Source organism: Chaetodon auriga, chromosome 24 (assembly GCF_051107435.1).
Source record: "Chaetodon auriga isolate fChaAug3 chromosome 24, fChaAug3.hap1, whole genome shotgun sequence".
Taxonomy (NCBI): domain Eukaryota; kingdom Metazoa; phylum Chordata; class Actinopteri; order Chaetodontiformes; family Chaetodontidae; genus Chaetodon; species Chaetodon auriga.
In genome coordinates this window covers 17,159,479-17,303,657 of record NC_135097.1, presented here as the reverse complement: position 1 = coordinate 17,303,657, position 144,179 = coordinate 17,159,479, and the positions used below count along the sequence as shown (strand labels likewise).

Here is a 144,179-nt window from a genome sequence, read left to right as displayed (position 1 = left end):
GTCATCTATACAGCATACCAGAGCACGGATTCTCTCTGAATTTAATTAGCATAAATGAAAGTCCATATGCCCCCCATTTCGAGGGAAACCTGGCTGCTGCTGTGACAGGGGTGACAGGTCAGATCACACTTTGCAAAACACTTGACAGTGTTGTTCCAGGAGCACCTCCTCAGCTGTTTGCTTTGCTAATGCAACCTGAGACCTCAATATGACATATGCATCTCTGCTGAAGTAAAGCAAATGTGTACCCTAACAAAGCTCTCTTAAGTGCCATTTATCATCAGGCCATGACATTCATTGCATTTCAGGAGTTATGTTATTAAGATGAACTTTATGTCCCTTCGTGTCTACCTCTGCAGTACATTCACAGGATGAATTTCACACCCAGGACCCACTGCCTACTTCTACCTGTGTATGACCACTACCTCACTGAACTGCCGCAGCTCACAGGCATGTGGTGTCCACACAGACAACATTGCAGCTGTGGAACCAGTCCTATTTTTCTACATTGAGTTCACCTTTGATAATGGCCATCAATAATGATGATGACGTGATTTTTGTTTATCCTCATTTAAAGAGAAAGAGAGGGAGAGCAGATCAGACTAAAAAGAACACCTCTAACACGTGATTATTTTTCATGTCTGTGAGGAATGATGTCAAGAAGAGGATTATGTTTGATTGTCTATTTTTGGTGATAACCGTGCATGTCATAAGAAAAAAACGGGCTAGACTCAGATTCTGTAGATGACGCGCTGCAGTCGCTCATATGTCGAGCTCCGCAGCTCACGCAGGCTGTATGGCTGCTCTAACATGGGCACTGAAATGAAAGTAGTAGGGGCAGGTCATACGTTGCCAATGCCATCCTAGGAAAATAAATCTCACCTGTGGTCTACCTGCTTGCCCTGCTGGATAATAAAGTCAATAATTAAATTAATGATGGAAAGAAGGAAAGGAAGGAAATATGAAGCAAACAACAATTCAATTCAACAATTCGAAACTGATTTTTCATTCATGTATAATTAACTAAATGTGACACAATGTGCAAATTAGTGCGCTTTAGAGATGTTTGCAGGCCCAGCATCTATTTTCCCCTGTTTCAATTCAGTATAAAAAGCTAGGCTAACTATGTTCCAATTCCATACTTAAAAGGAAATTGTGGTATTTTTAAACCTCATTCTCATATTTGTGGCCATTCTGACTCTGTTGTGACATTCTGACTTGGAGTTAACTTTGCATTTGCCCCCTCCGTTGTAAAGATTCAGTAAAAAGCCAGCTCCAGCTAACTGCACGGGGATCTACCTCTTGAGGAACTTGCCAGCTATCCAAAGTAGTTGCCTTGTAGAAGCTTGGTGATGTGTGCACATCAAATGTATATAAAATTTAAGGATGCAACACAGCTAGCTTGTCTTGACTCATACAGTGTGAGCATAAAAGTTGTAGGTTAAAATGTGACTAAACACATACAAGGTTCATGCAAACCAACCGAATTACCACTATCCTGCACGTAATATTTCCTTTTTTTCACACACACACACACACACACACACACACACACACACACACACACACAAAAGTTAGTTGTTCTAACACAACCCAAATGACATTTGGGTGTATTGCTGCTTTCAGTCTCTGTCATCCGGTCTGGTACTTAGTAAAGACATTCTGTGTCTGTCCTGCTGCTTTCTTTTCCCCGGCCATAGCTGTGACTACAGAAGAAGAATAAGGACCCTAGTCTAAGCAGACATGCATTCCTTCAGTATAGTTTTCATCCAGCAGAGAGGAGCCATGACTTCACACAAACAAGAGGCGTGCGAATGCTGTGTACTTTTCTGCCCTGTCTAATGACACTATGACCTGAGAGATGAATGCTCCTCTTTTCTCTTCTTTTCCAAGCACTGACACACAAATGCACATTCCTCCGGTCCCTTCCACTCTCTCCACACAATCTCACATCTCAGTGTTCAGTATATTCTACAGTGTGTCCTATAAGCAGGAATAATCAGACTTCACAGCAGATACAATAACAAGCATGAGCCTAGCTTGCCATGAGATTGCACTGGTATGTAATCAAAGACAGAGGGCTATACTCACATGAGATACAGCCTGTGTGTATATTTGTGTCTATACATGCACATACTGAGATGGTGAAAGGAGAGGTACTGAGCAAAGGGGTTTAGGTTAAAAAAACAGTGTTCATAACCTGCCAAGTGGCTCCTATCGCCACAGCATGGCTAGGTTTATTTACTTAAACTTATGACGCCATTGCCAGTGAGCCACATATGGTGTGTGTGGTGGGAGAACAGATAACATGAGGAGAGGACAGCTGGGGTGTTTCATTACAGAGAAAACCCAGTGGAAGACAAATGCAGTACAAATAAAACACCTCTGTCAGAGTCTGCAGAGGAGCTACACAACCTACAGTTTCCAAAAATGATATTAATAAGTACTGCAGGACAGACTTATCAGGACAGGCTTCATTGTCAGTGAACATCAGTAATGAAGAACACAGCACCTCAATACAATGGTCCTTCCAATGTCATTTTACTACCCAGGAAGTTTACTCAAGAGTAATTCCATCTTCTGAGACTCTTCTACTTCACTTTCTTCAGAGGGAAATATTGTACTTTTACTGCTTGTTACTGTAACAAGCTGGCCAGCAGCATATAAAGTATACAATTAGCCTCACCTTTACCAACTGCAACATTAAAGTGGTGTACACATTAATATATCCATAATTCTACTCCAATAATAAAAGTCAAAGCCCACTTTATACCATTTTTTGTCATACCAGTTGATGAATACTGACTAAATGCTGGTTGGGTTTGCTTCCAGAGTCATTACAGAGGCAGTGACTGTGGGTTTGAAGACTCACCAGCCAAAGGTTGGTCAGTAATGGAGTTCTTCTCTGTACTTGCTTCTAGGAACACTGTCTGTAATAAGTACAGTAGACGTTGTCAGTAAGATCCCAAATTGTTAGTCCCTTATTTTATAATATCACATCTTGTTGCCCAGAAGGTACATATATGCACCGTTTCATACTGAAATGGCACACTGTACTGTACAAAAAATGACACTATAATATCAGAGTAGTTTTGCTGCAAGCTAAAACAGAGTGTCACCTGATAACTCAATTCCTTTTCACAATAAAGAGAGGTTAATATTTACCCTCATAACATGAACAATGCTACTATTACTAAACTGATTGAATGCAGGCTTTTGTGTGATACTATCCAACACCAGGGAGAAACACTCCAAAATGATGTACTGAGACAGCCAATGTCGAGAAATGTGTCAACCACCTCACTAATGGTTAAAACTGTAAACCAGCAAATGACAATTACCAACATAAACCACCACGTTCTGAACAGAAACATTACTGGGCAAGAGAAATGAGGAGCTCGTACCTAAAAGAGGGCTTACTTCTGTCTCAAAGATGAAAAATGTGACAATTACCAGAGAAGTACTACTACTACTACTACTTTGAATCTACGGATGAGAGCCACAAAGGTACAGCTGAGTGCTCAGAGCAAAGTCCACACTCAGACGTTTGGTTATTTTTAAGTTAAGTGTTTTTTCTTTTTATATTTTATGCATTAATATTTAATATTTTATTACATACATAAATGAGAATGTACACAATGATTCTAAATAAAAAGAGAATAATAAATTTAAGTAGGTACCTTTTATTTCTAGAGTACATAAAACATTCAAATACTGAATTGAATTGAAAATGTAATAAGCAATGGGCCATGCTGTCATTATATGTGAAACATTCATCCATTAAAATGAACTCAAATCACTTATATCAGATATGAGATTCTGGTCATATCACACAGTTCTATCACCAACGGCAGCATTTTAAAGTAGACATTTCAAAAGTCACCAAAAAGTTACTTATCACAGAAGCGCATTATTTTTTTGGTGGAAGTAATCAGTAAAATGATAGAGTTCCTTTTCAGTGAAGTAACTTGTAACTGTAACTACTGTTTTTCAGTAACTAGCACAATACTGTTTACAGTTAATAGCGTCCTCAAAAGAGAGTAGAATTGAGCAGCAGTCAAAAATAAGGTCGGAAAGCACAGTGCTTGTTATGATGAAGATGTAACTACTGCACATGTACCACATTTATGAAGGGAACAAAAAATGAGGCTGTTGTACGGAGGGCTGCATAGCTATTTTTTGTACCAACATTACATATATATGTATAGAGTAGTATTTTATCAAATTTAATTCAGTTATTTCCACATGCATTTACAAAATGTTCCACAATTGCAGTCAAATAGTTCTCTCAACAGAAGCTCCTTTCGGCCCTTTCAGATCATCAAGACCTATTTCCTTATTCAGTCTTTTGAAAAAATCCCTTTAGAGAAGATCAAAGTCCAATAAGATGAATGTCTGCCTGTCTGATCGTTGTTTACTGAGGTGAAATTGGTAATCACTCTTTTCCTAGTTTGACTTTATTTGGTCTGTTGAGGCTGTCTCCAGGCCATTTTAATTCCCTCAATTTTAAATTCACCTTTGATTGTTTTCAACTCAAGGAGAGTGATTGTGACAGAGGAGATAGAGGCAAGAAGAAGAGGGAAAAGATGGAAATAGAGATTGAGGACAGGAAATGGAGAAAGGAGAGAGTTAGAGACATTAGAGGGAAGCAGTAGAGAAGGCAACAAGGACAGCAGGAAAACAAGAGAGTGTAGAAGGAAATGGTTTCATTTATCTAATCAATGAATAACTTAGATGTATATACTATTATGTGAATCTGGGTGGATTAGTGCTATGGGAGGGGGCCTGGGTAGAGTTTCTGGGTACCTGTATTTATGAATTATTACTTTTACAACCTTTGTTCCCTTATTCAACACTACAGATAACTGGCAGTGCCTCCAATAAAATTAAAGAAATATTTATTAATCCAACTATAAAAAAAAAAAAACAGCCTTTGTCTCTTATGAAATAAATGTAAATATAAATTATATCCAATAACAATAGACACAAAATAATACTGTTTCTCTTAAATTCAAATCTCTTAGTCTCTTTTCTTTGCTTCTGCGTTTCTCCAAAACCCGAAACTTATCCAGTTTACGACTAAGCCCCACCCCTTTACCTAGGCACGCACCTGAAGTGACTGTTAACTTTAGGACCTTCCAACTAAAATAAAGAAACACAAAGATTGACATTGGGCTGCAATCCAGGTTAGATTGTCATGTCAGTCCCTGGAGTCGATAGCACTGGCTAGAATATGGGAATATTTTGTGTGTGCATAATTTGGTCTGATAATAATTTTCTGCCTCTCTTCATCCAATGAGCACAACTATTGAATTCACACTGCTTATACCAGAAAGAAGGAGCAGCGGTGGTTTTGAAGCAGGATATACTTTGTGTATATATCACTAAAATTATTAGCATTAACACAATGGAAACTACTCTCTGGCTGCTCAGTGTGAGCACAGCTCTCTGATGTACTGACTTCAGACCAGTGTTCACAACGGCAGCCCGCTGCTCCAGTGTATACTGTTCATTTGTTCATAGCTGCTAGCACTATTTGAAAGCCATGCTCCTGCTGTAGCTTCAGCCATTATGATGCTTTGAACATGGAGGCTGACTGCAGTAGGATCACATCTGATCTGGAAACAGCTGACCACCTGCCTCGTAATGGAGTGTGCATGAACACATCAAATAACAGAGTAAATGTCCACCTTTACTTGTGGAATATCATGTAAAGACGATGGTCAGTTACTGAGCACATTCATGCTTTCCAGAGGGTGAACTCCATAGTTTTTCCTGTACTGTTGCGCTCAGGTCCAAAAGTCAACTCTACACACAAGATAAAGCGTCTTAAAACTGCAATTTCACTCAGCTCTACAGAGCCCTTTAGCCTCTTTTAGATATTTGTTTTGGTTTTGCGCTCACAAAGTCCACTCTTGTCAGCCTTGTTACCAGCAGCAGGCAGCTGTTTTCAGTGAAAAAGGTCTGAAAACCCACTGAACACAACCTGCTCAACACCAAACAGCAGACAGACACAGTTAGAGACTAGCTGTGGAACACAGAGGAGCATTTAGCAGCTAAAACTGAAAGTGAAAGGAAAGGAAAATATATATATATATATTTGCATGTTTCTGATTTAATATTTAGTATTTTTATATTGTGGGAAGCAGTAAAAAAACTGTAGCTTTAGTGAATGTTGGAAGGGGTTTGTCATTGTGCCTTTTGTGACTAAACAAATTCAACTCAAGTGAGATCTGTGGTTAAAACGGAGAAGCCACCACAGTGCTTTGTTCTGTGAAAAGACTGCTCACATCTGGTTTATGCATGGAAATATTTCCATTTAGCCACCCACCAGTGTGACAGGGAATGGAATTAATGGCTGCAACACACAACCACTGCAGGTCATTGGTTCTCAGCTGAGTGAGGAAATGATTGTTGGACCTGCTGGTTCAGCCCTGCTGCTCATAAAACAGGAACTGATTCTGACTCTCACCTCCTGATGCTGAGGACTGGCTATCTTTTCAAAAATGTCTTGAACCAGTAAAAGCCCTTCTTGATTCTGAACATTCACTTTTGTTGTTTTTTTAATTTGAGGACAAGGTGCTCCAGATATCAAAAGAGGGAAGTTCCTCTTCTCTTTAACTGTTCGCCAGGTTTCTTCGTGTGTTTTGGGAGATATGGTCATTGACTAAACTATAACTTTAAAACTACTGGTAGTTACAATGTGAGCAGCATGTGGTGGATGCTGGTTGATGTGTGTAACTGTGTATGACACATACTAAACATGGTTGCCTTTCGTGAGTTAAAGGTACAGTACATGTTGAAAGATTTTTTTTTAGAATGCTTTTGATGGACCCTGGAACATCATAAGGTCTAAATCACTGCAGTGATCCAGGTTGTGCAATTATCCATCTTAAGGTCCAGTATGTAAGATTTAGGTGGATCTATTGGCAGTTACCTTACAATGAGCTCTTTATATGTGCAGGTCCACGGAGTCTGCCATGTTTATACAGTAGCCCAGAATCAACAAACCAAACACTGACTCTAAAGAGCTCCTTTCATGTTTTTAGCAGCCACCGTAGGGGAGGCTGAGGTGGGGGGTATTCAACTGGTTGCAATCTACTACCTCACTGCTAGATGCCACTAAATCCATCACACTGGAACTATAAAATTGATGGATTTTTGTTTTGTTGAACTGAATTTTTTTTTGCCTTTTTCTGGAACAGTGTTGCAATAGGTTCCATGAACAACTCAAATTAGGTACTTTCCATTGGACAGTGAACTTAAACAGAATAGTGGAGCTGTATGTGATTGTATCATAATAATTTATGATCATAATGCATGCTTTTCCTTTATTGACACATGGCAGGCTTCTTCATAATATATAATCTAATCTATAACAAAAGTATGTAGTATCTTAAAACACATTACAGTTCAATAAAATAGATGAGGTTCACTGCTGGATCAAGAGACAAAGACCCTGGACGATGAGAAAAATGAACGGTAACATCTGGATGAAGCATTAATAACAGCACAGACACTGAGCGATGTATAAAATTACATTATTTATTTACAAATAGATATTTTGCAGAGTGATTCCAAAGTTTCTGTAAAAGATTGTCATACTAAAACGTGGTTCTGTAGTCTCTAACTTGAATTGCACAAGTGTGACACAGTGAGCATAAAATACATGCACAGATCTGTACACTCTGTTCCTGTCACCAAAATAGATCTGGTTACAAAATATAGTGCTCAATATAAACATCTGTGGAGTTCTGTTTTGCCAGCTGACTCACTATTCATATTTCACAGGCTCTGAAAATGCACATTTGAAATTATTCCTCGTCTTGGTGTTCTATATTAAAATAACGGAGCCGCTAAAGCTCAGCAAAAATAGATTCTGCAGTCTCTGTTGATGCTGCTTTCTGCATATCATTACAGATGTGCAGTTTCTGCATCTCCAACAGCAAATACTAATGTGTCACTGTTGGCTGAAAACCCCTGGAAAAAATATGAAGTGTTTTTCTTTCCACAGCAGTTCAGGCAAAACCAGTGTTTCACCCCATCGTGTCTGACGTTAAGCCCATGACAGAAAACTCAAGATCACGCAAAAGAAAAAGCAAAAGCATTCTGTGTGACAGCCTGTTTGCTAATAATATCTGCAGAGTTTCTGAGCCGTGTGTGGTGGAACAATGCATGATCACACATTACGGTTAGTGAGAATAAAGGGAGAATGTGTGTCTCTCTTTACAGGAAAAACCATTTGGATCCGTTGATTGCTTCAGCAAAGGGCTCGATGGATAGAAGAAAAAGTAAAAGGCACAGAGGACAACCTAGCTGTGAGCCTTTTGTCGCAGGAAAAGAATGAGAATTTGAAATTTCTACTACCAGCAGCTAATGTGAAACATGACACAGACTAGCTATCAACATGTGACTCAATCTATAATGTCGATCAATCTTAAATTTGTCTGTATTTCTTAGAAGGATTAGGGCCAAAATGTCTCTTAGTTCTGCAGAAATGGGTGGATTTCTTTTAGAAAACAGCAACAACAGCACATACATATTAGTTTGACAGCCTTTGGTTTGGCATGGGACCACTTCAAAGACCGATGAGGTTCTGGGAGAATTCTAAAACTGATCTTTAATGATTTTTGATTGATTAAAGCCCCTAGGTTTAGTGAACTCGATGCCCCCACGTGGCACTATCGAAAAAGACAATGTGACACTGCTCACTGCCACAACCACAAAAAAAAAAAAAAAAAAAAAAAAAACACAAGAATCAGCTTCATTTGAACCATCTGTGAGAAAGGGAAGCTGAAAGCAACAAATGGGCCTCAAGTTTCCCATACTGCTGCGTCAGTATGGGCTGAGTATATGTTGGCAGAAAGACGGGCAGCGATATGTGCAAAGCCAACAATAACAGACTAAAAAAGTGGAGCTACATGAAAATAATGATCAGTGTTACAGCTCGACCGATACAGACCTTTCAAACTAACATTTACGTCCAGCTGCTGATATAAATCTGAGGACAAACACTCACTGTAGCACAGGAGGAACTATGCCCATTTCATTAAGTGGCTTATTTCACCAATTTCATGTGAATTAAAATAACAAACCTAAAGATGAGGTCTGTTATTGATCATGCCTAGAATATTTCATGAAGGCAGCATGAGCTGTGCTGCATCATTCAACAGAACTGTATCAAATATTAGAGCAGCGTTCACTTGGGAAGTGCTGGAGCATTGGTTTGCTTCTATATCATTTCAGGCCCTGTATGATACTCTTCTCTACAGGGACTTTGGACATAGCTGGTAAGTTGAGTGACTTAACAGTGATCTTTATGTATTCTAATTTCCTATGTCACCATTATATTTTTCAGCATGTCTGTGTGATTAGCATTGCATTCATGTAAACTGAGAACACACACCACCCTAGTGTTACCATCAGTTACCACCATGAAACCAAGTCTGAGAACAGTTTTCACTGGAATTGGCTCAGTTTTCCAAACAAAAATCCATGTCAACAGAACAATATGAAAGATGCTATAATTACATGTACTATAATGGCTTTAACTAGATTAGAAAATCAGGCATATCATCATTTCTACAGTATATAGTCAAATGTAATTTTAACCCCAGCTCTGACGCTATAGTCTGAAAACGAAATATAAACGACACCATACGCAGATTTACATTACTTCCTGACTCTTCCTGGGAATAAATATAAAAACAGAGTGATGAACAAGCATCAAAGAACAAAAACTCTCCTGTGGAACCCACAACTGTGCAGCTCTTTAAGAAGATGCACAGAAGTCAGTCTTGAGGCAAGGTGTTATGGACTCCTGTTGTATAGCTGAGGATGTTTGCAAAGCCTGGCTGTGGCATAAGACAAAAAAAGCTTCTGAATCTAGAATGATGATAATTTACAGGCAGCAAGTGGAGAAGCTCTGAGAGAATGACGTGGGAGGCAGAAAGAACCACAACTCTCCATCTATCGCCTCTATTGTAGCATAACTACGTAGCAGCCAAAGGAAAAATAAGTGAGAGTGAACTGGATTTCCAGTGACTGATGACTGATGTCAGAGAGGCTGATAAACAGAATGCAGGTCTTCAGTAAGACTCGTCTGCAGCAGCCCTGCCTCTGACAAAGTGCTCTGACGTCCTCTGCTGGCAGCTTCAGGTTAGTAAGGTGCAACTCCCATCACAACACTCCACTCGTCCAAGATCACCATCTGCCGAAGGTTTGTGAGCTACAAAAAAATACTTGCCACGAATAATCTAACTGGCCAACATAATGCATCGACACACACAGCCCTGTTTCATCCACAGAATCTGCTGCTTTACTCCCTCAGTCAGATAAAATAGATCCAAAAACTTTCCCACATACAGGATTTATTGCTGAAGACTCAAGCAGTCCACTTCTTCTTCACAGTATGAATATAGCTTAGTGTTTTTGCCATTTTGAGCTCTTCCTGTCACTCTCAGAAGCACTTCAAATATCACCGACTGTAGGATATAATTAACTTCAACAAGCAGAGTGTGAGGTTAACTCGTCGATCAGTCAGATGAAGACATTTTCGTCTAGTTTTGCAGTTCAGTTGTTTGACAGCAAAGACGCTGGCTGGCTGCGCCAATCGCTGTATAAGTAAAATCAAAAGACATTTCTTATATATACCCGACATCCCGTCTGGAGAACCAGAATATGACAAGATTACACAGATGTCTAGTGCAAACTACTCTAAACTGTCTAAAATGAAATGCTGGTCAAAAAGAAGAGTGCTCACTGAAAGAAAAACATTTTTCTTTTCTACAACCTGAGTTTCATTTTCTTAGTTTTGAACATTATTTCTAGCTGCTTTAGATGACGTTAATGAGTTGTCAGGTTTGTCACAGCTTATTTGGAAGTAAAGCTGAAAATGTATGTGATCAATGTGATTAACTAAATGGTCCTTTATAATGGCCCATCACACTATACTGTCCAGATTTAAAGCTCGTGCAAGGCTTTCATTGCTCTCCTGCTTACACTGCAAGACGTTATTTTTTTTATGTTGGTATGAGGGTGAACAAACTAAAAAGATGATCCCAGATAAGGTCTACTGATTACATGACTATTCCAATTTTGGGCCGTCTCCGTTTGTCTCTGTCTCCATTTCACTGCATCTTCTTCTCCAGTGGGGGGGCTCATAAAATGTTTGTTCAGTCTGATTTATTGCATGCTGCCTCATCAGTAAAATTAGACAATTGTTCTCTATGTCAACAGGGGCACTGTGAGGGCCTAACAAATGCATGTACTTCTTCATAAAACATTTAAAAAGCCATTTTTAAATGACATTGTTAAATGTGTATTGTTTACAGCAATCTTCTTCTCTGGCTTTGTTGGTGCATTGCTACATTTCTTGACATTTGTGCCATCAACTATCAATTAGCAAAACATCTTGAAATGGATGTGAAACGCCCTGCCTGTGTGCTCAAGCTCTGCATGTGCACAATATAAACAAACCAGGCTCCACAGCGCTACCAGCGACCAAAAACTCCAAGCCAAAACAGGGAAACTAGCCGAGGTGGACAAACAACCAGAATACCAAACAATGTGAGAAGTCATTACAACGAACATAAACCTGAAGTCCTCTGCTGCCTTCAACTCAAGAGACTGAACAGAATGTCAGTTCTACAAAGTATTCAAGGACTGGGCTGTGTTGGTTTTATTCTAATCAATTCATTCAAACTCCATATTTTGAAATACTGTGAGCCCCATTTCCAGCTGGAGATATCCAAGACTGGTGCCACTGGCTGTGACATTCACTGAAAACAGCAACAACTCTGTGCCCACAGTTTCCTTTGCAGGATTGGCAAATTGTGTTTCCGCTACAGTGACAAGCGGTTGAAATATTTGGGCTAAACTGTGGATTTTTTGTCTATCAGACTCCCTTTAACTCTGCAGCCACCTGTGTTAAAAATGATGGCCAGGACTTTTAAAACAAAACCCAGGTTCATAAATAAATTAGTTTCCCCTTAAATAGGTGATGCGCTGGTGGCCAATTTCAACAGATGCGTTTCTCACAAAGTATTATCTTATCATTTCTTACACTAAGTCTGTGTACAGGTGTGAGCACAGTGACATTCCCTGGCTCTGTACTGTCAATACACAAGCAGCAAGCAATGTCGTGGCATTCTTGCCTTTACGATACGACACCTGAGTGTTGGAGTCTTGCAATCCCCTAAATTAAAGGCAACATAGAAACTGAAGCAAAAGAGTGGAAGCAGTCTGCATAATCACACCTTTCAAATCTACAGATGAACTGTGTACGAGACAGAACTGAATTTCAATGGTGACTGGTTGAGTGACCGTGAGCTCAGATGCTCACAGTCAATATACTATATTGGAATGGAGAAACTATCAACAACTGGCACATGAAAACAAAGCTCAGGTTCCATTTCAGAACATTAAGATAAAGATCCCCGAAAATCAGCAAGAGGATAACAACAAATAAGAGCCTTAAGACCACAACATACTCGGTGTAAGGACACAAATGCAGATGTTTCAGGATACGTTGTTGCGGTGTTCCAAAATATGTCCCGAAAAACCAGATGCACACACAGCTGCATTTCACACATGCACACTAGAAAACGAGATGGCCATGTCACAACCACAAGGATGTGATGTCTGGCTGAAAAAAAGAAAAATGGAGTGTGTGACAAGATGACACACATGAAGGTGGCCTCCCCCATTAGAAATGGTGGTGTGACCGGACCTTCAGCCAAATTCAAGACTGATCTTTAGCTTGAGGTGTCACAACAAAGGGCAGTACTAACAACAACAGGATGATGGTTTTTCACAGCTGTCCTCCCCAAGGACATAAGAGACACCTTACTCTTCCGAGTTTGTGCGACCAGTTTGTCATTTGTGTTTGTGCACTTACACAGAGTATGTTTCAGGCATTATGAACAGTGACCCCACCCCCACCCCGCTAGCCCACCATCGCCCATCACCAACAAAGCTACCAGCACTGAAACATGCAGAGGTATATAAATAACCATTAATATATGATACAAAACACTGACTGATTCCAGCAGAGTCCTTGTGTCTGAATGCAAAGAAAGAAATCCAGCTGAAATGTCTCCGTTAAAAACAAGCCCATTAAAAACAGCTGGAGGTGACGTAGACTGCATTCCTGCAACCACTTTGCCTAACGGTGTATTTTTACTCCTTCAGAGTAACGTTCCTGTTTTCCAGTGCAACTACAGTAGAATTATTTGAAATTGAGCAATCCCAGACCGAAGAGGCCAAGACGCCGATATCTCTATGAGCCTCTATAGACCAGAATGCATTGCAGCCGTAAGACATGTTGAGTTTTTAGTAAAGGTTGTGACTCTCACTGTCCTCACTGGAAAAACTGTTTCTCCAACAGCCCACTCTGCTGAAAGCAACGATTTCCATGTCTCACTCAGGAAGATGCTCAAAGACATTAAAGGATAATTCTGCTTTATTACAACCTGGTTGAGTTCTGTATGTGGAAAGAAACCAGGCCGACAAATCCCTTAGGTTCAACTGAACCCAAGATTCAAATCTGAACCTGATCAAAGATCTGCAGCGATTTTTTTTTTTTTTTTACCTTCATTCATTATTGGCCATTAGCTCAGCAGGCTAATGTGACAAATTAAATTTGAAAATACTACACCTGAATCCACGACCCAAGCTTTATGCAACAAAATGGCCCTAACCCAACCCCAAACTCCCATATTGATATCAAGACCTGTCAGGTCGGAGAACTCTATAACCTGCGTCTTATTTTCTGTGTTAAGGCCATCGTTTATGTTGGTTAAGAGGGGCAAGAAACAGCCAAATGATCACAACATCTAAACTAAGTCACTTTACTTTGAAGGTAGAGGTGAAAGTGGACTGATGTTTAAAACAGACACTTTGGTTATAATTTTACATATATAATTTTCGACTGGACTATTTATGTTGTCACTTCTGTTGTACTGTTGTTTCCAGATATCTGCAACAGCTTGGTCATACTGATAGAAACGATTGCGAAAATGATGAAAATAAGACCAAATTTGTAATAAATGAGAATTATCCTTTAAAAAGATGAGGCAGGCTGAGTGGAAAATGAGTACACCAAAAAGGTACATTATGACGCTTCATCACAAATTGATGAGATCTATCAGCTGAGGAGGAATCTTCCTTCAGTGTTATAACTAGACTAAGCCAAGTATCGGGGTGGCAGCGTAGGTCAACGGTTACAGAAGCTGTCCTGGAACCGGACGTTGTGTTCACTCACAGAAACATGAAACCCCGCCTACTCAAAATGAGTCACTCCGTATAACAACATCAGCTGAAATATGCCGAGTCAATGCACTGACATATCAAGGGTCCATAGACCATAGAAAATGGCTAGAGATTTCCTCACCTCTCCATGGCAGCTTAACCAACTTAGCTCTGTGGGCCCAAACTGGACCTGACCTGAACTCTAACTTGGCAAAAAAAACACCCTCAACTGCTTCATCAGTGGAAGGTGACATGACAATTAAATGAAGTGTGTGAGAGCAGGGATCAGGAGAGGCAGAGGGAGCTGGGGGAGGAGGTGAGGGTGCAGACGGGTGTGGGGAGGCCATAGAAGGCAGGGTCAGTGAAGGGGAAGAGGAAGAGGAGGAAGAGGAGGACCCCTAGCAGGTACGAGGAGAGGACGGTAATGCGGTGGGGGTGCTCCAACGCTGTGCTGATGGCAGGGAAACCCATGTAGTTACAGAAGGAGTGACAGAGCACCGGACCCATCAGGTGACCTGCAACACAGAGGAAGTATTAACACTGGACAACAGGGATGTGAGGGTACCACAACCGCCATTGCAAAAAAAAAAAAATGTTCTCTGAAGAGTTCCTGAGCCCATGTAATCTCCTTTATCCAATCAAGTGTTCATAAAGTGGTGAGCCTCGCTCCATCCTTGCTTGTGAACGACTGAGCTTTTCCAGGATGCCCCTTTGATACGCAATCATGATACTCTCACCTGTTCCCAATGAACCTGTTTACCTGTGGAATGTTCCAAACAGGTGTTTTTGGAGCATCATAAATATATAAAGACAAAGGTTTTACCGAAACTAGAAGTCATTGAGGTGCCATGTGGGTTCCCTCAGTGTTGGGATGTACAGTCGAGGAATCAAATCTGTTTAAACCTTCATATTTCATTTCTCCATCTATGAAAGTACTCAAGAACTCTGAGAGCCAGGTTTCAAAACAGGGGGATGTGTCTTTGTCCCAGACCTTGCTGATCCCAACGTGTTTGAAGTGTGTTGCTGCATTCAATTCAGAATAAGCTGATATTTATTAAACTCCTGAAGTTGATGAGGTCAAACATTAAATATATTGTCTTTGTACTGTTTTCAATTGAGTATATGTTGAAAAGGATCAGCAAATGATCACATTCTGTTTTAATTATGTTTCACACAGTGACCCAGCTTTTTTGGAATCGGGGTCGTATTGGTCAAGGTTGTATGTTCTGACATTAACCAAAGCTGTGCATGTCTCTGAGAACTCAAAACATGCTAAATTATCACCCTAATGCATCGATGAGAGGGCTCGAGCTCTGCAACAACGTTCCCTGACTCATTCTCACCCAACTCTCTCAACAAAGCCCAACGCACATCTGAGCCAGAGCTGAATCACAACCTTAAATCTTTGCAGGAAAAACAAGTTAGCAAGAACGTCAACTTTAGCAACTGAACCAAAAGTGCCAAACTTAAACATTTTTCAACCATTTTAAACAAGTTGGGAAGAAATCAACGTTAATCCATAAACCTGGTAAAAAACTACTACAGTTACCAGACAATAGTGACTAATATTTACAAGAAATATGGCCACTGAGCTGAAAATTGTACCTTAATATGAACCCAAAACTCATTTTAAATAGTTAATTCAAATGCTGACTGATACTGGAGGCTTCATGAAATCTTTCATGTCCCAAAATAGTCTCCATCTATTGCACAAGACTTTCTTCCCTTATAAGAACACATTCTCTGGTAATCCATCGCTTTTAGTGCAAAAATAATCACATTTAAGGATTGGACTTTGTTTCCAAAGGTTATTAGCAGGCCAAAAAAACAAAATGTAAATAAAAGCTCTTCACCTGTTCTGATGAAGATGAAGGCAGTGTAGGCCCCAAACACTGCTGTGTAGGAGAACTGGAACACTGTTGTAGACATCAGAGAAACATGGTTGATTATCAGCTTCTTCCTGCCACTACATCTCCAACTCTGGCAGTGCCATACAGTCACAATGAACTCACTGTACTCTGAACACCTAACACATCATTAAACACACCAAGGCTCACCTGCAGAGAGGAAGATCCCCGACAGCGTGCCCTGTCTGAACCTCAGCAGCTCGATCACATGGTGAAAGTGAGCTGCAGGAGACACGACAACGTTGTGGGATTAGCATCAGCGAAGTATCTGCTGCTTTCTGAACCATGTCCTGATAACTGCTACTTGGAATCAAACAAACTGTAAGAACAAACTAAAGTCTCAAAATTTAGAAACAGAACTGCGATGTCTTATGGTTGGTTGTGTTTTTCTGACTTTTCCAGGCAGCCACTGGTTTCCATTCATTTCCTTCAACAGCAATATGGAATTTGATCAAAAGACGGCTGAGAATGTTTGAGTTGATTATTCTTTACCGTGAACATTAACTATACATTGCATTAATGGCTTTTTTTCCACCACTTGGGGGCAGCAGAACAACATGTAACCAACACTGACATCATGTACTGTATTATCAATCTTCGACTCGACTCACATGTACTTGTGTGTATCCGAATAATAAAATCCCAACATTTTGTCTCTTTTAGCTCTGTTATTGGTTTCCAGTTCTTTAGCTGCTAAATAATAATAATAATAATAATAATGATAATAATAATAATAATAATAATAATAATAATAATAATAATAATAATAATAATAATATAATTTGCATACCATATGAAAATGAATGAAGCAGTTGGAATTATGCATCCAAAGGTCCAACACTATACAGCAAGGATTTGAATTGTTGCTAAAAATACACAATTTGCAGTTCAGCTGCTAAAACATGGAAAACACTGGTATGGCTTTTGCTTTTTAGCAAATAAAATAGATGCTAATTTTCCTACTAACCACACATGAATTCTGTACTAGACATCCTATTCTGGTTTCACCAAAGCACAAAACACTGTGAAAGTCCCTCCTTCGATTTTTTACAGTGGATAGCCTTAAATAAAGTCTGACACTGGCAGAACTCACCCACTCCAAAGAAGAGAGGGCAGGTGAAGATAGCGGTGGACGGACCAGCACAGGGCACCAACATGGGCAGCATGCAGGCCCTGAACACCAGCTCTTCAGTTAACGGTGCTACCACCTGATTCCTCAACCAGCGCATGTCACTGAAACACAACATCCAGAACCACGGGTCTGCAGGAGCACAGGAGCAGAGGAGGAGGTCAGTTCATGTGTTGCAGTATGAATGACAAGAATTTTCCTGCAGCAAATACTTGACTACGTAAAGACTTGTGGTTACATGTTTTTCGAGTTGTAGTGGAAATCCAACACAAACTGTGACCAAAGTCAAAAATTAAAGACAAAATCCAGCATGCTGGCTTTCTCACCAAAGGCCACCCGGATCCCGTCCATGAAGCTCCAGGGACAGTCCATTGCCAACTGCATGAGGGGGCCCAGAAACAGGACCTGCAGCACAGGACCACACACACACACAAGGCAGGTTCTAACTTCAGAGGGTTTATCACTATTTAAAGAAACAGCCTGTTACTGTATCTGATCGTTTTATGCCAATAAGGCAAATCTGACATAGGATCCACTCCATTTGTGATCATTATGGTTCACCCACTGTCAAAACTCTGCTCTGTTAACACATTGGAAGTATTCCACAGCAGGGCATGTCTGAACAATTAAACAGCAGTCAGCAATTTCAGTCAATGACATCCACACGCATCAATCTACTGTGTATCAAAGAGTCATGATGTGAATGCATTTGGAGGAAGAGCCCCACTGAGATCTGGATGTTTCATGGTAAAAACATGACTATTTGCTGCATTCTGCTTTAGTTAGACTGCTGTACAGGTCCACTGACTGTGGATTTCCTGTCTGATCTCCATCATCCATGATATTCATATTCCACTCAGCATCCAGATTAAATTAAACCGCAGAGAGGAGCCTATACTGTAGTCAGCCATCATGTTAACAGAAGATTGCTAACATCACATAATCAAGTGAATCTCCATCAGATCTGTCTGATGATGCATTTATAATGAGTTGTGAGGGATATATATACACTTTTGCTTTTACTTTTATTTATGTACATTTTTACAAAAGTCATTTTGCTTTTACTTAAGCAAAATAAGGTAGCACATTGTGTGATTAGTAATAATAATCACAACAATACTAAGGGCTTTTTCTGAGGAGCAGAGCAGTGGCACTGTTCTGTTCAACTGTCAGCACCACCAGAAAAAGAAAGTCCACGGGGACCCCTGAAAAACCGATTGAGTTGTGATGCTGAAAACAGTCCAGTTCTTCACAAAATTGTAGTAACTGGGCAATAAGGGCGTTTAGAAGATTTCTATATAGAAGTATAGAAGATTTGTTTCTTACCATGGTGAGCAGCAGAGGAAGTATGACGGCAGGAATGAGGCCTTCAAATCGCATCCCCATGAGAGCCAGTAACGACGGGCCAGTCTGACACACAAACACACACAAATCAGTCAGTATCTGATAACACAACAGCTGATGTGTCTGAAAACAGCATGACTGCACTCCACCAAATGACTACGTTTAATCCTCAGGTGTTCGAACAGAATGGTGAGACAGAGTAGTCAGTGGTTTATCAGATGTGGACTCACCCTGACACCTGTGAATTCTCTCCATGCCCACACAAAGACAGGCGACAGGCCGGACACAATCAGCACGCTGGTGAAGCGTCTCTTTATCACAGTGGGGTGATCCCTGAGTGGAGTGCGCAGTGGAGAGACAATAATCATCGACAGCACAGAGGGCCACAAACGCAACTCAAGCTGCCACAGCCGACTGAGCAGCAGCAACTTAAAGCAGTCAAACACTTCATGAGCCCTGCCACGCCTTCATTTACATGTCTTTTTGTCCACCACACATCTCCGCATAAAACAAAAAGTCCCAGATTCACTGCATGTCATTTTGCTTTTGGTGATTTGATCATTTGGAAATTGGTAATGTTTAGGATGCTACTCTGTCATTTGATTGTCATTATACAAAAACTTAATCTGAATTGTTTGTGTTTGTTAGAGTGTCTTAGACAGTGCACAGCAGTTCATCAACATGCAAACATGAACATTTGTTTACATTTGTTTGTGAGCATACAATAGGCCTTTTTTCACAGATATTCTGACTGAAGAAAAGCACAGGTTGTACTGTAACATTAACAAATGCTCTGTTTAAGTTTTCAAGTGTCCCAGTCAGCCATGACAGTCAGACACTGAGTTGGCATGAACAAAGACAGGACCCTGAAACTGAAGCAGCATCATTCATTTTATTATTTACATGTCTGCTTCTCACACAGTCACATGTCAAACTGCGTTAAGAGAAAAAGGCCTTGACAATTCAGATGGTAAGCAGATTCAAATAATAAATTAGAAAAATGAATTTAGTTTAACGTGAGGCTGAGAAATTAGTAGGCAACTACAGACATGTAAAATAAAGCATTACATGCAAATTTAACAGGATATTTATGACTAAATTAATATGAACTAAGGCAGATTATTGGCTACTCTTGAGGCCCTATCTTGTAGAGGGGCCCCATTTCAAAGTCTACTTATAAAACCATGGTTTCTTGCTGTCTCTCAGAGGAGGTGCATTGATTTTCCTAAAATACCTAAAAACACCTCTTCCCAAGTCAGAAAACATTTTTACTTTTTTATGAAATATAATATTTGGCTTATTAAGCATTAGGGAAACGAGCCATGGCACAACATCACAGAGTGGAGACCACATACTGAATTTAATGAGGATTACTTCATGGTGGTTATCATTCCAGCATTGTGTCACAAGGATGAGGGAAAAGGAAAAGTTTCTGTATTCTTACAAGTTGAGACAAACAAACAATCAGTCACATTCAGGTAGGTGGTCAGCAAATTGGTTAGCAATTTCCTCAAGGAAACCCTGAATACATTCATCCTTTTAGTGTTTGTTGTGCTCTTACTGTGCATATGAACTTCATATTTCAGACAGTATTACTCCAACATAAAAGCACTGGTTGGATTGAGGGATGAACAGTGAAGCTGCCATAATCCTTGCTCTATGAGTAATTACATAAACAATGCGCACAGGTGAGGGGTGGGGTATGACTGGGGGCCTCAAAACAAATTCTGCCTTAGGGCCCCCCAAAAGGTTAGTCCGGCCATGGCAGGCCATTCCAGGCCACATAGCGGCGCTACAGATGTCACTGTCAAATAAGTTAGAGTATGAGGAGCACCTGCACGGAGAGAACATGTGCACCAATTATCATCTCTGGATCATCCAGAATGTTTGTGAATTGAATGAAGAGCCCGTTGAGAGGCCAGCCACGTGGCTTTAGTTATGGACAGGTATAAACATGTCCGGATGAACACAGCACAGCAAAGTCATGTAATGAAGAGCAACAACACCATATTGTTGTCATAGAGAGGGTATCTATGACTGCGTTATCTTTGGCTCACCTCGGCAGGTCACTCCTCCACACGTATAAACTCCCTACATAAGAGCAAGCCAGCATGAGACAGGACAGCACTGACACCCAGCACAAACCATCTGGAGGTACGAAGTCGCCATTACTGTGTTTCATCTCTTCTGTCAGAATGTTTGGTGATAAATCCTCCTCCTCTGCCATAACGACTGCCGGCTGAGACTTAACCAAACAATTCCTCGGCACCGGGGCGGTTGTTGGACCATCTAACAAGGTGAAACATCCACCAACGTGACGTGGGAAGTTGTCAATAATCTCCTTTCAACGCGTGAGCTAACGCTGCTAGCTGGAGGGCTAGCTTCTGTGGCGCTCTATATTGACGTCATCACAAGGTGTTTTTTTTTTTCTCGGTTCTTTTTCTTCTTCTGCTTTTTCTTCTTCTTCTGCCTCGAAGTGTAACGGCAGCTGGTATTTCCAAAGTCCCATTGCTGCCACCTTGTGGAGCTAATTATTATGTGTTTCATTGTTCGTTTTCTTTGTTCGGTTTGTTCGATGAGCGTTGTTCAAACAGCCATTTCTGGTTTCCCCTCCACCTTCACTTCACTCTCCTCACGTCAAATCAGATCAGTTTGACATTCCTGACTATGAAGAGTCATTCAAAGCAACTTGAGCTAAAGGTGCCTCTGACTGGTTAATGACTGAATAATGACTGATCTGAAAAACGAAGTGAATAATGAAAAGACAAACTATCATTCAGCCAAATCCGGAGTGTTTTTAATGTCTTACGTTCAATTTTAATATATGTATCTATGTATGTAATGCAGGCTTTCTTTAAATAGTGCACAGTCTGATTTTAATCAGTGTGGTGGTCATCACCATGTAATTATAACCCTTATATATTACCAATTTTGAATTTTCACAAATAAATACATTTCTTTAAAATTTGCTTTTAAGCACGACTTTCTTATTTAGCATATAGTTTTTATTGTAGCCTAAAATATAGGTTAGTTTCATATTTTTAGGCCTACCTATGGCTTTACTATGGTGGTATGTGTATCCTGTGTTTTGGTAATCAGTATTAGTTGATCAGGACAGGAGCACTGTAATTTCTGTGTTTTTATGGTGAGTAAATTAAACCTTAACCCATCTGGAACAAGCGTCACATTTTATATCCATCATTTATAATATTAGAACAGCGGCACCGAATTCGTCATATCTTATCAACATAGTAATGATTATTTGTAAAACAAGTCACCAGAAGTTAATTTTTGACATGTGACAGTATGAAAAGCACAGGTGTAAATAATGAAATTAATAAAGGCTGAATTCCATTTCGCTGCTTCAGTTTCAGGGTCCTGATATTGTTTATGCTGGCTCACTGTCATGACTCACTGGGGCAGTTGTATAGGACTAAACCATTGTTAATGTTTTACTTTTTAGTTGCTTCAGTAAAATAATTTAGTTGTTGATGACTGTCTAATGTGTGTTTATAGGCAGAACTCATATGTGATGGTAATGTTTTTTCGAATGATTCTAATAGATAGGCTACATTTTTGTTTCTAGAAAACTGATACTTTCACCAGATGGTGCCAAATTAATGAATGCTCAAATCTTGTAGGCCTACATATAGTGGCATGCATTATAACTTCACCAAATATAAGTAGTTTATGTAAGGAATAATGCCCAATGAGGTGTCCATTATTAGCAATTAATGGACTCCACTAAGTCACTGAGTCCATTAATTGCTGATAATGGACACCTCAAATGGCATTGTCCTGCTTATACTGTGGTCTGTTCTAAAGAAAAAAAAATCAGACCATTAATTTATCCTTTCATGTATTTTGCAAGTAAAACCTATGTTTGTCACACATCTTAACATGGTAACACCTGGGGGTTTAACTAATACCTGGACACAATCATTACGATCCCACGAGGTTCTTAAGTAATGCTAAGTATAGCCTTAAACACCACACTGCTGGTCTTGAATCTGGTGTCAGTCATGACATTGAATTCAATAAAATGACGGTTAATACTGGCCCTTAGACTCCCGGTTGGCAACACTGAACTCCCTCCTTCGTTGGTGGATTGGACAGCAGCATAAAACCCCCACAGGGTCTCATTCTCATCGGCAGTGTTGTTTTTGTGACGCACACAAAATGTATGGTCACATTTGATGTTATTTTCTTAACGGTTTTATTTTGAAAATGCTGTGAGTATTTGAGTGCTGCCAGCAGGAGGCAGTGTGGCGCTGTGCTTCCCGCCACGGACTCTTGTTTGCTTCCTCATGCTGCTGAATGAAGCTGTACTGAAAAGCGCTGTAGCCTGTCTCATTTATTCTCCCCTACAGGTTGGTGAAGTTCAGAAAACTTGTAAAACTACATTGATATATTGTGTAACATTGAAATAAAATGTCAGGTTGACTTTGTTTTATTAACATTTAATGATTTTGTAGATGAGGAAACACAAGTCGTTTTTTTCTGTGTAGCATGAGTGGCCCAAAATGGCGCCACTGTGAACTTTTTGTTTTTGAAGAGAAGATTTTCTAGTTTAGCTCCAGCACATTTCACTGTAGGTCAGATATTATTCTTGTTTGTGTAACCTCTCTTTTGAAATGTGTATTTTATTGCTGCTACAGGTTTAAAGCAGTTTTCAAGTTTACATTGTTGAATATTTTCCTTTGTTTTCATGTGCAATCATCATTTTTAAATTACCTAAGTGTGTATGTATTGTATAGATTGTAAATTACCATAGGGTATATAACACTTCTGCAATATTTTTTTGTCTTCTTGTCCTCTGACTTCTTGCACTCTGTCCTGTTGCTGCAGTAACATGTGAATTTCCCCCATTGTGGGATAAATAAAGTCTATCTTATCTTATCTTATCTTATCTTATACAAGGATTCTGAAAATTTAAGTTTTCAATGTCTTCAGCTCATGCAGTCTTACTAAAGTGACAGTCATTGCCAGTCACTTGTATTTTTTATTTTTGCACTATGGGTTAAATTACTGTGAAAGAAAAGGGAAACTCAAGTGACCAAGAGATTGTGCATTTCATAAAAATGCCTTATGTTACATGGTTGTGAACCAGTTTGGAATACTATCTCAGTCAAAGGACTGAATGAAGATACAATATTGACTGAACTCATTTTAAAAGGTGGAAATTGTGTGTTTTATTTGAAAGTGACTGAGATGAATTATACTGTGAGTTTTTGTTGTATTTTTGATACTGTGGACCTCTGTATTGATGAAATAGCAATTGAATATGGGGAACGAAAAACAGAAAACAAAGGTGATCAGTTTTGAAATTTTGTTAATAAATTCTGTTGTAGTGAAGCTGTACTGCGCTGTCGCCCGTCTCATTTATTCTCCTTTACAGCAGCCTTATCTGTTCACAGGTCCTCAGCCTTGGACCTGTTACATTTTCAAAGTTTAAATCCATTTGTGTTTGAGCAACAAGGTCCTCCGTGTATTAACTGCCAATTTCTATGTTGAGTTGTTTGTTTTGTGTTGATCTCATGTTTTTCATCTTCAGTTTGAGTTAATTCTCCCAGTCTTAATACCTTATGCCATTTCTCCCTTCTCTTTTCAAGTTCACTATCTTCAGCTGCATTCCAGTCATCAAAGTTGCCATATTCTGCAAATACATAAAAAGAAGTAAAAACAAAAATGAAGAGGTGTCAACAAAACTTCATTTACAGGGAGCTCCCACTTGCCGATAAGAAGCCCATTCAGGTCCCAGAGACATTAGCTGGAATACACATCTGGCAGTCACTTATTATCCCCTCCTGTCAGAGGGTCAACACCACTCATTTCAGACAGTTACAACTGCATAGACCAGCTGAATCATTCTCTGTGCCAGTGCTAACATGCTGATGCTAAGCAGGTATATTTACCATGATCACCGTCTTGGTTTAGTTTGTTAGAATACCGACATGTGCTGATTACAGTATAGCTGAGGCTGACGGGGCTGTCATTAGTTTTGCAGTCATTTGCTCATAAACATCACCAAAGTTAGGCTGTTACAATTCATCCAGAGGAGAACATGAACGTCTGACCCGAATGCCATGACAATCCATCCAATAGTTGTTGAGACATTTCACTCCTCAACTTCAAAACCTCAAGAACACTGTATAAACTGTATATATTGTGCATATACACAGACCTAGTATTTCTCAGGAGCAATACAATACATGTCATGTCAGTAGTTAGTTTTCTCATAATACTACTAGCAACAATACTTTTTTATGGCAGTAGGATTCTTTGGCATTTGCTTTTTTTTATCTGTATAAATGTACATATACAGAGTTGTTTTTCTATTCTGTACCCTGTATACTTTTATATTTTTATTTTGACCTCTTTATGCCACTGTGCTTGCTCTTTGGAATACTTGCTGGTTGTAACGACTAAATATCCCCAGTGTGGGATCAATAAAGTCCTATCTATCACCTTCATGGTGGCAGTAAAGTAAAAGTCAGGGTATCCCCAATTCATTAGGATTCATTCTCTGGGGATAATAACTGTCAATGTAGACATTTCATGGCAATCTCGATAGCAGTGTTTGTAGTGTAATAATAATGAAAGAGACTTAATCAAGTGTTTAGATTGTGTAGCCTGTCGAACCCCTTTTCTGTCACTGGCAGCCAGATGGAGGCATGGCCCCTGAGGTCTGCCCATAGTGCAGGGTGAAATCAGTGTGATATGGGAGGATAAACACCAACTGCAACCTTCCAACCCAAAAGCTGTTCAATTCAGTGCCTCATAATTGATATTTTAAGCGTTCAGAAATTATTTACTAGCCGATAATAAAAAATAAAGGCTTCCTCGGCCAAGAGGAGGTGGAAGATGGATGGTGCATAAGAGATACTGTATGAGTTCTTGAAGGCACCAGATTTGGAACGCCAGATTTACCAGTATCACTTAAAGGCAACACAATATTCGTGTGACAAGGGAGAGAGCGAGCGAGAGAGGGAGAGAGAGAGACGTAGGCGTGACATCGGGTTGTCTGCTGTTAAATCCGGGAGGGGTGAACGTGTCTCAGACTCCGGTGTAACGTGAACGCAGGAGAGGCGATGCCACCGCTGCTGGTGCCCTGTGCCGCCGCTGCTGCTTCTTCTTCCCTCCTGTTCTCCGTCTTTACGCGTCCCAGGCCGTGCGGGGACTGACAGAGCCCACACGCAGACACACACACACCCAGAGGAGGAATTACACACAGATCCGTGCCGGTCCCGGACCTCCATTGGCAAACATCAGCGGGTACGGGCCTGTTTATCTGATTTCTCCCATCACCTGTCTTTATTACAGCAGCTCCATCCACAAAGGAGCAGATGGCAGCAGACAACAGCTGGCCTGTTGTCTGCTTTACTGCTCTTCCAGGGAAGTGATGGAGGCTGAAGTCACCTTTTTTTATCTGTGGATTGTTGACTTTATCCCCTTTATTCAAGCTGACGTACGTCTTTATGAGGTAAATTGATTGGTTCGTGATGTCAAACTGTTTGAAGTGATGCTAAATGGGCCTTTAATAGCAGGGTTTTTTTTAGCGGATTCTGTTCTTATTAATTGCTGTGAGCCTTTTTTATTATTTACCTCTACAACGCTGCTGCTGCCGCTGCCGCTGCTGCTGCTGCGTGTGTGAGAGAGAGAGTGACAGGGAAATGTGTGTTTGTGCGTAAGGAGGGTGTGTGTGCGTGCTGATGTCTTCCCTACATGTACTGTGTGTTGTCTGTGCGGAGGAATCCCCCGTGTACAAACCCTGCCTACATGCGCTATAGAAATGGCACAATAGGCTGGGTATGTCGCCAAAAACTGACTGTTGATTGTCAAAACTGTTGCCTGATTGTCAAAAACTAGCCATAAATGATGGATTTTGCGTGGGTGCTGATTCCTCCGTTTTCAAGTGAAGCCTGTTTATGGCCAAATCCGATCAGGTTACTACATCATCATGTCTTCATAAGACGGAGGCCTGCGCGTCCGTCCACACAGCGTGGCCCTGGGAACACGCAATATGCTGCAAAGCGCACAGACAGAGCAGGGCTGATAAAAGGAGATGCAGGCCATGTTTGCATCATGCTTGACCAGATATGAAGCCTTTCTGGCGCATTAACAGTTTAATGTTATATTGCCCTGCTTCTAGATGGTTCTAGGATGCTTTCAGGAGGAGAGGGTTTGGTGGGATGGTTCGGAGAAATGAGCTCAAATGGCTCACAACACAAAAAATAGTAGCAGTGCTTTGATGTTATTCATGATCCAACAATATTATAGGCTGCTGAGTAATGAGTCATATTCGAAGCTTGCTGGGTAATGACAGTTTTAGGCATATGGGCCTGAAACATTGGCGGTGATACTGTTGTGATTAGAATCAGGCTAGTGCTGGTTGCAGAGACATGAGGCCAAAATATGTAATACCAGATGGTATAGTCAGTGTCGTCCACCTCTGCATTCATGGACACGATGCAGTTTATTCATTCATATGGAGAGATGATCTATGTGCTGATGCCTGTCTATAAGATGCTGTGAACCTGAAGTGATTTATTTGGAGGTTTAGGGAAAATTACAACTATGTAGAATCTTACTCAGACATCAAGCGTTGAAAGTGCCACGTCTTAATGTGCACGTATGAGCCTAAAACAACAGTGTGACTTTAAAAGCAGATACAGATGCTGGATTAAAGAGCCCATTTCGCTTTTGAAAGGTGAAATAACACAGTTTATTCCATTTACAAATGAAAAGTTGTGTTAATTTGCAATAAAACGCACCATTGTTCAGTTCAACGCACTCAGGGGTTTCACTGCTACAGTCTTAGTTGGTCTGGTATGACCAGTAGCTTTTGATGGCTAATGTTAGCAAACTTAAGATACTCTAGATACTGGAGTGTAACTGACATTACTGAGTGACTTCACTGACATGACTCCTCGCTTCTTGTGCTACTGTTCCACTATGTTTTCAGCATAAACCTGTCAGGTTAACTTTGAAGGTACCCTGTCAACAAAAGTGTTTGTATTTACAGTGTTTCTCATCCGGATGCTTTGTGTTTATTCTTGAGGTCTAACAAACATGTTGAAAGCATTTCTAGTTTGTTAGCAAGCAGTCTCACAGAAACTTTCAGCAGTATTATTAGTGATGGTAGGAGAAATAGTACCAGCAGAATTATTATCTGTAGTTTCAGTAACTGTAAATCACTAATGCACCCTGTTTCTGTTCCACTAGCACAAGCTGTGCTAGCTATAAGGCATAATAATAGTATCATAATAGTATAGTAGGGGTAGTAGTAATAGCAGTGTTTTTAGCAATAATAATGTCAGCAATATGCTAACAACACTACCAGTTCTGGTCTCAGCATTGGGTAGCTAGTGGCAGTTGTATTCCTATTAGTCAGTATTTCAGTATTTAACATTATCATTGAGCTGTTTCTAGAAAAAAAATCTTTAAACAGAGGAAAGTCAAGTTGCAGACTATTATCATAAAAGAAAAGTGTGAACTGTTATTAAGCAAGCCTCCTGTGCATGTACAGAGCACTATATGTAGAGACAGATTAAAAAAACACAGAAAACATGGAAAGAATTTCATTCCAAAGCCACAACAAGTACACACTGATCATATTAAAATATATTAAGGGTTGTTAGACAAATACATGATCAGAACTTCAAAACCACAGCTTCAAACAAGGGATTTTGTGTGAAGCTGTGTTTTTGTGTGTGGCAACAAGATGAGGTAACACAGTAGCGGCCCACCTGTCAGGCTCTTATGACGCCCAAGGGGTCAAAGTGAGAGGAGGTGAGCCTGCAGTAACAGGGCAGATTTAAAATAACACAAAAATAGTTTAAGCTGCTGGTAAAACATTCTGAAATGGTTCTGAAGTGGCCAAGTGAACTCTGCTTTAAACCCAATCTGAAGCCAATCCCCTCCAAGGTTGAAATGTTCTTCTGTGGGAAAAGGATTTGGTCAAGGGTAAGAAGGCTCCATTAGGGATTGTCGAAGTGCTAAGATTGCCAGCCCAGTAGTTGAATATAGATGTGATTGACGATATGCTACCAGTGCTTACCTACTGAATATCTAATATAAGCTAAACCCCTTTTCCTCCTGGTATTAATCTGTGACCTGTGTTTGAATAAGGACATCTGATTATGGGGCCTTTGTATGTCCACCTGCTGAGACAAGGCATTCTCGTTATCTCAGTCCTGTCTGTATGGTGACTGGATTTAAATATGCAAACTAGAGAGGCAGAGCTAGTTTGGAGCAACTGCTACGACATGTGAAGGGGTCATGTTACATGCACTGTCACAATAATAGCCTACTAAGCTGACGTTACATAAACTGTTAAAAGGTATTTGATCAGTGGAGAAGCTTGCTAGCATTTGTGTTGGTTTGACTCCCCCCATCTGTCAGGTGACCCTCATCTTGCAACAGGAAGAGGCAAATTTAGCTAACCTTTGGTTTGGACACTGACATTTCTACAAAGAAGTCCAGCAAGTCAAGAAACACAAGCAGTCAGACGAACAGACAGGCTGTAAACAAACCCTGAGTTAGCCAAACTTGGTTGGACAAGAACACAAAGGTGAAAAGTAAAATTATCACTCACATTGTTTATTGTAAACACACATTTACAGGCTGCAGTTTGACCTACTTGCTTTAAGTTGGATCCATTGTGGTGGTGTTCACACGGTTCTCCTGTACAATGAGGGATTATTAGCAATATTTCATCATACTTTCAGTTTGACCTCCAGTGTCTCAGATAATCTGGACAAACATTGGTTTGTTTACAGCACACCTGATTTTTTCCCTTTCAGACTTTGTTGTCGTGATGTTACTGTGTTCCCTGATGTCAGCAATTACTGAATTACAATTATTGCTGAGTACAATGTTATCTTAGCTGGTGGCAGTGATGGACAAAACTACAAAAATAAGGCTCACAAATGCATCAAAATTATCTTTTAATAATGGCATAATTGCAAAATTGACATACAACTCATATTTAAGATTTGCACCCAGCAGTAGCGCCAAATGTCAACATTTTCTCCAGCTCACTTCACTTTCACTCAAGAAATTTGAGGATTTGGGGTGGAGGCACTATTGCTTGATGTAACACTAGCAGCCAGTTAATCCTTAACTCTGTGCATTATTTTCTGGAATCACAAAATGCTGATTAATTTCCGCTTATCAAAATTGCAAACTGTGATGCTCTATGAGTCAGCTCACAAGCTGTTGTCATACGTTATGTGGCATAGCAACAAGCATGACGTAACCACATGGTGTAAGTCTTTGAGTTGTACGATCTTAGCACCTGGCCAAACCACTACTGAGTCACTGGTTTCACTCAGAAAGCCTGTACCTTTCACCATGAGCAAAAATCTTACTGATTGTCCCGACATAGATATCAAAAATCAACACAACACCTCAGGTTAAGTTGGAAAAAACCCTGAGGAGACCTTCAGAGAGTTATGATGTGGGTTGTATGGTGACTGCAGTTTGCATTGCAGTGACTAGTCCTTAATAATGAGAGCAGAGAACAAAGGTGAGAGTTGTAAACATTCCCTTTCACTTTCATCTCCATTCCCAGGGTCAGGCCGTCTGCCAGCAGGGTCATGTGAACTGGTCTTCTTTGAAATTCAAATAGACCTGATGAGCGCTACAGGTGCATTCTGTCTGCCTCTGTCTCATGGTCTCCTTCTTTCTTGCTCTTTTTCTTCATTTTCTATCATCTTACTGCATCCCAGACAGCAGAGCTATTTAAGAGCAGACAGGACTGCAGGACAAACACTCTATCATAGCACAGCAGCAGCCAGATAAACACACACTCTAATGTATCTCCGTTGCTAGCTGCATAATATTAGATATGATATTAATGGAGAGAAACTTTTGGATTATTTAAGATATTCATTTATCTTGCGATTAATATAATATATATTAGATTTTTTACAGCAACCTACAGCTAGATCAATCTCATTCACACCTGACAATTTTTTTTTAAATTGGTGGCAAAAAAAGAGTGATATAGCAGATAAATACGACAGACATAATGGACAAACATACAGACATGAAAATAGGAGTTACAGTGATGTTTGTGATGATATGAAAGGAGTCTGAGACTAGAGATTAAATTAGAGTATGTGTGGATAATGTGTGTGTATGTGTGGATGTGTGGATGTTTGCATGCGAGGCGGTGTTATGTATCTGTGTTTAGTGATCCTGGACCGGTAGGTGTGTGGAGTCAGGAGAATGGCATGTGTGGTAGAGAAAAAGACAGTGTTAATGTTACAATGATCCTAAATATATTATGTAACAATAATCTGATTATAATGTGACAAAATGATGTAACAATAATATACTACAATTATTATTATATAGAATACAATATAGCATTGTAATGATAATGACAACAACAATAATAATAAGATACGATAAGACTTAATTGATCCCACACCACGGAAGTCTATTTGTTACAGCCATCAAGTATTACAAAGAGCAAGCACAGTGGCATAAAGAGGACAAAATAAAAAGGTGTACAGGGTACAGAATAGAAAAACAACTCTGTTTCTTCTACTGCCATAAAACAGTACTATTGCTCATATTCTCATGAGAAAACTACTAATGACATGTGTTGTATTGCACTTGGGAAATACTAGGTCTATGTATATGTACAATATATACAATTTGTAAAAGTAATATTGCCAATATGAATAATAAATAGTGTTATTGCAGATTTTAGAGAAACATACAACTTAGAAATTGCACCAGAGGAAATGGATAATGTGAACATACATTTGCATAACAGTAGTGCAAAACAAAAGTGGATATATGATGTAGAATTGAGAAAGACAAGATCAAGCAGCAGTGCTACATTCCATTATGCTGGAGTTAAACAATAGTAATAATAAATACATTTTTAATATGAGATTTATCCAACAATGAGGAGTGATGCCAGGCCGGGCCAACAGAGAGGTGAGCCGCATGCCCCCCATTCTGCTCTGTCGCCATTTTCACATATGTAGCCACGTAGCAAACTAGCTATGTAGGACGATAATGTCCCCATTCTTATTCTACTCCTGCCATCAAAGCTCTGATTAGCTGATTCTAGACCTTGAATTGTTGAAAAAAACATTCATAGTTGTGGATGATTCAGAGATCTACAACTAGGTTTGATTTACTCCATAAATATCAATAAATGAACTGAAGTTAAAGAATAAAAAAAAAAAAATTTTTTAAAAAAGCAAGAAATGGAATGGAACCAAATGTAAGCAAGAAGAGGAAAAGTGAAAGAAATGGAAGCAGGCTGGATTTGGTCGTGGGGGAGGGTAACCGAACTGTTCATAAGACTGGCTTGTAGGATTTGTACAGTATAAACGTGTTACATAACGTGGAACAGACATGCTCTCGGGCTCTGTCATGCTTTCAAATATGAAAACATACACACTGGTGTGTGAATGATTCACTGATTCATGCGGTTATATGTAAAAATACAAGCTTTATTTATTGCTGTTTATTTTAATTACTTTCAATCACCTTCAGTAACCCTCTCTATACGACTTTCAACAAAAAGCACTCTCAGTCCCATTGACTAAGAATATATGAGAAGAGAGGAGTGAAAAATCTCTATTTAAACAGGATGAATAGGAGAAACAGTGTGATGAGTTTTGTCATGAGGCCATAATTCACTGCTGAGTTCATTTGTCAGTTGGAGTATATTTAGCTCTCTGTTCATTTGTTTCTGGAAGAGACAAATTTGACTCTTCCTTTCTTTCTCTCTTTCATCTGTCTTTCTCTCCCACACACTCCACACACACTCGCCCTTCCTGCAGTAGGCGGTTAGAGAGAGTGAATGTAGAGAGTGAAGGAGGGGAAGCCAGAAAAAGAAACAAGGACCATCTTCAGCTGCTAAATGCTCCACTATGTTCACCAGCGAGTCTCTAACTTGTGTCTGTCTGCTGTTTGGTGCTGAGCAGGTAGTGGCTTTTTAGATCCTTTTCACTGAAACAGCTGGCTGCTGCTGAAGGCAACAAAAGCTCCTTAAAGTTGCGCAAAGCTGCAGAGTTGGTGATAATTCTCTGTGGGTTTATCACAGAAGCAACAACTGTCATATTACACACGACCATTTGATGCTAACACAACTAACAGTCTGCAACCATGCTAGCAGCTCAACAATGCTGTCCACAGTAATGCTTTGAGCTAAACGCATCTATGTAGTGTATGCAAACATGCTCACAATGACAAGGTTAATGCTAATATTTGCTTATTAGCACCAAACATCAAGTACGGCTGGCACTGATGGGAACGTCCTGGTCATAAACCGGATTTTGGATCATGAATACACATGTATTCAAAATGTCCTGGCACTCCAAAATACTGCGATAATACTGTGATATTTCATTCTGGACCAAACTGGTGGACTGACTAACTGACAGATGTTAGAGACATGCCGCTAGTGTGGCTAAAAATACTGGTTGGAGTATAATTACTGGCTGCATTTGAGGGATCCTTATTAAACATGTTTGTTTATGTTAAAAGAATATATTATCAACTAATCTTTTTTAACCCTTGAATAGTATTTGTTTTGGATTTGAACATCACTGTATCAGACTGTGATGTGTAGAGTTGTGTCGTGCTGTGATATATAGATGACGATGCCGTGTGTATTGTTCAGCTTGCATTGGACTGTATGCACAGCACTATGATCCCCTGCACTGTGATGTGTACATTATGCTGTGTTGTAATACTGGGACACAATGGTTTATGCTACGTGATTTTGGTTGGTTGGTTGGTTTCGCGTGGTTTACTGGCCAGTGTTTTTTTTTACAGTGTGTAGTGTTGTGTAATACTGTGTGTGAGTGTGTGAGCCTGAACATCAACAGCATAGGCAGACGTTCCTACCACAGACCCTCCAGCCACTCCACTCTGCTCCTATGGACTGCACTCCCTTTATTTATTTCTCTTTATTATTCTCTCCTTCCTTTGTCTTCCTTTGTCAGACCGCTTTTCTTTGTTTCACTCCCCCCACTCTCTATCTCCCCCCCCCCTCTCCCTTTCTCCCTCCCTCCCTCTCCCTCTCCCTCTCTCTCTCTCCACCCCCAGGATGTGGCTGTGGGTTGATTAGAAAATGCGTGGCACAGAACAGGCAATCCATCACCCTGCCAAAGCCCGCCACTTCCACGCATGCGCTTGCTGACACATACACCCAAACACACATGCACAAACTCTCTCACAGACACACACACACAAACACACACACCCTCTGCCTCACTCTCCTCTTCCTCATTTCCTTCATTTCTTCATCATCCACGTACATTCAAACAAGCTCTGGAGTGTTTTTCATCATCTCACATCTTCCCCTCCTTTCATTTCTTTCCTTCACCTCCCCTTGCCCTTCAAACCCACTCCTCCTTCTCTGACTCCCACCTCCCACTCCTCCTTCTTGTCTACATCCTCTCATCCACCCATGGCAGTCATGCCTCTTTTTTTTTCCTGATGGTAATTCTGCTCAGTTAGATCATTTACAGTGCAGACACTGAGAAAAGTACAAAAGAAGACGAGGGGACATTCACAGTGAAATATTTATTAACCTCTCACACGATCAGACAGGAAGTTAATCATCTCAGTAATTTTTCTTTGGTGATATCTACTTTTTTAAAGCCAACAAATCATCTTTATATTGAAAACCATCGCTGGACCTTTACCATTGGACTGAGACCTTTTGTCCAGGGCTGTTTGCTTTATATCTGTGCTGTGTGGATTTTCTCGTGTAACATGTACATTTTGTTTTTTGGTTTAAAATCTTTTTCCTGAAAGGAGTTGAACCAGCCAATACAAAATTGATGTCTACAAAATAGTTGGAGAGATGTTAACGCCCTGTGTTATTAACACTGACATGTAAAAATACTTTTGCATATTTAGTTCACCCAAAAATGTGCCAGTAGTATTTGCACATTGTCACTTAACTTCTGCTGCTTGACCTCAGGGAGTAACGATCATTATGAAATTAACATTACCCACAGAAGGACAGAGCAGCAGCAACAGATCCATGAGCGGGAGCAGGAACTGAGGTATTGTTAGCTGAGCTGCTGCCTAGCACCGATGCAATGTTAGCATCATCATCGTTAGCTGAGCTGCTGGCTAATAGCACCGGCATAGCATCGCAAGGTTGTTTTTTCTCAAAGCAGAGTGTTGTTTGAGTTGTTTGCTTCATATTTCCCTCATTTCCTTCTTTTTCATTAATTTAATTATTGAATTTATTATCCAACAGAGCAAGCAGGTAAACCACAGGCAACATTTATTTTCCTAGGATGGCATTGGCAACATATGACACACCCTATTCTGCCTCTGATTGGCTTATGTTGATATTCTTACCCAACCAACCAACCAAGGCAACAATGAGTAGTAGCCAATCAGGGGCAGAGTAAGGTGGGTCATGCCTTTGCCATCCTAGGAAAAAAATATTGCAGCACACAACTAAATGGTCAGAGGGGATTTGTATATGGACATATGCAATGCCGACTGAAAAATAAGTGGGTATATGCTGTATACCTGTGTATACCCTGCACTACACCACTGATTACAGCCTTATGAATTACAGTCACCTGAATCAACATGAACATAGTCATCATTTAACAAAATGGCAGTCGAGTTGCAAAAAGCTGCTGATTCTGTCAGTAATTTTCATCACTGTAAATTCTAATTTCAATTCTCATGGATAATTTAACAGTACTGTAGGTTTATGTTTCTGTTATTTGAAGTGTTTCTGAGAAATTATTTTTTTCCATGAGTCTCAACCACCAATGCTGTGGAGAAGCGGCTTTTCAGGTTCACAAATCAGAGCTGTGGCAAATTCCAAATGCTTTGTTCTAAATCTAATCTAAATGAATTATAAAGTGGCCCTGGCATTTTTTATATCTAGTAACTTGCCAGGGTCCTGATAAGATGGGATATGGGTATGTGTTTTTATTTTATGGCCTTATTTAATGGATGGGGTTTTGGGGATAATGTTAGAGTTCTCAGATAACGTTTTTGTTGTAACGAGTAACTTCATGCACTTGTTTTGAAATTCATGTAATCAGTTATGTAGTTATATATTCAAATAATTAATCTGTTGCTGTTAAATTCTTTGCATATCTACCTGTTCCTGGTGCCACAAAAAGAGAAATCCCCAACGTGTTCACACTGTTTCTGTTTCTTTCCTTTTTGGCCGTAGCTGCGTACTGGTGGAAGGTATCCAATCCTACCACTGTGTCAGTGTGCATGTGCTACACATGCTAGCAAGGTGGCAGAGATGACAGCCTTTACGTACCTTAAGTATTTACATTATTTTGAATTTGGGACAGGAACATCACAGTGAAATGCAAATCGCATCACGCTTGTTCATGCAGAGGACATGAAAACAAGGAGTAGGACCCAAATGCAGACCTCAGAGGCAGAGCTGGTGCAGTTCAGTAATTTTAATGTAAAAACCTCAGCACAAAAGGCTTACTGGAACAGTGAGGCAGGCAAAGGTGAAATCCAGACACAGGCAGCCCCAAAAAAATCAAATAAATGCGTAGAGGAGCAGGCAAGAATCAAAAGTCCAAGCAAAACCAGGCAAGGTCCAGGAAAACTAATAGGATTGGGCCATGTGTTAAAATTTTCCACTGTCAGGCTAACAACATGCGATTGCTGATATATTTGTGCAGGTGTGTGTGGTGCCCCCCACCCCCACAGTTTCAGTTGAGAGATGTGTGCGGGCAAGGAGTTTGCTGCCTTTATTTATTAGTCTAATCAACAAACAAAATAAACTCACAAAATGTCAAGAAAGGAAATTGTAAGCTATTTCACTGAGTTGCCTGTACGTGTGATGTTCTGAGTTCTGGTCAGTGGTTATGTACTGTGTGTCTTTAGCTTTTATTGTGACAGGTAGAAAAATGTAAAGTGAATCTGTACTGGTCACTATGTGCTTTGCATTGCTGGAAACAGTCAGGAGTAATGCCATCTTTGTTCAAACTAAAGAAATATATAACTATATGCCCCCTGAATTAAAGTCTGTCTCTTTCACCGAATCGTCATGGTTTGTCTTCCCATTGTTCCATCACCAACTCTGGTTTGGTCCACATAAATCCTTAATTCACCAAGTTAGATGTGAAAATATTCCGGCTGCCTCTCTATGCAGTTGCTGGCCTCTTTGTGCTACTGGATTAGCTCACTAAACAGAGTCTGTCTCTGCACCACAGCCTTGATTCGTTGTTTGGAGGCAGACCATTAGATTGGCCAAATGAATTGACAAAAATCATGTGCCCCAAAAATTTCGGCCCAGCCTAGAAACTAAACAAACATTCAAATCACGAGGAATAAACACTGGAGAAGGCTGAAATGCTAGACACACAGGGTACAAGAAGTAACTGGCAAGGAGTAACGGAAAATATGGACTCATGGTCCACAGGTACACAAAACATCGAATTTTCTATATATTTTGGCCTTTCGTCTACACACAAATGCAGTATTAGGTTACTGCAAATCGAGCTTTTGTAAAACTCCAGCCAGAGTAAAGATATTCAGAAACGCTGTATGCAGTTTTGATGTGTAGACTGGGACAACAGAGTGTTTGGCTTGACATGTCAGAGTGTGGACTGTTATCTCCTTTGTTTAGTATGGCAAAGGTAGGTCGTGCCTCCACAGCAGAATCACACCTCTAAGTTGCTGATATCTTAACACTAATACCTTTTTCCCAGGCTTCTGATTGGCCAACATTGTTTGAGGAATAGGGTTATATCATTGGCTGTTGGTCTGACATGCTCTTGACATGCTTCAATTGCGTTTTCAAAAACAATGCTCATGTGGACAGGATTTTTTTGAGAACAAAGGAGGAAAAACCTGAATAAAAATCCCTGTGTATATGTGGACGAGGTATTAAATACATTACAGGAAGCAAAAAAAAAAAAAAAACATGGCACATGAGTAGAGTAACCTTCAAAATAAAACAGGAAACAGACTAAGCAACCCCAAAACCATAAAACATTGTGCCTGGGTGATAAGTGTCTGTCAGCTATGAAGAGCTCTACTTCAGTTTTGAAGAAGCACCTGCCAGCTAAACACAGCTAAACACAGCTCCACAGCACTTAACCCTCAGTTTCTATTTACGTTCATGTACTTCAAATTTGTTCAACTTTTCTCAGTTGCAGTTGCTTTGCAATAATACAATACACTGTATGAACTTCTTCGGCTCTATGCATTGAGCCCAGGTACCCTTGTGATTTTATTTTACTTACGTAATTAAACCTAATCATTATTAAGGAGCTATTAAGAGGATATCCATTTCCTGTTGTTAGCCTGCAAAGTTACAGATTATGGGCCGTAGACTAGGCTATGCAGTGACAGTAGTCAATACATTCAGAGGTGACATACAGTAGACCATGCACCCTTGAGACAATTAAAAAAACATGCAAGGAATCACAATTTTTTTTTTTATTGTTGATAAGACAAAAGTATTGTCACAAGTTTAATGACGGTGATTTTGTAATGCAACAAGTTTTTTTAAAAAGTAATATTACCACCACTGGATAGGGTTCATGACGGATCCACATTCAATGTAGTCTCTCCATGAATATCATCCACAGCAACCCCTGGCCTTATGTTACCATACCAAAATGATCTCAGTGATCACACAGTGTAAGCAGATTTTAAATTTTGGAAAAAAAAGAATCAGAATGGGACTTACTATTGAAAGAGAAAAAGTTGGAATGACGACTCTGTAATCATTCCAATACTGACCAAATTGCAGTGGCATGAGGAAGATGAATGATCATTTTAAGACTGTAAATACACATAAAACAAGTGATACCTTAAACAAAAAGTATCACTCCTCAGAGGACCCCCCCCCCCCCCCCCCCCATTTCTTCCTCCTACTCTAATTATCTTCCCTCTCCCCTCATTTGCTTCTGTCCACCCAGCCTCCCTTGAGTCCACTCTGCTTTCGCCTCTGCAACGCTGCCACCGCTCAATATCCAGCCAGGGCAACAGAGAGCCTGGGTAATGAAATGGCCTCTGGATGCCTGAATCTGCCCTCTGCCATCAGTCATCTCATTATGAGGAGGCATTCTCCTCATCGGGCCCCATCAGATGGCCAAAATTCAGTCACATCTAATAACAACTGTGCAGTTCATTCACTAGTATTGTAGTCCATATGGGTTAGTTTGTGTGAATGATGATCTAAAAGGACTTTTCCTTAATGCTGATGGAGAAACATCAAACAGGAAGGAAGAGGAAAGCATTCAAACTTGGGATAGTATTTTCAGTGTTATTACGTTCACACTCCCGGGATGATTATCTAATCTGCTCAAAGGGAGGATAGAGCTTGTAGGGCTTTGTCATGCTATTGCACCGCTCACTTTCCACCGTGTAGGTGGTCTCGCCCACTTTTGATTAATAATAGGCTTGAGCATTAAGAACTGGCTTAGAACCTGTGTACAGAGATGGGGATTGAGCTTTGTTTGACTTGTGTAAAACAAATGTCAAAATAACCACATAGTGACTCATACTGTATGTGGTAGAAATGATCCCACTCTTTTTAGCATAATATTCATATTTCCTCTCGTCTCTCGCCAGTTAATTAAATGCTTGTCATTGACATTTTGTTGGTGTATTATGCATTTCTGTTAGCAGAAAATTGTATGTTGAGCTCAATGTGTTTTAATACCATGCCTTGACAGGACTGCAATCGAAAGCTTGGAAATGCCATTGTAATCAAGCTCTTGTAGAAATGAAAGACAGTAACAGTGAACCTGGTCCATCTCCCTGTTTGGTGGCTGCAGCTCAGGGAAAGGTTGTATGCCTCCTGGGCTTTGTTAAGCATCTCAGATACAACAGTCTGTCATTTGATGGTTATCTGGTTGTTAACTGTAAGACCCTGTGAAGCGGACATGCTCTCTTGTATCCTGCACTTCTTTTCTGGGCTTTATGTCACTTGCTAGCAGTCACAAAGTGTAATTCATTATCACAAGTAAAATGACGGGGCACAACACATGCATCATAAAGTATCAACAGGGTTCATACGTTGCAGGTATCAGTTTATTTGCCTTTGTGGAAAAAGCTGGATCACTATCCAATCCCATTAGGATGGGCAGGCTGTTCTGCAAAGACCTTGGGTCAGCAAACAGAAAGCACTTCAGTCACATAAAGAGGATGACAATTACTAGAAGAGCCAACATCACAAAGACTGAAGCTGGCCACCCACCCTGTCCTGCAGTAATAACACACATTCAGCCAATTACTCCTGAATTAGATTTGTTGGCTGTTGTGGGGGGTTTTAGCATGGATACCAAGGTACAGGACTGTAAGTGAATGGCTTTGAATTGACTGCTATGTTAGCATGGCCAATATTAGCATTTGATCCAGAGTACACCTTTGGGAAAGTGACCCCCATCATTGCAATGTTAGTGCATTCCATTTCCAAATAATCAGGGCTGAATCAGTGTTGGTAGCATGCCAGTGTCCTTACGCTGTACTGTTTTGATGTTTTTAAATGGATTCTGTCAGCCAATAAATGTTCCAGTGTTAACTGACCGTGCGTGTCACTTTCCATCCATACATTCTAACCATATAGCAGTCAAGTACAGACTGACAGCTAACACTTGTAGATAGTACAGCAGCCTAATGTCTCTTAAGGACATCACATTAATTGATTGGCAGATCTGTCTCAAGGTATCTCTCTCAAAGCACAAAGATACCAGTTAGCAGTAAACACAACTCAAGACTTCAAGTGTCTATTGAAATATGCAAGTGATGTCATGATGGCCCAATATTTCCACAGTCTGTGGTTGAAACTTTATTTTTATTTCATATCATATCATATATCATAGCAATATTTATCATTAAGTCAAAGAATTAGAAAACTATTTTTAACAAACCAAACTTTTCACCAGCGCTGTTCGTGCAGTCTGTTTATTTGCTCCAAACAGTTGTAGCCTATGTACAAACTACATAGATGTTACGTGGAGCTTGCTAGCAACAATTGTGTGTGGAGTGTGTCTGTAAGACAGCTCAGAATTCACAAGGAACTCTGGTTGATTCTGTTATTTCTCCAGCTCCTTTTATCCTCTCATCTCTGTGTGTTATGAAGTGGAGTTATAAAGCCGTCGGATATGTGCAAATTGTGATTGTGTAGACTGTGTTGTGGATCCTACAAAGTAGCATACAGTTTAGCGTGAGGAGCTCTCTGACTAACAGGGGATACATGAGGAACACACACCAAAACTGTTTTTCTTCCTGTGTCATCCAGGATTTTATTGCATGTTATTCTGTGTTGTTTTAAATTCAGTTTCTTCATTGTTAACACAAGATTTTCTTGCGCTCTTTTTTTCTAAACCCCCTCTTCCCCTCCCCAGCGGCGAGCCCCAGTTGTGGCCAGTGGGCATGGTTTTGGAGGGTAGCTCAGAGGCGCTGTGTCCCCCCCCATCTCTGGAGCTGCGCCCATCCTGCAACAAGAGCCAGCCCTCGCCTCCTCTGGGCTCAAACGTGCAGCCCCACGACGGGGTCTTTCCTGAGGACAAGGAGCCCATCAAGTATGGCGAGCTCATCGTCTTAGGGTGAGATACTGAAGTGCTGTGTTGAATTACATTGTCATTACAGTATATGTCTGCCTGTGGTTGAGTATGAGCTTGAGTGACTTATAGGTTTTCACTTGGTTCCTAGTCTCTGAGGCCTGACCCATGACCCCACTCAATTTGCATATGTTCAGTAGGATCAAGGACGGTAGGGTAGGGTAGAGTAGGGTAGGGTCCCGTTATAAAGTTGTTTTTTTCTATTAATAATTTTCCACAAGTCTGCTTTCATACAAAGAATGGCTAAATTCAAGAAGATCTAGGTGCATAAGAGCTTGAAATCTCAAGTGCTGTGCTCTCATTGAGATGCTGCAGGCTAAAAAGAAGTCCTCGTGTTCCCTTGGTTCTTATATATATATTTTCAACTTACCTATCATCAATGGATTCATTACTGATGGCACAAGGGTTTGAGAGCCCAGGAAGTCTACGTGAGCATTTTACAACCATTTATGCACCATTTCCTCAGCAGCCATGTCCATAACAACTAGTGTATACAATCTGCTGCACCCTCCTCAAGGTGCTGTAGACGTGATCTGAGTCAAGCCAAGAATCATACACCCTAGATCCTGCATGTTCAGTTTTTGCTATAGAATATGAGTGGAAAATTAACTAACTAATCAGCACTATACTTATTAGGATTAACTAATCCTAATAAGTATAGCGCAGCATTAGACCTGAGCATCCCATTTGGTTTCTCACTGATTAAAGGCTGAGCCAACTACATGCAAAATAATTCCAGTACTCCAAACCATGCCTGTTGTGTCTTCCAACGTACAAATGGTCTGATTTTGCAAAGTAATGGCTGGAAATGTAGACAAGAGAGCAAGAGGTATCTACACATGCAGTTCAGTCCAAGAGTGCAGGAGTGCATTACAATTTCCATTTTATGCCACCTATGAACAAGAAGCTGACAGATTACGAGATGATTAGCCAATTTCTGGCTGTATAAGAAGAATATGAAAATGCTCATATTTACCACTGTGGGTTTATCAGTGGCTAAATCAGTTGCTGGTTTGGATTTGGGACATAGGTTCCACAATCTTCCTAGAAGACTCTTAAAATTCTGCCTCATACTCTATATTAAGTGCACATAAGAATTCAGCTTGTGCTTTTATTTTTCTCTTGGATTATTATGACATTGACACAACTGCCCTGACAAAAACCCTTCCATCTCTCTCAGGGGTTCCTCGGTTACACAAGCTGGGGACTTGAGTAGTGAATGAAACCATTTGCCCAATATACTGTAAAATACCTCACAGACGGACCTATTTAAGACACACAAAGTAGCCATTCACATTCTGCGCCTCAGTAGTAAAATGAAACCTTAACCTTCATGAGGAACAACAAAAAGACAGATAGGTAGAAATGTTATAGATTGCTCATTAGTGTGAGAGGAGGATATCTCTCCCACATGCATGGCATCGTGCTACTATAGCCACAGAGACACAGGCATATGCTTCCATTCCTTGACCTATTGATCCATTCACTGATGAATGATGAGAATCGTTTGGTTATCTGTCCATGTGATTACAGAGAAAGGGGGATTACCTGCCACTGACATTTTACAACATCCATCCAATCATGGCTTCTCTGTGGCCAGAAGAACGTGACCGGGAAATGTGCTTGTCATTGTAAATGCAGTATAATATGGAATAATCTTGCCTGGTAATACTGGATGACACATTCAATCTGAAATCAGTCCAAGGATATTATATTTGGACTTCCAGACATTTGAGAAAGAGCTGTATGTTACCAGCTTGCTGGCTTTTAAAGCAAACACAATGCTCTTTGTAAGAACTAACCTGGGCTCAGTAAATTGTATTCCACAGTCAGCCCCTATTGACTTGGTTCAAATTCAGCATGGACAACAGTTTATATATAGGCACCACCTTCAGAAGGCATTCAAATACAATAAATCACTGAATATTGTGCATTATATTGCAGGCTATTTGGTGCGACAACCTAGCAGTTTGTTGGTTTGAATCTTAACTGAGCAATCATATTCATTGTGTAGATAAGATATGCCCAATAAAGTGCATCCGATAAGGTGCCAGGATGTGCGGTGTTCCACAGGGATCAATCTTAAGACTCTTTCCTTCCTAATTTATGTAAATTACCTGAAATATGCACTGTGATCTTTTTCTGTATGATGACAAGTCTACTTAGTTTGTGATTTCAAGTTGTGTCTTTGACATGAATAGACTCTTTAATTGCCTGAAATAATAAACTTTCTAAGAAGGGATTTCTTAATGTCACCTGCAATGTAGTCATGTTAAAAGGTCACACATCAGTAATTGATCAAAGGTGACTTGGAGTGCATGCCTTTTTCTTCACGTCATCACATCATTTGATTTAATTTAATTTGATTTGGACTGAACCTTGAACTAAATCTGTGTCCTTGAACATTGTGATATAGTAAATACTCAGTAGTTTATTTCAGTGGGACAAGTGATTCCAGATTTTGGACACTTGTGAATCATCAGTATGAGTCATTATTTTTCATAGTGTTGAATAACAGCACCCAACATACAGTATCTATCAAAGGCAACACATCACATTGGAGTAGTGTAGTGTAAACACCATTGATAACACATAATTAGTTTTAAGGCGGAAATTTTGAGGTCATCATATAGTGCGTAAGTATGACACTTAAAGTTTGGACACAGTTTGGCTGATTGATAACAGTGACTCGACCTATAACCACTTCATGATGGGGTCACATGAGTCATCTGATGACTAAAGACTCACATGATAACTGGGCATGTCAATGATCCCGCAAGAGGTTGAATATGTAGGACTCTTCACCAGTCAGTTAGAACTGAAGAAGCCTCTTGGATGAGAGGTGAAAGGTCTTCTAGAGTCACAAGCAAGTCCAGTTCATTTGGAAGCACTTAGAGGTACCATGACCTTGATGAATGAGAATCTTCACAGACACTTCATAGTTGTATCATTAACTGTTTTAAAACCCACGGGACCAAATGACAAAGTAGAAGCAATTGGAAGGAATCAGATAGTGAAAACAGTATTTCGGTCAAAAAGAGAAAACATCAGGAAGCACAAAGTTAATTTATTATTGATTTAGTCCAGTTATTATCATTATGACAATTAGGAACATTCTTCATATGTTTCACAGGCACAATGGGTCACTGGCCAATGGGGACAAGGGTCGCAGAAGAAGTCGCCTGGCCCTCTATAAGAGAACTAAAGCCAACGGGGTCAAACCTGATGTTATCCACAATGTTTCAACCCCTCTGGTGTCAAAGGTGAGAAATCCCAGCTCTGATCATTCCACTTTAGGCTTTCATTCAAACTGAAGGGCTGTCAGGTGTTTTCCTTGACCCTGAACCGAATTCTGTATTCAAGGACACAAAATTAAAGGTATGCTACATCTGTAATGGAAATGGTCATTTCTTCTGCAACACCAACACATCAGTTTGAAGTCTCAAAAGGAAAGGTATGAAAAAAAATGAAATCGCAGTGGGGGTGCTGATTTAACCGGTAGTAATTGTTGTTTTAACAAATTCAATCATTTCTTCTTTGTTTCCTTCAACAAAATGAAGCAAACACACCATCAAATTTGTTCTTTCGAATAATTTATAAATTCTGTTATTTTTGGTTTCAAAATGGGTCCAAATTGGTCAGTTTTAAAATATTTAAAGTAGCCATTTGCAATAACCAGTTGTTTACAGTTTGAATACCAAAACATCAAAATAATCAAAATCACCGTTGAAAACTCATATAGCAGAGTCTTATGCTGCATTATATTTTCTTTCATTTAAAAATGGCATTGAATTGTATAACATGAACATTTTATTTGTCACTCTAAATCAGTGCTTATCTTATAAGCAACCAATCCAAAAATACTTTAAGCTACATTAATGGTTAAAGAAGATTTTGTTATAGTCCTCAACAGCACACCAAAAATCCCCAAATTTCCACACAGGTCATACCTTGCAACAGTTAGTGTTTTCTTACCCATGCTTACCTCTGGGGATGGCAGCAGAAGTGGGTCCACCACTTTGGTCCAGATTTAAGTATCTGAACAACTCTTAGATGAATTGTCATGTTTGTCACAGACATTCATGGTCCCCTCAGGGCAGATTGCCTAGTTCCATCATTGAATCAAATGTTTAATTTATCCAATAGTTAAATACGTACAAAACTGACCAACCTCAGGTATACCTGGTGCTTAGTGCTAACTACCAAATGTTAGCTTGCTAACATACGAAACTAAAATGGTGAAAATGCATCAGCATGTTAGCATAATTATTGTGAGCACGTTAGCATGCTGAGGTTAGCATTTTGCTCAAAGCTCTGAAACTTCACAGAGCTGCTGGCATGGCTGCATAGGCTTTTTCGTTGTTTTATTTCCTGTCAGTGCAGGTGCGAACACTACTCTGGTTCACATCATTATTTTTCTCTCCGAAGTCTTTTATTGTCCATATTATATTGTATCCATATATTTTAAATATACCATGATTTATTGTATATGTGTTCTGAATTATCATCCATGTATTATAAAAACTCATTCAACCTTAAGTTTAGATGATTTCTCTCCATCATAACAATATGTCAGCTGATAAAAACATGTCAGTTATTTTAAATTAGAGCTGGATTTGTTTCTCCTGAACAAGAAATGTCCTCTGGGTAGATTTTCCTGGAGGCGAGACCTTCAGCTCTCCTTGTCATGTGACCTGGATAATGTCTTTTCCTTTGGCAGGCACTCAGCAACAAAAGCCAGCACAGCATCTCCTACACACTGTCACGCAGCCACTCCGTCATTGTGGAGTATACCCATGACACCAACACAGATATGTTTCAGGTCAGTGTTTGCACACGCGCGCGTGCGCACACACACACACACACACGCACACCACACACACACAAACATGCACATGTGTCATGCACACTCAACATTTTAGCTGCGTGACCTACTGCAGAAATAGGACGTTGGAAGTCACATAAGAAGCATGTTGACTGCAAAAATGCAAAAAAAAGTCATTAAAAAAAAGCCATAAATAGCCAAGAGAATCAAGCCTGCTGTGGCCAATTACCACATTTAAATTAACACTCATTTAAATGTGATAATTGATAAGAGAAATAGCAAAGTCGTTATATTACATCTACAAGTAGTAATTACCAACAGTAACTAAACTTTGGCAATATCAGTCATTTGAATATGGGCTTTCATATTGTCATAGTAGATAGTAGTATTGTTATTATTTTGTTCTGGCTGCATCTCGTCTCTTCCACCCTCATCACGAGCCTTTAAAAACATCCTATTTTAAAAGTAGCCGTACACAGCTGTGCCATGGTGGCCAACCAAATTTCATTTCAGTGCATTGCATTGGTGCTGTGCTTCCACCTGTAAAGTATTTTGTGTGAAGCAAGCTTAAGGACGACAGCCTCTTCCAGTGCTTATCCCGATCCCAGATTTCTGCTAATTAATAGAGAATTAAAAGCGATAGCTTGACATTTGGGAAATTCACTTATTCATCTTCTTGCAGGAGTTAGATGAGAAGAAAATACCAATCTCATGTCTAAATATGACACTGCAGCCAGCAGCTGCTTAGCTTAGCTTAACATGAAGTCTGGAAGCAAGGGGAAACAGTTTGTCTACCTCTTCATCCAAAATCCAACAACCAACCAACAGCTCTAAAACTCACTAACATGAGTGTAAACATGTCAATCAATCCCTGCTGAGAATTAGACTATATTGAGAACCTGTTGTACAAAAGAATTTTAAAGCTATTTTTCAACCATGTCAGCATGAGCTGTCAGTTAAATGAGATACACCATGTCAATCAGAAAGCTTTAAAGGTGTTGCTGGGCATATTTTTTCACATTGGGCAGAGCCAGACAATCTGTTTCCTCCAGCGTAAACTAGGCTGAGCAACATCTTGACCATCTCATCTCACTCTTCATGAATAAAGTGAGTAAACGTATCTCATAGTAGTGAACTATTCTTCTAAGGTGCCTTCCAGATTTTAACATTTAGTCAGACAGTAATTGAACCTGTCAGACCTGTGGAGTCAAAGAACAAAACACAGGAATACACACATCTGTCAGCGAGTGCGAAGGTAATCTGTGAGCAGATTTGTCAGACTTCTTGAGAATGCTGCATCATGAGAGAGCGGTGCAGTGAGGGCATCCGAGAGAAACAAGGGAGGAAATGAAGAGATAGCACAGGAGAGGAAGGATCAGCCAGACGGAGGGAAGACAAAAGACTGAGGAGATAAAATATACAAGAGAAGATGAGTCAGACCTGTCTGCTCTCAGCAGCTCAGTCTTTTTCCAACCACCTTCTCTCATCATCAAGGAGATCCATACAAAGCCATGACTCCAGCAGACAGAATCAACAGGGCTCCACTCCAATCATCCACGTCTCCCTCCCTCCCCGTCTGCTGGGCTCGTGTCAGTTCACCCACATTACAAAACACTTTCTTCTCTGTCTTCTAGTGGTATCTAAGCACACACATCATTTTGGTGGACAGATTTATGTTAGATATCTGCCTCCACCCAGACACGATGGAAGTGAATGGAGTTCATATTGTGCTGCTCATAGTATTGGAAAATGGCATTCATAAAAATTTCAGCTCATGAACATCATTGATTCTTCCTTTGTTCAGATCAGTAGTAAGCTCAGTCTGTTTGAGGAACCAGCAGTGCAGCCCCTGTCACTGGCTCAATCGGTTGTGAAATACCAGTAAAGTAATTAATGAGATCTCAGAAGGCAGCAACATTGCAAAGGTGCTTTCCAACAGCAAGTGGCTGCTACCTCAACTGCTGCCTGACAACTTCTGTATTCTGCAAGGCGCAACGCCGCCGTGGCTCCCAGCTACCTCCAATCCTACCACCCTGTCCAGCCAGACGCTACTGTTATCCACCCATTACAATGTCATCATGCAGCAAAAGAGAGAAGGTCGGAGCCTGAATCAGAGGAAATGGTCAGCAATATGACACGAATAATATAGAAAGTTTTGCTAACTAATTTCATAAATTTTAGTTATTGTCCAGACCAAATAATGAGTTAAAGCACCCTAAAAGAAACAAATATGAGACAGGTTGCAAACAAACCCCCAAATTTGAACCAAATTGGAAGAGGAATTGAAGAGGAATAGCACAATTAGAACCTAAATTGTCAGACTACTGCCGTACTTACCTGTGGTTGTGAGCATTTGTGGTTTGCTTGTGCAGCTCTCTGGCTCAACTGTTAGTTGTCCTTAGATCTGAGGAGCTGGTGAGTACAGCACCATTAGGACTGACAGAACCGATGGCCAGTGCTACATAAAGAAAACTCCATTTGTAATAAATGGTTTACCTTCAACAGCTCATCAGTCACCTCCCTTACCATTTATGGTATCATTATTGTTTGTAGGGCTTTTAATTGTATGTTAGTTGCCGTGGCTGATAATCCTCTGATGCCAGAATTAACACGCAGTAGCCCAATCAGATTATGCCCAATAGTAATGCAATTTGGTGTTTGTTTATTTGTTTGTTTTTATGGATAAGGATTTTTCATCTGTCCAGCATTAAATAATTGTCATAAGTCTGAAATTAGATATTATAATATTTTGTTAAAACACATTCACATGAAAATATGCCTGCATCTGGACAGCAGCAACCACTTTAACTTAGTAACAATGTCACACAATATTATGTGTATTGTTTATATGTGTCCTTTGGCCCCAAATTGCTCATCAGTGGGTTGGCATGTGTTGAAAAGTGCTTTGAGTGGTTGGTAGAGTAGAAAAGCACCATGGAAATGCAGTTCTTTTACTATATATACTGTGTATGAAAAATGATCTCCACCAACTCCAGAATGACAGTATGTTTAACAAACAAGTCTTCACTTAAATTAGCTAGATGGAAGCTTTTTACCAGGCTTTTATCACAAAGCTGTGACTTTGGATCTGAGTGCTTGGACAGAAAAAAAAAATAGTTTCAGCATAGTCTTCATGAACTGAAATTACTTAAGGTTTTATTGGTCTTTTTGGTATTGGCAGTGGACACAGTGGACACAGTGACAGCGTCCCTGTCAATCTCAATCACACTTTTCCTAATTGGAGGAGGTAAGGCGCTGATTCATTGGAATGTAGCCGTTAACTTTTTCATCAATGGAAACTGCCCTAATCACACAAAAAGGAGCCCTACTTATCTCAAACAGCCCAGAAGCATTTTTAGCCCAGGAGCCCAAATGGATGGAAATCCACCCAATCTGGCAACACTGTGACATAATGCCATTTTTAGTTACCAGTGAAGAGAGCCCTAGCTTAAAAATGAACTGATTCAGTCAGTGACTGGTGCACTCAGTTCATCATGAGGATGCAGCGTTAAATATTTGTTTGTACATGTGCTCTACAAGGCAGAATCTCGGAGACAAATATCTGAAAACCTGTGGAAGTAAAATCAAATCTATGTGATGGCTCGATGGTGCCAGATATAAGTAAGAAAATATGATTCCCTTAGTTTGGATGACCACCCCTTTAGTATCTCATTATACTAGAGTACTGTTCATTGTTTTATGATGCTGATCCCTCTGTCTTGGTTTTCTCAGATTGGCCGGTCTACAGAGAGCATGATCGATTTTGTGGTGACGGACACAGGGGGCAGCAGCAGTGGTCAGGGCGGGGGTGCGGCAGGGGAGGGTGGCGGCGGAGGCCAGTCAGCCCAGAGCACCATCTCCCGTTACGCCTGCCGCATCATGTGTGAACGCAGCGCTCCCTACACGGCCCGCATCTACGCCGCCGGCTTCGACTCCTCCAAGAACATCTTTCTGGGGGTGAGTGCTCTCATTCGTGGGTGTCAGGCTTCTCCTCGTAAACTGCATAGGGAGTGGTAACCGTGGCAACCATGGTGAGAGCGACAGCAGGGACAGGGTTGTGCCACCCACGGGTGACATCATAGCTGTGAGGATGAGTGTCAGTGCATGTGACCTGGCCTAAGGAAGCACAGGAAAGGAGCAATGTTCTCCCTGTGTGTGTGTGTGTGTGTGTGTGTGTGTGTGTGTGTGTGTGTGTGTGTGTGTGTGTGTGTGTTGTGTGTGTGTGTGTGTGTGTGTGTGTGATGGTGTTAGTCGTGTGTTATGAAAGGCTTTGGCTGTAATGTACTGCTTCTGGTCGTATGTTAGTGTCTAAAGCTATTGGAGAGATATGTGTCCTGTTACATAACCAACTAGTCAGTGAACATAACACATGTCCTGAAACATTGTATGGATGGTACTGTATGTGGTAGACCAATTCATCATAACAAAATTGTGATGCTTTGACATATTTACATTATGACTACATACAGTAGTAACATGGTTGAAATGGAAAGTAATTTTGTTGGTCCTCTGTGGTTTTACTTCCAAACCAGAGAGTCACGTAATATACTGTAAAAGCACGGCACAAAGACAACAACAGCAAACATCAAGTATGTGTTTGAATTCACTATTAAATCACATCTTCGTGATTTATAGCCAGATAGCTGGTCACAACAGATAACATTTGGCTCAACTGTTGGCTTGTTAACAGCCTGCTCACTCATTTCTTGCCCTGAACTTATTTTTAGCAGTGTAGCTGCGCTCCCAGATCTTTGATGAGTAAATATTATCATAACCAGAAGTCCAAACTACAAAAATAAAACCCACCCAACCATAATTTTCCCTTTACTTTGGGATTATAATTTTATCAGCACTGGAAGGGAGGATTACCAAAACCACACATGGAAGACCCTCATTGTGATATCCTAGATTTACTCTGGGGCGGCTGTGGCTCAAGAGGGCGAACGGTGGTCCACATATCAGATGGTAGGTGGTTCGATCCCTGGCCCCTGTAGTCCACATGTCGATGTATCCTCAGGTTCAGGCAAGATACTGATACGGCTGTGCCAACAGTGTGTGAGTGTGCATGTGAATGAGGAGGCACCTTGCGTGGTAGTGTATGGGTGAATGCTGGTCTTTGTTGCGAGGTACTTAGTAAAGACTAGAAAAGCATTATATAAAACTATAGAAATGCAGTTAATTTACCATAATCAGCCATCATAGAGAGGAGCACAGTGTGAGTGCTCGGCCCATGTGAATGCAGTCATGTGTCATCAAGCTACCTCAGCAGTCCTCCTCTGCACTCCGTCTTACTGTACTGGATCTCAAATTCAGTGAGTAGGGCTGTCTGGAGTTGTTTTTCCTTCCTCACTCAGTAGACTCTTCTTGAATATATTTTCGGATGTGAAAGCTTCCAAACCAGCGCAGATGCTGCCGGGCTGGGGCGGTCTAAAACGTGACAGCTTGGTACACAAAGCCAGGCAAACCAATAATAGCCCTCTCTCATGACAACATGACTTCATCCCATGCAAGATTCATCAAGACCCCCGACAACTAGGCCAGCAGAGTGAGAGATAACAGTCAGAGAGATTACGTCAGCAACCAGTTCTCAGCACACACACGCACACACATTCACACTGACATCACGACCGAGGCCTTTAAAGCTCCTCCAGCATCAGGACTACATTTACACTGATACATGGACCAAACATTGTCCTTTTATTATAAAAACAGGCTCTGGGGTTCACTTCTCAACTGGATGGAGGATGTAGTGCAGATAGTTGTCTTATTTTGACATTGATAAATAATGCATGATTTTGTATGGGAGGACCTTAAAGTAATAATCCTTAACATTTTCATTATATCAGACCCCATTTTTGAAACTATGCATGGTCAGCATGTTTTCAGCAATAGCTATGAAATACATTAAATTTTGATTTTATAAGATGGGCAACGTTTCACTTGTCAAACAAAATCACATTTGATTAAATAAATATATGCACGTGCCCTCTGCATTGAATTATTGAAACATTTTTAGCGAAGAGATATTTGACATATTGTGATAGATACCAATCAATCAACACAGGGACATGATAAAAACTTGAAAAATTTGGTTATTATTTCACTTAGTATTTAGCTATCCCCCATGTTTTGGCTTTTTTTTAACCATTTGTTATAAGCCACAACAAGATGATAATGCAGCGTGAGCATATTAATACCCTGTCAAGTTAATATATGTAATACCTGTTAGCAAACAATCATCTGTTTAGTCATCCAGCAGAGATGGAACAACATTAGCATTCATTTGTTTGTGAATGGCTAATAAGTCCAAGTAAGAAGTCTTATATTTACACTCACTGCACTCACACTAGCTGCTAAATGTACCAGCATGCGCACCAGCTAGCCTCTAACATCTGTCTTCCACAGTAGCAATGCCTTCAAAAAAATGTGTGCAGAACCAACTCTGCAGACTGCTTTTTTAACTGCCTCTCAAAGGTTTTTTGTAAACAAAGCCAGACATGGCAGAAAGTTGCTGTTTCATCTAATGAGAGCTAATTTGTGTTGATAATACATCCTTTTTTCTCTCAGGGATGGGTCTGTTCTTAGGCGTGGGTGCATCTCTGTGCATTAGTCAGTACAGTAGTCATTCTGTACTGAGTTAAATATAGAAGCAGAGAAAAGCAACGTTGGCTGTTTTTCTAGCCAGCCACCTCTGACATCCACCTCCACTATTATCCCTCTGTGTCTCCCCCATCATTCCCCTAACCTTTACATCTGTCTGTGTGTGTTTGTGGTGGGGGTCTCTTAGGAACGGGCTGCCAAATGGAGGACGTCAGATGGCTTGATGGACGGCCTGACCACCAATGGGGTGCTAGTGATGCACCCGGCAGGGGAGTTTGTGTCTGAGCCGGCTCCAGGCGTCTGGCGGGAAATCTCAGTGTGTGGAAATGTCTTTGCCCTGAGGGAGACTCGCTCAGCCCAACAGAGGGGAAAACTGGTAAGATGAAGGGGGCTGATGGATAAATGAGTCCCATGTTTGCTTTGAGGTCTGAGGTTAACTATTAAAACACTGTAATATATTAAAAGAGTGCAATAGCAGTATTTAGGTATAATGCTGTTGAAACTTGTCCTTCTTCCCCTGGTGTAAATGTCACCATCCAAAAATTTAAACTTAACACACATACAGGGACATACAGCCATTTGTAGAACATGAGGACAACAGCTCCAGTATAAATGATCATAGGCGTGTGTCAATGATGTACAGCAGCTCTCTGAGTGTCCCCAGTTCAAATCTGCCTGGTGGCCCTTGTTGCATGTCACTCCTCTGTCTAGTGGCTGATTAAAAAAAACACTGTTCACACATTTATAGACAAATTGATACATCAAACAGCAAAAATTGTAGGTCCCAACCTAAAGTGCCAAGATGCGTCAGAATGATGATGCTGTTTCATTAATTCATGTCCTCTTGTGTACATGCATGTAAAGGTAGTTGACAGAAACACAAACTGATGCACATTTAGTTCCCAGAAATTTCAGACATTCGCATAAAATTTAGTAGAGACAAAAATAAATCATCAATCTTTAAGCAATGTGCTGTACATTCCAAAGATACTATCTTTAACTGACTGATTTGCAGACTGCTGCTAATAATGGTGTTTTGAGAGAAGGCGATTACAATTGAAGGAATGAAAGGGTGTCAGTTGTCTCAACCATAACTAGTTGAGCACAGTGCCATCATGTGGTGGTATGAAAAGGGAATGCTAGAAGATTCCTTTGTACAAAGTGTCCCAGCCCAATGCAGAGTATTCCCAGTTTAACAGAGCCCACCAGTATATAAATAAATCACTATTTCCCCTGTCCTGACAGCCCAGAGATGAACACTACTGTACCCTCTCTTCATCTCTTTCCCCTGCTACATTCCCATCTTCTGTTCTCCTGTCAAGGTTGAAAATGAGTCAAACACCCTCCAGGATGGCTCTCTGATTGATCTGTGTGGGGCTACCCTGCTGTGGAGGACCCCTGCTGGCTTACGTCACACCCCCACCCTCAAACAGCTAGAGTCCCTTCGCCAGGAGCTGAATGCTGCCCGGCCCCAGTGTCCCGTGGGCTTCAACACCCTGGCCTTTCCCAGTCTGGCCCAGCGCGAGATTGTTGACAAGAAGCAGCCCTGGGTCTATGTCAATTGTGGCCATGTACATGGGTACCACAACTGGGGCTACCGCAAGGACAAGGGTCCCGCTGGCCCAGGGGGCACAGCACCAGCCAGCACTGGGGAAAGGGAGTGCCCCATGTGCCGGCGAGTGGGTCCCTATGTGCCACTGTGGCTGGGCTGTGAGGGAGGATTATACCTAGATGCTGGACCACCCACTCATGCTTTCTGCCCCTGCGGCCATGTATGCTCAGAAAAGACAGTGGTAGGCTGGAGCCAGATCCCGTTACCCCATGGCACCCATGCCTTCCATGCTGCCTGCCCCTTCTGTGGTACCTGGTTGACAGGCGAGCAGGGCCACATTAAACTCATCTTCCAGGGCCCTGTCGACTGAAGCTCAGACCTGGGAGCCACTCAGAGGAAACTGGGGGTGGATTGGACAGAGGTGGATGTGCTGAGTAAAGACTTTGTGCTGGAACAAAAATCTGGACACTTGAGTGTGGGATGAAAGAGAAAGCACTGACGACAAGTACATGAAAAGGACTGTTGACATGATGCAATAGTAGATTGCCAAGGCAAATGGAATATGAGGTGTATGGAGACTGTAAATAAATTGTGTTGAAATGAAGACACGTGTAGTGACCTTTTGTTCTCCTCTTTATGTACCGGCTTAGTCTCAAACCACCAAACATTCAGCTCACCAGGTTGGGTTCTAATATCTGATGGCATCACTAAAAATAAGGGCCAAGAAACAAGAGGATGAGACACATTGGATGCTCACTCTGAGGTCAGGCAGATTTATTTGGAAGATAAAACAGAGGTGAATGGTAAAATAATTACGCAGACTTCTATAAAGATTAATCACAGTTTAAAGGTGCCCTGTGGAGTTTTATTTAAAAAAAAAAAAAAAAAAAACATAAGTTATATTTACACACAAGTGCATTCCCTCATAAAATATTTGCAAAGCTAATGTGAAGTACTTTAAATCCAGCCCTCCTTACATCCTCGTTTACTCGCTCATAGCTTGTCTTCTTACTTGCCCTTGTTGGCACATTGCTGCATATCTCGGCGTGCTACCGCCACCTGTTGATCACGGAAATATAGTAAAACCTTTGTCAGAGCTGTGTATTGTGTCATTCGTGCATGCATGTCTATGTGTGTCCTTGTGAGCCTGTGTAATGCACCAAGGGGTCATGAAGTACTCATGTATATTTAGGCCCAGTATCCAAGTCTGTGAGGGGTGCTGAAAGTGAGAATGAGCAACAATAAGCGAAAAGAGCCAGAGTGTACTTTCAACTCATAAAATAAACAGAAAACTTCTGCAAAGAACAACACATAAAGTTTCCTCTCTAAATTGTCATTCTAGTGTTAATTAACCAGTGAATTCATAATGCATTCTGTACCATAATACCTGTTTTAACAGTGCTTCATATACATAGTACATAACACAAAATTCTTGAAGCTGGGCACTTACCACAGTTCACTTGCAGTGGAGGAAAATTCTTGAAGCAGTTGTGCACAAACACTGTTTTTGTGGACATTTCAGTGTCATTCAGGTGGTTTAGATAATCTGGCAAAACAGTTGGTTTGTGTTTCTGAATTTGTTAGACTAGGTCAAGACTCAACTCGGTGAGTATAATGTACTTAAAACTGCTAGAAATGATGGAAAATAAGATCCAAGTTGTAATAAAGGTAATTACCCTGAAAGTACTTGCATAGCCTTAACATTCTAGTAGCGTGGCTGCTCCACTGCGCGCTTACATGTTGCTGGACAAATGATAAAGCCTCTTCCTATGAGAGGCCCTCCCTCTGTAGCTTCAGTTAGCGCACAGTCTACACTGTGGTAAGCTGCAGACTCCACAGAGTGTCTCTAAGCCCTGCTCCCAGTTTGCAGCGCCCCCATTGTGCTAAAAATAACTCAAGGTCACCAAGCAGCCCCATACCTCCCCACCAGGAGAGAGAGAGAGAGAGAGAGAGAGAGAGAGAGAGAGAGAGAGAGAGACAGAGAGACAGAGAGACAGAGACAGACAGACAGACAGAGTGAGAGAGAGGAGAACGACATGGCAGCTTTGCCATCAGGACAGCTTGACATCACCTATTCAACACCTACAGAAATGTTGAACAAACAGTGACAAAACCTTCAGTTTGTCAAGATTCAAGAACGCCAAAAGGATGTCCCACGTACTACACCTTTACATAGATCTTCAATTTAACAGTCAGAAATAGGTAAACATAGTTTTTTTTGGATTGCATGTGAGGAGACATTGCTTGTATCTTATCATGTAATATCATGCTGAAAAGGTCTCACTGCAGAGTGGATGCAGAGGGCAGCTGCAGTCCCACCCAGAGCTGCCGCAGGGTTTTCATATCAGTGTCAGGGCCAGACTGTGAACAACAACTGGCAATGTCAAATATCTCTTAATTTGCCTCTCCAACATTTCCACTTGACACGGTGATGTACTACAGCTGAGCTGCCTGCACCTGTAGATGATCCGCTTGGTGTGTGTGGTTATTTAAAGGTCCACAGGGAGACGCAGGAGTACTAATCATGGGTGGTTGCCATGTGGATGACAGGCAGCGGAGATCTACAGTGTGTTGGACAGGGAAATGGATGATGGGGTGGGACTTGTTTCATGTGGTGGCTCCAGGAGAAAGCATACAGTGTACCCTTATGGAGAGCATGCACCGTTTGTGCATGTGTGAAACATCCCTTATGACTGTCACGAAAATGACGGTGCTCTCATCACAATCTTTGATATCAATCACTGTGCCTGATGACGATGGTCCATATTGACACGGCGACCCCACTCTGGGTGGGAAGCTCAAATGTTGATATCCAAAGGATGATGTCATACTTCTGTGTTCCTGGTTATAGGTTGTATAACCATTGCATACTGTGGGAGACGTTGTATAACTGTTACTTCACCGTATTTTGACTGATCAGCAACTGAAAGACAATGGATAGTGAAAATCTGGAGGGCCATCGGGAGAGATTTCAGGTTAAAACAACATTTTTGAAAACCATTAGATACCATCAGACAATGCCCCATCATCAGGGCGAAAAATTGACTCACTCACAAGAATTATTGAAATTTAGAGGGACTGGACATCATTTATGAAAGGTAGCATTTTCTATCTATGGGAGCATCCTTTGCTGTTTGCCACAGTGCCTGGTCTGGGAGTTGCCCAATCTCCACATTTTACACCTTCACTTTGTTTGTCTGCTCAGGCTTCAAGATCAGTTTCAAAAACATGGACTTAAATGATCCAGTTAGTTAGTTAGTTAGCTAGTTAACCATTTTACAATTCTGCAAATGCACCACAAGTTTCAGGAGATTTCAACATGTCTCTGAACACATGGACTGCATAAACAGTGGACAGTTTGGGTCTGAAAAGGAATGCGCAAGTGCCTTGAACCTGCATTCTTACTAATGGCCAGCAGGGGGCGACTCTTTTACATTATGAGAAAATAACCCAACTTCTCACTTGATTTATTACTTCAGTAAACATTTTCCAAATGAGCCTGTGGTCTCAATCGCTAGGTTCAAGTCCCCTTCAATACAGCATAATGTTTATTTATTAAATTATGGTTCTATTTAGTGTAAAATAGCCAATAAAGCAGGGTATGCTTTAGGGTGTGGCTACCTTGTGATTGACAAGTCACTACATGGCATGTCCTTGAGTTCTCAGTCAGAACCAATCAGGATAGAGGTGTAGCAATGGCATCCTGCCCAGCTCCACCCTCCCATCCAAATATTTTCAATTCTGCCTCAAGAAACCAAGATGGCAACAGCCACCATGGCAAACTCTGCCATCCACAGATTAGTGGATCATATCACGGTGGGTTTGTGTTTGACTGAGCACCTCACATGGTTATGTGGCAAAGCAAATGTAATACTGTCATCAAATCTTTAAGAGGGATTCCAGCTATAAAGCGTCACACTTTCATTAGTATCTGGAAACTCAGGTAGATGAAACATATACACCACATGAAATAAATGGAACAGTGGGTTTATGGGGTTTTGCTGGTTGTTTGCTTGGCTGTAGTTTGTTGTGTGTGAGTGATTTGGATGAACTGACCCTTTACCTTCAGACTTTCTCTCTCCCTTGCCAGTAAAATGTCAACGCAGCAGCAGCAGCATATGGAAACTCCCACACTGTGATTGAACATGGTTGTGAGCTTTACTGTGGCTCAGAAACAACATTGTCACAGCAGTTCCATGTGAATGATAAAATGTTTGTGTAAATAATGATCACATTCTCTATCAGTGCATTTTCTGTGTACACAGCACATATGTATTTCTTTGTGTGTGTGTGTGTCATAGTAGACTGCACCTCTTGTCACTGTGCTGCTGGAGGGCAAATAGTGGAATGCACTCAAACAAGTAACACATGAAGACGCTGTAGTACAGGCCTGTCAAGGAAGACACCAGTTTCATGTCTGTGGGTCACACACAACACCAAAAACAGTCTGCAACTAAGTGTTTAATGTGAATTATTAGAAACCAGGAAATTTTTCATTTTACTGTTTTAAATTGTGTGTTTTTACATTCATCCAAGCAATTCATAAGAGGCACTAAATCTCAGTTTCATAGTCATGGGCTTCACCACTCAGCCCGTTAAACAGTCGTATGATGTCGTCTGTGGCTCTCTTTGTCAAGTCTGAGAAAACAACACAGATGATGTCATAGTGATGTCATCATTATAGATTTATCTAGGTTATCTTGGTTCAAATGTTTCAGCCTCCACATGCTTCTCATAATAAGCAGCTGGAAGTTTGGCTCATTCCTCCTGACAGAACTACTGTAAATGAATCATGCTGGTAAAGTCGCCGCTCTTGCACATGCTTTTCAGTTTTCTGCTGGACTGAGGTCAGGGCTTTGTGATGGCCACTCTGATCACTTGACTTTGTTGTCCTGAAGCATACTTGGGGTCATTGTCCATTTGGCAGACCCATGTGTGACCAAGCTTTAACACGCTGGCTGATGTCTTCACATGTTCCTTCAATGTATCCACAAAGTCTTTCCTTCCTCATGATGACCTCAATTTTGTGAGGTGCTCCAGTGCCTCCTGCAGCAAAGCAGACCCACTACATGATGCTGCCTTCCACCAAACATAATAAATGGTCATTATGGGCAAACAGTTCAATTTCAGTTCTCTGTAAAACTCTATTTTATTGTGGATATAGATCATCATGAACTCCTTTGCCGTTGTTCTGGGATTGATTTCACTTTCCTGCCAAAGAATGTTCATCTCTAAGACACAAAATGTGTCCTGAGTGGTATGACATCTGTGTAATCACATGGAGTCCATACTTGCAGAGATGAATGACATAACTTTCAGGTGTTGGAAAACGCTCCCAATGATGAACCAGACTTGTGGAGGTCTTCATTTTTCCCCCTGAGGTCTTGGCTGCTTTCTTTTGATTTCCCATGATGTTAATCAAAGACGCACCGAGTCTGAAGGTTGGCCTTAAAATACATCCATAGGTACACCCCTAGTTGGCTCAAAATGTCAAGTAGGCTATGAGAAGCTTCTACAACCATGACATCATTTTCTGGAATTTTCCAAGCTTTTTAAAGGCAAAATCCACTTAATGTATTTAAACTTCTGAGCTACTGGAATTGTGATATGGTGAATTACAAGTGAAATTATTTTTTGGTAAACAAAAACTACTTGTGCAATGCACCAATAATATCCAAAGCAACTTGCCAGAACTGTAGTTTGTTAATGTGAAAGCTGTGGTTTTAATGAAAAAAAAAAAAAAAAAAGTCTTTACTTCAGCTTATGTGTATGTAAACTTCTGACTTCAACTGTGCATTGATTATGTAATGAAAATGCTTACACTTAACACTGGATAACAGCATTAAATGTGACAATTAGGGACCGTACAAAAGTGACTCTTTTTGCTGAATGGAATTTTTTTTTATCATTATTATGGGGGGGGGGGGCTTCATAAAGGGTCACAAACGTTACACGATAGGTACTTCGTGTAATGACTTTGGCATTTGGCAGGTATGTGAAATTCTATTAACATATTATGGTTTAAATTGGGTTCTATCATCTCCATTTATCAATAGTGAAAAACATTGTACCAATTTGTATATATACTGGGCAAAGACCCTTTTTCTTTTGTCAAAAAATAAAATATTAAAAACACTCTAGCACACGAGGAAGCCGTTTGCTGTTTAGGGTCAGCCTCTTCCCACTACAATCCCTTTTTGTACAGTCCCTCAGCATTTAAGAACCCATTATGGGTACTGGTAAGTAACAAGATCAAACCAGCTCTCGTGTTGACATTGATCTTCTTCATCATTTTATTATATATATATTTATAATATGTACAGAAAAAAAAACATGATCAAACTGAGCAGGGAGACAGCACCAAAGTGAACAAAGCAAACAGAAAAAAGACAGAAGGTGACTGACAGGCGAGCTCCTGCCCGGTGGTTTTTATTAACAAACAACACCTAGTGAGTGCCTTTATTAAGCCATTGAACAGCGATGAACACGTGTGCAAATGACGTGGAAAATACCTCCTTCAACCCAAATGAATACAAAAGTGAACTAAAGAAGAAAAGTCAAGTGTTGTTTCATTAGAATCACATTCATAAGCAAAAGCCCCACCCTGCATCTGTTTAACATCAGATTCCCCACCCTACCCAGTGTCCCCTCATACTTCCATGGACTAGACAACACAGTATAGTATTCAATGAATACATTAAAATCAGTAGAATATCAAGACTTGTTGAAAGAAAGACTTAAAAAATGATCAGTCGTCAAACCGCAAAACATCCAGTATATGTGTGTGTGACTCGAGTGTTAAGCTTTAAATGATTGCTTGTTCTGCATCTACTCAAGTGAGACTGGCGTGATGCCGGGATGTCAACACATGTCCAAAATGCTGAGGAATGTTACACACAACCCCGCCCCACTCTATACACACACACACACACACACACACACACACACACACACACACACACACACACACACACACACACACACACACACACACACACACACACACACACTGCCGTTTCCTTCCCTCCCTGCCAGATTCTAGTCCTGCACAGCATTCCAATTTAGCTGAACAGGGCTGAAAAGCACAAGGCTAAAAATATATCAGTGTAAAATGATGCCACCACACACACCACACACACACGCACACACATCTCCAAGTGATGGCAACGTGATCAGAAGTAGCCGACGTCACAGCTGTGCTTCACACTGCTCACTCCAGAGCTGAAGTTCTCAGTGATGACACTTGCCAAATGGAAGGCTGTTGTTCTCAACATAATGTGGACTCATCTGTATTCACTTCTCAGGAGCTGAAATTGCACTTTTGCAGCTGCATGTTCTTTGTGACACCTCACCAGAGCCTGAGGCGGTGTTGTACCTGAAATGCTGACAAGTTCTCTGGTCTGAAACGCTGACAAGCAACCAAAGAGTGGGTGAGATTCTCTTATCTGAGTGGAGGGGCCAGTCAAGGAGGATCTTGAGGAATTCATCAAGCTGCAGCGACATGGTTATCTGGAGGGGAGAGTTGGGAAGTCATATCCGGTCAGCAAACTAAGACCAGTCAGTCCCTGAACCTCCAGACACCCCGAACACAAGTGATGAAACTGACAAGACCACAGATAGCTAAGACAAATAAAGAGTGCGTTCTTAGATGGCCCTAATGCAACTCTAGTACAGTATGTTCATCATTAAAAGTGTGACTAGATTTATGTCACAGAAGTTTCCAATCATTTGGAAAACAAAGTAAAAAGTTGTATTTCAGACTGATGATGTCTCAGATTTTCTACTTCAGTGTGGAGGCCTCTGTATAATGGCAGGAGGACCCTCTTTTCCTCACATTCCTTGCAGTTTCCCTGGAAATACTGCTGAGACTGAACACAGTTCTGAGAAGCAGGGAGCCGCTCCGAGCTCTGGGCTTGTAAACAGTCTCATACCTGTCTCTGATTTCACTGTTACTATGCCAACCACGGGCAGTCCGGACAAGCAACCCAGGTCTGATCCAAAGAGATCATCAAACCTGTTTACGTAAATGTCTCGTACCACAATAAGGGGGAACTGCTCGCTCCAGTTTGTTCCTCTGGAGTAATGAGGGCTCGGTATAAAAACTCAATACATTCAGGTTCCGACTGGAAATTTATCAATTCCTTCTCTCCTTTGCTACTCTGACAAAAACATCTTAACTGGACGTACACTTAGTAGCCTTTTCCAGAGCTTACAGACACATTTCACGGTCTTCACAAGCACACAGAGTCTGTTCAGCTGTCAATCTGTGACTGAACTTCCATTCTTTGGTCATATATGGTGCAGGGAGATAATAAGCCCCGACTCTGTTCAAGCATGTTCTTTGGTGTCTGATGGCAAAAGATGCAGGCGAAAGCTCCGAAAAATCCAGCAAGTGAAGGGATTTTTTTTTTCTAATTTCAAGATTTTGTGCTCCAACTCTGGCAAGTTGTACTGTGTATCTTATTCAGGCAAAGTACTCGTATGGTTTCTTACAGGATCAGGATCTGTGCCAAAACATCAACATCAATACAACTGAAACAATACCCAGCCCTACATGTCACTGTTTTACATTTGAGACTTCGACAGTGATGATGACACTCACTTTAGTGATGTAAGTTACACAACAAATCCACATACTAGGTCCATGTAGCAGCCTTTTTCCAGAGCTTTCACTGTCGTTATCAGTGGAAGCTGGACCTTGAGTTAAGATTACTTGGAGGTCAAAAGTGAAATTTCTGTCTCTAATACAAGCAAACTTTGAAAAGCTGTGACATATCATTAATCACAACAAAAACAAGTTTTCTTAAGAAGCATTTAGAGTTTTCAAAGGATTGGGGATCAATCTCTCAGAGTCCAGGAAGCTCTGTCTACAGAGAACTTAGTAATTATTACAAAGGACTCAAATGTAAAATGGATCACACAAGTGGCACAAACTGGAGCATTAAAGCATCTGATAAGGTACCAGAAATGCACAGGGACATAAAAGATGGATGTGAATCATGGGTCCACATGGGACACTACTATGTTTGACAAACAGGATGATCTCAGGGAAGGAACAGCAGCTTTTGTAAGACTCCACCCCCTCAGCCAACAGACACACCCACACCACGTCTCTACGTCAGCTTCATCTGCAAACAAGCGAGAATTAAAAGACATTCTAAAACCTACCCGTGATGTACTGAACATGAGTTTAAGCTAAATGTACAAGAGTCTCTATCGGGACTACCAATGAGAAAATAAAACAGTAAATCCACAACAATAACAAAACAGTAATTGTAAGATCAATGCAGAATATTGCCGATGGCTTCTGTTTGTCAGAGTCAATCCCCCTCATGTTCGTCACGCCTTGTCATCTGTGTGCACTATCATCTGCCTTTGGACTGTAATATTTAGTGTCATTCCAGGAAGTCACCCTGCTAAATGTTACAGCATTTCGTCACATTCCTTTCTTTTACATATGAAATTATTCCTTTGAAGACTAAAAAAGAAAAACTATATTGCAGTTCTTACAGCCACCACCTCCATCCCAGCTCTGATGTCTACATATGGAATCAACTGACCCACCAGTGGTCCTCTTCTACCTCAAGTGTTGAGCAAGGAGTTTGGTTTAAGAATCCCTCGGTCAACTACAACCTGTCTTTGCATGTAGATCTTTCCCCAGTAAGTGATCTCACTATTGATTAAGATAAGAGGCCTGGATACACCAGAATTTAGAACAGCAACATTCTGAGCCAAAGCCAACGTATTTCAATGGAATTGCAGGAAATTCAATTTGCACAAAGCTTTTGCATTGTTCAACTTTGGTGAACATGCGATCTTAGGAGCTCTGACTTTTGAGAAGACAAAGAGTCCAAAATAGATCATATCATATTTGTTGTGTTGTACCGTCCAGAAGTAGACAGTACAACGGGGGTCAATTCATGAGAAAACTGTTAACTAATTCTCCTTTTCCAATTTCTGATGTGACAAGGCAATAAAGGCAAGATCTCATTTTTCACACAACTCCATCACTAATCTGTATACAGCACCTCCTGGCATGTTTGAACCATATTGAGACCGTAAAGGTGTGTTCAGATAGAACCTGAGGCGAACTTCAGAGCTGTCACAATTGCATACCAAGTCAATGAAAAGACTTGAGCGGTCATGAATAGATGCAAATGCATCTGGGATGGCACACACTGAAGGAAAGACACTCGGCGGGAGTTGAAAATGTTTCAACGTGAGCAAAAACATCCCAGGGCTTTAAGAATCTACTTCACAAACATACAGAGATGGGAGGAATATGGAGAGTGACTGGAGGGAAGTTCCTGCTGAGTGCTGAGATGAGCCAGATGCTGAGCTGAACACATACACACACTCTCGGTGCGTTCAGTTCTAGCTAGCTTAAAGGTAACGTCACTACAGCTGGCACATTGGCTGTTTGGGGTCGAATTCCCCTGAAATACAGAATGCGGAAATTCCCTTTGCGTTCCGTCTGAACACACCTTAAGAGTGAGAATGGAGGCTGGGAAGAGCACAGATGGAGGGTGAGGCTCACTGAAGGGGCTTTCCCTGGATCTTCATCAATAAATTGCAATGATGAGTCACCATTAGCAGGCTGACGCTATTCAGGAACACCTCCCACTGTGTACCGAGCATCTACAGTGTGTGACTCAAGCATACTGCACGTGTGTACGTGTGTGTGTGTGTGTATGTGTACGTGTACGTGCGTGTGTGTGTGTGTGCGTGTGCGTGTGTGTGTGTGTGTGTGTGTGTGTGTGTGTCTGCAGGTAAATACGTTGTGGGGGTTGCTGTAAGATGACATGAGCAAAGAGACAGCCTGAGGAGAGGTGTTTAGCCAAAAGGCTTGAATCTCTTTAACTGCTGCCATCCTACTAAAGTGTGTGTGTGTGTGTGTGTGTGTGTGTGTGTTTCTACAATTGTACAACTATCTTTGTGAGAACCAATTTGAGTTTTAGACCTAGGGAGTGAGGTTTTTTTTTTTTTTTCTTTGGAAAATGAGGACATCTTGACCCATCCTCACTTTCAAACCGAACTTCAAAGAGCTGTTTGCAGGTTAAGACTTGGTTTTAAAGTTTAGGTCAGGGTAGGGGTTGGGGTAGTCAGGGTAGGGGTTGGGGTTAAGTATTTAGTTGTGATGGTTAAGGTTAGGGTTCTGTCAATGAGTGTCCTAACAAGGATAGAAGTACAAATGTTTGTGCATGTGTGTGTGTGTACGTTTCTGTCCCTCCCTCACAGACTGGTTGCTTTCCTCTCTCTGTTGTTTGGTGGGTGTGCAGGCATGAATTAACCCTTGCTAATTCCTGATCGTAACATTCTTACAGGTTGCTCCTCTGTTTTGGCCAACCATCCCTTGATCAGCAGGCAGGCCGATAAAGGGTTAGTCAGGGAGTTGGGTGTGGATGACAGGGTGTTATGGAGGAATGGTGGGGTGTGGGAGTGGCAGAGATGATGGGAGGATACACAGAAAGGGAGGAAAGTAGAGGTGATGGTCAGGATGGTGAGGGGCGAGGGGTCCTTTAACAGCAGCCCCCTCCAGACTGCCTGACAGGGGTGCTCTCAATTTTTAAGTTGGGCTTGTCGCCACTAGCTGTGGCCCCGGGGCCCATGCGCTTCTTGATTTCTGCAGCCATGGTCATGAAAGCCTGCTCTACATTGGTGGCGTTCTTCGCGCTCGTCTCCAGGAAGGGGATGGCCAAAGAGTCAGCAAACTCCTGCCAGAAAAGGAGGAAACTCACAGTGAAATATACAGAGATCTCTCATTGGTTGGTAAGTCTGTTACAATGACAGCAGCAGGGCAGACAACAGACTCACACACCTCACAGTTCCATACATATAATATCTGTTGTCTGCATACACACACGCTCCCAGAGGCTAAAGTCTAAAATCTAGTAATATTCTACATTTTCTTATTGTCAACAAATCACATGAAAAGTGCTGTGAGTGTATCAAAGCGTGACGTGTATTATTCCTCTGTGCCATAGAGCTCAACTGTTGTCCAAAAACTATTAAAAACACATCAGTGAGCCACACTGCAGCACTCACATACTGTAGTTTATTTTGACTTAATCCCACACACACCATCCTGCTACCCCAAGTACTCACTCCAGCACCAAACGTGGATTAATCCAATGGTGAAAACAGTCCCCAATAAATTCTATACACTTTTCTGCAGTGCATGTGTACACTCTGGAAGTAGCTTCAACAGTGAAATGCAGTGCTTCAGTTTCTATCTCACAGTAAGCCATTTAACAGCCTCTTTTTAAGCCAGTACATATGCTCCCATTTCATTGGTGCAACTCTAACCTAAATTGTTCAGCATTGAATATAACTTTCTTGACGCTATCTTTAACTCATCAAAAGACTGTACTGATTGTATATAATGTGCATTCCTCGCTCACAGAAGCCAATAATGAACACCCCATGTTGTTAGTTGACAAACAGGAAGCAGCCATACCTTGGCTGTTGTGTAGTCCACTACTTTCTTTGTGGTCAGGTCACACTTGTTGCCCACCAGAAGCTTGTTAACATTTTCACTGGCGTATCGGTCAATTTCCTGAAGCCACTGCTTGACGTTGTTGTAGGACTCCTGCACAATGACAGCAAGAATATCAGCATGACAAACACTGGACAGAACTGCAAGTGATCTTACAGGTTTGCAAGAGAATTAGTTCTGAAATATTAAAATAGAACAAAGAGTAAAATATTATTAACACCTGCATAATGTAATGAAATTCAATACTAAAGCCCTGCTGTAAATTCTTTCTTCCTGGGGGCTCTGAAGCTCAATATTTGTTGAGACTGTGTCAAGGTAATTGCAACTCATTATAAGGCCTTTTCATTTTTTCCCCCAATAATGAAGTTTCATAAAATCATTTCTTCTGTGCACTAATTCTCCTAACATGCAACATTCTGAAAGCTAAAATCACATTCATATGAATATACTAATTACTTATGAATTAGCTCTGTAAGTCACCCTGGGACCAGAAACACTGGATCGTCTGTCTTGATGTATTTCAGTTCATCAGATTAAAAGAACTGGAGCCTATCAAATGTGTGCTTATGTGCTGAATCAAACAATGGTGTTTTGTATCCTGGAAATTAAAAAGGAAATCTTATATTTCGGGGAAAAGCTGCATGAAAAGTAACCTCACAAGTTTAAACTTGAAAAGGGTTACTGAGGTACTGAACCTCAAAACACTGAGTACTGAATTTATAGTCATTCGCAAGTTCATTATTTCATGATGTTGAGATAACAAAGCTCATCTTCTCATGATGACAGGTGAATTCATTGAAAAGGTGTGGCACTTTATGAAGCGTAAAGTACAACAACAGAGACCTCAGGCTGTTGAGCAACTGAAGTCGCATATCAAACAAGAATGTCAAAGTCTCACTTTCAGTGTAAAAACCTCATGAATTGCTGTCCTCATTCCTCGCATGCTTACTGACTGTGGTTAAAAGGTGATGGAACACAGTGGTAAACATGACCCTTTCCCAGCTTTTTGGAACATGTTGCAGGCCTCACATTCAGAGGATCTAACAACCAAGTTCATCAGTTTGAACATGACATATCTTGTCTTTGTACTGTATTCAACTGACTATAACTGTTTTTTATTACTGTTTCAGGGTGGACACAGTTTAGTATGTGGCCAAATGTGATATATGGTCACAATCTCCAGTTTGGTTCCTGAGTTATGGAATTGAAAAATGGCCAGAAAAGTGTTTCTGCAGAACATTATGATGTCACAGTGAAGTCATCACTTCATCATTTCATCCTATGAGACATTTGTGTGAAATTGTCATAATGAGCAAATTAATTCTTGAGTTATGGTCAAAAATGTGATTGTGTGGTCATAGTGACCTTTGACATTTCACCACCAACATGATCATCCTGAGGTATCATGTCACATGAATGGGGTGAAGAGATGTAGGTCATACCCAATCATGATACCATCACCTGTTACCAATGAACCTGTTTACCTGTGGAATGTTCCAAACTGGTGTTTTTGGAGCATTCCACAACTTTCCCAGTCTTTAGCTGCTCCTGTTCCAACGTGTTTGAAATGTGTTGCTGCATCAAATAAGCATGTATTTACAAAAATCAACGAACCTGATAAATCATGGGTACGCCTTCATCTGACATTTTCATCTGAAATCAGTTGCTACAGTTGTCAAGACACCATCCATGCTTGTTGGCATGGCAATCCTGATCTCTGACAAAAATTACTAATGCAAGAAAACTCCATTAGTGATAACTGGTTGATTATCTCACTCACATCTCGAGATAACACAGCTCGTTTTCTTGAGGTTTACAAATTAATCAACTAGTGATGTTGAGGTAATGGGATAATCTGTGCTTCTGTTGCAAAGTGAAAAACGCAATGATATCATAAAGTACAGGACTCATTTCCTCCTTTGAAAAACCAGTCCGGACTGCTGACTCACCTGATCTGTCACATCGTATACAACTATGATGCCATGAGCCCCGCGGTAGTAACTGGAAGTGATGGTACGAAACCTCTCTTGACCTGCAGTGTCCCACTGAGAGAAGAGAGACCCAGACAAAGACAGATAATAACAGCAAGGGATAAAAGATTAGAAATCAATACAACAAAATACAGTTCATATAGAATCTGAATAAATGAATTAACACCTCTTAAAACAATTCCCACCTCAATACTAGATCTCATGTATTCTTTGACACTGAGGAACATGAGAAGCCATGAGAAATTGAGCAATAAATAGGAAGTAGGACGTACAATAATCTCTCTGCAGTTTAACAATGACAAGACCTTGTGGTGGGTGCTAGAGGTCAGAGACAGGAGATCCACCCTAAACTGGTCTTGCTGTCTCTGAAACCCACTGATCAGGTTAGAAGTCTAGGCATTACTGAGGATTCAGAACCCATCTGAATCCATCTCGTCTCAGTCAGACACTGAAAAACTGGTACATGCATTCATCTCCTCTAGGCCGATTGACTGTAATGCCCTTCCAGTGGGACTTCCAAAAAAGACTGTGGGACAGCTGTAGTTCATTCAAAATGGTGTAGCCAGAGCACTCACTGGGACAAGAAACACTTCAGTGGCTTCCACTAAAATGCAGAATTATTTCAAAGTATTGCTGAGGTTGTTATGATAACTTCTACTTTGAGTCAAACCACAGCATGAACAGGTTTAAGACTAGGGGCGTATTCAGACCAGGAAAGTCCTTTGGTCAACTTTCTTTGGTTCGGACCAAAATACAATGTTTCTTTTTTGGTTTGGTGCAGTTCCTCTTCACATTGCAATTTTCACAAGAGCCCCAAAATTTGTCAACAAACCAACGTGTGCAAAGATCGTTCAATCATTGGACAAAATGGTTGGGGGCGGGGTAACGCGGTAAAAAAGCACTCGTTGTGCTTATATTGATTTGTTTCATACAGTTACAAACGTATGCATAACTTTTGCAGTATCAGAGGCGTCTGGCTCAAGCATGTTTGGCATAACCGTGCTAGTCAAAACAATATTTCCCATAATGCCCGCATAATGCCCGCAGCAACGGGAGCATGTTGCGTCCAAAAAGGCATATAATTTTTAGAACTGGGTCGGACCGAGCACGGTCACTTTCACATTTCAAGCGAATCACACCAGGGTTTGTTTGGAAGCGAAACAAGACCACCTCTCCGACTGGGTCTCGGTCCGGCTGTTTGGTACGCACCTGAGTTCGATGGTTTGCATTCACACCAGCCCAAAAGGTCCACAGCAGCGACTTTTTTGGTTTGGTTCAAACCAAACAAGGCAGGTGTGAATACGCCCATAGATACTCTCAAGAACTAAACTTCAATTCAACTTAAAGTATACCCTTGCTTAATCTATGAAAACCTGTACATCATTTTTATGATCTTGCCAATAAAATGTAGGGAAAAGGGACCTTCAATTTCTTTGGGAACTTCGACAGAATTTCAAAAGAAAAGGTGTGTGTATTCCTTCATTGGTGCAATTAGAATACCTTGGAGACAAGAATCTGTCTCCTATTTGCTAAACTCTGAAAACTTTGGTGTTTTTTTAATCACTGTTAAGCTACTGTGAATGAAACTCAGCAGTTCCTTTGCAGATGTCTCACAATGAAAGTGTTCACGTAGTTCATAACTCCTCCCTCTTATGGTAAGCTTTTAAAGGCACAATATATAAGATATGACCGCCTGTTGAAGGTCACTCCAAACAAATAGGGGGCAGCATATCACCAGAGTAACTGCTATCTGCTGCTCACTATATTCTTTGCTGTGGCTATCTTTGGGTGCAGCTACTAGCTGCCGTTAGCTAGTTAGCTCAGTTAGCCGTGCACCTAGTGGCCCTGTCAGCTGACTGTGTATTGTTGGTGTTTACACCACAGGGAACAAAAGCAGGTTTGTAGCCTCCCAGTGAACATGGCCAGATCTGGAGTGAACACAGCCTCTGAGACAAACAGAGGCCAGTTTGGCAAATAGGAGACTAGTAGACATTCCTGCAACACAATACATAGACATCTTTGACTTAACATCGAAGCTGTTACTTCTTCACATTCTGTTGCCAATGTTAATTCATTTTTTGAATGTTTTAAACTATAATTCTGGCAATACCTTACACATTGCACCTTTAATGCGAGTTTCAATGACGATGACTTAATAGCTGTCAAAAGAAAATGTCAAATACTGTAGAAATGGCTTGAAATTAGTTGATGAAAACAAAAGAAAAACTGAGGCTGTAGAGTAATTAGTATGACGTGACTGCTGTTAGGATGGAAGTAGTGATGTGTACATTCTGCGGAATTTATCTTATTAATTTACAAGATAAGAGAAGTACAGCTAATTTCAACCCCCTCAATGTTTTTGTTAGAGACTTCCTGCAAGTAAAGTTGGGCTGTTCTGAGGAAGTGATACTAAATCAAAGTGCCAAGTACTTTCAGTGGGTTGGAGGCAGTGCTGTGTAACCAGACTGGTGAGTAAGATGTGATTTCACATCACAACAAGAACATCAACAATAAAGGAGCAGGACAACCAATACTTGAAAAAGTAAGCCTTGATGGACAAACCAAAATGTCCAGGCCCTCCTGAGGAGAGGAGGCTATTCAGAGGGAACGGCAGTACGGGGTTAGGGACAAAAAGATTTCTCAGCATCTAACAGAAATTAGGATACAACCCACATCCAAACAGGGCAGGAAAAAAAAGATGAAAAGATTGTAAAACTTTTGAGGATTACAGTGTTTGCAATGGAGCAAAACTTGGTGGTTTGACATGCTAGATACCGTTTTAGACCACTGATTGGCTTGGGCTGGCCCCAGCAGTGTCAGAAAATCAATATCCGCTTCACATCTTTCATTATTGTCCACCTACTTCACTTACTCCCCAAATTTCCCATAGAAATAAAACAGTTCTAGTCATATAACAGAGAATAGTTGGTCCCACTGTTGCCCTGTCATGTAATATATGATCTATAAAAGCAACGAAATAGAACTACACTGTGCAGTGTGCTTTTAATTTCATGAGGCAGAGCAATGTCTGCTTAACAAAGAGCATGCCTTTGAGGTGGCACAGCCTGTTCCCTTAACTAAAGCAGGATCCAGTTACAGCTTGGTCTGAATGCAAAACACACACACACACACACACACACACACACACACACAAAGACAGTTGTGTTTCCATCACTTTTGGGGACAACACATAGACTTACATTCATTTCCTGGAGACTTACCCTAACCCTAGTCTTCACCCTAAAATTTAATTGTTTACATTATGGAACCTGCATTTTGTCTCTATAAGGAAGGTGAGTCCCACAATGTGACTGTGTAAACAGAATTATGTTCCCACAACATAAGGAATGTACAGTGTATCTGTTTATGTTTGTGTGTGTGCATGTGCGTATGCTCACAATCTGCAGTTTGATGGTCTTGCCATCAAGCTCAATGGTGCGGATCTTAAAGTCCACTCCAATGGTGCTGATGTAGCTCTCTGTGTAGGTGTCATCCTGCAGAGAGGGAGGCAGATAAAGTGAGTGAGAACAGGACAGGTCTGCTCAAAAGTACAATGAGGAAAAACCAAAGATTGTCGTTGGAAGAGTGATGGAAAAACATGCTTTAGAGGGTGAGACAGAACTACTTACAGCAAAGCGCAGCAGAAGACAGGACTTTCCTACTCCAGAGTCTCCAATGAGCAGGAGTTTGAACAAATAGTCACTGAAAGAAAAACAGACCAGGTTGGAACAGGAGCTGCAGTGTACTGTGATAACTGTATGAAAAACTGACTGAAGCCATTCTCCAGACACACCCCCTTCTAATAAATCATGCTGAGCTGACATTGTTTAATACCAGTAACAATAATGATATCTGAATGTTTATAAAGATATTTGAACTGGGGGTGTGTCAAATCCTATCGTTCTCAATAATACCAGTAAAAAGTTTGAACACGCTCAAAACTGTGGAGATGATAGCGGACTTCAGGAGAACACAACTCAACACTGCCCCCATCATCATCCTCAACAACATGTTCCACTGTGGAAACCTCCAGGTTTTGTGGGAACAAGTGTCTCCCAGGACCTAAGGCAGACTTAAAACACAGCCCCAATCATCAAAAAGGCACAAGAGAGGATGTACTTCCTGGGTCGGCTCAGGACATTCAACCTGCCTCTACAGCTGCTGATTCAGTTCTACACAGGAATTATCCAGTCTGTTCTACGCACATCCATCATCGTCTGGTTTGGGTTTGCCACCAAACAGGACAAGAACAGACAGCAATTGACTATAAGGAAATTTCTTTGTATACATTGTTTATTTTACATTTTTGCACTGCTTAACTTATTTTTTGTCTTTTGCCCTCTTTGAGCTGTATGGCCACCAAGCCATGGGTTATGTCAGACCCCAAACTGGCTTTGGATGCACACACAATGTTTTTCATATGATTTGTTGACAATTTCAAAATATAGAATATTACCAGACTTTATATTGAGCAAAGGTGCACCAATCCCATATTATTTTTTCCTCTAATAGCAACAATATGTTAATTAAACAACTTGTCAATCGAAAAAAAAAATAAAAATTTGATCACTGATTTTCAGTTAAACATTTGCTGGTTCCAGCCTCATACATTTAAGGATTTGCTGTTTTCATTTGCCATTCATGACTTTTTCAATTCTGTAGAAATTTCAAGACCTCACTTTGGGCTCTGCAAAACTGTGATGAGCATTTTTCACAATTTTATACATTTTATAGATTGCCCATCATGACAATAATCAGAAGTTTCATAAATAATGAAAATAATTATCAGTTGCAGTCTTTTGATTTGAGTCCTTTAATAATGTCAGTAATTTTTTACCTAAATATATATTTACCAAAATATTGAAGAAATATGTACCTGACACATTAAATCTGTATATTTTTCTGCACACTGCTCAATCCAAATACTGATGATCCTAGTACAAAACTATTACACTGATAAGCTTTAATAAGACTACTGACTATTGAGAATATGACTCCTTAAACTGTCACACAACCAGCTTTTATTAGAGAAGCAGTATCACTCTGTTGGAATAGTTGAAAGTATAGAAACATTCAGTGAACTTGCGATTTTACAGTGGTGTTGCACAGTGGAGTTTCCTCCCTATGGCCGAGTACAGACACCTGCTGCACTTTCACCAGACAATAGCTAAGTTTTATTTTGTTCTGGCATCAAGTAACTCTCTGAATTAACATTAATTAGTGAGAACTGATAAAAACCTGCCACCAGTGACATATCGTTTTAACTGGTGACAGCGAATGTTAGTGCTGGGCAAAAATGTGAGTAAAATCCTCAGACTGTAGGCTGTGGTAAAGGAGAGCAGGACTTCAACAACAGCTAGCTCAAGTGAAAAACACAGCAAAGGTCAGTGAGGAAAGGATTGGATTTTGATTTACTTTATTTTAACCAATGCTGATTTATTAAAAATATGCCCGGATCAGACTCGAAATCAATCAGCTTGGGACATCTTGAGCTTTTGTATTGCATATTCCAAAAAAAATGTGAATATTTATTTATTTATTTAGTCCAACCACAATTTTCAGATCAATAACAAACTTTCATGTTTAATGTTTTTTTAACTAAATTATCATACAGCAATGTTAGGGCCAGGTAGTATTCCAATACAGAGAAAATGTACAGAATGCACAGAAAAGGGAGGAACTGGAGGGTTAATAGGGGCCAATCAGAGCATTTGTGCCCAGGGGCCCCCCAGCAACTTAATCTGGCCCTGGAATTCGAGCTGAGTGGGTAAGATTTACAAAATTTTGATTTCAGTGCACATACTTGACATCCAGCGCCAACTGTTTAACAATACATCTTCAAACCTTGAGGAATATAAGCATGTTTTTCTGATACTCACTCCTGCTTCTAGTATGTTCTCCCAAAATGAGTGAACAACATCCCCCTCCCTCCACCCCAATCACTGATGAGGAAAACATGATAACTTGATACACAGCACAGACAGCTGTAGAGAATTGCCCAATGCCACTGCTATTCTTGTGTCATGGGAAACTGAGATATGACAAGTATCAAAGCTTGACACTTGATCGACTGACTATCTAACAAACACTGAATGCAACAGCACTGTTGAAATCAGCCCAGTTCACATTTCTACATGGCTACAGCTTCTGTTGATGTGGACTGATGCTGAGGGCCTCCAGGACTGGTAAATCAGTTATCACTATTCATTACAACAAGCAATCCAAAGACCATCTTAAGCATATAGTCTTTTATATATACAGCTAAACAGTGATATGAAATAGGCAGTTAAACTGAACCCTAAAAATAGTCATTGTGGCAACATTAATAGCCATTCCTGTCAGATAAGTAGGAGGCTTTTTTCATTTAACAAAAGAAGCCACAGTTCTGTAATGTTAAATGTTGCCAAAGAGCATAAAAATCATACAGGAACTTTGTCCAAATAAAATAATGTAAAATTGGCAAAATTATTATATAAACTGAGAACTATCTTATCAAAGCATACACATACTATGCCTCTGACCAAAGATTTGAAGCCAGCTGAATCATGGCTGTATTAGGTTCACAGCAGGTTTTGTTTAAGGAAAACTCTTAATCATTATCTTCAGACAACATTAAACAATGATGCATTTAAGAACTTCGGCTAAAATGAAAAAATGCTACTGTTTATATTGAGCAATAGAAGTCCTGTATTTATTCATATCAGACACCATATTGGAGGAAAAAAAAACATTGTACCAATTTCTGATAAGGAGCCCTTTATAATGGGCTGTTAAATTGTGATTTTGTGGCTTCATATATATATATATATATATTAGTAGGCTACTCAGAGGGCTTTCCTGATTTACTAAAGAGTAAATATAAAAGGACAAATGGATGTCATGCTGGAGGAGAATGAACACCAATAAAGTGGATGTGTTTTACAATATGGTAAACCAAAAGCAGTCTTGATTGATGCTTATAACTACTCTATGCACCATTTGTAGATGATTTATCAATCATTAATACACCCACTAGTGAGAGCCTTTACAAGAGGTACCTTACTATAAAGTGGTACCAAATATTTGAATATGGATGACCAGCCCCAATCAAGTGAACTCACCAGGCCACCTAAACTGCACCGTTTAATCAATTGAAAGGCACATGCAGGACATCATTGTGTAGTAAGGGTAAACATATTAGGGAAAAATGTCTGCTGTCTGCTACGGGAGTGAAGGTGTTAGCTAGTTGTCCAGGATCCCATAAGATTTCAAAGGGTTTGCATCGGCTCTATAACAGCCGCTGCGACAGTGAGACGTTTCAACACCGACGGAGGGATTCGGTGACACGCGGGTGTCCTCTCGTTTCAGGGCTGCAGGTGAGCCGTCAAACATCTGCTACCTGTCGTATCATCTAACGTTAGCACACAACGTCAGACACGCTCCACGACAGAGATGAGCCACTTTTGCCTTTTTCTCTGCGAAATTACATAGTTGGTACAACAGCATTCAAGATCAAGGCCTGGTAACCATATTTAAATTCGGCACCAACCAAATAGGAAAATTAAATAAATGTATAAAAACTTGATACGCTTTGCTCGTAAACCTGAGAGTAACACAGAAGCAAATTCTAAAAGCTTTTCCTTTTTTTTTTCTTTTTTTCTTTTTTTTTCCAAAAATAAAAGCAGATACAATAAATTTCTGGCAAACTTGAATTATGCGTGTATAGTATGCAGCTGTGTCCATAAAGACGACCATTTAATCGTAACATTATGTGTCCACATGGAAAAAACAACACGCTAGGCTGTCTATCGAGGCTAACGTTACAGGTCAGCCATGCCACATCTGTTAACGTTACTTCGCTACTTCATTACTATCAAGATAACGCTATTCGTTTCCATTCTCGTTTCTTCAGTGAACTATTACAGCGTTTCCTCAGAACGTTTTGTACTCTCGTTTTCGTTTATTCGCACCGTGAAAGGTGCCACAGTCGACACGGTGAGTCACGAGCAAGCTGTCAGCTGACGCTTAGAGAAAACACGTTTGAGACTGTCACATTAAAGGAGCTGTCCGCGCCCTGTTCACGGGAGCCAGCTGGCTGAGGTTAGCCTTTAAATTTAACGACAGAACAATTAGCTTAGCATTATCTTCATTACGTTACACCATAAACGACATATCACACAATTATGGTTTCTAATTGACAGCAACAGTGACCGCCATACAGTTGAATGTTTCGTTAAAACTCACTATTCGGGATTCATGGTTTCACTCTGGATGTGTTTTCCTGTTGGCGACTCGACTCTTCCTTCCTACTCCGGTCAAAAAAGATGACTTGTAGGTCCGGGTGTCCGAGGCACTTAGATGGCTGTTTTATCGTCTCCTTTACTGCCCCCTGGTCGTTCCACTGTTTTCAGCCCTTATTGTTTCATATACTTGATTCTCGCGGACATATCCCTGTTTCGTCGGTTTAGGTTGCTCTGTTTTACTCCCTTTTCTGCCTTTCTGTGTCGGTTGCTTGCTAGAGGCTCAAGATGGCTGCGCAGGTGCGGTAGTGACGTAAGATGACGTTGGTGACGTGTCAGTGCGCAGAAATCCGGACAAATCTAGAATTCGAGCAGTGCTGGGATTTGTAGTTTATTGTTTAAAAAAGCGTGAAAAACAACTGCAAACCATGCAAGAGGTGACAGACACTGGGGATAACAGGACTTACTGTTTGACAGAAAAATGTCTAAAAGGTTTTTCAAGCAGCTGCTAGGGCTGAGTGATGTGGACAAAATTAATATTGCTATAATTGTCAAAGGTCAACTTGATATCGTAACTTAAGACATAAGAGTTAGACTCATCAAGTGTTTTGTGCAGTCATTTTCATAAAATAGATGTACTAGTGTCATCCATAACTAACTTTTTCATTTTTTTCACCAAAAAAACTCCACTAGATTTTAATATTGTATTATTATCATGATCCAATTACAAGGGGGGTTGCAATGCAAATTTCGTTGACATGTCCATGCTCAATGACAATAAAAGCAATCTTGAATATTGAATCTTGAATTAGTGCACAGCCATAGCAGGAGGTGTACCTTGTTGTATTCTAACACTTTCAGACACAAACCCTGTGTTTGATGATGCGCTTTAATGGCAGCCCATTCTACCCCCAATATGTCTTTCATCCATTCATACTGCTGTCACAGCTAAAACCCTGCAAGACAGCATTAAGAGTGACTCATAGTTCCATACACGTCTATGGAATATCATTTCCACCAGAAAGAGAAAATGTTTTTAAATGGTAAGAATGGCACAAAATATTAAGTCAAAATTATGAGATAATGTGTCAAAATTAATTGTAATTATGAGATACTAAGTCTTAATTACAAGATTACATTACTTTTTGAAAGAGAATTATGAGATAGTGACTGTTTTAAATGATCTTATATTTTTGACTTACCTCATAATCATAATAATTTTAACATCAAGAGAAAAAAAGTCTCATAAAAACTTCATGTTTGTCGGTTTTTCCAGTTCCCCAGACAGAAATGAACTTCCATACACTTACATTCAAGTATTTTCTAATAACAGATACAAAACACACACACACACACACACACACACACACACACACACATATATATATATAGTAGACAACCTGATACACATACACTGATATACAAATGATGCATTTAAAAAGTGCAAAATAAAGTAAAAGGTTTTAGTTTAGTTTTTCTTGGTCTTAATCAACTTACATTTAGCAAGAGGGGCCCGCATGCACCCCCTACCCTTACCATTGCATTTTATTAGTGATTATCATCCCCTTTAACAGCTGAGCTAGTAGAACATTTAAGGTAGCCGTCCTCTACTTCCATATCCTCTTCTCTGGCTGCAGCCGCACCCACAGGAGAAGGCAGGTAGACATTTTCCGATCTTCCCACAGAGTCTGTCTGTGGATCCTGAGAGGTAGCTGCAGCAGCAGCAACCTCCAGGACCTGGTTGATGTAGCAGGCCTCCTGGCTGGCCTCCAGCACCGGAAGCTCCGACAGAAGACCTTTCAGTGTCTGGCCCAGTTCCCTGAAGCCAGGCCTGCGGGTCGGCTCCTTATCCCAGCAGCTCCACATGACTTCATAGCTGGGGGGAGATGGAGGAGGCAGGGAGAGGTATGAATGCTGTTGACATACAATGATATTCTCTATAGCAATGGCTTAAAACAATTTGAGAAATTTGAAAATGAGAAGTAGACATAAAACATGTTATGTGCATTATACAGGTACTGGGGTCATTGTTTTTGGAAAGATATTGCTGTTGATTTCTTTTTGAAGTCACTTTTTCATTTTTAGTACAAACACAACTCCATTCACCTTCATGTATTGGGTGGAGGTACACATCTCACACAGATGTGTCAAAAACTGTACAAATAAAACCAAAACTATCTGTATGGATGCAAAGATATCAAACTAAAACATGCTTCTTGTTGTTTTGTAATTTGAATTAACTGACTCTTTAAATTCTCCATATAAAATATAACATAAGCATTTCTCACTGATTTAAAGGGACAATTTTTCTCGTGTGTGTGTGTGTGTGTGTGTGTGTGTGTGTGTGTGTGTGTGTGTGTGTATATATATATATATATATTTTCTTTTTTCTTTTTTTTTTTTAAATGAAATTACACCATATTAACCTTTATGTTAATATTTCTAAATCTTTCTCATCAAAATACAAAAGGAAAAAAGGCCCTGAACAAGCACAGGAACTCACAGTTTGTGGTCACAGTCCTCAGGTGGTTTGAGCCTGTGTCCAGACAGCAGCAGCTCCAGCAGTTCATGGTTGTGAACTCCAGGATATGGAGTCCTTCCCCGGGACACAATCTCCCACATGGTCACCCCAAATGCCCACTGAGAAGACAGGGCAGGACATCAGGCTTTTACAGTCACTGTACAAATCCAGACATTCACTAGATGCCACAACCAAGAAATCCGAAGCTAATCTATACTTTCAAAGCTGTTTATCGTGTGACTGAGGCCTAAAAGCTCTCCATGATAAAGTGGTGCACTACAGAAGACGGATCTCACCACGTCACTTTTGATGGTGTAGACAGACTCAGACAAACTCTCCATCGCCATCCACTTGATTGGCACACGGATAGCTACTTTCTGACGATAATAATTCCTGCTGTAGATTTTCTTGGACAGGCCGAAGTCAGCCACACACACCCTAAGGTCATCACCCAGCCTGTGTATACAAAAAGTTGTTTTTTTAAAAAAAAAAAAAAAAAAAAAAAAAAAAAAAAAAGGTCATTTGCATATCAGCAGAGGCAAGGAACTGCTCTCTGGAGTCAGATCAAATAACAAAATGAGAGTTCCGACACACCGTGTTTATATTTTCTGCCAACACACACACACTGTCTCCTCTGAGCCCCTCACTCTGCTTTATTGAAATTTTAAGCAGCTTCCTTCCCAGATACGAGCCATAGTTGAATACCAATCGCTGAGGACAGAGACGCAGTCTTATATGAACAAGGAGTCCTTGATTTCAAGCTCCCCCTCTCAGTGTCTCCCTTTGATGGACTCACATGCAGTTGCGTGCAGCCAGGTCTCTATGCAGGAACCCCTGCGAGCTCAGATAGTCCATCCCTGCTGCAATGTCAATCATGAAGCGCAGGAGACTCTGATGGGGCACAAACTGGAAAAGGGTGTTATATTTTGAATATGCAAATATGCAGATATAATCATGTTTGTGTTGTGGTGGTGGTGTGGATGATGATAAAGTGAATGATGGATGTATGATGTAGAATGTATTGTATGATGCCATGAGCAAAAGCATAAACCTGTACTGTTCAGGAAAACAGTTTTCGAGGTCTACTACAAGTCTAAAGCCCCACTAGGGACCTCTACAGGCTACAATATCAATTGCACCCCACATTAAAATACCAGTGAATAGCTGCATTAGAAACACTGCCTCCGCATTCATTTTGATGAGAAAACACAGGGTAGTTGAACCTTGCGGAGACGGTAAAAATAATTTTGTGTTTGTTTATTTTTGACAGAAATCTATGTCCACAGAGATTTGCGCGTAAATCCACGCAAGGAAAAACAGCAGAATATTTATCTCAAAATTACACAGGTGTATGAAACATGTCCTTCGATCCACAAATGCAGATTTGCCAGATCGATTGTAAATGTAGATGTGAGGGCTATAGAGGTTATCGAGTGTCCAAAATCCAAAAGGTAAAATTTCCGGGGGAAAACAAACATGCTCAGAAAATTTAATGATTTTGATGTTTAATGTGGTCATGTGGAAATTTTGATGTGGCATTGGGGAAAAGAGGAAAAGTTAGGCATGGTCAGTAAAACATTTGACAATATAATGCTGACAAAGCATCTGGCTCGTAGTCATACAGATATCTGATATCTGATTATATATTCCTGCTTCTTGTCCTGTTGGACTTAAGTTTAGCAATTACTTGAGTACAATGTTATTGTAGCCAATAGAAAGAATGGCCAAAGCCATAAAAACAAGCTGTAATAAACCTGAATTATTCTTTATGCTGTTGATCATAACAGAAAATACTCTCAAACCAGTCTTCTATGGGAGTCAAATGTCAAAGTGTCCTCGTGTCTATGTCAATATTTATGCATGCAGGGGCTGGCTGCATCTTACCATAGGAATATCGCCATAACGTGTGCCAATGAGGAAGTGGCGCAGGTCTCCATGCTTCATGAAAGGTAGGATGACCAGAGGAACAGGCAGAGGAGAGTCCTGCTCTCTCTGTAAAGTGACCCCTGCAGGACAAATACAATATTATTATTCTAATTATTATATTATAATATAATCTTTCACAAGGCTACTGCTGCAGAAGAGGAGAGGAAACTAAACTGAGTCTGTGGGTACAATCAGCAACCTTTTTCTCTGAAATCGAACACAAACTATGCCAAATTTACTGGAGTCTCCTCAGATCTGATTTGAGATAGTACAGGTGGCAACACTACCAGGTCATAATAATGCTATGATAATGATAAAGACGTTTGAGACAAAACACACTGTGGCCTTTAGAATGACACATAGAAGTGTTTTCTGATCTGATGTTGATGTCAGGATGATGATGATCAGGATGACATCATTTGTCTGTGCCTTTGTAGATCTGTTTTATGATGTGACAGCACAATAGTTACATTTTGGTTAGTTTTGCACAAAAGCAAATTGGTAAGGGAAAGATGATGAATTGTGTTAAAATTTTTAAAATAACCCCCCCCCCAAGTGTTTGTCACCTGCAACTGGATAAGAGAACATAAGATGTGTTCAATTTTAGGTTCACACCTCCTCCGATGAACATGGCCAAAAAATAGGTGAAGTCAGAATACTGAAGGCTCGTAGAATAAACCTGCCTCTCGAAATGACAATCCTGTCCAGAGCTCAACAAGTGACCAGCATGCAATGGATTCCTAAACATTTCTTAATGAACATGTTAGTACAGTCACGCTGGACAGTGGAGCATTTAAGTGGTGAACAGTGGCGTATCTTACCGAGCAGTTTGACCACATTTTCATGATCAAAGTTCTTCATGATCTCTGCCTCTCTTAGAAACTCATGCAAGTCTTCCTGGCTGTGGAATCCAACTACATGTGCAGGACAGAAGAAGTTGAGAAGATTAAATAGTAGAATCAACAGTAGGTAAAGGCTTTGAGTTTCAGTACACACCTCTCATGGTCTTCACAGCCACCTTGATGTCCCCACCTTCATGTGGGGAGAAGACCCCTTCATAGACTGAGCCAAACTCTCCTATGGAATAGAAAATAAGGACTGAATATCATCAGTCACTTGAACTCCTAGGTGAAATATTTATTAATAGTGGATGTCTGATTTTTTTTTAACGAAGCTTTTTGTTTTAAACAATATGACTGATGTCGATAACAGTGGTTTTCAATGCAGAGAAGTCTGTCTGCTGATTCTACAAATCAATACCCTAGCTGAGAGTGTACTAAGGTGTGGTATAGTGAAAAGAATGAACTCCTGTGGTAAACCTGCAGACTCAATGCTTATATTATCATATCATAAAAAAAAGTAGATGCGTCAAGATTTTTTGCACCTGGCTCTGGCCTCGATTAATATCCCAAAATCTGACCCCATCTTACAAGTTCAGTTTTTAGCCATGCCTTGCAGGTTAGCAATGTCAGTCAGTCTTTCTAACTCTGAAAAATTCAAAATTTGGATGTATTGTTGATCCCCTTTTCATTTTCATCACTGCCATGATTATGTCAAAATTTCAATTTCTCCAATATTTTGTTTTTTGAACAAATAGCCTACCTGTAAATCTAATTTCCTCAGCTGAGTGTGAGGGCTGACATTTAGGTTTGGAGCCCCACCGTTGTAGATCGGGTCAGAAAAAGTTCTCCACCGTTACAAGGACAGGTGTGGGCAATTAGTGTCTCTTTGTGTGAGGTACAGAGCTACCTAACTTCGCTGGTGTCACATTTAAGTACGGCCCTATATTGAGCAAGGTAATCTAAACTGGTATGGTCATGTAGGAGAGGAATTCCCTGCAGGTATGTTTGCCAGTTGGCATTTTGCCATGTTTCCCTTATTGCAGATTTAGTTCCAAACTGTTGTTTTGCCTGAACCAACTCATCAATGCTATCTGGCCAAAGCCTCACCCACAGATTATTGTAAATTGTCGATTTATATTGTTTTGAAGTCTGACTATTATGGTGTTTGTAAGTGTATTCTGGAATGTCTTTAAAACTTTTATGAACCTGAACTAAATGAATCTCACTGCGATACCTGGCTTTTTCCCTTAAGCAGTGGAAGACCAGGGGAGTACTCATGGTACACAACACCTCTCTTTGCATGCAGTGTGGTAGGCCTGAAAGGTGGTGGTCACCTTAATAGCCTTGCAGCTTTGCTTTTTCTTGCAGTCTAAGTTGTCATGTTTGCGATCAGTGCAGTAAACCAGTACTACCAGTACTTGTTGTACTGTTTTAGCAGTTTGCTGCTTATCTATGAGTACAGTGAAATAAATGGTTTAAATAAATGCCTATGTTTGTTTCCTCCCGTACAGCTTATGATTATTCTCTGGTGCAACAATCATCCTATTTTAATGAACACCTAGTTGTGAACTGAATACATGTCTGCTGCTCTTCTTGATTGATTGAACTGGATTGTACCACCACTTAGGTAGTTAGGGTCAATTATGGCCGTAGGTTTATTGAGACATATCTGTCTGCCTTGACCACTGTACCAGGTCACATAAGCGTTATTTTGCAGCATTAGAACCACTTTCCCACAGGAACAAACTCACAGGAACCACTCGCATGGCTGTTACACTACCTGGAGTGTAGTAGTTCTCATTTGAGAACACCAGACTACATTCACTGCTGGACTGATAAGGGACTTGTGCCAGCACAGAAAGTTAATGGACTGCAGAATCCTCCAAGATAAATGTAATCTGTAGGGCCACTGGGCTGCTTTATCCAATCTGGTTTATCCAATGTAGGGAGGGTTCATTTTGATGTAGCAGAAAAGACTTCCACAGTATGATCCAAAAGGTTGAGACTTTGCAAAACTATGGCCCATTGTGAGGCTGGGTCTGAGACAGGTTATTGCTGATGTGTCATGAACTGACCTCTGCCAAGCTCCTTGCCCAGGGTGAGCTTGTTTCTCTCGACCAGGACCTCCTTAAGACTGGTCCGCAGCCTGCCACTGAGCCCCTCCAACAACTGGGCCACACCTTCAACCACTGAAAGAAATAGGAAAAGATTGTGTGTGCACCCTGCACTGTTAAAATCAGCTTGTTTGCATGGCAGTCAAAATCATGTGTGGCAGTAGTATATGCTGTGTACAAAATGGTGACCTTTTCTGGGTGGAAGTATTGTCCTTATTACTTTGACACTGAAATATTTCCACTATGTCGTGACAATGACTTGATCTAGTGCTGCTCAGGAATATGACTCTTACTGTTGGCTTGCTGGGGTGCAGCCTCCACCTCCTGCGGACATCTGTAGGAAAATTCAGCATTCATCGGCAAAAGTTCTACTTCCTGGTCAGAAGACCTGTGGAGAAATTATAATTTTTTGTTAATCATTATCAGTAAATTCGTCTTCACAGTTTAGTCACTATCACCTTCTGTTGGAACTGTGTAGGAGGGTTCTGACATATGTGGAATAATATGGAATTATTTTTGCCAAGTTTTCAGTCATTGGAAGAAAAAAAAAATGTCATAATAAAAAAAAAACTGGCAGAAGTATCTTTTTTTATCTGATGTCCCCACAACAGCTGGAAAATAAATATTCATATTTTGATATTAATACTGCAGGATTTAAGTATTGTTTATCAGCCAGGGGAATATGAAAAGAGAGTCTGCACAGTTTGTGCAATCACCAAGTGGCACACTGAAACTCTGAAGGCAGATCAAAACTGATCACAGTACATTTGTTATAGAGCCCCTCTTACATGTTCAATATTCATTAAACATCCATAAACATACAGTACCAGTGTGAGCTGTCTCACCTTTAAACAGGTGTTTCTTCTTCACCAGTTTCTGTTCAAAACTATCCACCGCCTTATTAATATCCAGAGCTCCAACCAGACTGCTAGATCCTAATTCTGCACTCTGGATAAAAAGTTTATTTCTTGGGCTTTTGAGCATTTCCACCCATTCCTTTTTTGATTCAACACCAAAGCAACTCCTCACATTGATCTCCTCATAAGCCCTCAGTCACTCAAATTTGTTCTCTAGCCAGAAACTAAATTATATATACATAAACTATATGTAAATATATATAATTAAAAACTTGTGGAGTCAGGATACAGTATGTCCTGTAGTTATTTTGATTATCATCCCAAGTAACAGTCACAATATCTTAAACTGATGAGAGAATAATGAGATCTCAGCATTTACTGCACAAATTCAAATTCACAACAGTAATGTTAAGGTAGGTGGCCAAAGGAGCAGAAGTGGAAGGTCCCTTTACCTGAGTTTAGTGCAGTTGCCACGCAGGACACACACTGCAATTGGGATTACAGCCATGAGCAGCAGGCTGCCAAATAAAACACCAACTGTAAGCCATATGGAGAAGCGACTGTGGCGCTGAGGAGCTGCTGTTATTTGATGATCTGAGATGTTTAATCCTGGTGTCACATTGATCACCACAGGTGGAACTTTCCCTGGAAGAAAACAGTGCTCAGAAATTAACACTATCTCTGGCATTCTATTAACTTTAAAGATGCACTTCCAGATTTTTTTTTATAGTTCCCAGTGATGCTCCCACAACCTTAAAGCTGCACTACTCCATACCTATATGAACCCAAGCTAGAGTTGAAAGGACAGTGAATATTGGACTTACACAAAAAATTAATGCTAATGTTTCCCCGCGACTGCAGGACGTGTAAATAGGAAGCTGTTTGCTAAGACATTCACCATAACAGCCTCATCAGTGAATAGCCTGTCCATTGTGTGTTTATGGCTTGAAATTCAGCCATGAACTGTGCTGAGTGTCTTTGCTTAAGCCACCCTTCGCTTAACAGCACCCAAAATGGCCAAGATGCAATTACAGGGTAGTGCTAACACATAGTTTAACGGCAGCATAAGGAAAGAAGAGCCATAAAAGTTAGCAAACTGACTTCGTGATATCAGTTGCATAGCAGTATCTATGTAAAGTGTGCTAACATCAGCTAACATTAGCCTCCATAAGCTACCAGATCAGGTAACGCGGTGTATCAGTAAAACCCCTGAGTATATTGAATTAAGAGTAAGGGGCTGTTTTGTTGCTTATAAGTACAATTTTTCTTTTGTAAGAGGAAAAAATTGTTTTGTCTTCTTTCAAATGTGACATACAATAAGCAACTCCTTCACAGTAGGAAACTTAATAGTTGAACCCTCAGAACCCTCAATTCCCAGCTGTCTCTTTCCTGTTGGCGAGGTTCATATCTCCCACTTCTCCTGCACTGTCTAATGCATTGACATCATCCAGTCAGCCTTACATACATCTATGAATAATAACCGTGGCAGTGGATGAAGGTGGCACCCCCTGCGCGGTGGATATATCATTCCAGGCTTGCACTGACATCCTGTAGTCATGCTGTGAGTTCAGTCCGGTGATGTTGACTGATGTGCTGGTCAGCCTCACTATGTCTGGCAGGACAACCAAGTCATCACCACATGCCTCCCATTGACTCCCAGCCTCTGCTTTCTTCTCACACTTGAAATGATATGTTACTTCCTGTCGGCCTCCCCAGTCATGAGGAGGATCCCACGTCACTATCAGCACAGAGTCATTAGGATGATACGCTGTTAGATTCACAGGAGCAGAGGGTGGCTCTGTGGGGGACAAGACAGGGAAGCAAAAACATGCTCAGACTTACCAAAATCCTCAAAATATGTGTCATTAGGATAAAAATAGATGAAGGTAGAAGGTAGCAATATTTAAAGCCCTTCTTTGTCAAGTTTTTATGTTATTATGGCATCTTTCAAATTAGCCTGATAGCATCAGTGCATGTACACAGAAAATGAGATAAGTTGCATCTACGTCTGCAAATGTCTAATTCCATATATTCATTTTATAATAGGATGACACCCATTTATTTCCAATAACCTCAGTCAGAGTTTCTTACTGGTGCAGCCGAGGTCTTCAGGGTCAGCTGGTAGGCGACTGAAGCCTTGTAGGCAGTGGCACTTCTCTGATCCCTCCCCAAGTGTCCTGCTGTTCAGTGGGCACAGCCGGCAGCCTCCAGTCTCATTGGCTGGTTTGTAGAAGCCCATCCTACATGCTGGTGACAAAAACAGATAATACCAAAACTGTCAGTTTGTCATTGTGTCCATAACTGCTCTTATGTTATATATGAACTGTTTGACTACATTAGCAAGGTTTTGTTTTTCAGTACAGAAAACATGAAACCATGAATTCTATCTGTTGGGCAATGCACAGGAAATATGTAAAAGTCAAAAGTAAAAATAAAAACAGTAAGATGAAACTGAGAAGGAAGGAGATTATGGGAAAAAGGATGTGAAAGTCACGATTTGAGGTTCATGAAGAAGGAAAAGATACGTAATCTATCCAAGAATCCGACATTAATATTGCCATGATACTGGTGTTGTGAAATTGTTTGCGTCAGCAAAAGACTTCTCATAAAACGACACTGTTTTATCTCTTCCTTCCACAAGGTGCTAATTTTAACTAGCAGCCGTTGCAGTAACAGAAATGATTAAAAATAAAATGGTAGCATTGTTTTATCTGTGGCAGTTCATATAACAGATCATAGCATGGACAGGACAGCTCATTCTTTCTCACCGTCATTTTGTCATTACAGCCTGTTCTTGAGTCCCCTCCTTTTTTAGAATTATGTTAGGAATTGTGGAAAAAAAAAAAAAACATACGAAGATAAAAATAATAAAAAAAAATAATAATAAAGCCCCAGCCCCTCATTTAAAAACAGAAAATATGTACATATTGTGGGGCATGGCATGTCAGACATGCAGACGTGTTATAAAACCAAACCTTCATTAATGTTGTTTTTCAACTTGTTCCAGCCTTTCTAAACTATGGTTCGGTGCTGGGCTCGGTTTTATTCTAAGCTGCAGGAGCGAGGGGTTTTCTGGAGGTGATGATGTGAATTGGGTGTGAAAACATTTTGACATGTTACTTGTTAAGCGGAGATGTGATGTGAATAGTGATAACAGAACCATTTTGTCCAACTGCAAAGACTTCAAAGATCTTTAACTGGAATAGAGAACATAAATGATGTGTTTGAGTGAGAGAGAGAGAGAGAGAGAGAGAGAGAGAGAGAGAGAGAGAGAGAGAGAGAGAAGTGGAAGCAGAAGATGTGGAATACACCACAGAAGAAGTGATATTCAGTTAAATAAGGTTACTGCACACCGTAGAACCATATACAAGTACATCAATCTGAATTTGTGAGCTGGTTCCTGGTTCCTGGTTCCTGATCCTTGCTAACTTAAAGATGACTGATTTGTTTTGCTTGTCTTAAGTGAACATGTTCAGTTTGCTTTTTACTGAGGAGACTTCAGCTTTGGAAACATTTATAGGAAAACAGCACAGCTAAGAATGAGAACAATGTGTCCTTCATAATCAGACACCTCTGCTGTTGAAAATTGGACATTTAGTTCAGGTGTCAATGTTCAATATAACATCTTTACATTATGATTTGTCATGTGATTATCTCAGCTGTCGTTGCTGTCTAGTGTCTTCCATACAGGCTCAACACTGTTTGGGTGCAACAATAAGTAATTGATGAAAATGCATGTGTCGTATGTTGCATGTGCATTACTGTGCTGCTGTTAAGCATATATATACATATATACAGTATATATGTGTATGTACACACACATATATACACACACACACAACACACACAAACATATACACTTTTTTTCCAGAAGATGTGCAAGCTGTCATCTACTTCTTTTCTGGTTTTGACTGTGCCAGGACAAGATTCAATGTATATACATTCTTGATTGGTTGTCAGAACTATTAGATATATGAAAAATATGAAATAGCTGAAAACTCCTCTGACCTTCACAGGTATCCTCCATGACTTGATGCCCAGGTTCACAGGTACATCCCCCCAGCAGTGGACCCCATACTCCATCCGCATGACATTCTCTAACAGGTGGAGAAACCTCCACAGCTCCCTTCACACAGGAACCCATCAGGGGACCTGACCCGGCCTCTGTCCCCTTAAACAAGACCAGGTGATCCACGATGTCAGTGCACCTCCTGTAGTACAATCTGATGGATGTCACCAGCACACATGTTCCTGAGTAGGAGAAGGCGACCTGGAAGCCGCTGCGGCTGACAGAGCCCAGGCTCAGAGCCAGGGTGCGGTTCTGGTGGCTCAATATTTGCTGTGGATGCAATGTGCCAGGAAATGGCTTGTCGGTCTGGAGGTCCTGGACGGTCAAACTATCGTGAAATCTTGTCATGGGTACATCTAAGTCAAAAAGGTGAACTTGTAGTGGGCTGAGCTGACCAGATGGCTCCTCTTCTTGGGCAAATGTAATATCCATCAGCAGATAGTGGGCTTCTTTACGCTCCATCCACTGGCTTAAAAGGGTTCTCGTTTCACGTCTTCTACAAGCTTGGAGCACAGGCGCTGGACTCTGTGTCCCCACACTCAGTCGGAGCTCACTCCACTGGGATGATAGGAAAGATGCAAGAGAACATCAGTGAAAACCTGCAGTGTAGAACTACAGGTACACACAAACATCTTGGCTATGAAGAAAATGTGGTCCTGTGGCAAACTGGCTGAAATTGTCAATAAAGAGCTGAAATGAATGAATTGTTAATAATGTACCAGATTATAAAGTAACAATTGCCGTAATATTCATACATACAGTTAGTATTAACAAGTAAGTCAAATAGTATGAATTAGTATTAGTATGAATGTCAGAATTAGGCGATTAATGAAACTGTATTTTTACTGTACATGATTCAGGTCACATATTAAAATAAAAAGTTCTCTTTAACCATCACTTAGCAACCCAACTTACTTCTTTGGGTGGGTCAGACTTCCATCCTAGTCTGGACTGTTTGTCAGAATGGAAAATCTCCTCTAAACACAGAAGAGGAGAGAAAGTCAAGACTGTCACTGTGTTGAATCATGCTGTGCTTTGAATGATAGACATTTTCCTCTTTGACTGACAGAACAGTGAACCGGGGCAAAGCACAGCTGTAAGAAATACAACAGCAGCTCGTCTTCAGCAGCACAGAGAAACTGCAAAACAGATCAGGCCCGTAGCAATACTTTGCATCACATTGTATCATTCACATTGATTCTGCATGCAAAGTCTTCAAAAGTGTTTTCAGCTATCGCATCTTCAGGGTCTGAGGTTGGTTCCTCTTTCTGAAGTATAAAACTGTTTTCATGTTTGTGCTCACAAAATGGAAATCTTATGAGAATATTTCATTTAAAGGAGAGCTGAGCTAAGGACAACTTAGAAATGGGTTGGAGTTATCAATATGAGTTAAGAGAAAAGGGAGTTGAGTGTACGGTCAAAAAATCAGGTTAAAAAAAAGCCTATTATTTCAACAATTTTTGCAGCTTTCTTTTGTTGGACTTGAAGTTGAATGTTTCTCACAGTTTTTAGTGATGTGAGCAGCGTGGCAGCGTCAGTCTGTCAGTAAGTCTGTTGGTCCACTGCTTTGGTCCACTCTGAAATCTCTACACTAACTGAATGCATCGCCATGAGATTCATGGGCTCCAGATGATGAAACCTGATGACTTTAGTGGCACCCGGACTGTTCCTCTTGTGCCACTAGCAGCCAGGAGCGTTTTTACTTCTCCTGTGAAATATCTCAACATCTGCTAGACAGAAACAAATCTTTGTGCAAACATTCATGGTCCCCTGTGGATGAATCCTACTTATTTGATCCTCTGACTTTTCAAAATGAAGTTGTCCAGTGATTTATGACCAAATACCTGCACGAAAAAAGCAGTGCAGAGCTCGTCTTGTTACATAACGCTTTTGCCGTCTCTCATGGTAGTTTGATTTCCCTGGTGATTTTTTTGATTCATTTTTGTTCTCTGAATAGTTTTCGTTTTCTCTCATGAGAGTTTTTTGGCATTCTTTTGCAAAAGTTTTATGTTTGTTCAGGACAGTTTTTTAATTTTATCAATACTTTTCCATCCTCTTGAAAAAGCAAATCCACTTATTTTACTATATTCTGAATATTATGTTCACTGGGGTTCAACACAAAGGGTAGATGACTTAATATGTTGGAAAGTACATTTGCTTTTAGAAAATGTTGTACTATTTACTCCACTACATGTATCAGACACGCTACTGAAAGTATTAAAGGGTATATAAAGTTGGTAAAAATTTGTTCCATCTCCGCCAGATACTAGATTAAATGCATCACTCACCCTCCTGTGCTTGATATTGTATGTCACAACCAGCTTCCCACATACAGATCCACAACAGGATTAAAGTAGACCAGACACACCACAGCATAGTGTTACACTCAAGCATGTTTTAAGCTTGCTGCAAGTCTGATCATAATCTACTGCTGCCAGTCCTTACATCCAGCCTGCTGGTCAGTTCCTCAAAGGATCAGCAAATAGGTGATGCCTGTGTTTACATCTTCTCATGATTTGGGTCAGAGGAATGTCGTAATTAAGCTAGCTGAAATGAGCCTCCCTCCTCTGGAAAATACGCCGACGCCTACTGAGTTCCTGTTTTTGTGTGCTACTGCTGCTACTGCCCCTACAATAAAACAATGTGCTCCAGAGCACAGCCAGAGTACAGTGATAGTGTGTGAAACAAAACACGAAACAAAATAAAAATCAAACTGTAACAGATGGTATGAAGGCCTGGATATATCCCGACGCATGACAACTGACATGAAGTTACTTTATGTACTCTCTGTATATTACGCTGTACTCCACAAGAGTTTGCAATATGGGTGCCAATAAACCAGAAACCGCAAAGATGGATTTAGAATGAATCTGCCTAAATTCAGAACTAGGCCTAAAATTTTAATGAAATGAGAGAAATGAGAACTGGTCACAACTAGTTGTTGTGACCAGTTCAAAGTGAGTCAGTACCCAACCCAAACCCTTGTCAATCCAATGTTGGCAAAAACCTTCTCACTTCCTCTTCCTTTCTTTAGAAATGCTGACATTTGGAAAATTTTGCTTTTGAGCAACTATTCACCCCAACTCAGTTAAAACAAACACTTTGTAAACCCATTAACGTACTTACTGTTAAATTACTAAAGCATGTATTGATGGATGCTTGTTGCTGGAGTGGGGGGAAGCTTAACTTGCTGGGCTTTGCAGAGGATAAGTTAGTGCGTAAGAAAGTCTTTCTTTTTGTGCTGACTATGTTTGCAGCTGCAGTGTGTGTCACCGGTACAAAAATCCATCTCTGAACTCACTAACGATTTTAAATGTGCCCCCAAAACCTGTTAGCTCTGTTACTTTCATTGATTTTGTTTTTCCTCTTCATTGTGTTTTAAATGCATGTGTTTTAATTGGCCAGTCTGAAGCACTTAAAGGTGCTTTATGGATAAACTTGCCCTCCCTTATCTATGAAAACTGGACTTATTAATATATAAACATCCACATGTCCTGTGAAATCAGGGTCAGAGATGATAAACTTCTTGTTAGGTTTTAGGTAAGAAAATGGACCCAAAGGTCTATTTCTAACCGAGCAACACAGTTAGAGCTGAGAGATCCAATTGCTTGAGATGATGCTGGGCAGGCCAGGGGGAGCAAGAGGGTATCCAGATTCAGTAGGTCACAAGGCAGACAGACAGGGCGTAGCTGGAGCACGAGGTAGACACCTGAGCACAGAGCACAAAGGGGTCTGGGAGGCAGGCAGGCAGGCAGGCAGAAATAGCAAAAGGTTCCTGGTCCATCTCTATGTTACAACTTGGCCAAGCAGACAATTTGACGAAGAGTGTTTGGAAGGCTGGTGCTTATATACTGCGGTAGCTGATGGGTCTTGATTGAATAGTTGCAGTCATGTATGCTCAGGAGAGGAGGAGGCTGGACCAGACAAGACAGACAGGAGAAACACAGGATCACGCGAGGCAAAAATGAAGGGAGGCTGCAGATGCCCACAGTTGTGGCTTCTTCTGGAAGATAGAGTTATTATGGAAAATTCTATTGTTTGCAGTGTTAATCACAGTCAGTGATTGCACCACAGATACACTTTGTTTTTAGTCCAATACAAACAATTTGATTATATTAATCTGTTTATTTATCATTTTCACCATCTTTTAACAGCTAAAATTACAACTGTTGACTACTGTCTTCAGTCCCATTCACTGTCACACACACACACACACACACACACACACATACACATACTCATATTCCTTCCATCAATACTATTAATATAGATGTATGTTGTAGGGATACAAAGTGTTATAGTGGCTGGCTTTACTTTCAGCTTGGTGGGTGAGCAAATCAACAAATAAACAAACACTTTTGCCCCATGTTGACTGCATGAACTCCCAGCAAATAGACATCTCACATCCACTGCTCCATTGGCATGATGATATATGTTTTTCTTATTTAATATTCTAAAAGGTTTGCTGCACCTTTTTAGATGAGTACTCACATCAAAGTTTGAAATATTTAGAAGCTTTTGACTGCAAACTTTTAAAGATTCTGCTACATATCATTACTTCCTCATTCACTTTTGTGACTGCCCCAGGGCCTTAGTCCTTTGAGGATACTGTGTGTGTGCTCTGTCTTGCAGGTACTCAACTGGGTGGAGCTAGGAGGACATTAAGTAACTGGGAACACCTGGCCAGTGTTCCCAGGTTACTTAACCCCACCTGCCCAGTCCACATGGGGGTTCGTGCTCGTCAATCACAGCAGCAGCAGCGGGCTGCTGCCATGCTCTCCTCGGTCTTCACCACGCCATGCTGCCTACTCATTTTTGAGTTATTGTCTTTTGGTTTCGCACTGACAACATGCAACACCTACTATACAACACACCCATGCACCTTCACACACCACTGACACTGATTTCCACACCCCATAGCATTTTTCCTTGTTTGCATTATTTAATAAACTTTTGTTAATTTTTGGAGCCGCCCGCTTGCATCTCCCTTATTTGTTGCGGCCTACGAGCCGGCCGTAACACTTTAAATAAAATTCAACGAAAATCAGAAAGATTTGCTGTCACAGGCTAAAGCCACGGCCTGGACTGTGACACAATTACCGAAAGTTGAAGAATGACCAATCTGCGTCCCCAACTTCCCCAAAACTGACTCATTATTCTTAAAGCAGAAAAGGAATGAGTCATTACTTGGCCAAATGACCATTACATCAACCTTAATGTCACTGAAAAAGAGCGCTGGTTAGTGCAGTAGGTATGGATCTGATTCTGTTAAGACAATCAAAGAGTGGCTTTAAGCAACAGGCTCTTTAGTGCTGACTGCCAAATATTGAATTATGTTAATTAAGCCTCTAAATATCAAATTAGGAACATAAATGATCAACATTGAAACTATACAAGCTACAGAAACACACAAGTAACAGTAATAAGCAACCACAGTAAACAAGCAACCCCAAGGAGGAAACAGGTTTTCTGACGAGAACATCAAATGTTCATGTAAATTGAATGAAATCTAAGCAAACAAATAGACAATGCTTTGTAAGACAAAGACAGTGCCGTAAATACTAGGTGAGGAAAAGTCATAAATTAAAACAAGACTCCAATGGAGTGCACAAAACAGCTCAGTAAACGTGTCACATGCCTGAAACTGTTTGCATATTTGAAGAGCTTGTCCTTCCATTCCATGAATCATAGCAGCATAAGCAGAGTTACACACATGACTTTCTCTGAATTCAACGATCAGACAGCACTCAAACAGAGAGTGAAAGAAGTTAAACCTGCTCGCCTGTGCAGTGAGAATGAAGGCCAGCTGACGATGACTCCACGCAGACACTTTCAGTTTGAATTTGTGTTCAGCTCTCCTCAAGCCAGCATCGACTGCTATCACTGTAAACTGTGCTGCTCAGTGAACTCACATTTCACCAGTGACTTTGGTGAACCTGACAAACTGTCAATGTCAACAATGTGACATCCAGAGCTGTGACGTTACCAGCAGTATAATCCATGCGTGCTCCGTCACTGCTGCTTAACATATGGTCATTTTCCATTGAGGCAGTGTGACTTCATTTGTCAACGCACAGATCTCTATCATACAATCGTACATCTAGTTTTACAAGAGCCACAAGTCATAGAACTATCAATACTATACTTTCACTTGTGGTCAACAGTTTATCAAAATAAGAAGTCCCATCCTTATTTGACACACTTTTACAACCATTAACCTGCATGTTACTTCAGAGGCAACATCAAGTTCCTGGGCCTCCACATCACATCTGACCTCTCCTGGTCTATGAACACCTCCTGCCAGGTGAAGAAGGCACAACAAAGGCTTTTCTTCCTCAGGAAACTGAAACGGGCTGGACTTTCCTCTCGGCTGCTCGTGAACTTTTACAGGGCCACGATCGAGAGTATCCTCTGCCTCAGTGTGACAGTGTGGTATGGCAGCTGCACCGCACAGGAGAGGAAACAACTGGCACGGGTGGTAAGAACTGCTCAAGGCATCGTGGGCTGCCCCCTTCCTGACCTGGACTCTATATATGCAGGCCGGGTCAAGAAGAGGGCAAGATCCATCGCAACGGACCCCAGCCACCCGGGCCACAGACTGTTTGTACCGCTTCCATCAGGAAAGCGGTACAGGACTATACGAACAACCACCAACAGACTGAGGGACAGCTTCTTCCCCAGAGCTGTCAGAGCAATCACCCCCTGCAGCACCTCACATACACCTCACCACCCCACAGCAACACCCACACGCTCACCCCCCGCCCTGCAGTCACACACACACATCTACACACACACACACCCCTTCCCCTGCCGCCTCACACCCACACCCCCTCTCCCCCGCTGCCAAACACACATTCCCCCCCATATAGCTCACTTCCTTTTGCACACTGCGACCACCTTCACTTGCACCTTCTGTGTACTTAACATTTAAGTATACACACAGTAATATTGCATTTTATGTATATTGTATATACGTTTTAAATGCTGACTTTTTAGGTCCTGTGAGTTTATTTTTTCTTATTTGTGAGTTTTATTTTATCTTAGCTGTGAGTTCTCTTATTTTATTTTACTTTATTCTTATTTTATTTTATTTTATCTTATTTTATTATCTTTTCCTTCTACACGGGGGTTGCAATGCAAATTTCATTGACATGTCCACGCTGCATGACAATAAAAGCAATCTTGAATCTTGAATCTTGATTCTCAACTGGTGGGTCACAAGCCAAAAGTGGGTTGTGGACCCTTTTCAGTTCAAAAAAAAAAAAAGAATCTTGTGCTCCTGTTTTGTAGGGGATTTTTTTATGCAGCAGAGTGCTGTCTATTCGTGTCAGGGCTTGTCATTAAGGGATGATGGTCCCGAAGCCAGACCAGTTGACAACCACTGGTCTAGAGCAGTGGTAAACTAATGGGACCCGTTTTCAGTGGGTCTTTGCCTGGGCAAAAAAAAAAAAATGTTAAGAAAAAATCCTGTACTTTTATTTTGTAGGGGATTTCTTATATAGCAAAGTGTAGTCTTTTTTCCTCGATTTGGGTCGGGGCCAGTGGCGTTGCTAGGGTCTCTTGGGGTTCCAAGAAAGAAATCCCTGAGACCCCACCCCACCCGTGCACACCGCAAAAATTTGGTTTTTGCACACATAAATGCAAAATTTGCGGACATTTGAGATTAATACTGAAAAATAGATTAGTGGTTCTCAAAGTGAGGTCCAGGGACCAACAGAGGTCCCTGAAAGCCCAGGCCTATCAATAATTGTTGTTGTAAATAAGTGGCTGGGGCCCCCTAGTGGCTGGGGGCTCCAAGCAACTGCCTGGTTTGCCTGTCCGCAAGCCCAGCCCCTGGTCGCTGATTGTCATTAAGGGGTGTGGAGGGTCCCAAGGCCAGACCAGTTGAGAACCACTGCTTTAGAACACCAAACACCTTTTTTAGCCAAAACTAATCTAATCCACCAAATCCACGAGAACAGAAAACTGTGGCATTTCTCTGACTGTAACGTCTAAAAGACAGTGTGCTACGCAGCCATGCGCAGTGTTATCTCTGGTTAAAACTTGAGCTTCTTAACTCTCCATCACACTTGAGTTGGACCTTACTGGAATTCATGGAAAACACCAACTGGTTGGTTTTGGTGTCAGTTTACACCTTTTAATACCTGATTTGAACCATGAAAGTCTTTAAAAGACTTAAACCAAAATGTATTTAAGTATGTGGACAATATGTGACTGACCCTGGTACAGTTGTTTGCTGATGGGGCTCACCTGTTCAGCCTGGAATATAGTTCATGTTCTCTCTCACTGTCAGCTGCCATCCATTGTCTCCTTTCGTTCTGTCCTCAGCCAGCACCTCATTCATTCAATACCTCCATAGACCATACAGTACTCAGACAAGCCAACATATCTTGAACACTGTAGAAAAAATGACTGGGGAGGGGAGGAGAGCTGAATCATATCTTTCACTTTTTACAAAAGGCTAACCCTCTCCAATAATGACACTTTCCATCACTTAAAAAGCAAAACAAAAACTTCAATACCTTCCCCCCCAATATCTCAAATAAAGTGCAAATAAAGTAAATTGTGTACCCCAAACTAAACCCCAGTGTCTTCATGGAACATATTCCTACCAATGCACACATCAGAAACTGAAATTTGCCAAATATGTGGCAACAAAATGTTGAATACTTCAGCTCCTCTTCTGAATAAAGAGCATCTAATCAGCAACTAGTTAGAGCCTAATTAGAGCCACTAATTAGAGCGACTGAGTGACCTGGACATGTGATTTTTCCCACTGTGAAATCAGGAGGTTGACCTGACAAACTATGAAGTAATGGCCACTTTACACATTCTGGACAAACCCTTTATGGATTATATACTGATAGAAATATCATGTAGCACATTTAATATATTATACAACATTATGAAATAAGACTGCAGGAGAAGTGTAAAGGCATTCAAATCTTTTGTATTTTCCAAACTTTACAAATAGTGCAAATATAACAATAAAAACTGCAAATAAAAACCTTCCAACAGCAATCATCTCTTGACAGGCTGGAACAAATTCACACAAGAGCTGCGACAACCAGGAGTTATGGCAACATGAGAAGTGCTGACTTTTACACACAAAATAAAAACTCTCAGGCCCAGAAATGTTACTGTTCCTGGACATGCTTGCACTGCAGAGCAAACACAACCTTTCAGTGCAAAAACAAGGAGGAAGCATTCTTGAGATGAGATGGAAGCGCTAATGTTAATTTTGTGCTAATGAAGATTTGGCTTTTATCATGCAGAGACGTTCAAATCTTCGCCTTTCATTTCAGAAAAAAACTACATTTGCGTAATGTAAAAGCTGTCATTTTCCAAAATATTTCAGGTGACTTGAACAGCAAAATAAATGACGAGATTCACTAAACGCCTTTTAATACATGAACCTGAAAATCAGTGTTAAAAGGAAAAAGATCCTACTGTACATGTACTCATAGAAATGTTCCTATGTGACGGTCATGAATATGAATGCAGTCAAATGCTACAATAAGGGGGGCTATGAGCTTTGCTTCAAATACAAAGCAATAAAAGACAGATCTGTGTGGCTGCTTCTCCAGCTCATACGTGTCAAATGAATCAACAGCAAAACTTGAATTCAGTGAGTTAGCTTGAAGACTCCATCTGTTTCATGACCATGGCTGCTTTCTGCATTCCATTTGCACCTTCATTCCATCTGCTCCACCGGAGAAGTGGTCACACAATATGATGTAAACATTTCAACACCAAAATCGATGACTGACAACAATCAGACATTAGATTCATATTTCTTTCATAGCCTACCTTTCATTTTTAAATGGACCTGTTTTTTCCAATGGACTAACCATGATACTCGCAGGGTTGAAGTAAATTTGTGCAAAATTTGGGTGAACCTTGCTTCCCAATGTACCACATCCTACAGTAAGGCACTGTGGTGACAAACTGCATGTTCAAAAAGTGTAGCTCCTCTTGGGCTGAACAAATATTTGTTGATGTACACACAGTGTTTGTGTATGTGGTTAACGACCAATGACCACAATCTTTCACAACAATTTTTTTTCAACCCAAATCCTAATCAGGAAGCTTTTTTAAGCCTAGACATTCATTTTTCTTACCCAGAAAAATGAATGACATGGTCATGTAACAGTTAAGGAAAGCACTGACAAAGGATGTGGTCCTGCTGATAGATCCAAAAACATCTCTCTGGGTAGTTCTAGAAGCCAATTGCAAAGAGTATTCTGTTGTTGTTGCTCAGTTTGGAGGACTTGTTGGCTTCCTCAGCCTGCCACGAGTAACAGTCATCTGAAAAGTACTGAACTTTTGTAATTATGAATCTACTGGCACTAGATTATCAGCAGGTCAAGTCCAAACAGGTCAATCCTGCTGTTGGTCTTAACGAACGAACACTGGTCAAGCCTTGTCTCTACTGTTTTTGGCAGCTCATATATGACCGCACATTTTCTGTGTTGCACACTCTACATTCACATTAACAATATGTAACAAAAGTCACTAACGCACAGCACAGAAACTGCAAAAAAAACACAGTCCAAAGGCACGAAGCAGCTCTCGCTGAGGCACCGCTGCAGCTGCTTCTCAGTGGGTCAAAATGCATTGGTGCTGAACGCCATTTAGGGTTTAAAAGTAACAGAGCCTAATCATAGCTGACATTTCTGAGACTAGTTTTTCACCATCAGTGTCTTCTGGAGTTACACTGCCACCTCATACTGGTTCAGTGTGCTCCTCCTTGGATCAACTGTGTCCTAAATGTCCTCTTACTGCTGACTTAAACCCACAGCCATCAATCTGACAGCAGGTGAAGAGGACCAAACATCCAACTGTCCCATTCTTGATTTTGTCTTCTCCCACATTCTTGTAGATCGGTGGCCCAGCGTTTAGTGGCTGGAGACTGGGAGAATCACTGCATCAGACACTTCTCTTTCTGCTGTTTAGCATACTTCCTCCTCCGCTGCTCTAGGCCTCGTTCCAGACGCTCATCCTCCTCCAGACCTCTGAAGACATGGAGAGGAGACACAGGCTGTCAACATAGGATGTTTTTCAGTCAGCCGAAACAGATGTGCTTTTATTTGAATCAAAACAGCCGTCAGGACAGACAGCATCACAACTCATCTTCCACTCACATCACTGTGAATCATTTTAGACCATCTCCATAGGCCTTTTTTCATCCCTTCTGCATAACTAGCCCACAGCAGTACTGTACCTGAACACTGACGGAGGACTAAGGCTGCTGTTACTGCACTGCTGACCTGCTGATTTCACAAAACAGCCAGAGCACACAAAGTGGTGCACACTGGCTGTTTCGTGAAGGCAGCACTTGAGCAACCGGTCTCCTCCGTCAGTGTCAACAATTGATGCTTTCAGTCACAGTACTGCTGTGGGCTCAGACACATGCACACACAAGGTCATAGGTCAGTTAAACCAGTAAAGCAAGAGTGAAGTCTTGAGTGGTTATGGTGTGGCTATGGCGCCTACACATGTAGGTGCAGCAGCTATTCCATAGATGACATGCCCCTTGTCACACATCACGTGCAACACGTTGGAGCTATGGAGCTTCACTGTGATGTTTGAGCTGCGCAGAATGTTGTATGAGCAGAGTTTGTTTTCACATTCATCCTACAGTGGTGTAAATCCAGCTTTAAAGGCAGGAGGCATTATTTCAATCAGTGTGTGTATGTAGATTTCAGATCATTATACATGTTTGTAGTAAAGTTAAACTGATAGTTGAGTTTAGTTTCAGTTTTCCAACTTAATGACCTCTTCTGTTCTAGTGTGTATTTTCCCTGACTTTATTTCAGTTCATCTCTACTGAATTCGTTCTACTTATCTAACTTGTCGTGCAGTGTCTTTGAGTGTCTTGAAAATAAAATGCATTATTATTATTCAGACAAAAAAAAATCAATGTGTTTGTGTGTAGTGACTGCACACTCAGCGCATACAAATATATGATGAAGGATTTCTTTATTAACACTGATAGGAAGAACGAGTGTATCATTATTATTATTTGTGAACTGTCCTTCAGTCCATTGGATTTGATTTCATTGCTGTGACTATCTTCTGGGTGTCCCTGATATCTGCATCCATTGTGTAAGACAGAACGTGACCACAGGTCCTTTATTCCAACAGCTGTCAGACTGTTGAACTCCAGCATCATTTAATGGAACACTGTGTTGATGCTATTTCCCACTTCTACATCACAAATCTCCTGCTTTTGCACTACTGTTATTAATGCTAATGTATGCTCACATCCATTACATCTTGAGCAATTTTTCCTTTTTGTCAACTGTGCAATAGTACAAATACTATTTATTATCCATATTGGCAACAGTATTTTTATAATCTGTACATCATGTACAGATACATAGTTGATCTTATCTTTGAACACATCTTGATGTACGGCTGGCAGTACATGAAAGCACTCTACCTGCAGAGAACTGCCACATGATGTGCTGGCTGGTAGCAGCCTCTCTCTATACTGCCATCTAGTGGTACATTATCCATGAATAAAGGAGAAACCCTTTGAGAAAAGTGATGTCTTTATGAAAAAACATGTATCTGTTTTGGTTCCAGTTTTCCTATGTCAGTATACATGTACACATGTTGACCGATGCAGTTGTAGAGACTCACAGACTTTCAAAGACCACAGTAAGCGTGTCTCACCCTCTCTCCTTGGCGTCCATATCATGAACCAGTTCATCTCTCTGGTTGACCAGTGAAACCAGCTCCTGAAGCAGCAGCTGCTCTCTGTGTTTATGGGCCTGAGTCTTCTGACACTCTGCAGCACAAAGACAACAGCAAGAAACAAAAAAGACTATTCAGAAGGATGGGAACCTTCTGGAAGAAAAGAATGGAAAGTGACAACAGTGGTTCAGGTGTGTGTGTGTGTGTGTGTGTGTGTGTGTGTGTGTGCATATATATACACATACACACACATACACACACACACACACACACACACTTATATATACATATATATATATATATATATATATATATATATATATATATATGTCTATTTTTATCAATATTTCCCATTTTTCTGATAACTCATATCTCCTGATACAATTGGAAGGTTGACAACAGGGACCTCTGACTGTCATGGACTACTAGTACTATCTGTGATGCGATACATCTAACATGCATAAGCATGTACAAACAACTACAGGCTGCTGCAAAGTAACCAAATACTGTATGTTTGGGGTGTTGTGCACATCAGTCTGACTTTATGGAACTGAAACGACCCACCCATCCGATGTGTATCAAACACTCAACCACTTCCTTGACAGAATTCAAGACAAGCTTGAGAGTTTCTCTTTTTTCAAGTGAATGATTTTCTGTCTCATGTTGTGAGACAGAAGATCATGAGCACAAAGCCACAATCTGAGCATTCAAGCAGTGTTTGAAGGAGTGTCAGTCTGTCATGGGCTGCATTCTGGTGTGTTGTTGAAGCAGTATAAGTTTAGCAATAAAGTCGTACCTTCCATTGCCATCATGTCCCTCAGCTCTTTGTTTAACAGCTCAAATCTTCTTTCCAAGTCTTGTTCCTCCAGCCTGTCGATCACAAGAGATGCATTATGATATCTGTCTGATTTTTGGTCAATTGTGAATATTGTACTGCAAATTCTACAGTTTATACTGTAGATGTTTCAAGCATTGTGTGTTGTGGATGTCTTACAGTAACTGCAGATGATCCTGCCTCCTGATTAAAGCATTCTTCTTGTTGACCAGCATAAACCATTCCTGAATCAACCTCTCCTCCTCCACCTTGTCACTGCCTGCAGGAGAGAATCACAAGAGCATGACCCTTGTGTTACAGGCATCCTCTTTCCAAAATTGGGATAACAGAGTTTCAGAGTGATTAATGAATAAGATCAGAACTGGTAACACTAAAATCGCTAAGACATAATTTGTCTATCATTTACATAGTTGTTTAAATCTGTGTATGTTTATGTGGGCTTCTGGCATTCATTCTATCCTGAAAACCAAAATTGACTTATTGCTGTCTTCAGATTACAAATGATTCCCCCAAATTACTCATTTTCTTCCCTAAATGTAATAATTTGTACAGTTGAATTACTTTGTTCACTCAACATATTTCTTTGTAGTCTATAATTTCCTGTGCAAGAAGCCACAAAGTTCTGTGAGAGCTGTAAAATTCCTGAGTATCTTACCCGTTTCCAGTAGTTGTCTGAGTTTCCGCTCCACCACCCCTGCTCTGTTATCAACATGGTTTTGTTCCACCTCCAGTGCTTCCATCTGATTCATCACATACTGGCTGGGGTCCTGGACACATGAACACACACAGATATAATTACCTATAACAATAAACTGTGTTTTTTATCAATGATACAAAATAGAATAGTAATGTTATGCATGTGACAAAAGCAGAAAAGACAGTTCTCTCATATTTGGACTTGACTTTTATTCAGAGAAAGTTCTAGACATTTAACCTTAGAGTGAAACAAATTGTTGCTAACTGACCTGGCCTTCTGGTCTTCCCGCCTCAACCACAGCCTCTGTTCTCTCTGTGAGACAAACAGAAATGAACTATACCACTTACATAGATTAAGCAATGCTTTACACCTTTAATTTCGTCGATGAAAAAAGCATTCCAAATCACCACGTCCAAATAAAGTCAACAGGAAACAATGCCACCTTTAAAAAAGGTGGGTATTTTAAATCAGCGGTGAGACTATTCTTTTTGAAAACAACTAACCGGTGTCTGATTTCCTCCGGGCAATTACACTGGTTTCTTGCCCTGCAACAACCTGCAAAGAAAAAAAACATCACATATCACAGAAAAAAAGGTAAAGATTAGAATGAAAAGGGATAAGTTGATAAGGAAATCAGGTATCATACCACTGATATGTCTCCTTCATCTAATGACCCACTTCTCCGCTGTGACCTACGCTTCTTGACCAGATCAGCGTCTTTGACACGAGAGAAACCTGACTTGGACAGGAAATGAGTCCTTGGTGGTGCCACTGGTAACTGAGTCCCACCTGCACCAGTAACCTGCAGCCGTTTGGTTCTGGGAGGTGGAACCACATCCCTACTGGATTTACTGTCCTTCTCTGCTGTGCCAGCAGTTCCATTTGTCTCAAGACTTATACCCTCCTCCTGAAGCCTCTGGGCACAGTAGCGAACAGTTGCCTCAGGGTCCTCTTGGCTCTCCTGGTCCCCTGCTACTGCATAGCTGGACTCGCTGCTATCCTTCTCAATGTGAAGCACACTGAGCACCTGGCCTGTGAAATGGGTACGGATCTGGTTGAGGTAGGTCATGACAATGAGGCGATCAGGCACTGCGGCCATGACCATGTCTGAAGGTTCCATCAGCCTGGAAATTCCAAGTTCAGCAAAGCCATCAAAGGCCTGCAAAATAAATAGACAGATTGATTGATCAGATTATGAATTGTCAACTAACTAAAAAAAGTGAAACAAGTCACAGTTATGCTATGTTTTTTAATTTAAACAACAGATAGCCAACTGTTAATCACCTTTTTGTTGTTGCGCTTGATGTCGTATGGGTCCAACATTTCATAATTACTACACAAAGGAAAAACAAGACAAAATGAACAGTGTATGCATTAAGGGACTGGGGGGGGGTCTTCTCTAACTGTAGAACTATTTCAACTGTTTCTTACATCTTTTCTGGGTGAAAGTGATGTAAGATGGCACAAAAGGCAAGGCCGTTCCTCCAGGAGGTGCTGAAGTTGGTTATCTTCATTCCCTTGTGACCCTGTGTGACTTCCTGACACCATTCCAGTAGAGACTGACTGGATGTCACTAAGCTCGGACTGGTCAAAACGTTCTAGAACACATAAGATACCATTATTTAATGGCTTTATTTTGCCAGAAGAATAACACAGAAAAGAACAGTAACACATCTGAATAATGGAATACCGTTTGCCAAACAACATTGCAAAGTTGTTAATGTTCAAGTGTTCAAGTTTGTTTATTGTCGTTCATTTATATACGTGGTACACAGCTGAGTGAAATGTAATTCCTCAAGGGCCCAAGGTGCTATTACACAAATAATAATAATAAAGTAAAATAGGATAGAAATAAAATAGAGTAGAAACATAAAACATAATTACTCCTTTGTGATTGTATATGGGGCACAGCGGCGATGATGGACTGGCATAAAATGTCAAGCTGTGTATTATGTTCTGTACATATCCAAGAATTTATGTACATGTGCATACAATTTTGTACCTGTGCATGAAGCTAAACAAACATGTGGCATCACTGGCCAATTAACAAATCCAGCAGACACAAAGCAATATTAGCATTCATATGGTGTTTTTTTTCTGTGTAGCTGTAAGTCCCATAGTCATGACACTTACTTGCACTTACTTCACAAGTTAGTAGGTAACTTTGTCTGTCTGCTGTTTAGTGCTGGGCTGGTAGTAAAGTAACAAGCTGAAAGAGGCTAACAATCTCCTTGAAAGTGAGACCTGCAGAGTTGGTGAAAATTATCTGTGGGTTTCTTCACCCTGAGCAACATCTTCCAAATTACAAACACAAACAGAAACATCAGTAAAAGCAGTTTCAACTTACTTCCAGGGAGGCATCTCTGTCTGCAGGTCTTTTCTGAGGAGTTGTTGGTTCTGTGGCTTGGTGGAGGTGGGAAACTTGTGACATACTGTCAACTTGGCAAGAACCACTCAAACGTTTCTTGACACAAGGCATGGGTACAGGCTGACCTGAAGATTCTTCCGTTCTCTCACTCTGCCTGGAAAGACACACAAAAGCAAAGCGAGTCAGAAATTCCAGAATTCACTTGAAAATATGTTTTTACACCAACAACAAAACACCAGTAACCACGTCACTAATGAAACCACAAACACAGCAGAACATGTTAGATAACTAGAAAATAGAGGGAAATTAGAATTTCTATTGTGTATAGAGAGGATAACACAAAACACACATGTATCTCAGTTGTGAGTGCACCCCCACCCCTTGATGTGTACTGATTCATCTTACCTTTCTTCCTCTAAACAACCAGCAGCTACATCTACTGACACAAAGCCAAAGTCCAACTCTTCGTCCCTTATTTCCTTCCTTGAGTTTATTTCCTCTGGTTCACTGTCTTTATCATTCTCTACATGCAGCCAGTCATCCTGACAAGATGCAACAGTGGAAGCAAGGGCCCTATCAACCTCTTCATTGAGGACTTTTTCAATGTCATCCTGCTCAGACACTGCCTCTGTAGTACTCTTTAAGTCATCAGTAAGAGCAGGTTTGTCTGTAAAGGTCCAGTCTTCAACAATTTCATCCATTGGTTTCTCATTATCTTCTACAGAGTGTGCCTGTGGAAATTCTTCTTCTGCCATAGCTGCTAAAACTTCCCGCTCCAACTCTGATGCAACGTCATCTTCTCGTTGGATTGTGACAAAACCTCCTTCAGAGATCACACTTGAATTCAGTGACACTGAGCCTTCCTTTGTTTCCTTACTAGTGATGGATATATCCTCTAGGTTTCTCTGAGAGAATTCCATTTCCAAGGGGAATATATTGTCTACAGTCGGTGTGCTATCAGAGTATGTCGCACTGAGACGTTTCTTGGTCCGAGGCAACGGAACAGGCAAGTTTGACTGTTCATTCTGTTGGACTGATTCATGGCCAATGGTGTCAGCTCCTGTGTGTGGTCGGCATGGTGGTGATGAACCAGAAATTGTAATGTCATCTGGGAATGAACCACTGAGACGTTTCTTTACTCTTGGTTTTGGTACAGGCAAGCTTGGAGCTCCTGGTGTCTTCTCTGAAATATTACCATCATCGACTTGAATAATGCTCTCAGTGGTCAATCTGCTTCTCCTCAGTTTAACAGTGGCTTCTTCTACTGCAGATGTAGATGGTTGATCCCCCAGAGGAAGAGGGGGGAAGCCTTTGCTGTATTGAACCTCTGACAATTCTTTAGTTGTTGAGGAAATGGATGAAGGACCACCTAGCCTTGCTACATGTGCCTCTTCTGTATAGAAAGCCTTAGATATGCTCTCTGTAGCTGTAACATCACCTTGGAAGGACCCACTGAGACATTTCCTCACACAAGGCCTTGTTATATGACCAGTTTTTTTGTGTTTCTCTGCTATCTTTGATGTATCCTCTGAGCCACCAGCTATATTTGACTGCTTTATTTCTTCCATATCACCCTTAACAATATTGACGATCTGGACTGGATTTACAGACTCCTTGATTGTAACATTTAAATTTTGTGCCATACTTCCCATTACATTGTCAATTTTGCCAGATTTACTTGAAGGACATCTCTTGCCACGTTGTGGAAGACGTATCTTCTTTATGATTGAAAGAGAAGCTGTTTGATCAACATGAAATATCTCTGGCTTTGGGGTGATGCTCTCAGTTTCTTTTGTTTCTAAGGGAGGAATTACATGAGACGAGGCCTGAACAGATGTATCAATGTCTTTCTTGGGCCATTCCAGGGTGCAATAGGTTTGTTCTGTGTCCTCTGAGCAGACCAATTCTGTATCTGCCTGTAGAGATGTACTCCCAACATAATTGGTGGTTGTTTGGTCTTTTCCTCCTACAGGTTGTGAAGGGATCATTTCAGTGGCTGTTTGACAGAGCTTATCAATGCTCTGTAAAGGTTCAAGAGCACCTAAGACATCACAGCTTCTCTGACAAGGTTGAGGAGGAACATGTTCAGAAGCTTTCAAACCAGAACTGACTTGGACTTTCAAATTTGTTTGATGATTTGTTTTTGGTGTCTCTCTAGTAATGCCATCTTTTCTTCTCAGGGGCTTGCAAGGGGCAGTTCTCTGTGGAGTTTCAGGTGGCAAACTACCATCTCTTCTTTTTACACGAGGAGGAGGGACAACATCAATGGGTATTTGCACAGATTCAGCCTCCCCTTTTTTTCTGTGGTCACTGGTGTATGGTGTTACTTGACCACCAACACTTTCTTGGTTACGTTCATTCTGAGGTAGACCTAGAGGAATGCTACTGTCTCCTTTCTTTATGCAAGATGGGCCAATGGAAGGTTGTGTGGGAATTATCTCACCATTAGCATCTTTCTTTCCAGACTGGACTGGAACAACCTCAGGGAGGAGCTTGACCAACACAACATCAGATTTTTGTTTTTGATCTGGTGTTAAACTTTCCTCCCTCCTGAGTGGTTGTAATGGAACAGTGTCTATTTCTTGATCACGCCCTTGCTGTTGAGGTTCTGGAACGTTTCTCTTAGGCTTTCTGCCTCGCTGAGGAACAGCAAAGTCAGCTTGTGACCCAGTTGGACTGATGTGCTGAAAGTCTGAGGCTTTGTCTGTGAGTATCTCTCTATTTGCATTGGCATCTGTCAGTGACTCATTCGACGTAGGATGCAGGGATGTGGTAGAAATTTCTTCCATGCTTGTTTGTTGGGGGCTTAAGGAAAAGAACAAGAACAAGCTTCAGAATTTGCTGATCTTTACTTTGTCATATAGTTGTGTCATGCAGCCATTCTCCAACCAACTTAATCTGCTCGATGAAAAAGGCGGCAACCAAATCTTATTACAAAATGCAAACCAAAACTGATTTGTCAATATTCTGCTTCACTTATATAAATGCACACGGTCATTTAAATGACACAGCAGCACATAAAGGACACAAGGACAAAGTTAACCTCAGTTTACAACACCTATGTACTATGCTATCAAAAATGTATTATTACCATACCCCAACACAATGCAAATCCTTGTAGCTATTACAAATAGTTGGCCATCACAATATCCTGAGTAGTGAGCACTCATAAGCAGAAGAAGAGATAATGTTATCACCAGAAATGCAGAACATGTACACTGTCACACCGTGCAACCAAACACGAAACTGGATCTTTGTCCAATAGCACTCACCCTTTATCCAGCTGTGAAGGAGCTGTTACTGTTCTAACCTCTTCCTGTTCTGTCTCAGTCTGGTGCCTTGCTAACAAACTTTCAATGTACACTGATGTTTGAACACAGTCCTGCCCTGAGAGTGATCTCTCCTTTGTATGCCATTGATCAAGACTAGCCTTTTGTTCCTCTATTTGTTCACCACTGGCCTTTGATATTTCAGTGATATCTGCTTCTGTCAGTGGTGGCCATTTCTTCATGCTTGCACAGACCGACGACCCTTCATCACTTTCAGTCGCTGCTGATGGAGACAGTGATCGACCACTTTTTGGATATTCAATGTTATGTTTGGTGTGAAGGGCTTCAAACTGGCCTCCTATCTTCTGTGTGGAAGTAGTGTTGCAGACGGAATGTGGAATAAACTTGTCTGAAGTGGTCAGTGTCTTGTCTTTCAGATCCATAGAAGAGATATCCTTGGGCTGGGGATCCACTTCGGTTAAAGTAGAGCTAGATGGCCCCAAAATGGATGCTACAGTTTCATAACTATGAGACATGGATACTAGAGTGAATGAGTGAGTTAAACTGGAACCATGCAAAACAATGGTTTCAATAAACCTGGAGCTAATTATAGAAACCAGTGAGTATTGGAGAAAGTAAAAAACATTCCCATGCTAATTCAGTCCAGATTTTTCTTTACCCCAAACTTTAAAATGTCAAAATCTGCATTCAAAAACAGAATGAGTTTGAAAAATGACAAAATGAAACATGGAATATTACAGTCTCCATTTAGGTTTACCAATAATCTATGCACATTGTGTTCATTCATGCATCACACTATCAGTTTCATACCAGTCTTACACTTACCCTTTGTGGAAAACACCCACAATGGCCTTTACTAATCCTGAGGTGTCTTCCTCTTTTGCCGACAAAGAGGATTCTGTCTGTTTTTCTGTTATTGTTCCCTCTGCCTCCAATACTTCCCAACCCAAGACTCCCGCTGGCTCTGATGTGTCCAGTGGATTCTTCACTGTCTGGGTTTCCTCTGCTGCTATCCTCTCTACTTGTGATTTGCTGAAGACCCAAATATAAAGGATTTTAAGGTGCAGTTCACAGAACCCATGCACCAATATAATTAAAATTTCATAAAATACAGCTTTCACACAGGTGCTGAAATGTACCATGCACTTTATTGTCAAGTTACTTAAGCTACCGTTTATTGGTCCAAAAAGTCCATGTTAGGCAAGCACTACTTTCACAGCAAACAATGCAAGAGCACTGGGCTCTTCTACTTACCCTTTAGGTACAAAAAGGCCTATGTTTTTCTTTTCATCACCTTTGAATTTGTCCTCTGTCATAAAAACAAACAGTAAAATACACGAGAAGAAACGACAAAAAAAAGGTGAACGTGACCTTGATATTAACATTGCAAATGTCTCACCGTATGCAAGTGCTGTGCTTGGGCTACTAAAAGATGTGGAGGGAACACCAGGAATTCTTGCATCCTTGAGATTTGACTTAGTTGGCTGTGCATCTTGTGACGTATCTGTCTCAGTATAACAAGGGACTGGAACAGTCAATGTTTCTTTGTCTGTTGGATTTGATTGTAAAATGCTGGGGAACCCAGGAATTCGAGTCAAATGTGGACACGATGGAGCCATTACTACCACGTACTTCATTTCATCCTGCGTATGTTTATGTTTTGCTCGTAATTTTGCAGTGAGATAAAACTTGTCATTCTGCAGCTTCTCCAACAAGGACATGCTCTTTGTCGTCCGAGCTTGTATATTCCTACATTCAGCACTAAGCATCCTTGCTGATGGAAAACCTGGGATACATGAAACACATGGAGCAGACGTATACAAGCTGACCATGTCTGGTGGTCTGTTAACGACTTGAGCAGAGGGAAAGCCACATACTGTGGCCTCTTTTGGACAGGATGTCACTAATCTCACCATGCTTTTCACATTGTGGCAATATAGCTGGTCCTGTCCCGCAAGTGGTATAATCATTGCTGCCCTCTTCTCCTGAGGCTTTATCAAAATTGCTTTTGTTTCATTTAGCCACCCTGTGCTTTGAGTTGTAGTCATCGATGCAAATCCTTTGAGACTTGAAGCACTGGAACAACAAGGTACAAAACTTATCATACTGGGTTTGATCTTGAATTTTGTTTGGGGTGCAGAGGGTAACCCAGGGATCCTGGATGCTTCTGGGCAAGATGGTGTTAAGGCCAACATTGTCTTCACAGTTTCTGTGTCTTGATTTGGACTGTGTATCACAAAAACTGTCTCCTTTGGTGGCTTATCACATAAAGTGTGTGGATCAAAAAGCCATTGAAATTTTGAGGCCCCTTCAAAAGATGCAAATCCAGGCACACTGGATACTTTGAGGGAAACAGGTACAAGTCTCAGCATACCGTATCTGGGGACAGATGGGAAGCCTGGAATCTTTGTTGTTCCTGGGCAAGAAGGAACCAAAGCAAGCATGTTGTTTGGCTTGTCAATGTTAATTGGTGAGCTGTTAATCCTACACTGAATGTTCTTTTGGGGTCTGTGCATCAATGAACCAAGTTCAGCATCCCACCCTTCTTTGTGCGCTTCAACTGATGAAAATCCAGATATGACAGAAACTCCAGGGCAAAAAGGCAAGAGGTTAACTACATTTAGGCCATAATATACTATTGTGGGATTTGGAATAGATGGGAAACCAGGAACACTTGACTCTTTAGCACAGGATGGTACACAGGAAACCATATTCTTCATTATCTTTCTGTTGTTGTTCGATGTATCGAATATGATCACCTTCTTTGGTAGCCTCTTCAGCAATGACCCCTTTTCTGTCACCCATCCTTCCGTCATATCCCCATAAATCGATGGGAACCCAGGTATTTTGGAAACTTGAGAGCACAATGTAAGAAGGCTAATAATACCTGATGCACAACACATAGTTGGGAGATTTAGATGAGAAGGAAATTCTGATGACGGCACCTCTATTGGAAGGGATGGTTCAAGGGAAACCATTGGGGAAACATTCAGTGCTTTCTTATCTTTTTCAATCAATGATATCTGCTCTTCTTTCATTCTGGGTTCAAATGTTGGCTCCCTGTTCATTGTCCACTCTTCTAAATTGTGAGATGATGGAAATCCTGGTATGCGTGACCTTTTTGAGCACGAGCTTGAAAGACTGATCATATCTGTCATGTCAATGTTAATCATTCTGGGTTTTGGTACAGAGGGAAAACCTGAGATGACTGATTCTCTTGGGTAACTTTGTGCAAGAGACACAACTCCTTTCATGTCTTTGTCCATTTTACTGTTTTCAAGTAGTAATACAGACTCCTTTTTAATATGCTTCTCCCATAATGGCTTATGAATAGTGTTCCAGTTCTTGCTGTCATATTTCTGTATCGAAGGAAAACCAGCCATACTAGAGGAAGCTGGGCAGGATGGAAGGAGATGGACCCTACTAAAGCCATTATAACTTACTGTAGGTTCTACAACAGATGGAAATCCAGGGATACGGGCCTCTTTTGGACATGTTGGAGCTAAAGCTGGCATGGCCTTCATGTCATCATTGTGAGGTCTATCTTCAATGATTACTGTGTAGATTTTTGGTGGCATTACTCTTAAGGGTTTGTGATATGTACACCAGCTTTTGCTAAAATGTTTCATTAATGATGGAATACCTTCAATACAAGAGGTTTTTGAGCAAGATCTTGAAAGGCTAACATCAGATCCATGATGTGCCATAGTAGGTAGGTGTGGAATTGAGGGGATACCTGGTATGCAAGAACATCTGGGACAAGCTGGTACCAAAGCTCCCATTAATTGAATTTCATCCTTCTCTTTTGATGACGCTGTCATGACAAGCTCAGGTTTCATTTTCTTCTGCAAAAGTGGTTCCTGTTGTGACATCCATGACATGTTATTGGCTTCACTGATAGATGGTGAACCAGGTATGTTGGATACATCTGGACAACTGGGATATATATTGACCATGTTTGGTCCATAAAAAACTAAACCATATTGTGGTATAGATGGGAACCCTGGATTTCTGGTCTCTCTGGGGCAAGATGGTACCAGTAAAACTATTTCTTTGTTCTTTTCATCATCCTTTGATACATACGGTTGTAACAGTTCCTTCATTTTTGATTGCTTCTCCCAAACTGGCTTTTGATCTCTAAGCCAGTGTCCTTCTTTTACAGTGAATTTGGATGGCATGCCAGTGATATTTGTGACACTGGGAAAGGTTTCCAAGAAAGTGGACTGTTTGTACTCAATTTCAGACTTTGCATAATATTGCATACATTGTGCACTTGAGGGGGGAGACTTTTTACATACCATTTGTTGTGCTAGATCTGCATGTCCTTGTAAATGAAAAGCACCATCAGTGGTTATAAATTCATTATCCTTTGATGGCTTATCCCAAGTTGACTCACTGTCCAGCAGGCATTCATCTGTTTGTTTAGCAGTAGCAGTGAATTCAAATACGCCAACTGCTGGGCAAATCAGCGACAGATCTGTCATCTCAGCTTCTGTCTTTGTCTTCATTTCATCATCAGTGTCTAGCATTGTGGAAGAGAGACTTGTGGTCATGGCAGTATCATATAAGGATGGGGCCGTACTGACGATTTCTTTTAGCCTTTTTATTTCTTCTTCTGATGTGTTCCTCGTTACCTCTGTAGTCACCTTTGGTAGCTCCACCCATATTATGGGCTTGTCTGTAGGACATTTTACTGTAGTCGCTGTTGGTAGCTCCTCCCATAGTACGGTCCTGCTTGTAGGATATTTTTCTAACTGCTGCTCAGCATTATCTATTTGGGTTTGAGACGGGGTTTCTGCTGCACCAGCAACAATTGGACATGATGGCTGCAGTGAAGCCATGTTTTCATCTCTAAAGAGAAGGTAAATAAAATGTTATAGTCAAAGTTTCCTGTTGGAAGATTTCAAATAAAAATAATAAATAGAATAATGTGTAAGAGCATTCCCATAACCAACAGTGTAATTCTACATATCTTAATCACAATACAGTACAAGTCTGGTGCAATGTGCCCCAGTCAATCAGTGAGAAAGTAATTAGTGCCACACATAATAATTACAACTAATTTACATATGGTATGATAGCAGTTCGAAATTAAGTTGTACTCCTACTATCTATTCCTTCTCATTATCATTTTTACAATACATATTTTACTCTCATGCATGCAATTTCAACAAATGCTGTTCAGTGCAAACTTGCTCCAGCCTCTACTGAAACAACTCTCCACTAGAACAAAAAAAACTGCACTCTTGCAAACAAAGCATCATGCATAATTTGTGTTGCTGCTGTCTGACTTATTTCAGTGGTGTCTTTAATGCTTTTCACTGAATTACTTTATTTCCTTATTTTAAGATTTTCAAACTGACTTGCACTTGTAGTCCACTGCTGTTGTGTTATTATTTAGTTTCTCCATTTTGCCCATTTTGTTCAGTAACACACAGTCTACACTTCAACCATGAACAGCAAGAAATTAAGCCTGCCTCAAGAGAACATCATAAATTAAAACCATGCAACACACATCGCTACGCTTAGATTAAACAGCCAAGAGCAGAGGCCACTCTCACACTTACCCACTCTCAGAGTATCTAACACACCTTTGATCCACAATGTCATAACATGTAGTAATGACATCCATTGGCTCTACTGACAAAGTTTTATTTGGCTCTTCTGAGGGCATGAAACCATTATCCTCCACAGTGACTTCTTTGCCAACAGTATCTCCCTTCTCATACATTGATATCTGGGTTTCTTGAGTATCCTTTTGACCCAAGGAGCTGAAATAACGACAAGTGGTAAAAACCTGTATAAATCTGGTGAACTCAAAGATAGTATGACACACAACAAATGCACATTTTGCTATAAATTGGTCAGTCAGATGGTGATGAAAGAAAGTAGATGCATTAATGTGGAGCTGCATCACATCATTGCATCACTGCGCAAACCAAGGCAACCCACCTCTTCCTAACACTTAAGAATAGTGGCACATCAGGAATGGAGTGCCACATTCTGCAATGCAAGTTTCTGAAAACAGAATCAGAAAGCATGTTTCAAAAGCTAACCCACTGATAATACAGAGAAAACTCCAACTCCAATTTTTCCAACTCACTCACCCTTTTTCTAGAATGGCTACTTCAGCCTCAATCGGTATCCAAAAGTCCTGTTCATCTTTGTGCATCTCCAATAGTGAACATGTATCAGAGTTTATTTTCGTTGTGCCAAGATCTAATGCGGTTGGACCGGCATCATCCCGTACAATCTCAGTTCCAGTAAACCTAGAGGATGGCTGGTCCACTTGAATTTCAGAACTTGATGATGGTAAGTCTTTGACAACGGCCTTGATGGTACAAGTTGATGACTTAGTTGTCATTCTTTGTTGTACATCCTTTTGTGCATCTTGACTAGGGAATATAAACTGAATCGATCTCTCATTGGCAGAAACCTTACAGATGGAAAGTTCCTCTAGTAACAGCTGCTGACTCATCAGGTTTTCTCTTTCCTTTCCAACTCTTTTAGTTCCTGACTTCACCAACTGCTGTGTTTTGCCCGGCCACCCCTGTCCTGAATGGTATATATGCGTTGATGGTACCCCAAGAACAGAACCTTTCTTTGGGCAACATGACACAATATTTGCCATATGTGGAAGACAATCTAGGTCAGATGGTGGAAATGCTATGAAGCCAGAACTGACATTAATATTTGGACAAGAAGGTTCATGAAAGAGAATTGCCATATCTTTAGGAGGGGAACCATATTTTTTGTAAAATGGACAGTAGTCTTGTGTCTTTATTATCACCATTGGCCAGTCCCATAGTTTAGAATCTGAAAAAACTGACAATCTTGAGGGGAATCCAAGGATATTTGACTGTCTTGGGCAACATGACAGCAACTGTACCATGTCTACATTTTTTTCCTTAATGACATCAACAGTTTGGGGTCGTGGAGCAGATGGAAATCCAGGGTTCAGGGTTTGTCGTGGACATGATGGAAGCATACTCAGCATTATTTCTTTATCCCTATGTGACATTTCCTTAACTGTAAAATCTTGGTGAACAACTCCATATCTTATATCGATGGGGTTTTCCCAAACTGCATCCCTATCCAAACACCAGCCATCAAATTCTTTTGCACTATTCTTTGCAGGTAGACCTTGAATTTTACCATGCTTTGGGAAAGTGAATGAGGATTTTAACATGCTGGGTGGCTCTTTCATCAAAGCTTCCACTCGTCTCTCTCCTACCTTAGAAGGAATTCCAGGAATATATGATTGTTTGGGACAGGGTGGCAACATTGATACCATAATTCTAACCACTGTCTTTTCTCTAAAATACATTTTATGGTCATGTATTAATGACAGTCTTCCTGGGTTTGTAAATGTCCATTCCCATACTGATCTTTCATCTATACTCCATTCTGCTTCATCAGATTCACTGTGGCTTCTAGAGGGTATTCCACAAACTCTGGAATGTCTTGGACAAGTCGGCACCAGACTGGCTATACTTGGTATATCTGCCAACATCTGACATGGAACTGATGGAAAGCCTGGTAAACAGGCTGTCCCTGGGCAGGTCGCCAAAATGGATACCATATTAATGATCATTTCAGAATCAAGATAGAACACATTAACATCCTGTAAATGAAATGTAACTGTTGACTTCTCCCTAGGTAGTAGCAGTGACTTGCTTTCCATGAGCCACTCTAATTGTTTGGCGGTGTCTCTAAGTGGCATTCCAGGAACTCTAGATTCCTTTATACAGCTAGACAATGAATTCACCATGGATGGGCCATCAGCTAACATCAGTGTCAGAGCAGAGGGAAACCCAGGAACTCTAGCATTCGTGGGGCAAGAGGGTAACATTGCCCTCATACTTTCAACAGTGTTCTTCTCAAAACATGAAGCTGCATTTATGACCTGCACTTCCCTGTTGATAAAAGGACTGTCCCACTGTAAACTTTTGTAACCAAACCATTCATTGCAGCTGGACAAACAAAGTTTTTGTCTAGCCTTTGAAGGCAACCCAGGAACTCCACTATGTCTGGGGCATGAGGGCATTACATTAACCATCCTGGGTTCTTGTTGTGGAGCAGAGGGTAAGCCAAAAACTTTGGCTTTTTGTGGGCAACTTATCAACATATCTACCATATCTTTAGGGATTTCTGTGTCTTTCGGTATCCACTGAACACTGTAAGCTTGTCTTGTCTTGATTGGTCTCTTGTTAATTAAATGCCTCAAGGCATGCCAATCTCTGTTCTTTGAATCGTTCTGATCTAGAGATGGCATACCCGAACTTTGGGTCTGTTTAGGGCAAACAGGTACAAGACTAACAATACTCTCGAACAGCTTCTGGGGTCTTGTTTCCAAAAGGCAAGTTCTCACGAGACAAGAGGGCAATGTTGCCACTGAACTGAAAATTTCTCTTTTGTCTAGATCCTGAGCAGTAGCTGGGGAAATATCTCGAATGAAGACTTCACCTATAATCAAGGCCTTGTCCATCAAAATATGCTTGGTTATATTCAGATCTTCACCTTGAGCAGTAACTGGCTCCTTAGAGGGCAAACCAATGACTTTGGTTTTTCTTGGGCAAGTAGGCAGAAAATCTGCCATGCTGGGATCTTGGTTTGGTGCAAATGGAAGACCTGGCACATTGGGTTCTTTTTGTGACGTAGAAGGAAAACTAGACATTGTTGCTGTCCAGGAAACACATGGTAACATATCTACCACGTGTTTTATATGTTCTTTATCCTCATGTGCATTTTCCTGAACCAGAACAGGATTACTTCTCAATGGTCTATCCAAAATGAATTCCCTCAAAATATGCCAACTGTCATTATATGCCATTACTCTTTGTCTATATGGCATACCCGCAATCATTGTCTGCTTGGGGCATGTAGGGAGAAGACTGGCCATATCTGGAGTATTTGAAGCTTTCTGCAATGGTGCAGAAGGAAACCCTGGAACACTGGCCTCTCTAGAACATGTTGGAAACATGGCCACCATGACTTTAATTATATTACTATTAGTGACAGCTTGTTCCTGAACACATGACAAGTGTGAACCAAATTCTTTTTTTATCTGCAACGGTTTCTTCCCCTGGTAGCTGTGACTGGCAGACCTGGAGCAGGAGTGCATTAAGCGCACCATTTTTGCCATTTTTGCACTATCCTCGGAAAAGGAACTAGCATAACCTGAATCCAGGAGTAATGGGAGTCTGTTGCTAGGTAACTTCTTAAACAGTAACCTCCTTTCATCAGGCCAGGATATAACTTGGGACTGATGTAAACATGGCATGCCATGTATTTTGGAATATTGTGGACAACTTGTTAGTAGTCCTTCAATCTGAGTTTCAAGCTGTAAAGTGGATGATAAATGAGAAATAGAACTCCCTCTTGGACACAGTGGACCAAGTTCCACCTTAGATACATATACACACTTTTCTTCGATACTGACTGCAGACCTTGGTAACACAAGTTCCTGTGAAACTCTATCTCTTACACTGAATGGTGTTTTATCCATAGACCAAGCCACATATTCAGTTCTCTCTTTCTCCATACAATTTCCTGGGTCCAAACCATGCACAACAAAGCTTTTGGTGGAAGACGAAGGAAAATTCATTTTAGATTCTTTTCTTTGTTTTGATATATTGTCAGTTGTGGCCTGCTGTGCTGAGAGAAGCCCCAAATCAGAGTACAATTTTGACATTACTTGGTCTGAGGCAGTCATGTTATTTATGATTTTCTTGTCCATATCAGGTATTGTAACAGCAGGGCTGATTTTTTGAGTGTATCTTTCTGGCTTCTCCAACTGAGAGTCTTTCGTACTGGACCAGTCTCCAGATTGATCTTTGTTCATCACCACTGAAGGACGAGCAGAATTGGCATCACTGAGACAAGGTGACACTGAGGAAGCCATGCTCTCATTTCTGAAGGAGTAGAGTATACCAAAGATATATGTCAGAACAGAAAGAAGGCTGTTAAAATACCTTAACCAGATCTATGTATGTTTAATCATCATCATCATCATTTACTATTGCATTGCAAGTGTTAACATTGATAAGGTGCATTTTCAAGACTTTAGAATTGGGATTTAACTGACAGAGCACCACACTACACTTACCCCAAATCCATAGTTACAGCTTCTTTTTTATGGGCCCCTGCTATCCTTCCTATTGGTTTTGTGTCTGAGGTTGTAGCAATTTGAGGCAAGTGCAACAAAGGTCCCTGGAGTGATCTGGAGGTAGGCTGAGGTTTGGTAGTAGAAAGGGATTTATGTTGAACAGGCTCTGGTTGGGCTACTGGATTTAATAACTGAATGGACATCTTGGACAAGTGACTTCTTGGTGTAAGCAGAACTTCCTTGACTGAGGCAGAACTGTTATCTTGAAAATCAGGGTTTTGCTTATGTGAAGAAGAGAGGGGAAGAAGTGTTGGCTGGACGTTAGGGAATGTCCTTGTTGGCCTTGACTGTGTCTGATCCATTTGTGTTTTTGGCATCTCAAAATATTTTAGCCCTGGGGCTATGGGTGTCGTGGGGCTAAGGGGCAGAAGTGAGGCCATGCTCTCAGGTCTGAGGGATAAACAAATGAAGATCAGAGTTATGATGGAAGGAAAGTCTCCAATGCAGTAATGCAGTCCATATCCAGGCCATATTCACAGAATTCCAGTGAACAGCACACAAGCCAAAGAGCAACATAACATGGACCTACAAAAATTATATTGCAAAAATGTGCAATATGAGATTCAAACCAGACAGTCACCAACCAAAGCGTTTTGTGATAAATCACTGAAGTAATGACCAGCTCTTGCCAAGCAGCAGCAGTCCTTTATAATAATACTCTGAAACAACACTGCTCAAGGCACTTGCAACATCAATGTGACCTTGACTAAGTTGCTTTTGTTTGACTTTCAACATAAAAAGAATCCTCTTTAAAATCCCGTATGCTAGGAAATTTCACACAAAGTTGAACAAGTGGCATGTTTTGTTCTGTTTTTTTCCAGTGCTGATACATGGGCACAACAACATGTTGTTGAAGCCACATTAAGTGGAGACTTAACTAGACCCAGCCTTACTCAACTTAAGATTCAGAGGAATTCTTTGGCAGACAAACTGACAGCTAAAGATCCTGGCGCTGACAGTCCCCTAACACTGCACTATTGAAAAGACTCATAAGAGCAGATGCAGATGCAACCAACAAAATACTGTCAAGCGCAATCCTCCAAGGTTCACAGGGGATGTTGAAGGTATTTCTTGAACATGTACTACAAAATCACCACTGAAGCTTTACCTTCCACATTTATATGCAGACAACACTCACCTGTACTGTTCCTGCCATGATCTCAGTAATCAACAAACCTAAATCACTAGCTGGACTCTATGAGATGTTCAGATATTTTCTCAAATTAAACACAGGTCCTTATTATCAGCCAGGAGAAAGCACAAAAGACCTGCAGCAGTCTGTGGGACTTTTAACCTGGAATGTCAAGCTGTATACTACGAATGTAGGTGCCATATTTCTTGTATGGATGCTTCATTTCATGTCAATACACTTGTGTTATCATGATTGCTGTTCCCTTTATCTTTGAAACTCTCGCTAATATATTCCCAAATTCAACTGACATCTCTAAGAACCTTCTCAAGACTAATTGAACAGTAAATTACTTTTTTTAACTGATCATTTTGACTTTTAGATATTTTTGCTGAATGCCTTTGTTCTGAAGCACTTTGTTACTTTTATTCAGAAAAATGCTTTACAAATAAATCTTTAGTCTGATAAAACAATGCAAAATCAAAGACTTCGAGGATCAATACCAAGAATTGACAGCATCTGCATTAACAGTGTTAATGAGGATGGATTATTTCTTTAAAGCCATGCCACGCCAAATATTAAAAAACATCAAACCTGATTAATGGCAGCCTTTTATATTTACTCACCCTGCTGATGCCTTGACAACCTTGATTCCAAAATGTGCATCTCTTTTCCGATCTGTAGGCTTGGACAGCTCTGGCCTCTGGCTGGCAGAAGTTCTGGGATTGGGGGCTGAACAACATACAGAAATATAAAGTTAGCCATGTAGTCATTAAATGTAGGTATCACTTATTTTAATGCACAGTATTTTGTATTCACACTCACTTGTACTGTACTGGCTGTCCTCTTCACTCAGCGTACTCAACTGTCTTTTGAATTCTAAAATGAGAGAAAAGCATAGAAGAAATTATACATAATAAGAAAGAGTCAATGCTCATATGCCATGCCACCACACAGCATAGTACTCACACTGTATATTTTTACCAGAGAGGAATCAAGTGTATAGCCACTTTAATGAAAACAACCACCAGGGGGAGACATGTGCTTGTATATAGGCACAGTTACTCAATTTTGATGCGGATTCTCATCAAGCAGAAACAGCATGGATCATTGTTCCTTTTTGATTCTGTACCTGCATCTTGGTCACTGGGGGAGACTAAGGCAGTTTGGGATGTATGGGGCTGAGAAGGAGGAGGAGGAGGAGGCCCACAGAGCATAAGAGCAGAGGCAGGACTTAAAGGAGACGGTGAGTGGGTCTCTACTGTAGGGGTGACCTGGGGTTTCCAAGAAGAAACATATCCAGACTCTCCCTGAGGTTTCTGCTCCCAAGACTGACCAATGGGCAGAGAGAACGAAGCTGACGGGGGGGAAACATAATGGGGCAGAGAGATGATGGGAAGGAAGAGATGAAAGAGGGAAGAACAGAAGGAATGGGAGGTGGAATATCAATGACCCCAAACTTAAGTGTTTCAAAATCAGTTTAGCAGGCATTTTCAGTGTCAATGCTAGTAGTGTTAGTAACTTAGCTCTGGGTAAAAAAGAGGTGTGAGGGAGAGCAGCTAGCACAAGGAGGAAGCAGAGAAGTTAACAAGGATGAAAGCTAGGACACAGGAGGTGAGCAGAGGATTCTTCCTTTAAACCCTTTTCAAACATGAATCTTATCACGCAAATGTGTTGGCAATTTTACATGTTAGTCCCGTGTTTAAATAATTCACTTTTCCATGAGTTGTCACAACAGTATAGATGAGACCAAATATTTTGGTGACACTTCTAACTCTGAAGTCTGAATTGAATGCCATCACATTAATGTTTAGGAATACAGAGAGGAACAAAATGCACAAAGAAAATAAAATCAATTGAACAAACTACTCTGACAAAATACTGTGAATGAGCAAATATACATAGCAGGATGAGCAAATACAAATTCAATGAGAGTAATAATCTAATGTCTTGATATTTTTAACTATGCTTGGGCAATTTCTATATATAACTATATAAAATAGATTCTCAATTCTCTACTCAATCTGCTTATCTATATGCTGAATCAGTAAGAATGCATCAAAGCTGCATATAGGTAAAATCAAATGTTAAGCAGCAGAGGAGGCACAGGGTTAAATTCAACAGAGAAAATTAATGGAAAGACACAATTGCAGCATGGAGGCTGAGGCTGAATAACAAGGGGAGGATATCAGGCTTGAGTTAGGTTAAAGATGGAGCATTACATGGCGTCTCTATTCTCTGTTTTTTCTGCAGCACTGCAGGCTGTCCAGGATCATTGGCAGGGGGATGCAGAAACTTAGGAGAGAGAGCAGGCTGTGCTAGAGGGGCCTGAGATTTGGGGGGCCTCCATTCACTCTGCCAGGAAGCTGGGAAAAAGAGGAGAAGGAAAAAAAACATGGAAGGATAGAGGGCATAGTAACAGGTGCATGAATTGAAAGGTGTGAACTAGACACTGACACATCTCCGCCTGTCCCTGTACCTGTCTCAGGGGCAGATGGCAGACTGGTGGGCCTGGTGAGGGCAGAGCCTGGCTCCCCCACAGAAGTGAGACGAGCCTTGGGCTGTCTGGGAGGAGGTGGTGGAAGTATAGGAGGGAAGGAGCTAAGAGGAGCTGAAGATGAGGAGGAGGAGGACGAGACAGAAGAAAAGGAAGGGGCATTCTGTGCTCTCCAGGCACTCGGACAGGCTGAGAGTGGAAAACAGAAAGAATTAAAGAAAAGAAAAATAGGATAGTAACGGAAAGTGGTGGAAAGAAAGCAAGCAACCTCTTGCATCAAAATGTTGCATCAAAATATTCAAGAGCCTCACTTTTAACAAGCTGTACACAAGTACAAGAATAGCTAGTGACTGTTGCCAGCTATAAAAAAATGTTGAAAGCACAACTGTAACTAACCAACATTAATTGGCCAATCAACAAAATATAAACTCATGGCTATTGTCTGGCTAACATGCACTCTGCATGGTGGTATGCATACCATTAATAATAGGCCAAAGATGGCTTCCTTGGGAAAGAAAAACCACTATCATTTTATCTTTGACTCTTCAGACAGATAGTTAGCTAACTAGCTTGGCAGTTACAGAGGTAGTAGTTAGCTTGGTAGGTGTCGGGCATGACAGTTTGCAGATAGCAAACAGTAGTCCAAATGTAATCAACATTAATATTAGGGGCTGTCAGTCGGATTCCAAAATTACTTACCAGTGGCATGTCATTGCTGCCATATGTGGGTAACTGCCTGTTTATGGTAATACCAAACAGTTGCACGACCGATGTAATGTAATGCAAAACAATGGAAATCTTTTTGCATCAGTAATTTGTAACAGTTTTGAAGGGCAATGACAAACAGCTTCTTCTAAGTACTTGTTGGCATCATTAACGTTTTTTTCCTTCAGAAATGAGTTTGTGATTGTGTTTGATAAACATGTGTTTAGTTCCCATGAAAATCCAGAGTTTACCACCTACAGGCTGAAGTGAATAGTAAATTGGTATTAATAATCTGACAGCTGTTATTTCTATATATTTTCAAGATATAATCATTTCTGAAAGATATTCCTTAAAGCAAGAGCCCATGTCTGCCTTTTCTATTAAATATGAATGTAGCATTAGCCCTTTCAGCAAATCAACACCAACAAATAGCGTCATGTGTAGTGTATAGGTAGTTGTATTGGATAGTCTTCAGTTATACCAATCTTAATTAGAAACCAATCACAATTTTTTAACTGAATTATGTAATACCTGTTTGTGACGTATCACAGGGAGTGGGAGGAGGGAGGGATGGATCAGAGGGTGAAGAGCAGAGAGAAGAGGTTGAGAGGGCTTTAGAAGGGGTGAAGGTAGAGAAACCCTGAGGTTCCAAGGCCTCAGCTGGAGAGGAGTCACTGTGGAAGCTATGGGGCCTTCGAGGTGCTGAAATGGCCACTAAAAAGATAGCAGAGTACATACAGGAAGTGGCAGAAAAGTAGGAGGAAAGGGGAGAGCGGGAAGAAAAATGGGGGAAAAAAAAAAAAAAGAAAAAGAAAAAAAAAAGGTGAGTGAAACAAAAAATACACAGTGTGCTGCAGCCAAGCAAATTGCAAACAGAGAAAATACATATTGGTTTGGCAAAACTAGGACTAAAACTTAATAACCTGCAAGTAAACCTTGAACGAACTTGTAACCCTCCAAAAGTAAACAGGTTTGTAGTTCTAGAGAATGATTTGTTGAGACACTCACTTTCTAAGTAAAATTTGAGTGGTAAAAGTGGTTTTGTCATTTTTAGCCTCAAATAGTTCATCATTTTGGGAAATATGTATATCGGCTTTCTTTCCAAGAGTGAGAAGAGAGGATGGATACCATTCCCATGTCTGTGAGCTAAGAGCACAGCTGAAATCAGAATGTGGTTAGCTTAGCTTAGCATAAACACCAGAGGCAGGGGAGAAAAGACTTCAAGAAGCTTCTTCCGACATTCAACTGTTGTTTGCCAAGAAATATTTAGCGCACTTAACTCCCTCTCAAACCACAAATTGTTGTTTTTACATATCTGTTTGTGTACAGTTGAGCTTTAGGGCTAAGGTTCAAGGATTCAAAATGAAGCCATTCAGTTCATTCCTTGGCAGAGACATGATTTTTATTCTCTTATTGTAGCTGGACTTTCAACACAGCAGGAGATGCCTCAAACCAATTAAAAATCTATACCATTCTACATATCTCCAGAGCGCCTTTTAAAGTTGTGGCCTGGTTCTATTTACTTAATTCCAAAAACACTTAACTACAGGATCACATGCTCAACTACGTGACCAGCCTGTTACAGTAGATAACGATGCATGTGCTTGCATCTTTAGGTTTAAACCATGCAATCAACTTACATGGAAGGTAGTGTGGTTGACTTTTAAACTGGGTCTTCCACTTCAAAGGTTTTTATCTTGTGAAGGTCACTTACATGTGAAACCATATTAATTTCTTGTGAATTAATTGCTGCATAAATAACACAAAAAGAAAGTACATTTTAACCTAAATGTTGCATCAGTTTTGAAATATGGACCTGTAACTGATGCAACTATGCACCTATTCATTAAAAAAAGACAAATCTGCCAAAAGAATCTGACAAGATATAAGACCATACGGGACAAGGAATATCTGTTGACCGATACCTGATCCGGCACTGGGCTGGAAGATTTTGGGAAGTGCTGGAGGGTGAGCACGTGTAAATGCTGGCAATGAGTAGGCATAAGGGGAGGGCCGAGCCTGCTGGGTAATGCTTGGTGGTCGCATGCGTGAAAAGGATGGAACAGAGGGGTCAGGCAGAGGAGGACAAGATGGGACCGAGATGGTGGAAGAAATGCCAGAGGGTGTTTTCCAATCCATCTCTGAGGTTACTGGTTGAAAGATAAGAGTGAATGGAGGATTGAAAGACAAGAAGAAGTAGACAGAGAGACACGAGCAGCAAAATACAGAATAAAGATGTACAAAGTGGACATGAGGTTTTACAGCATAGTTGATGAAACACATGAGGACAGTGGAGAATAGAGGAGTAGAGGTGAAAGGTGGAGGAGGAATCACATTACAGAATGGACTTTTGAAAAGGACAGTGATCAGACTGAAATGTGTGTTCAAAATGATGAAACTACTCAGAACCACTAAGGATAACTAATGAGAAAATCACAACAGTTGGAGCCACTTTTGTTATATTATAATACCACATCAAATTAATGTAATGAAGGCTTAAGATGGAATACTGTGCAGTGGAGGGTAGGGTATCGATGAGGACCAAACAGGAGGGTGGAAGAGTTCATCAAGGAACAGAAAGTTACCTGTGGGGCCTGATTCAACTACAGGCCTCCAAGCCAGATCATGTACTCTTGTGGCAGAAGCTGTTATACAAAGACAAAAAGCCACAGCAGACAGAATAAGTGAAAAGGGAAGTGAGTGGGAAACAAAAGAGAAAGCTTCAGTTTGAGAAAGACAGTTCATAGTGAAATAAAAAGCTGAGAGGGGACACCCTTGTCTGACTACACAGGTGTATGTTTGAGAGTGGACTGAGTTTCTATAGTTCCAATAATAAGAGTGATACCTCTCCCTCTCTAGTTGATCGCGACCTGTCAGATGCAAGAGTCAGATTCTAGGATTACTATGTAGCGTGTAGCGTTAAACTTCCCAACATTTCAGTGCAGATAGTGCTTTAGCAGTAGATAAAATATGACCAAACAATCATGCAAATATAGCTACAAGTGGCGACTCCAGTTTCGAGCCCTGTTGTGCTCAACAGAAAGAGGACCTAAGGTGAGCAAAGTCATTTCAGCTAGTTAAATTCTGTGTAAACGGTCAGACAAATTATCATCAACAAAGCCTGCAGCTTTTTAGTTCGACCATTTGCGCCCCCTCGATCAGATCTAAACAAAGCTCGGTGGCAATGTTCAAGGACAGCACAGGGTGGCTCCAGTGACTTTAATCAGGATTGCTTAGAGACACCTTCAGTTCTGAGCCAATATGTGATAGGCCACACCCACTTGCGCCAATCAATATGGCACTTCAGATTTTGGCTAATACTTGCACCCAGAGCATGCACACATGAAACCGGTGAAATTCTGTTCACTGGGTTTTGAGGTACACGCTCAAACACTGATGATATGTACCACGATCAAAATTTAAAAAAACAAGATTTCAATTTAAAGATACAAATACGTTTCTCAGTTCTGCGAGGCTTGGACCATAATAATAATAATAATAATAATAAACAGGCATAAACACCCCTTCAGGGCTTGAATCCTATTTAATCAAATTACCACAAATGTAACAGAGTGATCCTGGAGTCTTCAGGCCCCTTGAGGGGCTGGGGCCCCAGGCCAGTTGCTCACCTTGCCCACTGATGTGTGCTACCCACAAACTGCAAGACCTGCAGTAATATGTGCCAGCCTTTCAATTAAAGCCTCAGATTAGGATTCCTTCTCAGACTGTCCCCTCTCTGACTGTCTGCATGTTAACTTGGTTTAACCGCCCCAGTGATCCTTAGGTGTGTCCACAGCCTTACCAGTAACATGAATACTTTGTCCAGTTCCAAAGCTGGCCCTCCTGTCCTCACCAGCTTCATCATCACTGTCATTAAAGTCATCCAGATTTCCGATGTCACTCTGTTTCATGCTCATTAGACTGGCCAAACTCTGCATGTCCTCATCTCTGTGGAGAGTAGGAAAAGAAACCTCTTACAACATTAGATGTCTAAGAATGTCCATGTCCAAAAACATCAGTGTTGGTCTTCAAAAACCCATATTGGTCCAAATGAACAACTTTGACAAATTACTTAATGTTACTTTGTTGATATGCTGCTAAGTTGATAACTTACGTGGCCTTGCCCTCTTTGAGAAAGACACAAGACAAGTTCAGTTTCAGTGTGGCTTCCACCACTTTGACAGACAGTGGTTTGAGCTTCAGTGTTACATCATACTGGGCTGGTGTGGCACTAGCAAACTTCTTCATATTGACATCGGCCGATGCCAACACCTTCCTACGGCCTTTTGTCTCCTAATAATTAAAAACAAAGGACAAGGAAGTTAAAACTGAGCACAGTCAATTTCCTTCTTCCTGAGAATATGTATCATCCATCTGAGTTTTCCAATTAAAAGTAAACATTTAACATCACAACTAAGGTTAACACAGATACAGCAGACTCACATTTTCAATGACAAAAGTCCAGTCCTTGTCTTCAAATTCCTCTGCAGTAGGCTCCTGTTGACAAAGAATTACTTCATGCCATTACCCATCCACATTAATAACCAAATTATACATTTCCCATCAGTAATCCAATTAATTTACAGCCACAACTACACAGAGAGTTAATTTCATACCTTGAAGAGTGTGACAGTGATGTCTAAAGTCTCTGGAATCTGCCAGACCACCAGACCTCTGTAGGGGTTTTTAATCCCTGGCTGCCAGCTGTGGAGCTGACAGAAAAGATAACAGAATCAAGGGATTCAATCTCAAAATTGTTGCCTAAATTTTCTATGGAGTGTGTATTAGCATCTGCAGAGCACACTTTGAATACAAGCCTAAAACAAAGTTTATTGTCTTAGAAGCATCCAGAACACCTTTCATAGTATTTTTACCATTTTTCCTCCAAGAGCCCTGAGATAAATGCTTATTTTGAATGCTTCTGAATGGATCTCATCTCATTCTCCTTTGCTCTATTACCTTTGTGCTGTGACGTCTGTTTCTCCTGATCCACACCACTCTCAGTTTGTCTGGTTGCCTGCAATCACAACACAGCACAAATAACATTTTAGTTTTTCTACCAAGCCTGTATATACATACATCATGACTGATGATCATCTGCACTGTACTGTACTGTACCATACTGTACTGTACTGTACTGTACTGTACTGTACAGTGTGTAAATCTCACAGTAAGAATTTGAACACTCAAAATGGTGCAAAGTAAATTTAGTGTACTTGGTCATAAATAGTGAGCGATTTCAGACAGACACTGGAGTCCCAGTAGCAGCTCTGTCCGGCTGCATACGGAGATAGCATTGCTTTGAACTAAATGCTACTGTCAGTATGCTAACATGCAATGACAATATCAACAGATTAGATTAAAATTCAAGTAATCACAATTCATCCTGAAAATAAACATGAATGTCTGAACCAAATTGCATCACAAAAAATCCATAGTTGTTGAAATACTTAATTCACGATCAAAAATGTTAAGCTAATAATGATGGTAGAGGAAAAGTCAGGGGATCACCAAAGTCAAGATGTTTCATCCTCTGGGGACCATAAATGGTACTAAATGTCATAGTATTCCATCTAAAAGTTGCAGAGATATTTCAGTCTGGACCAAATTGGTAGACTGAGTCACACTGGCATCCCTAGAGCCCCTTCTGTGGCCAAAAGAATACACTTCTTCCCAGTAAGCACTGAATTTTATCACTCTTCAATGAGACTTTATAGCCCTTTGAGCCAAACCCTGCAACACATGTTGTATTCAGATTTCAGATATTGACTGTATTCTGTTTCCTTGTTTTCTGTTCTTGTTTGTGTCCTCTAACTATTGTTTCATAGCTGCATCAACCCATTATCACCACAGCAATCAGCAAATTATCATCTAATTTTACCAAATCTTATAATGCGGTCTGGGGTAGAGCTCAGGCTCAGGAGATGATGGCTTGTAAAAAAAAACAAGCCAAAAACCACGCAGCAAGCACACAAGCCCATCTGTGTGCTTTCAAAACCCTGAGGTGAAGAGTTCAGCCAGGAGAAAATTAAAATCTTGTGACTGTGTGAGTAAGAAGTCCATGATGGACGTCTACACAGAAAAAAAACTGCTCTCATTGTATATGTGGCTGAGACTTTAGAACAACAGCTCTAACAAAAAAAGGAAGTCATGTCAAGTTTTTGTTGCAGGTATTAAATATTTATAAGAGCGGTCAAAGACTGTAAATAGTGTATGAGAGTGATACTGAAAATATTTGCGGATCACTTCCTGTCAGTTTGTGGGCTACACGATATGTGCGACTTCCCTATTTCCTATTTGTTTGTGGATTGTTGTCCAGTTCATACAGCAGAAGATCTTTAGGAAAGAGCCACAAATGTGCACCATGATGGATAAATATCTCACTATCCCCAAACGTGTTCTTTTTTTTTTTTTACTCTGTTGAGTAAAGTAATATTCACAAGTATACAGAACAATCTGCAAATTCTCGTAAGGTACTCTTTAGAAAACTTCTTGAATGTAAGGATTTGCTGCCTTTCTTTGTCATTTATTCGAGAAGTGCTTTCAGGAGAAAAATGCCAGAGAGGTCTGAAGAGGCCTGAAAACAATCTCTGTCCACACCAGTGACAATGGGAGGGGCCCAGAATCTGGAGACTGGGAATGGGCAAATTAACTGAATCTGTTTTTCAACAGATTTGATTCTATCCCTGTTCCCTCCCCCACCCACCAGAGCGTTACTTTTCCACATCCCCTCCTTCTCCCCTGGAGCATCCCTGACACCAACAGCACATTTCTCATACCACTTAACCCCCCTCCACTCCACATCAGAGACTATAAACCCTTTCCCCCCCAAGTGATAGTCTCAACTTGATGAAGACCATGGAGAGGATCATACTCAACAACCTCCATCACATGGTGAGAAGCGAACTGTACTCCCTGCAGTTTGCATATCAACCAGGCATTGGCATGGAGGACACAGTCATGTACCTGCTGTACAGATCTCTTTCCCACCTGGAGAACACTGGGAGCACTGTGAGGGTCATGTTTTTTGACTTCTCCGGTGTTTTCAACACAATCCAACAATGACTGCTCAGGGGTGCTGGAGTAGACTGCCACCTGGCTGCGTGGACCATCAATTACCACACCAACAGACCACAGAATGTAAGGCTTAGCAACTGTGTGTCTGCTGTGGCAGTTTACAGCACAGGGGCTCCACAGGGTGCTGTCTCCTTTCCTCTCCACCCTCAACACATCAGACTTCAGACACAACACCGACAGCTGTCACTTCCTGAAGTTCTCCGATGATACAGGACGCACCCAGGATCACTGGACGTGTATTACAGGGGAACGAACTGTAAAACAGGGAGGTCATCACCAACTTTGTTGAATGGTGTTAATTGAACCACCTGCACATAAATGGCAGCAAACAAATGAGATGAATATAGACTGCCACAGGAAGGTATCACAGATTACACCGTTAACATCCAGCGTTTGGACATTGAGATTGTGGGCAAGTACAGATACCTGGGTGTTCACCTCAACCACAAACTGGACTGGACAAACAACACAGATGTCCTGTACAAGAAGAGTGAAAGTAGATTCCATCTGCTAAGAAGACGGAGGTCCTTTGGGGTTTAAGAGACTGTTGAAAACATTTTATGACTCTGTGTTGGCATCTATAATTTTCTATGCAGTGGTCTGCTGGGGCTGTGGAAGCTCTCAGTGGGATAGAAAAAGACTGAACAAACTGCTCAGGAGAGCTGGCTCTGTCTTGGACTGCCCTCTGGACACCACCGACGAGGTGAGTGAGAGAAGGATGTTAGCCATGCTGACATCCTTCACACCCCTGCATGAGACAGCGGGGAGCTTAAGCAGCTCCTTCAGCAACAGACTGCTGCATCCACTGTCAAAGAATGAATGTTTCCACAGGTCCTTCATTCCAAGAGCTGTCAGACTAACATCATTTAAAATTTAACTATCAGCAGCATTTTACACAGCACTGTGTTGAGGTTGTTTCACATCAAAATATCCCAAACGTACTGTTATGCACTATTGTTGTTTAACATTTGCTAACATCCACAACACTTGTGCAAATATCCTGTGCAATATCACAGATTTTTCAGTGCTCAGTGTGCTTATATATTATTTCTACTGTTATATATTTTCTACTATGCAACAGTACAGAACATAACCATATCTTACTATGTGCAATTGAAAAAAAAATCCATTGAGGAATTGAGCCATCCTTCTAAAGGCAGCTTTGTTTGTACATATTATGCACACACACATACACACACACACACACACACACACACACACACACACACACACACTCACATAGTTAATTGTATTTTGTATTTCTCTTTATTGTCTACTTGTTCCTTTTCTACGTCTCCTTTTTTATTCTTGCAATTACTGCTGTCTGTAACAACAATGTAACAACATACTTTCCCCATTGAGGGATCAATTACTAAAGGAACACTCTTTTGGTTTTGGACTGGTGGTTGGACAAAGGAAGCAATTTGAAGATGTGATTTTGGGCTCTGGGAAAGTGTGATGACCATTTTTCACATTTTTTTGACATCTTACAGACTAACTGATTAATCATTTAATCATGAGAAAAATTGGCAGATTAATTGATAATGAAAATATCATTAGTTGCAGCCCTAGTTACAGACAACAATGATGAAACCTACAAAAATAAGACCCAGGCTCTAAAATAAAAGGATTATAACTGTTGAGCAAACTTTTGGAAAGATGCTAGTGAATGGAGGCTTTGTTTGTTACTACTGTTCAAAGGTCAAGAATGAACTTGCACAGACAACTATAATAAAGGTATCCAGATATGATTTCAAGATAAGGAACCAACCAATCACAAAATACTTCTCTTCTGTGGTTATAGTCCAAATACAAATATTGGTGAGTTCATAAGTGTCTCATCAACATTTGCCATCAAACCACATACACACAAAACCAGCAGGTGTAGTGCAAAAGACTGGCGAACTGCAATTTTGCTCCTCTCCAGTTCACTGTATACTCTGTTTACATTATATTTCTGGTATACAAATATTCATTCCAACGACAACCAAATTCAAGCATGTGTTTCCTGTTTCAGTGCGATCTCCAACAGCAACAACGTTTTTATTGGACGTTAATAGCGCTTACCCACAAATGTGTCATGATCATGATTCATGATAAACAAATATTTCACTGTCCACAACTGTTGTGTATCTACAAAAGTACAGAGCAAACACTGTTGTTTGTTGGTCAATGTCAATGTTGGATTAATACAACCAACATCTGTGGCTATGGTTCCACCGCTGTCTAAGACATTAAATGTAAGGCTAGGATATGATTAGAGGTGAAAGAAGTATTCAGATCCTTTACTTAAGTAAAAGTACTAAAAATATCCCCAGCTGGAGTCTTCTCCTTACATTTTAGAAGATAGAACCAAGAAATGTTTACATTTTTGCTTGAAAACTTACAACATGATTAATTGCCCAATGCCTGGACATCAATTCCAAAAAAGTAAGGATGCTTTGTAAAACATAAAATGGAATGTGATTATTTGCTAACACTTTTGCCATATACTCAACTGAAAACAGTAAAAGATAATATATGCAGTGTTTTACCTCATCAACTTTGATGATGATAATAAGATTTTGTAAATATAGGCTTATATTGAATTTGATGTCAGCAACACATAACAAACAAGTTGGGAAAGTTGAGCTGCTCAAAAAAACATCCGTTTGAAACACTCCACAGGTAAACAGCGTGGTTACCACACTCATACACCGATCAGGCATAACATTATAACCACCTGCCTAATATTGTGTTGGTCCCCCGTTTGCTGCCAAAACAGCCCTGACCCCTCGATGCATGGACTCCACTAAACCCCTGAAGGTGTGCTGTGGTATCTGGCACCAAGATGTTAACAGCAGATCCTTTAACTCATGTAAATTGCGAGGTGGGGCCTCCATGAATGGAACTTGTTTGTCCAGCATATGCCACAGATGCTTGATTGGATTGAAATCTGGGGAATTTGTAGGTCAAGTCAACACCTCAACCTCGAAGTTGTGCTCCTCAAACCATTCCTGAACCATTTTTGTTTTGTGGCACGGTGCATTGTCCTGCTGAAAGAGGCCACAGCCATCAGGGAATACCATTTCCATGAAAGGGTGTACATGGTCTGCAACCATGTTTAGATAGGTGGTACATGTCAAAGTAAGATCCACATGGATGGCAGGACCCAAGGCTTCCCAGTAGAACATTGCCCAAAGCATCCTGGTGCCACGTGTTCCCCAGGTAAGCGACGCACACGCACCCAGCCATCCACGTGATGTAAAAGAAAATGTGATTCATCAAACCAGGCCACCTTCTTCCATTGCTCCGTGCTCCGGTTCTGATGCTCTTGTGCCCATTTTGCAGCGGTGGACAGGGGTCAGCATGGACACCCTAACTGGTCTGCAGCTATGCAGCCCCGTATGCAACAAACTGTGATGCACTGTCTATTCTGACACCTTTCTATCAGAACCAGCATTAGCTTCTTTGGCAATTTGAGCAACAGTAGCTCGTCTGTTGGATTGGACCACACGGGCCAGACTTTGCTCCCCATGTGCATCAGTGAGCCTTGGCCGCCCATGACCCTGTCGCTGGTTCCTTGGACCACTTTTGATAGATACAGTTCACTGCAGACCAGGAACACCCCACAAGAGCTGCAGTTTTGGAGATGCGCTGACCCAGTTGTCTAGCCATCACAATTTGGCCCTTGTCAAACTTGCTTCTAACACATCAACCTTGAGGACAAAATGTTCAGTTACCGCCAAATATATCCCGCCCACTAACAGCTGGCATGATGAAGAGATAATCAGTGGTATTCACTTCACCTGTCAGTGGTCATAATAATATGTCTGACCGGTGTATATATACATGGGACATGAGAGAATTTGATCCTAAACATATGACAAGTTCAGAATTTTCTTTTTTCTTTTGACAGTTATTTCTGGAGCAGCCCAAAGTTGCACAGGGTATAGGAGTCCCAAGTCAGACAGGACAAGAAACATGAGACCATCAGACAGGCTGTTAACAAACCCTCAGGATTGCCAAAACTTATCTGAGAAAGAAAACAAACAATCCAATGTCACAATCCTACAATTATGCCCACTTTGAAAAAGCAGGAATGGTTTAAACTTCTCTCTGATCCTCTTGTTTCATTCTCATATTCAGTACTTCTTATGTTCTGTTATCTCTGTTTGTAGGATTCCTGGTAGATCCATCCATGTTTTTGCGCATTAGAACAAAAAACCTCAGCGGAAACACTGGAAATTTAAAAAAAGTGAAAAAATGATGATGATAAAAACAGCTGTGTGCTTCACTGAGGTGCAAAAGTCACAGTAGTAGCTGGTAAATGATGACATACGTGAAGCATGTGACCTAAATGTCAGTCTTTCCCTGAAGAGATGAAAATGTCAGATCTGTATGGAGCCATGTGGAGACTATTCCCTCCTCACATTAATGCATGACATGTCATATTTCCACACTGCCTTCTACATCATTTTCTTCTGTTTGAGGTTTGACTGGAGCTCTTTTCATGACATCATCGTGTTGTGTTCTGTCTCGCTACACAATGATTTCATGGCACCGACTGGAGAATTAACAACAATCACACTTTTCTTTTGTATGTTTCCTGCACGTTAAGCTATGAAAATAAGAGTCAAGTTGTAGTAAACCAGCATTACATGAGCATAATTCATAGCATGAATAAATCAAACACTGGTGCCAATGATCAACTACTGGCAACTTCAATTCATAATATACTGAATCAGTGCTGACAGGACTGGCCTTTAAAGACGCTACTGGGTGAACTCTGGTGGGGACAGTGTGCCTAGGCCTCCCTCTCATGTTGCATGACTCTTATATCCAATGTGTGCATTGGTGAGAATGGTTGTGAGAGTGAAAGAGAGAGAACAGAAATAGACTTCTGCCAGCTGAACTTCAGAGAGGCTTAAGAGCAATCCTACACCTGCTGCTCTATTTGTCACAGACATGATCCTATGCTGTAGCAACAGCCTGACCTACAAATGTACGATAGTGCTTTTAGCTCCCAGAGTCTGCAAATTAGTGATTTCCAGAGTACAGCTTCTTCAGACACAATATGTATCATTCCCATAACACACACACACAGACCTGGGCACTGCAAATAACTGAAGTGTTTGTTTTATCCGTTTGAAATATGGGGTGTTTGAGCTTTACCATATGAGGGAATGCTGGATGGTGTGAGGGAAGCTGTTGATCATACAACTTCTAAATGTTTTCCCAGACTGTCTAAACTCTGTGATACTTCGGTGTAGGTGGTGTTTCCTAATCAGATCGGGGAGACAGCCCTTCTAGCTCATCCACATTTTACACATTCTTGTCAGAGACTGTAGAAAACACAACTATACTGTACTGTCTGTGATGTCAACCACTGAACCACTGGTCACCTTTTTTTTTTTTTTGCTAAACTTTAAAGGCCCTGCTACACATAAATAAATGTTTTCAATTTATTTTGCATGTTTGTCCTTCTTTCCAGGACTGTTCGGGTGTGTACAAACTGTGATTAATTGGCTTTGAAGTTGGTGCATACTGTCAATAAACACAGAGAAGAAGAAGAAGAAGAAGAAGAAGAAGAAGAAGAAGAAGAAGAAGAAGAACGAGGAGGAGGAGGAGGAGGAGGAGGATACATGGAGGAACAACAAGTCCAGCGCAGTGTTGTCATGCTAATGACATCAAACTGCTGCACCTGGTGACAGCCAAACAGGTCATCACATTTTTTTGTAGTTACACGACTGCAATTTGCAATACATGTCCCAAAAGGATTCTAAAAAGGGAAAAAGTCTAGAGTTTTAACACAAATCTTGTACAGTGCTGTTGGGTTTAATCTGGTCAGAGCTATGGAATATTAAATTGTCTTAACCTCAGGTGTGGATGAAGCACAGGTTTCCGAACATCTTTTTAAAATACTAAAATGTGAACTTGTCCTTATCTTATGGCTATTGGCCATGAGAGGCAGGCAGTCATCAGTATTGACTGAAAAAATCCATATCGTGCATTCCTAATTGCAGCTGGTAAGGTGGAGCAGTTTCATTTGATCTCAGACTAAAGACACGGCCTCCTCAATCACTTCATTCAGCTCGCTGTTTCCCCCTGCTTCCAGTCTTAAGCTAAGCTAAGCTAACCACATCCTGACTCCAGCTCCAAGCTTAACGCACAGATGTGAGACTGATACTAATCTCCCATATGAAGAAAGCAAACAAGTTTATTTCACAAAATGTTGAACGAATCCTTCAAGGTCAGTCTGAATGTAGCCTAACAGCTTCATCATCATTATCAGTGCAGTGAGTTTGATTGTCAGTGATCTGAATGTTGTTTCTAGCCAATATTACACCAACATTTCTAAGATTCACCATCATCACAGATGATAATGCTTACAAACGTCCACCTAACTCTAATGAAATGGCACGCATGATATGTAAGTTGAGGTGTGAGCTCACTGCTGTGTGTTCTGGGCTTTCAGAGCATCACGTGATGTTAGAAAGTGTGAACATGTTTGGACGCAGCCTCACAAGGAGCTGCTCTGTGTAACATTAACTCTGTTTCACAGAAATTAAGGAAGTACTCTGGGTTTGAAAGCACTGTAAACATTTAAATAGAAACATTTACCAAACTGTTCCATACAGCCACATGGTTCTCGAAGGTCTGGACATTAAGCCCTGGGACACACTGTGATCTCTCTCTATTCAGTTCAATCATTGCAAAATAATGGAAACCAATCTCTGTCGATACATGAAAAAGAATTGTTGAAAAGTCAGGACTGATTATAATCATAACACCAAAGAGAGACACTTAAACAAACCTTTTACTTCCTGTATCAAAATTCTGACTGAAAATTAAGATTACTAAGAAACAATTACAAGACAGTAAATCAAACTTTAGACTTATTAAGTCAGAATTTTATAAAACAAATTTCATGAAATCTTACGGAAAATGTTCATGCTGGTTGTGTAAAGAAAAATAATATGATGAAACCCTCAAATACCGATATCAGTATCAGCCTCAAAAATCAGTGAGACTATACACACACACACACACACACACACACACACACACACATACACACATACAAATGATATATCAGGCCCATAACATTAACATTTTTCATAAGATTTCCTTAAATGTGTATTTTTAACAACTGCGACCAAGAAATGTGCTTGTTGGTATATTTGACAGCTGAAAAATAAACTCTATTTTTTACTCTTTACTCTCTGGTAAACAAACTCTAGAACGGTGACACTGTTACAGAACACGTCTTTGGCATTTCTTCTTTCTTGTCAATTATCAGCTGTATATGCTGATAATATATATGCAATGAGCTAATATCTGCTGATATGTCCCTCGTACTCAGTCCAAATTTGAAAAGAAAGAGATGTTGAACTAGGTAATTGTTATTTTATGTCAGAATCAGGATACTAAATCAATTTTGACTATTTCAAAATCTTGACTACGAAATATTTTAACTTACCTTAAGGGTTTTAATTTTAGCCATTGCTAACAATTCATCTCCACCTGCCAGACACCATTAAAAATGCACTACATTATATACATAATACATTTACACCCTGCTGTACATTTCATTGTGTATCATAGTGGAGTGCATAACTGCAGTGCAGAACAAGAAAAAGTGTTTCACTTCTCACACTGTGTGGTTAAATACCCTCTATGACAGGATCCACCAGGGACAGAAACATGTTGATACTGGTCGCTGTGTACGATACTTCTTGAAAAGTGCAGAACAGTGACAGGAAGGTAGGCCACTGTGCAAGCCAGGGCTGGAGGATTGGAAGCACATGCTGACTGCACCATGAGTAATGATAATGGAATTAAAGGAACTCCCGCAGTGCCAAGACTGAAGCAGTCAGGCCAACAGATCAAACACTAACAGCGGAAGATTGTTATCTATGGTTCATATTTACACCCTCACCTACACACTGCGGAGGGTGTTTGCTGTAAAACCCAAAGATTTCCATCAGTATCTGACTATTTAATGTGTCTGTGAACATGCTGAAAATGACTAAGTGACATTTTCAGTGTTTCCCCTAAGACTGAGAGCCAGACTACATATGACTGACCATTTTACCTTTCAGCTGAAAAACAGGTTTCTTAGACCAGGGCTAGGGTTTGAGCCTCAGTACATTTTTGGCACCAAACCAAATGTGACATGGAATTATCGAAAACTGGTCTGGTACCAAGAGCTGGACAGAACGACTTCTTCTTAAAGTGCATGCACCATTTGCTCTGCTTCAACAGCCACTGAAGCTCTGTGCTTACAACTGGATGGAACCACCAAAACAGTGTCGAGGAAGGCTTAGCCGTCGCTGCTCCTGCGCACCTCTGCGACCAAAATGCAAAACTGGGTTTGTGTGGTTCACAGATAGTGAAATGGCCCAACAATGCTGAATGTCAAGCGTGATCACAATGTGATCAAGAGTCTTGCTCAGTGTTTCCAACTTCCTCCAATGGAGGATAAATGCCACCAGTCAGTCAGAACTGTAGAAGCCTCTCGCAAGTCCAGAACCTCAAGGAAGTCCAGTTGCCTTTGTAAAGCACTTAGAAATTAGATTGAAGATAAGTGCATGCCTTCTCTGTGTTGCTCATGTCATGCTGGTCGATCTTGATGTTAACTGTAAACTTTATTGTTACAGTGACCGCTTGGCAGAGGCGTGACTCTTAAGAGTGCTCTGAAAGTTACGAATGGGCATAAGCAATTTAACAGTCTCAGCTTTGGTGAGCTAGCAAGTCCACTTTGAGGTAGTATTATCCAGAGAAACATGTAAACAACTTCACCATGTGACCGTCCCATGTTCACAAGTAGCAGCATGAAATTCCAAGATTGTTCATTTCCAATTTGAACTTCATTTTCCAGTGTTGAACTTTGAAACCTTGGGACCATTTTTGATTCTTCATTTAAATTTGACAAACTAAACTAAAACTAAAAATAATAATAATTCTTTAGTGAGGGGGAGCATTTTCCAAGTGCGAGTCTGAGCAAAAGTAAATGTTTCTTATCATTCCGAGATTTTGAAAAGCTATAAAGTGATCCATGCTTTTATTGCCTTTTGCATCAGTCATACCTCGTCCATGGGCACACGGGTGTTTTTCTAAACAAAGATTTTTGCCTTTCGTCCTCACACAAATGCAGTTTTAGGTCACTGAAATGAGAGTTTTTGGAAACTACTTCCAGGGAACATCAGATTTTTGGGATTTATTGTTTTGTTTTGTATTGTTTTGTTGCGCTACCTGAGTACACATATTTAAAAAGAAAGAAAGAAAGAAAGAAAGAAAGAAAGAAAGCAGTCATGGGTGGAAGAATATGGGCCCAAATAAGTTTTGTCCCCAGGCCCCCAGACAAGTTTAATCCAGCCGTGGTGCCTCTGCAGAACTTTCCCTGGGGGGTGGGGTGGCACTGAAGGGGATCTCACTTTATGACTTCACTGTTCTACACGCCTGGTCACAGCCCTTGTGGTGCTGATGGTGTGGATGACCACATCTTTTGTCCATCTGCACACCTGACTCTGTTCTGTCAGACATGATCACTGGTCTCTAGCCTGGCTCCAGGCTGCCACAGTAAACAGGATGCTCTACCACATGAAAACAACAACAGGCTCAACAGAGACGAGCAGAGGCGGAAGCAATGGGACGTGCTCTCTGAAGGAGCGTCACCATATTTTGATGAGTAAAAACTCACTTGGCTGCGTCATTAGCATAAGAAGTAAAGCTTTCTGTTTAACATGCAGCATCAAGTCACGGACTGGCTCTGTCATTTTCATTCACACCACGCAACCTCGCAGAATCAAGAATCAAGAAACATCGTTAAAAAAAATGCTCGGTCACAAAAGCATTTTAGCAAAAGAAATCCTCAACTTTTGAGACAATTTGGGGTCTTAACTTCCGCCCCACACCGTGTATCGCACAGCAGGTTAATAGTGATGGAATAACACTTGAACCAATACTAGGTTGAATTTTATTGACAAAATTATTGGTTGTCATATGTTGTTTAAGCCGAACAGAGTCGGAAATATCACTCCAAGGCCATTTTGTTCTGTGGCGTACATGACTTTGCCGAAGAGAAAAATGTTCATATTTCTGAATGGAGTTTGGTACCACTTTCTCTTCCGATACACGCTGAGGCTGTCAGTGTAGCGAACACACGGGATGGTCCTGATAAAGGAGACGCGACACACACCCACAACATTAGCTAGCTGAAAGTGTCATCACATCTACTCACCACTTTTTAGAGCATTCTATCACCAGTTCTTGAAAGGAAGCTGCAAACTGGAACTTGGACGCTTTCTTTCCGACCCGCTGTAGCCGCTTCCATACCGAAGTCATGGTGAGCCTTGTCAAATAATTCTCTCAAAGACACGGCAATGACACGAAAGAGGTGTGGAACCCTGCTCCCGTGTCCCTCCGCCAGGACTGCACCGGGGAAGTAGACGGAGAAACTCCACCTGTTTCGCGGACAGCTCCTCTCCGGCAGTGTGTAACCTTGTCACCGGCATCCACTCCATAGAAGGACTAAACAAACACACGCCTTAAGTTATAGCTAGCGTCAAGCTAAACTAGCTGAACCGGAACGCTGGAGAGTATGACTTTCAAAATAAGTGTGTATAAACTGTCTAATTCTCAGCAGCAAAAAGTCAGGACTCATTTTTGCAGGTCATATTAGAGACGTTTCGGCAACAACACAGGAAGCATTTTATAAAATATTTGGCCTATTGACAAGACACTGCTGTTCATGAAGCATGAACAATCAAACATGTATCATCTGATAACACAGATACACATAAAACCAAAAGAAAAACCTTGAGTGATACAATATATAATGTTGTTTTCCACTTGAGGGTCAACACTTCCTGTTTCACTAGAGTTTATTGTGTCTGTATTGACACAGCTGAAATGGTTATTATGCAATACTCTATGCTTTATAAGTCACACCTACAATGACTTCATATTCTTCATAATCTAATAATAAGCAAGGGATACTGTCAATATGTGATGCTTTAGCCAAAATCACTTAAGATAATAATAATGACAGTAATTCTGCAATATATATATAAAGGATGTGACAAAAATAATATCCTAATGTTAGTGGGGATAACAGCCCATCTGTATGTCATAGATTTTCATTAGGGCTATGTTATATATTTGCCTTTATATATTAATGGATAATAAATGCAAAACAGTTTCCCCCCGCCTGAAACAGACTGTTTGTTTCTGTTTCTGTTTCTGTTTCTGTTTGTGTCTGTGCAGATGGTGTGTCTGACTCAAAGGGGAATGTAATGTCACAGATGCAGGCCTATGTAAATATTCCTCAGACAAACAATAATTAGTGAGTTGCCATGAAGCTGTGTTTAGGGATATTATCAAGGACTGAATACAAAATAGAAATTACCTGTTAGCCTCTCAGGAAAAATTCCCTAACCCTAACCCCTCAGCTGCAGGGACTTTTCCAGTGCAGGCCAGCATCTATTTATAATCTATCGCTGACACATGGAGCAGCTAGGAATATAATGTAGCCTCCAGGAAAACACACACGCAGATAAATATCCTGTTCACAGCCTGAGTGATATAGGTCGATTTAAAGATTTCACATCACGTATTGGTTTCGTACAGCATCATTTTTTATGTTTCCCGAATATATAAAGATATATAGAGATTTTCTGGACACTTTGGGGCAGCGCAACAAGCTGTAAACACAACTTCTGACATATTATCACCTTAGGAAGTTTATATGGCAAATGTGTCAGCAAACAGTTGCCTATTTACATATCCAGCACACACATTATCATACATGTGCATTCATTCTTGGTCCTGAGGAAAATATCTGCCTCATAAATTTCTGCTGAATGAGCCTCTATGATCATCAGCTAGTCACTACACTGGGGTACTTTCCAAGCCTCTTTTTTGATATGTCCTCACTCCTCGATTGAACCAGACGTCATTCAGGTCCGCCATCTTGCAGTCCGTCTCAAAGCTCTTGTTTCAGCTCTGAGGACCAAGGAGCGAGGACACTCGAGAGCAGCCTTCACGGACGTCTTTTACCAGGCAACAGGCCGCCTTATTGGATATCAGTTAGTGTTTGGACACTGCAGCTGATTGGACTGATCCCAAACATCACAACATCCCTGAAGTTTCATATCAGGGTGAAGACAGATGACACATTAAACTCACACTTCCAAGATTTTATAGTTTATTCATTTTCTGACTCACAAATCTTTGTTAATTGCAGGTTTGAACAACAAAAGGACTACAAACAACTTTCTTCATGATCTGTTATTTCCCACATTGACTTTTATTATGGATCCAGTAAAGTCAGAAAGAGCTGAAGAGTCTGTCAGTCAGAAACACTTTTTACATCATTTAAAGTCATTTCCATTCAGTCACATGTGCGACTGATAAGCGTCAGGTTTGATATGGTTTCATAATTTCAATTTCCTGGACACCTGTATTCTAATTGAATATGTGTACTGTTCAAAAGACACAATAATCATATTCTATGCTATCAACTAATGATTTCACACTCAGAGTATCAATAAATACAGATGGAAATAATGAATAAATAATAGAAATGCATTCAGCTACTAGAAATGTTCTTCATGTGCACATGTTTGTTAAACAGGTAACATGCTCTGACACTGCAACTGTATGTTTTTACTAGTATTAGCACAATGCACATGTGTGCAGACACATATTCATTAAAAGTCTAATGGAAGTCTAATTTCTCTCTCAAGTTTCTTCTCTGCTCTCATGGTTTTCCTGTCTGTGTCTACATAATCAGTGTACAAGGCAAGGAAAAGACACAGCTGAGGGTGACATGGATGCAGTTTAAGAGCTTTGGGGTGTCTTTTGTCTGAGTCAGAAGGTGGTTTACAGAGTTCATTTGAAAACATTTTCAAACTAAGAGAAAAAGAATACTCTCAAAAAATGTAACTAAGCGAATAAACATGGAATAACAGCAATTCTTAAAAATATAACAAAGTGTAACTCAATATATAGTTATATAATATGTATTATAATTCATATTACATAATATTATAATAATATAATAAGAATACAATATGACTAAGTATATAAACAAGTATTTACAGCTGTTTCTAAGAGAGAGAGTGAGCCAGCGCTACAAACTATACACCAAAAGAAAAAAGAAAAAAATCAAGTCAATGTGTGGCAAAACTGAAAATACTGATAAGAGTCGTTTATTGTAAAATCTTGAATCACACACCCGTAGAAATGGACGCTTTGTGTTATTTCTACTCTAACACAGTATTATTAGTTATATTCATTTGATTTCAAGAATTTTATAACACAGCAAACCGAGGTATTCATGATCAAATGGATGTGATGGTCACATTCATAAAGTATTTTCTAAGTAAAACTTACAAAGTTAGAAAATTAGGGAAGATGGTAATCCATTACTAAGGGTTATTTCTTAGTTTGAATGAAGTATTAACACTGATGCAGTAACGTTTTGAGAGTGCATCTTTAAATGTAACCTCAG

General features: G+C 40.7%; 5 protein-coding genes across 16 annotated transcripts; 1 reads left to right on the top strand and 4 right to left on the bottom strand.

Annotated features, from left to right (window-relative positions):
* Positions 1–13,589: 13,589 nt before the first annotated feature.
* Positions 13,590–21,034, bottom strand: rce1a (Ras converting CAAX endopeptidase 1a). 2 transcript variants are annotated; one of them, XM_076724930.1, is made up of 8 exons: positions 20,688–21,034; positions 18,861–18,963; positions 18,613–18,696; positions 17,613–17,691; positions 17,251–17,418; positions 16,308–16,379; positions 16,104–16,166; positions 13,590–14,765 (listed from the first exon to the last, which is right to left on the bottom strand). In XM_076724930.1, the coding sequence occupies exons 1-8, from the start codon at positions 20,855–20,857 to the stop codon at positions 14,536–14,538; spliced, it is 969 nt and encodes a 322-aa protein (XP_076581045.1). In that variant the 5' UTR covers positions 20,858–21,034; the 3' UTR covers positions 13,590–14,535. The 2 variants fall into 2 exon arrangements, with proteins under 2 accessions (XP_076581045.1, XP_076581046.1); XM_076724931.1 differs by having other exon boundaries at positions 16,298–16,379; positions 20,688–20,986.
* A 4,562-nt stretch (positions 21,035–25,596) lies between these two features.
* On the top strand, positions 25,597–55,049 carry peli3 (pellino E3 ubiquitin protein ligase family member 3). Its single transcript, XM_076725449.1, has 7 exons — positions 25,597–25,905; positions 40,986–41,186; positions 44,335–44,464; positions 45,922–46,023; positions 49,759–49,983; positions 52,814–53,002; positions 53,949–55,049. Exons 2-7 carry the CDS (start codon positions 41,014–41,016, stop codon positions 54,546–54,548), a joined length of 1,419 nt encoding a protein of 472 aa, XP_076581564.1. The 5' UTR covers positions 25,597–25,905; positions 40,986–41,013; the 3' UTR covers positions 54,549–55,049.
* A 10,121-nt stretch (positions 55,050–65,170) lies between these two features.
* rab1ba (zRAB1B, member RAS oncogene family a) lies at positions 65,171–77,180 on the bottom strand. The gene is made up of 6 exons (XM_076725450.1): positions 76,889–77,180; positions 72,295–72,367; positions 72,064–72,159; positions 68,624–68,719; positions 66,636–66,767; positions 65,171–65,892 (listed from the first exon to the last, which is right to left on the bottom strand). Exons 1-6 carry the CDS (start codon positions 76,900–76,902, stop codon positions 65,698–65,700), a joined length of 606 nt encoding a protein of 201 aa, XP_076581565.1. The 5' UTR covers positions 76,903–77,180; the 3' UTR covers positions 65,171–65,697.
* Positions 77,181–78,150: 970 nt separating this feature from the next.
* LOC143316869 (tyrosine-protein kinase receptor TYRO3) lies at positions 78,151–91,647 on the bottom strand. The gene is made up of 15 exons (XM_076724638.1): positions 91,502–91,647; positions 90,129–90,190; positions 89,153–89,771; positions 87,236–87,391; positions 86,610–86,942; positions 85,597–85,789; positions 84,581–84,675; positions 84,249–84,362; positions 82,328–82,408; positions 82,153–82,245; positions 81,290–81,411; positions 80,202–80,311; positions 79,702–79,861; positions 79,388–79,524; positions 78,151–78,760 (listed from the first exon to the last, which is right to left on the bottom strand). The coding sequence occupies exons 1-15, from the start codon at positions 91,605–91,607 to the stop codon at positions 78,433–78,435; spliced, it is 2,709 nt and encodes a 902-aa protein (XP_076580753.1). The 5' UTR covers positions 91,608–91,647; the 3' UTR covers positions 78,151–78,432.
* Positions 91,648–98,147: 6,500 nt separating this feature from the next.
* ehbp1l1a (EH domain binding protein 1-like 1a) lies at positions 98,148–141,246 on the bottom strand. Of its 11 annotated transcripts, XM_076724626.1 has the most exons (30): positions 140,907–141,189; positions 128,564–128,621; positions 128,221–128,316; positions 128,048–128,101; positions 127,719–127,897; positions 127,407–127,552; positions 126,190–126,249; positions 125,530–125,754; positions 124,136–124,318; positions 122,882–123,088; positions 122,625–122,768; positions 121,535–121,759; positions 121,228–121,281; positions 121,029–121,134; positions 110,505–113,956; positions 110,360–110,414; positions 109,931–110,137; positions 109,088–109,609; positions 106,221–108,620; positions 105,795–105,969; positions 104,879–105,045; positions 104,732–104,780; positions 104,094–104,606; positions 103,951–104,002; positions 103,716–103,759; positions 103,406–103,517; positions 102,910–103,009; positions 102,712–102,785; positions 101,895–102,009; positions 98,148–100,228 (listed from the first exon to the last, which is right to left on the bottom strand). In XM_076724626.1, the coding sequence occupies exons 1-30, from the start codon at positions 141,008–141,010 to the stop codon at positions 100,135–100,137; spliced, it is 9,972 nt and encodes a 3,323-aa protein (XP_076580741.1). In that variant the 5' UTR covers positions 141,011–141,189; the 3' UTR covers positions 98,148–100,134. The 11 variants fall into 11 exon arrangements, with proteins under 11 accessions (XP_076580741.1, XP_076580739.1, XP_076580745.1 ...); XM_076724624.1 differs by having other exon boundaries at positions 110,360–113,956; XM_076724630.1 differs by lacking the exons at positions 106,221–108,620; positions 109,088–109,609 and having other exon boundaries at positions 110,360–113,956.
* Between the last annotated feature and the right edge of the window lie 2,933 nt (positions 141,247–144,179).

Excerpts from the sequence above, each read along its gene's own strand:
- rce1a (XM_076724930.1), bottom strand. The coding sequence starts at position 20,857 with ATGGCAGAGGAGGAGGATTTATCACCAAACATTCTGACAGAAGAGATG. Across the intron at positions 18,697-18,860 it reads GAGAATTCACAGGTGTCAGG|ACTGGCCCGTCGTTACTGGC; the intron begins GTGAGTCCACAT and ends TTTGTGTGTCAG. Across the intron at positions 17,692-18,612 it reads TTCCTCTGCTGCTCACCATG|GTCCTGTTTCTGGGCCCCCT; the intron begins GTAAGAAACAAA and ends CCTGTGCTGCAG.
- peli3 (XM_076725449.1), top strand. The coding sequence starts at position 41,014 with ATGGTTTTGGAGGGTAGCTCAGAGGCGCTGTGTCCCCCCCCATCTCTG. Across the intron at positions 46,024-49,758 it reads CCAACACAGATATGTTTCAG|ATTGGCCGGTCTACAGAGAG; the intron begins GTCAGTGTTTGC and ends TGGTTTTCTCAG. Across the intron at positions 53,003-53,948 it reads CCCAACAGAGGGGAAAACTG|GTTGAAAATGAGTCAAACAC; the intron begins GTAAGATGAAGG and ends TCTCCTGTCAAG.
- rab1ba (XM_076725450.1), bottom strand. Across the intron at positions 72,160-72,294 it reads GTCTTCTGCTGCGCTTTGCT|GATGACACCTACACAGAGAG; the intron begins GTAAGTAGTTCT and ends CCCTCTCTGCAG. Across the intron at positions 68,720-72,063 it reads AGACCATCAAACTGCAGATT|TGGGACACTGCAGGTCAAGA; the intron begins GTGAGCATACGC and ends CTCTTCTCTCAG.
- LOC143316869 (XM_076724638.1), bottom strand. The coding sequence starts at position 91,607 with ATGCTTGAGTGTAACACTATGCTGTGGTGTGTCTGGTCTACTTTAATC. Across the intron at positions 84,363-84,580 it reads TGCACCCCAGCAAGCCAACA|TGGTTGAAGGTGTGGCCCAG; the intron begins GTAAGAGTCATA and ends TATTTCTTTCAG. Across the intron at positions 79,525-79,701 it reads ACACCATCAAAAGTGACGTG|TGGGCATTTGGGGTGACCAT; the intron begins GTGAGATCCGTC and ends CTGTCTTCTCAG.
- ehbp1l1a (XM_076724624.1), bottom strand. The coding sequence starts at position 141,010 with ATGACTTCGGTATGGAAGCGGCTACAGCGGGTCGGAAAGAAAGCGTCC. Across the intron at positions 124,319-125,529 it reads CCAGCCCAGTGCCGGATCAG|TGGCCATTTCAGCACCTCGA; the intron begins GTATCGGTCAAC and ends CTATCTTTTTAG. Across the intron at positions 104,003-104,093 it reads ATGAAGGAGACATATCAGTG|GTTGTTGCAGGGCAAGAAAC; the intron begins GTATGATACCTG and ends TTTTCTTTGCAG.